The sequence below is a fragment of the Hippoglossus stenolepis genome, chromosome 16 (genome assembly GCF_022539355.2).
Source record: "Hippoglossus stenolepis isolate QCI-W04-F060 chromosome 16, HSTE1.2, whole genome shotgun sequence".
Classification (NCBI taxonomy): Eukaryota; Metazoa; Chordata; class Actinopteri; order Pleuronectiformes; family Pleuronectidae; genus Hippoglossus; species Hippoglossus stenolepis.
The window spans coordinates 12678897-12823075 of NC_061498.1; the positions used below are offsets into that span (position 1 = coordinate 12678897).

Consider the following 144179-nt stretch of genomic DNA (forward strand, 5'->3'; position numbering starts at 1 on the left):
CATTCTCTCCTGCACTCACCTTTTGATTCCAGTTCCATTGCCATCGCTCATAAGAAAAAACATCACCTCATGTGCCAGCAGGCTGAATATTTGTAACATTTCAGATGGACCTTGATGCAGACATGCTGGTGAGTAAAAATGGTTCTAATTTGTCTCTCCTTTTACATTAAAGTGTGAGTCAAACAAAACCCGGTCATAAATACTCTTCTCTAAATTTTTGTGCCGCCCATTAGGAGGTTGATTCATCTCAGCATTCCTTTCATTTGACACATCCTCCTGCGGTTTGATGTGGCACTGAGGATTAAATAACACACCTAGTGACTGGATAACACTGTCTATGACACAGACCAGTATAATTTCTATTCTTGAAAGCCATCTTTAATTTAAATCTTTGTTTGTCATGGTGGGTGCCATGGGTGGCAACCCACAAAACAGGCACTGACGCAAGCAGAGCTTTGAAATTATTATATAATGAGGTACTAAATAGGTGATATATCCTGTTCCTGGTTCTTTGAGCAGTTAAATTCACACATTTCTGTCCCATTTTTCTATTAAATGACACATTTTTGTTCTTGCAAAGCGCAGATAAGACTAATTGGACAGTTGAGTGGCGCGTGAATTGATGGAATGTCTTGAGTTGCTTTTCATTCAGAACGTGGCGTGAATGGATAAAGGTTTCCTCTGCAGCTCCTCAAGAGTTCCCTGTGACCTTCACCAGGCTTCAGAATAATGTTTATGTTTTTCTTCTTCTTCTTCTCCCTTTTAATTCGTGGGCGCATTCAGTAAGTGTTCCATTCACTTCACCCACACGTGCAAAGTACAGATATTAAGCTCAGGTATTTAATTTCCTATGATGTTACTATGACATCGAAATTCTGCAGTGGTTGGTTGGATTTTATTGATAAAAGGTCTTTAGAAGTTTCTGATGTTGCAAGAAATCTTGAAATTATGCCCCAATAACTAATTTGATATGTGGGGATCATACATTTATTAATAATGATCATATACAGCTGCATAAGAGGGGGTTAAAATAATTGTTGGTTCTGTTTCTGCTTGGAACTAATTAATTCCTGTTAAAATAAGCTGATTTGCAAATTTTGATATTTACCCAAAATGTTTTTCTTTCGCGTCTGACAGTTTGTATCTCGCAGGGAAGCTTTCAACGTCCAAGGCACTGTTGGGAAAAAAAAGCATGAGGGGATTTCTTGGAAAATGTAATGCAAATATATGTAAATGTATGTATATTTCATGTTTCTTTACATTTAGATTCAAGTAATTTGTGCACATCACCCTCAGTGATTGCTGACACTTGGGAAGATTGCAGAGCTCTGTCAAATAAATCAGTACATGTACATGTGTTTTCTCCATATGTTGTATCTGCCAACATTGTAGTAACCCTGTATATTCTAGTAGGAAGAGGATGCATAGTGATAATGCAATAAAATGTGAAAAATCTGATAAAATGCCTTGTTGACTAAAATGGCCATGGAATGGAGCACTTATCAGATTTTAAACAAAACTGTACATATCATACATTTGCAATTTTGTTTACGCGTTCAAATTGAATCTAAATGTGAGTGTGGTCTTATAATAACCGAGAGAAAAACAACAACACAGCTTCTGGGAGAACACTGCTGACAAGTTTAGGGCTCTCTGTTTTTTTCCACCATGTCCCACTTTGGCGATAAGAACTCTGTATATCCTGGAAGAAATGGAAAAACCCAACCAGCATCTTTATCTCTCGACATAGTGGATAAACTTAACCTCTGTCTGAGTGTTATCAAACTCCAGTGAGCAGGAACATATTTCTTGTCCATGTGAACATTTACCCTCTGGTCCTCTCTGAATGGAGAGGTAGGGCCTACTGTATATCCCCAATCTCACATCTGGACAAATGTTCCCTTAGTGCCCAACATGTCTTGCCTATGATAAATCCTTTAAATTACTCCACGCTTGTTCACAGGAGAGAAAGAAAAAAAAAAGACATTCTCGTCGCAGTTCTCCATGTACACGGAAAAGAAATATCCCTGAAATGTGGTGCAAGCATTCGTCCGGAACAGCAACATAGATACAAATAGCTCCAGTCCGTTTGTAAAAAAATAACAACACAGACATATAGACTTTCTACTCATCAACACTGAATAATTAGAAACGTCTGCTTTAGAGGCAAAGAGACGGAGGATTTCAAACTCCAGCAGAGTAATTAAGACATGATGGTTAAAACTCATTTGGGTAAAAGCTTAAAAAGGTACATCAGGGAAAAATAAGAACATACTAGACCCAGTGAAACGCTAATGACTTGTAATAGGGTTTAGGAACAATTTAACCATCGGTGGATCTGCGTCTCCGGGGACCGATTTTCTATTAAGCAGTCTCAGGGCTGCCACAGTTAAAGCTTCATCACCCATCAGTGTTAACCGGAATGTGAGGAGCACAGAGGTTCGCGCTTTAAACCCTGATTAAGAAGTAACGTGAGGAGGGTCAGAGCACATTGATTTGACGTCGTCCCAGAGAAAGCGCGTCTTCACTTTGTATTTTTCATGCTCAACCACTCCGTGTAACATGGAGGAACGGCAGTGAGGAGGAGGTGTTGAGAAGGCTGAGCTTCGGGTTGATGATGAAGGCACCCAGGGGTAGACGTCAGTCTGATGCCTGCAATAAACACTGACCCTCTTGTTTTTTTTTTGTTTTTTTTTTCGGACATCTAACGCAATCTGTAAAACTAAATCCAAGCCCAGAAGAGCAGAACAATTGTGCACACACCCGCTCCGCATGTCAGTTATTGGTAAATCAGGTGGAGAATCGGAGAGAGGGGCTGCCGCCGCTATTCTTTCCGTGCATTAAGATATGCAGCGCTCTTCACAGCTGATCTCCGGCCCTGTCGCTCAGAAAACACGGCCGTGTTCACATTCAAACAGATAAGAAGATGTGTCATTTCGGTGACAGCTGCACCATGAACTGTATAAACAGATATTAAACTGGATCATCATCATATTGTTATTATTATGACTTTTTTTAAATGTTAGCCAAGCCTTTATCTTCAAACCCTATGCAACAAGCGGAAACAAATAAGCAATGATTAAATGAGAGTTTATGCACAACGCTGCTTTGAACTAAATGCTAATGTCGGAATTCCAACATGTTCACAAAGATATACATTCTGGGACAGTCGTATTAAATTTAGCCAGTAAGAGACATTTAACAAAAAAATGTCAGTGTTAGAGTAAAAATGGATGAACAAAATCAGAAAAATGTGTTAAGTCAGAAAACACGTGTTTGAAATGTTTTCTGCAGCAGCAGAACATAGGGGGTTTGGCGTCTATGCTCCAAATTCATCACTGCTCCAGATATAATTACATTGATATAATAAGAAGTGATGAGCAAATATCTTTAACCCCCCTGTCGCAGCCTGCAGGTGGATGCTGGGGTGGTGCAGGGGCTGAATCGACGGGCAGCGACGCTGACGCAGGGCAGCGGAGGCATCGACAAGCAAAAGGGAGCGATGGGAAATCTTTGCAGCTTAAATACGGCCGCCAAATTAGGAGAGAGGGTTTGATAGGGGATTGATTGGAGCGTTAGGCATGTCACATGATTAGATAATTGCACCTTGAGTTGACAGCTTGAACAAGCTCACAAGCATCGCTACATTCATTCTATAAAATGATTGGAGCCATCGGTCCTTCAAATAAGTTTGTATTTCATTGGATAAGTGAAAACTTTGACCTGATGGTGGTGCTGGAGGAAAGGTCGGGGTGGTCATCGTGATTATCCGTACAAATTTAATTAACGTCTCATAATTTTCAAGGTGTTTCAGTCTGGACCAAATCAGTAGATTAACTGCCGAAAGAAAAACATTGTTATAGTCCCACTCCAGTAGCTTATTAGTCCCTGTGAAACTCTTCTTTGTTCCCCAAAATTACAAATCAAAAGAGTATTTTAATGAAATAAATTCCCCCTCATGGCCTTTTAATGTTTTGTACGCTCCCCGTCTCCCCACGCTCCCAGCTCACCAGTAGTCGAGAAGCCTTTTCCAGCTACAGAGCCCCACCCACAAGCTGACAGGATTCGTTTCTGACAGGATTCGTTTCTTAGGTTTGTTTGTGACTCAACGGGGCATGTTAACATGTTTAAAAACTCTAACTTTGCAGTAGAACTTTCAGCTCAACTTGTAAAGAAACTGAAAGAACCTTTAATATATCTAATATTCATTCTAACCTGCTGGGTGCTGAACCTGTGGAAACAGCATGGTGGCAGGTGGTCAAGAAAAAAATGCTTATCCAAGGTTAAGATTCCTTTTTACCAAACATAATTTAGGAAGTGGGTCATCAGAAGGTTACACAGTGTGCTATTACAGAAACATTTGATTTGAAGCAGCTGATTTGACCGGTGACACCACACCTCATCGCACCGGAAAGCATTATTATTACCACTGTGCTTTACAAGCTGGCTTTGTGCTGACTGCTGGGCGAGACACAGATTATAAGCAGAATGCACAGTGTCTGCCTCCGTTGCCCTTAAAACAGAAATATATGTTGAAATTGTTGAGAAGTATGAGAAAGTATATAATTAAGCAGAGGGTTTATGGCTCATTTAATTACTGTGTCCACAATAATTATAACGTAATCCAAACCAAGCTGAATGGATGTTTGTGAGAAATTCAATTATAAGCAATGGTTTAAGCTTGTATGAATACTACTCAGCCTCCGGTGATACCAACCATTGCGAGCAGCCGAACAGATCTCTTTAAATAAATTGAGATTTGTATAGACTCAATAGCATCTTTCAAAAAAAGCGTATTTGCACATTAATAATTGTAAGGGTTAATGGGCAAGTTGACTGGCCCCATAGCTACAAATCATTACTATGTGGAGGGGGTAGAAAGAGATTTACATATGCATGACCAGCAGAATGCAGATGCATTTCTCTGCCAGCGCTATTAGGTGAGTTCTCCATTCCCTGCACACGGCCTGTGAACAGTATGGCATTCTAATTTGGTCATTTCAGGGGTATGGTGTACACTCAATGCAGCTCAAGCCCCCAAGTCAAGAGTCTGCATGTCTCATCTGCTGCAGGAGTTGAGAGCACGGGAATGATTTGTTTGTGAAACACATCATAAAACCAATTGGAGGTGGTGGCAAGGCGGAATTGGTAACGTCTGACACCGACTGTCCTCCCGGTGAGTCCTTTTAGTGTTCGACTCAAAGGAATGAAAGCAACATATTGTGTCATTCCCACTTGCATGAGCTTAAACGTGAACCACGGGTTCAATTTATTAAAGAATCACGTGCAGTTCCTCCGCAGCCATAATGACCCTGTGGCCTGTTGACAGTCTGCAGATGGTGCACGGTAACAACACAATCAGGTCTAAGCGTGACACAGCCATACTGAGGCGATGAGGCATAAATGGACGACTCATATTTATTCGCTCAGTAGAAAGGGTGGCTTTTTATTCACATTAAAATCATGTATCAGGTATAATCCAATTACTTCTCAGTGCATTGTTTTGTTAGTCTTTAAATTTCATATCCCACTACATAACAATGTGGACAGATTCCACGTAGCACTCACTCATGCACCCACACAGGCTACAGAGAAATAAAATGCAAAAACGTGCACGCAAAACCACACACAGACGCACAACCACACAAAGACGACCTTTTTTCCAAACATAGCTGCCAAATCTGATTCACTGGCTTTGTATTATATAGAGAGCACATCCTTGTAATTACATATATCTTAGTCACAAAATATGCAAATGATTCTTACTGGAAGATTTTTCTTTCTTTTTTTTAAACACTGAGGGAAGACGGTTTGATACGAAGCCAATAGTGGAAGGCAGTCTCTTGTTCCCTTTTATAAAGTCTCCAGTCGTTTTTACGGATCATTCAGATATGTTAAAACTACACACTGAAAAATGTTACATTTTATAAGTATTCATGCTGTGCCAAGTTTCTGATGTGCTCTGCTGCGTATTTGTTTATGTCTTGGAGACAGAATATGTGATTTATAGTTAGACTGGTGGGGGTGGCAGCGAGGGAAGCTGTTATGTTCTTCCTTTGCTGCGTGTCGTGCGCCGCTGCTGTTCTCTCCAGCTTGCTGTACGTTCACCCCGATATGCACCCGCAGGCAGTATGCCTTTCATTATTTCTTTTCAAACTTTCATCTGAAGTCTCTGAGGGATAAGCCCTCTTGATTCCTGACACAGTCAATGAAAAACAAGCCTCATATACAGGGAGGCTTACAGCCAGAGAGGCAGTGCTCAGCCCTCCCCGCGCCTCTCTGTGTGAAACTGTACAGTGGTTTGCACAACAAGTGGATGCTTCCTTGTTTTGACCGTTTTGTGTTATTGCAGAAACCAATTATCCTTTTAAATATTTAATGAAAACATTTTGTTCATTTGAAGGTCCGATGTATTTACTGAGCGTCACCTCTTGGGAAAATGTCTCCAAAATTTGCCAAATGCAACATTATTGTGATGGAAAAGTGATATTTACATTTCAGCAATGTAGCTTCAGATTGATGATAGCATCCACCTCACCGGCACTATCCAGGTTTTGGCTGCTTTTATCTGTTTGGGTTTACCAGGCCACACATAGTCTCCCAGCTCTTATTGCCCTGCTGCTTCCAGGCTATTTTCAGCCAACAAAATAAGGCACACCTGTATTGCTCAGCAGTAGAACTCAGCAATGTAGGCTACAGTAAATAAATGGCTGGCGAAGAAATTGTGAAAATCTTGCATGCTGAGTAATGTAATGTAATAACTGTATTCATGTTGGACATCTATTAACTTCTGATTATAAAATTGATGCTAATGCAGTCTGGACGGTCTTTCAGTTAAATAAAGTGTTGCTAATGTTCATGCTCTACAAAGATTACCGCTGTGCCGGTAGAAGGTGGCTGTCATTTTAACTCAGTGTGTTGAGTGGCGACATGTGGTTATCAGCAGGATCAGTGATGTGCTGAGCTCGCTTGGGGAAAAAAAGTTGCTATCTCGACTCGATACCTTATAAAAACTATATATCTTTAAAGGATCAGTGTGTAGGAATTGGTGGTGAAGTTTCATCTTGCAGCTGAAACCCTTCACCTCACCCTCCCCTTCCAAACATGAAAGAGAACCTGTGGAATGTGCTGTAAAAAACATGGCCGCCTCCGTGGAGAGGACCTGCTCCTGATGTAAATATTAAGCATTTAAATATAAAGGGCTCATTTTAGGGTAAAGAAAACCACAATTTCTACTCTTTAGATGAAACACATTAGTGAAAACATCACTAGGATTGTTTTCTATTCAATTTCTACCAATAGATCCCTTTCAGCCAAATCTTACACACTGAACTTTTAAACAGTGAACGTGAGTCCGCCCCCCGGGGATTTCTATGCTTTTGTAATGACGCACACCCTCCCCATTCTCCTCCCGAGCTTACTTTTGTCAGCAGTTTCATTACTTTGCACTTTGCTACTAAGCAGGTGGAGCTAATCTATCTAGCTTGCCCTTCAGTTATGGTTTACTGTCCGGGGACTGGACGCAAGTGTCTCAAATAATCCCTTAATTAGGCAATGATGGACTATTCATTTAGTATGCAAAGCTGCAGATCTGCCCGTCCACTGAGTGGAGCCCTCTGCAGTCATACGGAGGCCAACGCTAATGATCTCAGCAAGTGGCAGCAATCCATTGGAGCGCCGCAGCAAGTGCACATTAATCTTGCAGGTGATCCAGTTGATGAATGACCCTGGCCCAGAAGCCCTGGCAGATCCCACCTTAATTATGCTGAGGGAGCCACACCTGGCAGGCACCGGGGGGGGGGGGACGTCTTGCTAACTCAGGAACAACGACTCAGGGGAAGGTCTGCGGTCCACGGGGCCGCTCGCTCCGTGCTGCTCCGGCCAGAGCCTCGCTTTAATGCCTTGGGAGAAGTGAGCCTCGGCAGCTCCGTGGAGGACATTTTTTAGCCGGGACTGACTACTGAAGCACAAGTTGTGGAAAGGGCAAATGGATGTCATCAGCAGAGACACTTCTCCGCTGATAGATCATTAGCGGAAGATGATTTTTTTGGGGGCAGCTCTAAGAGAAACCCATCCCAGACATTGCCCCTTTTGCCTGCGACGCTGCCTCTGATAGAACATTTTCACCACTGATCTAATTGTACCCCGTTATTTGGCTGTGGGCTGACATGTTTAGAGAAAAAGGCACAGCAGGCCAAGTGTTGCATCAGTCTAACATCAACACCCTAAAGATAGAACACTGGCACAAAGGGAGGATGAGTAGAAAGAGAGAGAATTTGATCAAAACGCACGAGTAAACAATACGAGGAAAAAAGGAGAAAAACATCAAATCCTCAGCAAAGTATTTGATTAGACATTAAAAATAAAAAGTCATGAACGCAGTCCTCATCGACAGTATTACTAATATTTACAGTGATATTCAGGGTCACATCTAAATAGATGCAAGAGGCAAAACAAATCAGGTAGAGAGCTTGTGTTCTTTTAGATATTCATGATGTAAAGTACTGCCATAGCATAAGGTGTTATAGTTTGACACTAAGCCAAAATTGGAAAAGAGATTCAGCTCCAAAAGAGATTTTGCTCATTTTGCTTTTGTTGGAAAAAAACTAATTTAGCTTTCTGCCCTCGTGACGACAAAGAATTTTTCTATAAACCTGATTCAGACATAAAAAAAACCCAGGCATCTTTGTCATTATTCCGACAGTGAGAAAGTCTGCGTCTAATGTATTCTGCAGTTACCGTGTTATAGGGCGTTCGAGTGGCCTCTCACTGATCCTATGGGGAAAACCTGATCCATGTGCACTCCGAGGCCGCCTTGATTTACACCGTCTTCATTTTCCCTCCAGTAATGGTCGACTGGTCCTCGTGTCCTCATATGATGCTATTGAGCATGTGACCCATTCATGGGGGTTATTGGATTCTCTGGCACTTCAAACTCCAGTCGGTATAATTTGTCCCTTTTCTCGCAGCAAAGCCATTGTGAATTATCCAGGAGCAAATTTGTGAAATCTCATTATGTCAAGTTTTGAAACGAGGATCAATAGGGATTCATGCTTTGTTTTATTCATATAGGTGGAACATGGAAATCCTATCCATCTATCTATCTATCTATCTATCTATCTATCTATCTATCTATCTATCTATCTATCTCTCTCTTTTTAGAGAATCAATGCAACACAGTCCAATCGCTGTATCACAAACATCCCACAAATTGATATAACTGCATCCACGTACAATAAAGTTAGGATCCAAAAGGTCAGCTGGAAATAGGACAAAGCCCAAAGGAGTTCTCTTAAGGGCCGACCGAATTTAATACACATCCATCACTTTTTATCATCTAATTAGTCCGCAGTCTGGCAGCCTGGTCAACATTGTAGGGAAGCAGATTTATTGATCAGGTAAGGGATAGTATCTATCATTTCACCTCAGCATCGACGGCACCGCTTGAAACCAGGCTGGGACGATGCAGTCACAGCCAAGAGCGATGAGAACCATGAATGCCACTCGAAATATAGAGGGCCGCTTGTTTGTTCCCCTCGGTTAGGCCATCGGCTAATAGACTCGTTCTGCTGGGATAATTAACACGACAAGGAGATGGAAAATTGTCTCCTAAAGTGTCGTCTTAGTTTGAAACAACAATCTGCGTTAAAATCTGAACGTGGCCGTAACGGTTGAATTGTCCTGTCGGTACCTGAAGAGAAACACTTCAAGAAATGTGCAAAGAAATGTGGGATCGTGGTCGAATCAGATCACAGTCCTAAACATCAAAAGTCTTTTATAACTACCATCTATAGAGAACTTATAAACATTGTCCTTTGTAGAGCACAAAATAAAGGACATTTCTTTATTTGATCTCATGCAGGTTATTATTTTGGGAAAGATTGAGGAGCATAACTTCAGGACAAAACACCTACATCCAGCATTTTATTATGTACTAGTGCAGTGTCTGTTCTAAACATGCCTGTTTGGATGATGATGGTGGTTACAACCTTCTTTCTGACACTGTAAAAGTGACCTGCAGTAATTTCAGTGACAGCGAGTAAAGACCGGCTGCAGGACTCAGTCCAACAGAAACCTGAAGCTGCACCCCCGCTGCTGCACCTGGTTATTCAAAGTTCAGTGAAGCTCCGCTCACTGCACATAACCTCAAACTAGAGAAAACTGTTGTTGCTGTTATCAATACGTATATTTTTATTTGTATTGTTTTTCCTTATTCATGTTTGTAGCGCGCTTTGGCTTAACCGGTGCAGCTTCCATCGACGAGTCCCACCCAGGTAGGTCGGCTTTATGACAAGTGTAAATCCTGCTTCAACCCAGAGGGACTGCTCAGAAAACTAAAGCCAAAATGCAACAAGGAAACAAATGCGCGAACATGATACCATAAATTTTGTCTTTAAGATAAGGCCAACGATTCAACCAGGAGGATCAAGAGCAAATTCCATACTGCCAAAGAGGATGTGACATGATAAAGGGTTTCCAAAGGTAAGCTTGAAAGACGTTTCCTTCAGAGAGATGAAGGTTGTGGGTTAAATCTGTGTTTCTAGTGTTGGGGACACATCCATGTGCTGTTTCCAGACTTTCCAAGGATTGCATCAACGCAACTGTAAAAAGATTGGCCAGGGTACAATTGATTGATTGATCCTCAAGATGTGTCCTCCACATGCAGCTGGACAAGGCTGCCCCTCTTGGCCACATCTGGAGCAGTGTTTGAAATAAGACGGGGCTTGTCGACCTGTTCTGATGTAGTTGGTTTTGGGAACGCAAATTGTCAAGGTAGCTCCTGAATTGGGACACGGCCCCTATCATCTCTACTGAGATCAGAAAAAAAGATAGAAAATTATACTGTCAATCCCAGCATCAATAAGTCATCCTGACAGTTGACCCTGGCGAGCTGTGCTGGCAACTTCAGAGATTCAAAAACAGCTTTGGAGCAATAATAGGCGAACATGACAGATAACTTATTGGGCTTTAAACAGCCCACTCAGGAAGTTTTTGCATCGACGCAGCAATCACATCAAGAAGAGAGCGGACAGTGTAACTATCCAGTGTGGAACATGTGCATGTTCTGCTTGATAAGCTCCTACACAGTTTTTTTTAATTAAATGCAGGGTTAGTGGAATTTTCATTGCATGAATATTTACATAGAATGTGACCACGGATCAAACCCTAATTTACAAAATGATCTCATCAGTGCAAACGATTGTTGTTACGACTTACAATCACATATAACTGTACATTACATTAGAGCAAGCTTAACACCTAATGAAATAAATATCCCCAACAATTAGCATGACATTGGTATTACTTTTAATGCCCCAGTTTTTCCCAGGTTGGGTTTTAATGTCTCCGAGGGAATACACGCACAACAGCAACCCCACACCATTCAAATCTCTGTTTACTGTGAAGCAAGTTATTTGTGAAGCAAATTTGGGCCTTTGCACAAAAAACTTGTTCAGTCTTAAAAGTATGTTTGTCAAAGACTGATAATACATTTGAAGAGCAACCACGACCAAAAACCAGTCTAAATTCCACTTTCTTGTCAAACTCTGCAATTTCCCCACAGCTGTCACTGCACCTAGTTGCACATAAATATAAAATTATGACAGTTACTCAGTGAGGGAACAGATATTACATCTTCATTATTGTGGTAAAGCCGTCATTTTGGATAACACGTGTCCAGGGCGTGACTGAATTTTCTTTTCCAGTTTCATTCCACTGCCTTTTTTTCATTTCTGTTGGGATAAAACTCATATCAAGCGACCGCATCCAAATTATTCAGCGCAATATGAGCTCAAGTCAAATGGATGGTGTCACGGTGTCAAAATCCTTTAGATCAGGGGATAATTAAATGTGAAACAGGGTGAGGACCTGAGCATATATGTTTAAATCCAGGGTTGTAGCTCAGTGTTATGGGCTCAAAGCGCAGTGTATCCCCAACTCCCTCACTGCCATTACTCATGACTCGCTAAATTATTTACAACAAACATGTTGTATCCCACAATTCAAACACTCCTCCACGTTTGGCAACCAAATTAATAACTGCACAACAAATCACTCCGCAACCTGAGCAGTCCGTTGGAAATCTATTTAGATATGACAAATATTTAGGAATGTGAATAGGAAAAAGTGAAACGTGAAATAGATTTTCTCTATTTGTCTCAGAACAATGTTTGTATGCATGTGTGTTGGTTAGGGCATTAACTACTCAGGACATTTCACCTTACTACTTTATGTCTGAAAATGAAGTGGTTACATAGAGTTTTATTGCACAGTAAATATAAAACTTGAAATTCCCTTCATTAGCTGAGGTCTTTTTTGTCATCAGAGGTGTCCGAGCACTCATTAAAATGTAGAGTACACACCCGTGATGTACAGCTGCGGAGCGGCAGACATATTTGCACACTGTGTTTGTGTTTATACATCTCAGGTTTTGTTTATATCCAGGGCCTCGGGCTACAAGTCTCTGGATGCATGGAATTCATGTCTCTGCTGGGCCCATTTTGTTGTTCAGTTTGCCTTCACATATGCATTAACCAGATTTCTGTTTATATTTGGTTTGCTAACAAAAGCCAAATGCCTTCCAAAGACGTCCGTGTGATTCTGATCCAAACGCACTTGCCAGGTCCAGAAATAAAGCATGGGAGTAATTGGGCTGGTGGATGTAAAGGTAGTTTTGCTGCCATGAATATGCAGCTCCTGTTTGTTTTTTTTTATAGAAATAAATTTGTTTTCTCTCTCACGAGATCCCTGTGCTCTGCGATTTTGGTTTGCCTTACATATTTAAAAAATAAATCTGTTAGCACTCCTTCTACTTGTGGCCGAATGTAAGAAATATTCTTCCCTTGTCTTCCTGCTGAAATTCTTCAAAGAAATTCATGAGTAAAATGCCTTCAAGTATCACTCGGAGGGATTTTTCTCATGAATTCTGTTATCTTCATTGAATGCAGACAACAAAACTGTAGACTCAACTGAACCCGGTCCAGCCCTATATGATGTTGCCCAGATTCATGTGTCCAAACAGTTGTATTATTATCATTTATCTATTACTGTAAATATGACTTGTCTCAGCTGCTTTTTTATGACTAGAGGTTGCAGTATTTAAATTGATGCAATAAAACCACTGAAGTACTGATCATTCTTACTTTGTGTGCTGATTGCTGTTTTTGCTCCTAAAGGAATCTCCTTCATATATTGCATTTTGTCCCATTTCTAATTGTCCGTGGCCCCTCGACTGATGCAGCGACGGTCGCTTGCATCCATTCTGCCACCTTCTGTTAAATTACAGCCTGATATACAATCTCTGTCGTCTGCCCCAGTGGAGCAGCAGTACTGGCCGCCGCACTGTGACTCAAATTACACTGTTACAGTCCAGACGGCTGTACCTGCCAAAACCTCCCCACAATGTCCGTTCGTCTTAGCTCCGGCAGACAGTTTCAGACTGTGGCAGGGTTCAGAATCAGGTCAGTTCATATTAGAAGACCCAAATCTCAAGGTGATGAAGCGGCTCCAGAGCTGGAACTATTATGAGACACTTCCTGGGGCTTGATGTACAGAATGGAGTATTTTTTTTTTTTGCACTGATACCACAGTAGCTTTATGTGCTGTGCATTTTAGAAAATGGAATAAGTATGCAGATATATTTTACATTTCTCAGTGTTTTAGTGTAAAACAGACTTCTGCATCCTTTGTGTTGCATCTTATAATGCCGTTGAAAGAGCTCTGTAATTCTATAGTCACCTCCACTGAGGAGATTATGTTTCTGTCTGTGTTTTTCCAGCAGGATTATGCAAAAACCACTGGTGCAGATCTGGATCAGGGGCCAGATCCAGGAACATTTTCATTGATTTTCCAGAGAATAGCTAATCGATCTCGAAGAAAACAAAAATCAGACATGTTTAGGGCACTGATATTCAGAGTGTGTGACTGTTGTAATTTCGTCTGTTTTAAAGTGTAGAAATTCCTGAAAAACTCACGTTATCTAAGATCCACATAATGGTATACGCATGTTTCTGATGTGATATTGTTTTTGCAAATGTATTAGAATCTGTTGATCGAATTTGACTTATCTTTGTAATAGTCTATTTGTGATATATAGAAACAGGGGAGAAAGTAAATGGCATTTGTGTGCATTGAAACATTGTAGTCCACATATGCTGTGAGAGTATAAAAGACAAACACAATGTCCGGCATCACAATACAGTGGGCTCGGCCTGGGAGATGATATTTAATACCAGTTAGATGAATAATTTTGCATCAACAGAGAGTGGATTTTGTCAGGATTGAAAATCATAATTGCAGTGGAAGTGCAGACGCATTGGATAGCTGAGACACATTTTTAATTCCAGGTGTAATATGGATAATTCATATCAGAATAGGATCTCGACGCGCGGTGAATGTTAATGTGAGCTGCAAAGAGGGCCGGCTCTGCCGCGTGTGGCTCCGAGTCTCATCCTGATGAACACTGAATATGTGTTGGCAGACTGTGACTGGAGTGGTTAGCTTGCACCATGGTTACGTGAAACAAGTAGATGGGAGACTAATCTTTAACCTCCTGCAGTGAGTGTATTAGTGTTGGCTTACTTGGCCTGAGAGACCTTGTCATTTTGGATTCTTCATCTTGACTTTAATCCTATGAAAACCTGTTGCCCGCAGGTAGGACGGAAAATACCTTTTGATTTTGGCCTCTTTGACACACGCAGCGGATTGTCTGTTTAACGCCACAGCTGTCTGGACTCAGCAAAGTCAATTTCCCTGAGTGACTTCTCATTTGTAAATGTAAATAGACACATTCTGAGCACTCGGCTTCCAGAGGGACGGACAATATCTGGGCAATTTATGAACGACTCAGATAACACACACAACAAAGGGGAGATAAAAACGGGTCAATACATTTGCTCTGTTGCTGTTATATTAGTTTATCATCAGCTTTGTGCCGCAGCAGCCGTCTGAATACCACTTCACTCGCGTTGTTAGCAGAGAAACATTCTGCTGCGACCGCTCCGTGGCTGCAGCATCTGAGCCTGCACAGGCATCTCTTGCAGGGTGACTCTTAGACAGGCAGGCAGGAAGTCCAGCAACACTGGGAAATTTACAAACGGGGCAGTTTGCGTTGGAGAGCTCTCCGCTTCTCCGAGTGGCAATTTACGAACACAATTTCAACAAAGCCATCGAGCTCTCCTACGCTCTCTTGACTGCCAAACACCCGGCAACCATTGTGCTCCAAGCACTTGTCCACACTCTCCTCCCCCTCACCCAGTCACCTGCGACGCATACGTGGAGGTCTGGATTTCCAATGACTCGATATTTCAGATTGATTGAGAAATAAAGTCGGAACAAAAATCAGGACTAAATACTAAATAAACAAATGCAGGTATGTAAACTGGGTTGTGGATGGAGTTTTTACCGAAGAAGATTTACATGGACATAGTGCATACTGTCGATTAGACATATCACTTTTAAAAACACATCTCATATTAGGCTGTAAGATTGACAGGAAGGTTTGATTTGTTTGTCTTGTGAATAAGGCAGCACACCCCTGCATAAAATCCTGATAAATGCAGGAGTGATTGATACAAAATAATTTTATATCCACTACGTTGTAAAAATCTTGATGTAATAAAAATCTGCAGTTGGAAGATGTATATGTTCTCATTGTATTTGTATCTCTCATTGAAAGACAGATTTTCTAAAGTGTTGGCAATGCACTGGTTGAATGCAGAAGAGCCACCTCGCTGTGTTGTTTTCATTTAGTCGCATTCAAACACTCTAAAGATGAGATGTGTTTTAGTAAAGACAGATTTGGTCGAATAGCATCTATTTGGGGTCCAAAAATATAAGACCACTTCTGAGTAGGAAGTAGCCATACATGGGCAGTGAATGGAAGAGTGGTCTCGGGCATTCACACACAAATGTTTGCTATATTTCAAAGACACAACTTGAAATACACAACAGTGGCTCGCTGTTCTGAGAGCGAGCAACGGCAAATTATTTGTGACCCAGTACTTAGTGGGACGCCGGCTCTCTGGCGTGTTGGAGGTGTGTGATGAATGAGATTCTATAATACGGGGAGACATTTCGATGGCGTGCAATTTCAAATTCCTCATATTGCGGCAACAAAGTGTACAAGTTAAGGTCTAGTGAATATTCTCATCAGTAATTACAGTCTGCACCCATGTATAATAAATTCAGTGTATAATACGCCCCATCCTCAGGATATTGCCGGAACACAGGATTGTTTTCTGGATGTGCTCTCTTGCGTTCCGACCCTTAACCAACATGACCCTTTATTTTAGTTTTCCTTTAAAACCCCCGCTGCTCATTATCCGGTTCAATTATTTTTTAATTTAATCTCGATAAAACTTATTTTTGTGTGTTTTTCATAAAAATGAACTTATGTAATGCTCCACAGAAAACCAGCAGGGTGCAGACATGAGCTTTCTGCAAAAAATATCATCTCCATCAAAATAATCTTGGAGATGGAGTTTTTGTAGTGAACTTTACGCAGTAAGAAACATTCCACAATGAGATCAGCTCTTATACATTCAAGCTGTGTGATCCCCAGTCTGCGTAATAGTCACAGGGATGAGAGGGAGAAGCAGCTTTCTCACTCTCTCATACACACACACACAAACACACACACACACACACACACACACGAGCATCTGAGATTTGGAAATCTGACGTTCATAGCCCTTACTCGTGCACACATAGAGGGGGGAAGTGGGTGTACACACTAGTTGTACTGTGTGGCTCTACAGTGCTTCAGTTGAGATGAGCTCACCCAGCCGATGCGCACGTCGTAGCACCCTGCCAATGTGAGAAAGGCGCAAGGACGGCGAGCAGCAGCCCCGGGAGGCATCGGGAAGAGTGGATGCTTTTGTGCGAAGGCTGCTGTGGGTTTTTTTTTACGCACAAACTCAACAGAGAGACGCGTAAAGGATCGTGCGTATCGTTGGGGAGATTCGGTGGATTTGTAGCCTGTGTGAATGGATGAGAATCACCGACTGGACTGGACTGGACTTCGGAGCTGAGCGGCTGATGAGAGGAAGCCCACTTTGAATAAAACGCTCTTCTTTTCTTCTTTGTTCCTCTTCTTCGTAAAATGTCAGGATTTCGTCCATCACCCTCTGTCCACTTCAAGCCATGGGCTGCTCATTTGGAAGGACGCCAGACCTCCAGCCTCTCAAATCTGCAAGTTCAGTCCAATAAATTGTGACATTGTCTGTCAGCTTTTGGAATAAGAAATCGATACTGGAGAAAAGGAACGCGGCATTCTTCCCGGAATCTTAACGATCTATTTATCCCCCGTCGCCATATCCTTATAAATATGCGATTCGCTTGGATTTGCTTTGGTCCAGCTTCACGCGTTCGTAGCTGGACCGGCGCTGATAGTGACTGATTATTGCCGTTGAATTTTTTGTCAATGCAAGACTCGGGGTGGAAACATGTCTGGCCACTTCTTTGAGAGGATCACTGCTATCAGAGATGGCATTTTGGTCCAGCACTTCGGTTTTCACCTCTAAAGTGCCCCGGAAAATCTTATTCATGTTCACCCTCTCCCTCTCTGTCACCTACTTGTTCTACAGCTTGATGAGCTGCTACAACTCGCTGCAGTTCCCCCTGCAAGAGAACTACGCGTACCAGGGGCGGCTGGTGACGGAGGAGACAACTTTTGTGACATTGAGGGAGAAACTTTACTCCGCTTCCCAGGGCTTGGCCGAGTTCACCGGGGCCGAGGGGACCACCGCGGTCTCCGCCGTGCGGGACCATGCCGAGGCCGAGCAGAGGACGGTGGAGTGGATTAGGACGCAGGCGGCTCCGACTAAATCTGCGGCGGCGGCGGCGGCGGCTGCTGCTGCTGCGTATCACACCACCGCGCTGGAGAGGGAGCACCAGGAATTCAGCACCACGGACAGCGAACTCAGGGTGAACTGCACCTCGGATTACGGGGAGAAGAAACTTCCCCAGGCCATCATCATCGGGGTGAAGAAGGGGGGGACCCGAGCCCTGCTGGAGGCGCTCCGGGTGCACCCGGACGTCAGAGCCGTGGGGAACGAGCCACACTTCTTTGACAGGAACTACGAGAGGGGGCTGGACTGGTACAAGTGAGTTCACCGTTCCTCTCTGATCTCGTTGTTCAAGGACGACTGCTGCTTTTTACGCGCAAGTGTCATGCGCATGTTTTTGTTGTTTGCAAGATTTACCACCAATCACGTGCACTTTACTCTCCTGGTTAAATATTTTACAAAGTATGCCCTTGTGTTTTTGGATTTTTTCTAGACATAATGAATCTAAAACTAAGGGTAGGAAATCAGCTTCCAAGATGGATTTGAGTCCCCTGTGAGATGAGATAATCAATCAGAGTCAGCATCAGTCCTTCTCTCAAGGTTGTCAAAGTTAATGCGTAATGTTGCCATGCAAACTCTCCAAGTCAGTCTGCAGCTGCATAAGTAAAAACGAAACCAAGCTGCAACAACAACAACAACATCAAATCTGAATCTCCCTGATGCAAGACATTTTCAGTCTCTGCAAGTTGATTTTCAAACACAAATATGAGGTAATGACAGAATCAAACGGGGGCAACAATAATAATAATAAAAAAGTGTATAATGACAGTGTTAGAAAGTGGTTACAGTTGCAAAAATGCAAACAGAATTGACAGTGACTCTCCAAATCATTATATAACTCTGATCTGACCCTGTGATCATTGTAATTCTCTTGCAAAACAGTTGAGTAAAATGAGTAGAATTAAAATGTTGTGTCCAACATTTTTTTGTGATTTATTATATAGTTGAGCAGCTTAATTCGAAATCCAACTTTCCAATATTATAAGGTGTATATTTATTATACATTGTACCCCATGTGAAGATGCACTTTTGTGTTAAACAGTATTTCTTCTTTGAGGGAAAATCACACTTTCCTTCAGGTGTTTTTCTCAGGTCGCGTGTACCGGAGAAACACACACAGACGAGAGTAACGATACTAGTTTTAAGCATTTTGACTCACAATTTGACACTTCAGGCTTGTTCTTGCTTTTAATGGTAAAAATGAAAATAGACGACACATTGTGAGACAATACTTATTGGTCATTGTTGGTCATTTTTAGATGTTTCTTTGGCTTATTATTCAGTTTATTATTCCTCTGTATCTTTTACACATTCATACACACATGCATATCCATATATCACAGGAAAAGCATTCTTACATAAGAATACTGTTTGTGTCCATGTGAAACAGATTGGACTTCATACATTATGTTACAAATGTAAGTGCTTAAAGAAGAACTAGTAAAGTCTTTTTTTCCTGGTGTTAGCTCTTTCTCCTAACAGTGACGTTTTGTACTCTGTTTTCTGAGAAGTTTTATCTAAGCTTTGCAACTGGCTCTCAGGGGAGGTTGAATTGTTGACACTGATTCTCATGTGTGTGACTTGACTTTCACTTTGAGTCCAGGTTTATTAGCCAGAGAAGAACCTGTTTATCATTGCCCTGTTTACAGGAGGAAAAAAAAAATCAATTTGAGGGTTCATTCATGGTCAGTTGGTCATGGCTCAGTTGGGCGTTGTTCTCACATAATGATGTTTGACCAGGGGAATTCAGGATTTTCTAATGGAGTCAATGAGCTGATGAGAATGACTGACTGGCTGATTCAAAGTCCCCTTCTGTTTCTCCGCAGAACCGGGTCTGCTACGCCCCGTGTTTGGGTTGCGGAGCATCTGCTTTCATCTTGCTGCATAGACATGGGAGCTCTCGGCTGTTAATTTAGCCTGTGTTAATGCAAGCTGTTTCATTACGCTCACGGTGAAAGGCTCATTAGACAGGAGTATGACATGCTTACATAAATAATAGTAAGTGTGCTTGTGTGTTTTAGGGCCCCCGAGCCAAACAAATCCCTAAAAGAGCCTTAATTTTACATCTGTCTTTGTCCTGTGTGCAGTGTTCACCTCAGAATGGTGCGTTCAGGGAGGAAACAGAGATACAGGCAACATTTGTCACCAGTGGGGAGGATACACCAGGCTGAGATCTGTGCTTGTTTTCATGGTCGAAAGTGAAAAGTGAAATGGTTAAAAACAAGTTGAATCACCGTTTCTGATGAACTGATATAAAGATTCGCTTATTTGTTTGTGTCTAAATGACGCATTTTACAGTATCACTCCCCTCGGCCTGCGATGCTCTGTCTAATGTGCACTTAATGGATGTGAAAGCGTTCAACCGTTTGACATTGTAGTTGAATGGGACCAGTAATCTAATACAACGTGATTCATGGATTCTTAGTAACACCATGCGAGTGCTGGTGTTATTGCACCGTACAAATCATTTACTATCTATTCCTCACATATTCAGGCCTACTGATCTTTAGGAAGACAGTTTTGAGTTTTGGGAATTGCTATATCATTTTTTTATGATAACTCTGGAAGAAAGGAAACATCGTAAAGGAAGCTCCATTTGAGTCTGATGTGATGAAGTGAGAATTTCCAAATACATGTACAGTCTACATGTTTTCCAGCTTCCGGAGCCTTCGCTGCTGCAGTGCACTGTGAGGTTCAGTGAAGGTCAGAGGTAGTGGCCTCACTAGCTTTCCCTGGGGAGTTGTACAGTAGATGGCCCTTGCTGACACATATCATAAAGGATCAGGTCCTCCAAGGATGCTGCCATTATCCTGGCAAATGTTTGAAATGGTCAAATGCCGGTGACAGTAAAGAAAATATGTGCTGTTCTAGGTAGGCAACACGCACCCCCACATGTTCCACAGCAACGACGCCGGGAGGTAAAGCAGCCACCAGACTGCTGCTGAAGTCTATACAGGTGGGAACTTGTAGGTTTTTCTATATGCAATCCTGAAAGATTAATCCTAATAGCACTTCATCAAGTAAAACATTTAAAAAAAAAAGATAATAACAACTTGAAATGTAATATACATATTACTCGGAGGTTTACATCTCTAATGTGTGATTTTGCTGTTCTACCTACTCTGTTGGTTGGACATAAGTGATACCTTCATAAAAATGATATACTGCAAATTAAATGCGTTCTTATTAGTAGACTGAAACTAATTACTTTTATTAGCAATTAATCTGCCAATGATTTTTCATTAAGTAAAAGTCAAACAAAAAAGATGTAAAGCAAAAAAAAAACGAAGCCTCATTTTTTCCAAAGATTATTTTCTCCTTGATTATTGTGTAATTATAGTTGTATCTTTTTCCTTTCAAATGGCCGATCAATTAAATAATAATTTCATATGTGGTTATTAGAGAAATTCTTCTGATCCACTCTTTTGCAGCTGTCATTCAATACATCACTTTACAACAAAATTTACATATCCTTTCTTGTGACTATTTGCATGTAATTGTGTAAAGAATAGCACGATGCTGTATTTACAGTTACAGTAGGTTGATCTTCATGCTAAAAAATAAGTAAATGCTCATTTTAGCATAGTCCGAGCAAACATAGATCGACCTACTAACATTAAATTAGGAAATCCGTGATTTATGCACAGTGAAGTCCAAGATCTACGACCACTGGGAAAATGGTGCCAGACGTTTGGATCCTACAATTTTCCCATTCCCAAAGAGAAAGGACCCTTACAGAGTGTTTGCTTTTTTCTGTAGAGTATGAGCTACGTGTTTCCTTTTTTTAAGGATGTGGCTTGAAGAGTTTAGCTTCCTGTATAGACGCAGAAATCTACATCCACAAACATATTTTCCTAAATCCGCCACACATCTAATATTCACATCAGCGCTGCAGGTTGAATCTGGGTCTGGTGTGAGCCCCCAAAGACGGGCCCCAAATGGGTGATTGGTGCTCTCTTCCTGTTTTTAGCACTCTTGGACAGTTTCTCCAGTGTGTTTTGGGCTTACTTGAACAAGCAATTAGCAATGTAGTGCCATCATTACCATGCACAGAGGACTTTCATCAGCCAATTGGCGCTTCTAATGTTGCCTCCATTTCTGAGCAAAGAGGATGAGCCACCACCGCAAGGATTTAACTCATCTGTTCTCTTGAGCCCGTCTCAACCCGGTGCAAATGCCCGTCCTGGAATAGGAAACATTTGATGCATGATGACCAATACAGCAACTCCAGCTCCCTGCCAGTGTTCAGATACTTTCGAGGGAAGATAGCTGGCCCCATTAACTGAGCTAAAGAATGTCATTGATTGTCAGTCATATATGAAGATTTACGCTTTCAGTGGGTGAGCGTTGTCAGCAGGAATTCACGCTAGTTAGGGACTGGCCCTAATGAGGGCTTATTAGTGAGGATGACTACTACTATTTTCAGCATCTCTGCAGAATGCCACACAAATGATGTTTACGTTAGCGCTAACAAATAGGGTTTTAACAGAGTGACCTCCAGAGCAAGAATCTAGAAAAAAAGAGACGTCTGAAAACCCTTGTCGGGGTCATGTAGAAAACATGGCGTGATTGATTACAGTTGAATCTTCTTGGCAGAGCTGTTATTTTCGGATTTAGAAACGGTTAAACTATTAATTACAAAATAGGAAAATAAAAAAGGTATTTTCCGAGCACTTTGAAGTTTGAGTTGACTGGAAGATTAACAGTGGCAGTATCTGCCTTCTACCTTGTTAAAAATAACACCATTTTGAAAAGTGTCAGACTGTCCGTTTTAGATTAATTCGAGTTGAAAAGCGTGTGTGACGAGTTCAAATAATACAGCAGGAGGCTTGAGGGTTCTCATCTATTGAGGCTCAATGGAATTCTGCTCTGCATTGATGTGTGAACTGGCCAGTCAGTAAAGTGGGAACAGTTATATCTGTCTTTTCACAAGGAATGAGAATGGGTTCTTTCACACCGAGAGAACCTGGATTTGTAATGAGGAATGTTCTATGTTATAAAGGAATTAGTTAAATACGTCATTGAGTTATTTTAAATATAGTGGATATGTCCTAAAACATCTTAAGATTATATCAGTAAAAGCTACAATTCAAGGTAAAGAACAATGCATTTGGGGTTAGATGTATAAATATTCTAACATTAGGATTTCAGTATCCATATCTGCGAGGGTGCAAAGTTGAGATGATTCAAGAGTTAGAGATACAGTTGCATCAACACAGAACAGAATTTCATCAAGAGCCTATGTGGCAGTGAATCACAGATCTTAAAATTTCTAGCAACTCTTCCTCTGGGTTGTTGTCACTGGGGTGTGTGTAGGGGGGTACACTCAGCTCACTGCCTTGATTTTACAAGCCCTTGTGACACCCTGTGACTACAATATTGCTTAATAATAAAATTATTGGACACACTAACCTATCTGATGCAATGGCTGGAACAGGTTGTCTTTGGCTTGTCTACTGATGTCAGATAATGATGATGATGATGCTACTCACAGCGGATTTTGGCGAAAAAAACACCTCGTGCAATGTCGTGCTTGGCAATAAAACCGAACACAGCAGTGACCCCATGATCAGCTCGTTGTACAGAATTTTTTTTATCTCTCAGTTGCTTTTTTGTATTCATGAATGTTCTCGTAGGCCATGTTGGGCCCAGAAGTGGGATTTCCCCCACCCCTGTTGTAGATGCATATTAAAAACACTGGTAGCTGTCCTGAACAATGTATGGCTCCGTCAGCCTATTGCTTACACCCAGCAGCTGCCACCTTTCGTAAAACCAAGGTTCATCACAGACTGTATGGATCCGACCCGGTGTAAAAGGATTTGTTGCCAAGCTCACCTGTTTATGAGGTGATACATCATTTACCAAAATCATAGCCCCACAGTCGGTGCTTGGCCAAATTACATTAAAAGCACATTTTGTGAAGAAAAATACAACACAAAAGCAAATCCTGATCCAAACACATTTAGTTTTAGTTGTTTAACTTTCATCAGACAAAATCCTGAACTTGACTTGCCTGATTTACAAATTGCAATAAAAACTAATCCAGCGAGGCTTCCATGTGCATACCGTTTCTTTCTCTATCCCCCCGAAAGGCCATTTGAACATAAATCAGCTAACGGTGAACCAGAACCAAAGTATTCCTGAGGTTTGCAAGCTCTAATATCTCTGTGTTATTAAAATGACACTTTAACCCCCTACGCAATAAAAGCTGAGGAGATGTGCCTATAAATCTTTGGGAACAGGGTTCTTACTCTTTTCAAGGCTGCAGAGAAACGAATCGGCGATAGCTTCCAGCTCCATGGTGATTAGTCCCAGCAGACTTTGTTTTTATCCTAGCATACACGGAAATTCGTTTTGTTTTGTTACTAGCTGCTTTTCTATCATCTGTTCCTGATGCTTCATAAGACGTGGCATTTTCAAAGGATGTCCCGTAATGAGCTTTGCCATTTTCAAGGACTTTTCTCTTTGTGTTAGTCTGATCTCATCAATAGATCCTAAATGGCTTCAGAACTTTTCCCTCCGCCGAGGCCACGCAAGAATGTCAGTTCACAACTCACGTCACCTCATCAAAAAGCTCCTTTTTGTAGTGGCAAAAAAAAAATCTCAGCTCCTTTTTTTCCAACATATTAAAGTCTACTCATGGAGGCAGTGCCAGTGTATCATGTCTGATTTAGCTGCTGTCGGACACTGAAGGAACAGTGTGTGCTGCTGCACAGTCTCAACTAACTGCAACCTCCAGTCGTACGACAGGACCTGGTGACAGGAGGTGGGTGATGTAGACATGGATCCACTGCCGGGCCCAGCAGCAGAAAGTCTAAATCCAGCGCTTATCCCTTGTTTAGCCCTGCTTTCCCACTCTCAGCTGCTCCATGGGCAGCTTAGCCCCTGACTCTTGCCACCTGACTGGGAGCCTGTGACTCCACTCAGTGGGGAGATGGAAAAGACCAAGGTGGGCCAGATCCCTATGTAGGCAGGATGCCATCCCTTCCAGCTGGGCCTGTGTGCTGCTGCAGTGCCTCCCTGTCCTGCACCTTCCCAACATGGCAGAATCTGCCTACGCCTGATAAGAATGTGCCAAGACTCACAAGGACGCACCTCTGAGTGCTCTGATGCCAGTGCCGCAGTTGAGGAATTAAACTTTTTAATTAGCAGCATACCCCTGCGCTGTCAAGAGAGTGGACCGCTTCACTTAGGTCTTTCTCATTGCCCACCCCTCTTTCCACTTGATTAAACTCCCAAGCATCGTGGAGCTCTGAGGTTCCAGTAACCACAGGAGCAATCATGTTTATTTCTTGTTTGAGAATCTCTTGTATGCAGCGTCTTCTCTGCAGCATGGCACAGAAAATGTACTTATTATATCCGACAGCTAGATAGGGTTTAGCCTTTTACTCCAGCTCTACCTCTCTCTCTCTCTCTCTCTCTCACACACACACAACAATACACCCTATAAATCAATGTATTGATCAGTAGCGCACTTCCACGTTATTCCTGTCCCCCTTCTTGAATCAACGGAACAATGGAGTCATCTACCCGATGTGTAAGAAGACTTCTTGTAAACATGCCATCGTCTGTACAGCTGATATATACACAGCAGCTCCCCATATTTTCCACTTGATGTAATTTCAGTTACATTGTTTAATAGTAATTATAATATGGAGCCCGGATTATATGGATTCTATGATAAATGTGATAAATATATATTATTATATGGTATTTAATATATTCAGTGGTGAATGGTTCAATAATTGCAGGGCATATCTGGACGTGTTGGTGCCATGGGCCACACATTAATTAGAAACCCAGTGGGGATTGACCTTTTCATTAAAAGTTTTTTAAAAACAGTTTCTTTATAATATAATATAATATTTCTTTCTTTTTTATTCATTTATTTCAGTTTAATTTGAACTTTAATCAGTTTCTGGTCTTTTTGAGATTTGGGGAATGTCAGTTCGGTTTCAGTTTCAAGTTTTACTTTTTATGTGCAAGTTAACACAGGGTCAACAACTGAGCAGTGCAATAATTAAAATTAAATTAAATCAAGGTACAAAGAGTTTACCATAAAAAACTCAAATACAATTCAACTATATACATTCAAAAGTTGCAGTGTGACATTCGTTGCAAATGTAGTTAGAACTTATGGAGTGTGTGTGAATAAGTTATCATCCTGTTTCCTTTAGAGAATAAGTTGTCGATAGAAAATATGTATGTATATGGTCTAGCGCTCATGTCTATAGTGTCAATATGAAGCTACAGCCCGGAGCGACTTATCTTAGCTTAGCATAAAATCTGAGCACTGAGAAAAGCTAGCCCATCTTTGTATTTACTTATGTATTCAAGTGTTGACAACAATTTTTCATAGCGACTCATTGGATATGCTGGGAGGTGGATACTGTTGACCTGCCTTTGGAGAGCGGTTAGCAGTTTACCCCTAATTCCAGCCTTTATGCTAAGCTATCTAGCATCTTGCTCCATGTAAATAAGTTACATATAGACATGAGAATGGTATCAATCTTCACATTTGATTCCTTGTCAGAAAATGAGGAAGCATATCTTCCCAAGGGAAAGGTCATAGTTTGGCCATTTCATGCAGATCACAGTCTTAAAGGGATAGTTTACCCCAAAATTCAAGTGTTGGCTTTTGGGTGAACTATCCCTTTAACTTTTAACCCAGTTATGTGAACCTGTAAATGATGCCGTGTCAGAGTGGATATCAAATGTTTCTATGAACATCTTATTTGTCAGCATGAACATTTTGACATTTATGTTCATTAAAAAAAAACACATTTCCTTATTGTGGCATTAAATATGAACAGCAAAACGCCGGCAGGGCTGCACTGGCAGTACCGTCCCAATTAAAACCACTCCGTTCTACAGATAGCCTGCAGACAGGTTTTTATAGAATATTAACATCGTCCCATTTTGAATTCTTCAAATCTCAGGTGAAAACTCTCTTTGTAGTTCTCTGTAGACTCGGATTTTAACAAGTGCAGCCACGAAGCTGCAACTATCCCAGCACAGCTAATTAGTGTTACTACTACCGTCCTCCCCAGGTTTGATATTTTATGCAGCAAATATCCCAATACGCTGGATCAACACCTACTGTAGAGCTCGGTGTTGAATTACCTTTCAGGAGGTTTTTCCTTTCACTCGTGTTTTGTTTTGCCTGAATAGAGACTCGATTTTTTTTTCTCTCTCCATTTCATTTTCAGGATTACAGATTGGTTTGATCTTATTCTTGCGATCTGTATTGTATCGTGAGAGAATTATGGAAGGAGAAATGTGGCTCTATCCTTTTTGCATACGGACAAAAAAAAAAAAACCCTCTTGAGCAGTTAATGGGTGTAGCCAATTTCATCCTGCCTTCGGTCCTGCTCAGAATTCATGTGCATTCCTCCTCTCTCACACACATTCATCTCTTTCTCTTGCCCTGCTGTAGCCAGACTCTGATGCTCTCAAGTGGAAGTCTATTTTACTTATGGTAAGAATTTAATTCACTGTTTTTTTACCCCACTTTCATTGCTGTGAAGTGGCCGTGGGTTATGGACCGCCATCAAGGCTCACATCCACTTTATTTTTGTGTCCATCAAAAGAGCCACATAAAATTCAGAGGAGCCCTCTCCTCCACTGTGGCTGGGATAGAAGGGAGGACTTGTGCTTGTGTTTTTGTTCCGCGACATGGACAGATTGTCTGAAAATGAAAGACACTGCTTCATCTGTTAAATAATTTATTTTGGACCCAAAATAAAGTATAAGCTAAAGTCATTTTATGCTCAAAGGGATTCATCTCTCCCAGAAGATCATTTGCATGCAACAGAATTGCCGGGATGTGCTTCTAGTCTGGAGGAACAATGATTCTGTTCGGCAGAATGCTGGTTTACACACGTCTTTAAATCTCTGCAAATAAGACTACCTTGGGACAAATACGCATGTCAATCATACTTGTCAAGATTCCAATTCTCCTTCCTCATCTCCTGAAGCAGTTACGCTGCTCATGCTCCTTATTGGCTGCGAGGGATGGGGTCTCATGACACAAGCTGATGCATTTGTTCAGTCAAAGGGAAAACCCTGACAGGAATGGTCACGGAGCCAAGATACAGGGACTGCTGGGAGTTCGTTTCAAATGTGTGTCCATGAGCTGATCGGTGCTTCTATAGTGTGCTATGCCGAGGGATGGGGAGAATAGAAATGTTGGGTTTTCCCACCAGTATAGGCGGCGTTATCACATAAGCATTACAGAGCAGATATATGCAGCAGTATGCAGGATATTGCATATTTTTTTTCCTCTAATGAAGAAAATGCTATTTTGTCAAGGCACAACAAATTCGCAAATTAGGCCAATTCTTCAGGATTCTCCTTTTTCACCAATTACTTTCTTTTTCAAGAACTTGACACAAACAATAAGTTGGAACCATCCATAGAGTTGATCCTTGGATCCAAACCCGTCTCCAGTTCGGCGACACCCTGACAGCCTGACTTAAGTCAATTATGGCTGCGCGATGCGTTGAGACTCCGGAGGTGCGAGCTAATTCCTCTGTTTACACCCATGAGTCACTGTCACAAACAAAGACAAACACACTTATTGGCTTCCAGGATCTTGTCTGCTGTAATTGTCCCATTGCCTTTGAAGTTTCTCATCGCTTTATGTTGTTTACTTATTCATGCTCTTTCTCTCCCTCAAAGCACCATGGGGTATTCCATTGGAATAATTTTAGCACAGTGTGAAACAATGCGTGAGCTCACTATTAGACGTGTAAACTGCACTCAGAAACACTTCGTTCATACGGCGGAGACGCTGCTGTGCTGGACCCGACTGGCGCTCGGGAAGAGCAACTCCTCAATCAGCAAAAGCCGGATTTCAGAACCGTGTTTCAAAAACATGCTGCTGCTGTCTCTGCCACCAGCACTCGGGTTCGTTAAGTTGTAAGTCCTTAACACAAGCTGTGGCATTTGCCAAACTCCCGTGAGATTCGGATTAAGCCAGTGAAATGCAAAAAGGACGTTTTTTAGGGATTATGCTAATTGCTAATTGCTGTATCAGGAAGTGATTGTTTTTCCTGGATAATTTGGATTACACGTTAGAGATTTAAGAGAGAGTCGACGTGTTCTGCTTTTATAATCAGGATGTTACTTCCTCTCAATTATAAAGCCAACTCTTCCCATGTGGGGCCTTTGAAATGTGTGATACTTCTCTATATTGTATATTGTCTGTATTGTCTGTATTGCACCCAAACACAATTAAATCACTTTCTGTTGAAGTAGTTCTCAAAATACAGCGTTAGTGCTGCCCCAGGGATGATGGGAAAATGTTGTTAAGACCTTCACAGCCTCTTTTTATCATGGTTTTATAAAGCCAACATTCACAGCTCATGTTTACTACAGTCATCCAAAAATATAAAACCCACACTAATGCAATATTCTTTGAAAGGACTTAAATTGTGAACAGATATTTTTAGAAATTAAAAAACAGAGTTGGAATCATATATTAAACACTAATATTATTTTTTTTGTACATCATGGTAAGAGCTCTGCTTGCTGCCAAAGCCCTCCATTGGCAGCCAAAGGATACTGATGGAATCAGACACTTTCTCTCTTTCCAATTTTATCCGTTTCTTAAATGTTTATTTTGGACATGAACGTCAGAAAGTGCATTTTTCGTGGGTATTAGAATTTGATCGGTACAGTCATAGTCCCGGTGGAATCCCGGCGAGCTGCTTGCTCAGCTTGAGCATGGAGAAGGTGATGGAGAGGTTTAGAATATAAAAAAAATTAGATTCTTCTGAAGTTAACATATGACAAACCTTGCAGAGCCAACCTTGACACAACCCTGTAAACAAATTAACTGAAAGCTTGAGATAAGAGACTCATTATTGGAATATCGCTGTGGGTTGTTCGTTCAAATTCTTTAAAGAAAGTTTGTATTTTGTGTACCAGGGGTCAAGGTCTGTATCGTAGCTGTAACCTTTGACGATAGCTGAAAAAGCAATACTGCACCATTTTAGCATTGCACTCTCTAACACTCACAAAATTCTCAAGATCAATGCAAAGGAACCAGAGATCTTGTTTTTTTATTCAACACTTTCTTCCTCCTCGCCAAAACCTTGCACTTGCATTGCTTCATTGATTTGTAAAAAAAGTATAAAACCACCTTAAAGCACCAATGTCTACAGTTTTCACAGCATAGTTCTGGTTATGATGATGGTAAAAGTCTGTTTTCTTCAGTCCATTTATTCTCTGCGCCTGTATTTGAACGACCACTAGAAGTTACCAAACTGAGATATTTTTTAGTTAAACACATGTGGAAAGATCAGAAAAAACTCCTTTGAGTCATGGAATAATTTTCCAAAATAACCACCAAAAACATCTTGATTTCTTCTGTCATTTTATAAGAAACTGAATAAGTTAAAAAGCTTATGTCAGCCCGATGAACTACACTGTGGAAACATTACTATTGATTTATGCCTTTAGACCCTTCTGACCCCTTCTGTTGACCTTTACCATTTCTCCACTGTGACTAAGGAACTATGACTTTCAGACAAAAAGGGTTTGCTGAAAATCTAAAAGCAAAATACTTTATTTCTGAATGTCTTCCTCGTGAATACAGGAAGATTAAAAAGATAGGAGACAACTCAGTGTGTATACAACTATCTGTGAGGGGAAAAAACTGTAAAAACATGCCAGGATTCTTTCAGACAATTACGATCCTTGACTTATTTTGGGCTCTTTCTTCATACGGTATGTGGACTGCATCTGGTTTTTCATTCACATGCATTTTAAGTATTCACAGGGTGAATCCCCCAATAGCCGCCTTCTTCTCTAATCGACCTCTAGTTTGTTTCATGTCTACACGACGGGAAGAGGGAGAATCTTAAGTATGAATTGATTTTTGAATGAGCATACATTTACTTTTTAACACCTGCAGAACACTGGGGCTGTGCTGTACAGCAAACAGGCCGTCCTAATTGGTTTGAGTAATGGACAAGGACATGCTCTCTGTCTTTGGACTCAAGGTCACTTCGCCATCACAGCCTTAAGCTGTGTCCTCTGGTCTTTATAAAAGGACCAACTTACCATGAAAGTGTATCTGGGCCGAGGTGAGAAGGTAGCTGCTGTGACTAATGGGTTTATTTAATTCAATTTATTGCTCCAGCCGCTGCATCATATGAGACATGCTGGTCACTGTAAGATTGAGGTTTCTTCATGAAAGAAAGAGAGATTAACCCCCGCCACAAAAGGGCAGAATACACTCTCATGTCATGCTGGATTTTCGTGCCGAGATAGCTGGATGTATAAATCTGCAGAACTAAATGAATATAGGTTTGTGGTGAAATGGGGCTCTCAAGCTTATTTCGTACAAGCCTTCTAATCAGCGTCACGCTGGGACTATGCTCGCTGGGCTGGGAATCTGTAATAAATGAGGGCTTTGTCAACATGTCCACTGTGGGATGCAGGGAAAGCAGTGTCAATGTGTCAGCCCAAAAGCACTCCAGCATATTTGTCCAAGTGAAATGTTTAGTATTCAGCGCTATCTTTTTCATCTATTATGCATGTGTATGGATTGAGGATGGCATTCTGTTTTCACCCTCAGCATATTGTATTAATTCCTCCTTAATATCATTATGTCGGCTGCGTGTCAGACCATATCTGCCTCTTAGCACATTGTCCCCCGTTGACGTTTTTCCAAATTTTCCGATAGAATCTGTCCAACACTAAAGAAGGTGCTCGTGTGTCGCAGTTCGGAGCAGATAGCTCTCCTTTTAAATTTGTAAGACGCCTCGTTTTTACCGGAATAAACACGTACACTCTGCACATTGGGTAAACTCAACCGAGGCTTCAGGGTTTCGAAGATTAATGTGCCGTGATAATTAGTTAAGCAACAGAGGAATGCCAGAGGACGGAATTTCACACCTTGAGCTTTGGTAATATACGGCATAATTTACTTTGGTTGTAATGTGCATATGTTGCTTCGTGTTATTTCATGGTCCTGGAGTTGTACTGTCACGTCTGAACAGATGGATCATCACACAGAGGCACAATGGCTGCCACTTATTACAAAATGACTGTTTGTGGAGTTATTTTCGTCATTGTGTTCGTGGGCACGCGTCGTGTGTAGCACTGACATGATAATTGGAGGCTCTCGTGTCAAAGTAAGTGTTTAACAGGATGTTTCCGACAGATTATTTTCAAATCTATTTTGATTTCAGATTCCTTTCATTATCCTTTACTGATGGAGAAATACACGCAGTATCTTCTTCCCGGTCAGAGTCCTGGCATCACATATTTTCAGCATCGGCATCCCAGAGAACGTTCGTGCTCTCCGACAAGCGGATATGACGCTGTAATCCCAAGAACAACAGCAAACCCCAGCCAACAGGACGTTCATCACTCCATTTTCCTTGCTGCATGTTGGACGCCGCTGAATGCGCCGCCGGTCTTCCGGGCCGCCGAGCGGCGCGGCGTCTTTTTATCCCGCCAGCTAGCTGATTGCTGGTAATTGCTTTCACCTGGCTTCCCTGGTGTAAACCACTTCCTGATTACATGTTCAGAGCGAAAAACCAGCGGGCCTTCGGGTCCGGAGGCCTGGAACGAGAACTAACCACTCATCTTAAACACTCATCTACTTCCAATCCCATCTACTCTAATTGCTCTCCAACAATTCAGCAAATGTTCTCTTTTTAAAGCACGGTTTAGGATTACATTACTCCATAATTGCAGCTTAAACACTGAATATCACATATATATTATATATATATATATATATATATATATATATATATATATATATATATTTATGTGAGGGAAAGAAGAAAAAAGAAATGTTTATATATATATACACATGTGTAAGTCTATTCTTTAGTTCCCATGCTTCTGATTTATAATGAGACAGGGGGGTGTGCAGACACATCACTGAGGCTAACCCCCTGCCCTGGATAAGTGCTAACCCACAGAGTCAGACATGGCCCTTTTTCCTCCATGACTTCAATGCTATTGTTCCCCGAGTCATTCTTTTCAACTTCATAAAAACCCCCACAACAATGTCCGTTGCTTTTTCTGTCAGTTCTTCTAAAGCACCAGAGATGTTGTGCAGTGAAAATTAATGTCATCATCCAGCCTCCTGTTGCTCACTTAAAGAGAGAGGGGAGGCTTGAGTCCTTCTGCAGCGGCTGCGTGTTCAGTTTCGGCGCGGCCGTTTGCTGCATCTTCCCACATTCTCTCTGCACAATTCTCTCTCTTGTTCATGGTGAACCCCATTTTAATTTTGAGAAAATTGAAGGGAAAGTTGGTTACTTTTTCCTCATGGAATTTATAACTTTCTCTTTTTAATATTATTAAATAATGTCAAACGATTTTCACCTCACTCTTATTCAGGATGAGCCCCACTGTCTGCATGTCAAGTTTCAGAAGATTTTACTGGAGAACATTTTAGAAAATTAAAGGGAAATTCGTCAGGAATTGCTCTTGAAAAATGTCTCTGTTTATCGCAGAGATAAAAAAGATCCACCCTGCTTACAGTCCTATCAATAAAGCAAAAATGCACATAAAAATATCTTTAAAAAGAGAGGGGGGGCGGCTCTCGGAGCAATGAGCATGTCAAACTCTCCCTCTCTTGACTGGAGGAAGTGTAGGGGGACAGTAAAGAGTTTGCAGTGTGGTTGATAGGGAAGATATACAATATAAAAATTAATTATATGTAGCCTATATGCTCGTGAAAATAATTTACAAAAGGCAACTTCACAATCTCCTGCAATATGCAGATAAATGTGATATCACCACAGAGGAAGAGGCACACATTTGACATGTGGTCATGTACGGCAAAGTGGATAGAAGGATGGTTAGTTGGGTTTCCATCTAAATAAATCTCAAATTTTAACCTCATTTCCAGAAATAAAAACGTCAATTCACCATAACACTGTTCACTGTTATATCAAATAACTGGAGTTATATTATTTATAATATAACCCTAGTTCATGTATTCATTTGAGGAAGGTGACCGTGTCTTTGTCGCTCCACACAGATCTGATGTGCCACTATTGTCTCTTCAGTTGAGCAGAAGCTTCAGTTAACATTCAGCTCCCAATGCTCCGTGTTACATCATGATTTGTTTGCCAGGTCGGTTTCCACTGCAGTTTGTCTCATTTTGCTTCTGTTGATGCATCAACTTTTCCACCTCAGCCAACATTTCCACTCACTCACTTTTTATTCACAAAATTGTGCATAAAAAACAAATATGTGGGAAATCACAAAGAGAAACAGATTTTTATTTCCTCCTTTGTATTTTATTTTACTACAGTGTAAATGATGCCTGTCTATGGTTGACTAAGTGTTCCCACTTCCTGTGGAGTTTGTTTTTCTTTTCTCCGCAACCAACCGACCAATCAAAACTGGGTCCATTAAGAGTCTTCTCATCCAGTAACATCTGGTCGACAATCTTCAGAGGAAAACACACTGTTACAGGAAATTAGACACTAACTTCAGAAGAATATGAACTCAACTGTAAAGGCAATATTCACTGAAATTAAATAGTTACATATCAAACAGGAGGAAAGCCAAATAATGGCCCGGGCTTGGTCTGCATGTGGGCAGCTTGCAAATACATGTTGTGCTTTAATTTAATACATTTGACAGTATAATCTTGAAATGTTCAACACGTCATCGTTCTAACTAAATTATCTTTTGTTTTATTGTCTTTTTTCAGTCACTTTGGTTGCATGTGTACATCCACTTTGCTTTCGTCATCCTTTCAATCATTAAGAGACTGATTCCCCTAAAAAAACAGCAAAAGACATCTGTCAACGGTGCGACTGCATGATACACATCTTAATCAAAGTATTTTCCAACAGTAGGTTGCTAGCTAGTTTCTGTTCTTTCCTGCAGCAAAGTAAATTGAAACACGCACCCAATGGCAGGTGCAGTCTGTCTCTGGTGCGTCAGGCTAATAAGACAATAAATGGTTCATGCAAACATTGTGAGTTGACAGACGGGTCAAGCAGATGTGAGTAGGAGTCAATGGACTGTTTGGCTAGTTGGGGCGCCGCACCGGCAGCCTTTGTTTGCCTATAGTGACACAGCTCAGGGGAAGTACAGTTGCTGGCTTCACGCACGCCCACGGTGACGACGGAGTCAGTGAGAAGAGAGGTTGTGGAGCAGATGGCGAGTGTGTGACGACTGTAGGCCTTTTTTTTTTCCACAGCAGACATTTTGTCACAGTAGGAGAGGTCCAGGTGTTCCTGATAGCATTACCCCTGCTCGGTTCAATTCAAGAGTCCCTGTAATCAATCGCATTATTTACACCGACAGCAAAATGTCTTCCAGGAAACCAAATCAACACAATGGCGCTGTCGAGTCGACACAACGGGAAATCTGAGCTTTGAGCCATATTTCTTGATCCAGGGAGAATGTTGTTGAGAATTGATAAATATATAAACTGTTGCCAGGTTTTTATCATTCTATGTTAATTGTGGTGTTTTAAACTATTTTAGGGGAGGATAAAAATTCACCCCCCTGTGTTAAAGTTACATCTGAGAAACTGCTGCTTCAACAACCAGTAGACGACACAACTTAATCAATAGTTTAACCTGCACAATGCTTCACACAGATTAAATTCTTTTCACATTGGCACTGCTCCATACTCAGTGTCTAATCAGGCAAAGGCTTTCTGCAGTCAGTGTTGGCTCCTTTCTGATTTTGTAGTTTAAATTGCCCCTTTTTTTGGCTTTGGGGTTTTTCCTCTTTCCTTCAGTGTGTCATATATTGTAAGCAGTTGAAACTTCTGCTAAGTTATAAAGGCCAAAATTTACTTTACAAGCATCTACACCTTCAAGAAACTTATAATCTGCCTGCTTACCAGCTAGTGGGGCTCAAAGGATACCATTGTTACACTGGCTACATTGCTGTTAGAGCACAGTCACACATACATGAATGCAGGTGAATGTCGCAGGGGGCAAAGTTCACCAGAGTTGAGATTGCCACAGGTTGACCACCTCTACATTTGTGTATGTGTGACCGTCCCCTTAAGATTACATTACATTACAAGATGATCACAAAGCCTCCAACCCAGGTCCCGACAGCTTGCATCAGGTATCCACACTCTAATGAGTATGGGCCTTCACTTTGCATTTTAATTGGTGCTAAATAGCAAATAACAACATGCTAACAAGCAGAACTTAGATAGTAAACTATTCTTTAGTTCCAATGCTTCTGATTTATAATGAGACAGGGGGGTGTGCAGACACATCACTGAGGCTAACCCCCTGCCCTGGATAAGTGCTAACCCACAGAGTCAGACATGGCCCTTTTTCCTCCATGACTTCATTGCTATTGTTCCCTTAGTCATTCTTTTCAACTTCATAAAAACCCCCACAACAATGTCCGTTGCTTTTTCTGTCAGTTTTTCTAAAGCACCAGAGATGTTCTGCAGGGAAAATTAATGTCATCATCCAGCCTCCTGTTGCTCACTTAAAGAGAGAGGGGGGGCTTGAGTCCTTCTGCAGCGGCTGCGTGTTCGGTTTTGACGCAGCTGTTTGCTGAATCTTCCCACATTCTCTCTGCACAATTCTCACACTCTTGTTCATGGTGAACCCCAATTTAAATTTTGAGAAAATTTAAGGGAAAGTTGGCTACTTTTTCATCATGGAATTCATAACTTTCTCTTTTTAATATTATTTTTAAAAAATCATTAAATAGCTGACAAACGATTTTCACCTCACTCTTATTCAGGATGACCCCCACTGTCTGCATGTTAAGTTTCAGGAGATTTGACTGGAGAACATTTTAGAAAATTAGAGGGAAAGTCGTCAGGAATTGCTCTTGAAAAATGTCTCAAATAACAACATGCTAACAAGCAGAGCTTAGATAGTAAACACTGAATGTGCTGAGCAGCAGCATGTTAGCACTTGTGAACAGTTTGACGACAGAAGAGATAATACAATTCAGCTGCTCGAATAAAAACCTCGAGTTGTTGTCGAGGAAGGGAATAAAAGATGTTTTGTGTTACATGATATCAAACCTCACAGCATTTTCAAAGGATTAGCAAACAGCTGCTTCTGTTGTACTGACAAATGATGGCGGACTTCAGTGTTGGCTTCCTCTGCATCTGGGTGTGATTTCAGCCGCCCCCTGTGCTGGTGTTGTGGTTTGTTTGTTTTGGAGCAGGTTCAGTGCCATAGCTGGCCTCTTTATTACCGCATTCCCTAATGCCTTGATTTAATGCACTCTCAGAGGTCAGAAATTGCGCTGGCAGCCACAGACCACTTCCTTCAACGCCGCCTCATTAATAACGGCAAATAAATCAAGGCACACTGTGACTTTCCTCACTTGCATATCGGCGCGTTTGGGAGCGCTATGGGGACATCTTTATTACATCGACGAAGTATATCACCAAACACTCATCTGTTTACACCTCGATCCCGAGTCCAGAAACATGTGGTCCATGTCCAAATTAATTAAAGTCCCTATTCCCCGTGGGACACTTACATTTGCATACCATTAGAAATCCTCAGAGGGCCTCAAAGTGATTGGTGGGAGATTCATAAGGCCATGTAATGTTGACTCACTGAGCAAACTCCTCAAAAAACTATTATTTGTCAATTTCTAATGAACTCGGGCAAACGTACACATATCAGGAATTTAATGTATGGTTTGAACACACACACACCAACATTATAGTAAATCACTACTGTTTGTAGCTGAGTGAGTGATTCAGGTTTGTTACATGTTTGGAATGAAATGTGAAATGAGTCGCTGAGCGAGCGGCACGGTGCCTCTGCGGCAGCCTGAGTTCTGCACATACATATCAGATTTTGTTTCATCGTCCAATAATACAGATGTGGTCAAACAGAAAATGTTTTTTTCTTCTTAACAACTCGTGTGTTTATCTTAATTTGACCCTCCATTTTCAATTTAACCCAGCAAGCACTTTCCGTTTTACTCAAGTGCAAAATGAGCCGTTCAAAACCTTCATGTGTCTTTTTGAGATAAAACGTTGAATGATTCCAAACATCTTCTCCTGCTGGCTGTAACAGTCGGTTTATTTGTGGCACAGGCGCAAACTATTTTTAAATGATTATATAGAGAAGCTGTGTCCTGCTGTTTCTTTTAAATGAGTGAAATGACTAAAAATGGGCCACCAGACGACTTCAGGAGAAGAGTCTCGAGAATGACACAAGATGCTCACTGTTTCCCTAACTGACCCGAATTGGACCAGAAAGCCCGTGTTTGCACTTGTTCTAGCTGTGGCTGCAAAAACCAACATGTCTTCCTGGAAGGGATTTTTTTTTTTAAACTCGAAATTTATAGCAAACGTTGAATCACCGAGGCGAGTGCGAGATAGGTTGCGTATTTTAGTTCTAGATACTTCGGGGACGTAAACCTCTTGGCAAGGTTTCTCTCAGGGCGTTTGCTTTTACAGAAGCGCCTGAGATTGGATAAATAAATAAATAAGAGCATGAAGATGAAAAAAAAAAAAAACATGCACAGGACACCGGCTCTATGCTTACACAGTCATCTATATTGTTTATGTGCCATTAATCTCATGCAGCAGTCTCCCTTCACTTTTCACACGAAAGCATAAATTGCTTCAGGCTACTCTCATGCAACAATGATTCATACTGTCTGTACTGTAACAGGGGGGGGAAGGAGGCTCTGTATTCATGGAAGACTCCCTGAGACTTTAAGAATCAGTCTGGAAGAGGCAAAAAAGATAAAATAATGCATAGGACACCACTGTTCACGCTTGGAGACATTTTATTATACATAATCATGATGTTGTGGGAATAAATTCAGCCTCGAGTAGAATATTAACCCTTGCTTCTTCTAGAAATTAAGCAGAAGTAATCAAAGACTCTGCATTAATTACATACATGAACAAAGGAATCTAGTTAATGGTGATAAACACCATCAAAGTTCCTGGAGGAACTTATTGCAAATAAGGTCCTTGGAGAATAACAGTGCACACGTGTTTGTGTATCCATGTGTGTGCTGGCATGAGGTCAATGTCCCCCACGTGGGAAGTCCATGATCGTGTGGTGATTCATGTTAGTCTCAAGGAAAAGCAAACATGTTCCTCTGCCCAGCTGAATAATCAACATCATTAGCCATTCTATATGTTCTTCTCCCCCTCCTCGCTATTAAAAATGAACACACGCGCTATAGCTGCAAAACTTGGCAACAGTGTCTTTATCTTGATTTGCCAAGCAGCCAATGGGATGTCTCAGCGGGGGCGGGCATTCTCTCAGATGTTAAGAGGTATGAATTATGCAGAAAGCAGCCATTTCAATATTTATCACTATGTGTAATATTCTTTATTGCATAGGGTGGAACGAGCGCGATGTCATATTTAAAGAAGCTATTGTTGAGACAAAGATACCAGTTTGTTTTTTAACCTCCAGAAGAGTGTCCAGGTAGCAGCTTTCTCTTGTTCTCATTACAGCCCTGCAGTCAACTTAAGTGGATGCTAAGAATACAGCCGGGAGGGTGGAGAGTGAACTGATCTCATGTTTTCACGTTCCGCGCTCAACTAAATTATGCACCGGAGCATTGTTTATCCATCAAACCAGGCCCCGTTCCAGTGATCCACTCACAAAGAATCCTGAATTAATTGGCAACACCAAAGTGGTTGCACCACGGCAAACGGACAACTTTTTCTTCCTCTGTCCGCGATGCAAATAACATCCTGTGAATGGGGGGGGAAAAAAGCAGGTTTCAGTCTTCTTTTTAATGTCTCATCCCCCTTGGTTCTTCTGCCAAAACTCAGTTGCTCTGCAGAGTGTTTAACCTCTCCACCCCCAGTTCCCCAAAGGCTCTGGCAGGAATATACTGACTGAAATTAATGCAATGGTGGGCAACAACTGAGGAGGTAAATGAAGGATTGTGAGTGACGGTCAGATAATTGGGGTCCGCTGCAACTCTCTGTCCTCCCTCTGATCCTTGGACAGGGAGGATGGGAGTCGGGAAGGGGGGGGCTGGCAGGGCTTACTCAGCAGAGGAAGCCATTTGATGTAGGGACACTCTCTCTTCTACCTTCTGCTGTTATAATAGCCTTTTAGTACACTCTTAAGTGACTCGCTCAGATATGTTTCATGTGGCGAACCTGTTTCAAAAGTTGGTGTGCTATCAGCGGCCCTCGTGAAGAGCGCTCCTACTCGTCGAGGGCAGGCAGGGGGGGCTGGGGGCTGGGGGGGGGCTGCTAAGTGGTGCACCTTGGCGAGAGCCGTGTTTACCCATGAGCACTCAACACAGTGACACATGCTTTCACTTTGACTAATAAATCATTGAAGGTCTGATGTGCATCGATGGGAATGCAGTGTCAGTTTTGATACTTGATTAGCATTTCTGTCACTTCGCCTTACGTTTAACATAACTCCAGCTGTGCAACTCAATCCGCACTGCCCATGGGCATGACTACGACGAGCCATTCGTCAAACTGACAGCCTGTCGTGGCGACACGTCGGCAAATGTGCAATTTCACCGGATATTTGAAAGAAATAAGATGCGTTGTAAGAGATATTTGCACACTGCGTGCAACGATTGGAGTCTAAACCGATTCTTCTCATCATTCTTAGTTGCATATACATCTTGGCAATTTTAGCATTTAAGTTTCATTCCTTGTTTTATTGTTTTCGCATGTGGGTGTGTATGTTTCCGAACCGCACGTGCGAAGTTGCAAATCAATTTGCCGATATGTACATATATATGTGTCGATATATGACACCAATGGGAGGGAAACAGAAAAAATCTATCCCATCACCGGAAGGGTAGGACATGGTTTAAACCAATAATTCCAGCGGTGCCTGATGCACCTCCATACCCACGGCTGTGCCCAGATGGTTCCGTGCCATCGGAAATAATCTAATCAAATACCGAGAAGATTGATGCATGTTGATGTAGCTTACATCCCTCCTTTATCGTTCGCTGACACACATATAAATCACAGTAATGTGTTGTTTGTATAAATTGCGCTTTTTGATGGTAGCAGTAATTTTTTGGAAAAGGGACCTGCTGGTGCAAACCTATCGAGTTCTTGGCTGAGGGATTGTGGATTTCATGATAGATTATATATGGAGCGGAACTTTGTTAATCTCACACTTCTGCTTTATTGTCGGACACATGATGCTTAGTTGGTTTATGTAAGTGTCATAGTGCAAATAGCTTATAGGCTTAACTTATAGGAATGTAGCTGCACGTTGAGTGAGAGAGACCATGGGCAGGTTTGACACTGCTTTTATGCAACACTTGTGCCTTAATGTTATTGTGGAAATCAATGCAGCATTAAATTAAGGAATAATGTTGCAGGTCACCTCCACCACCTTATTTCTAGAAACTATCACACATACTGCTAAGCACAATAAACAACACAAGGTAGCCTTCTATCTGTTTAAATAATAAAGACAACTGATAGTAGGCAAGCAAACATAATACTGTTCTAATGGTTGCTTTAAAAAGGAATAACAACATTAAAATGGTTTATCTGATCAGTTTACTACAGGCACATCTAAATTAGCATTTCTGGCTATGCTACCGTCCTGATGTATGAAGTGCTCGTACAGCAGTTGTGATCCCCTGCTAACATCAGGCAGATGTATTCAGAAATGCATCTTACAAGGTCTTTTTTAATGTACCGACGGGGGACTTGACAGCATTGTGCCGTTCCTGCAGATTTCTAGCAGAGCGTGTTTGCTGCAAGCATGTTCCACCACATCTCAAGGTGTTGTGTTGAGTTTATCTGTGGGCTGCACAGGCAGGCGGTCCGGGGCTGAAGTGAAGTCAAGTTCATGTCCCTGTTAGCATTTTAAGACAGTGTGTCATCCCGCTTTATGTAACCATTAGAAAGTTGTACACTTTGGCCTTGAAGGGATGAATATAGTCCACGCCATTGTTTAGGTGAGCTGTGGTGTTTGGATGGTTAATCGATACTACGGAGCCTGACATGTGTTTATCCTGCACCATTAAATTCATCACACAGCCCTGCGTACATGTTTATTTTGGTTTATCACGCCATTTTTTAGTAAAGGACACGGCGCCACAGTCCCTGAAGATCAGCTGTTTCTACTAACGCTCATGACACGTTAAAAGTTGCGATCGCACGCCCTGCGCGCTATAGCGATTCAGTAGTGGCTGAACCTTTTAACCCTGCACTGCATGTTTTACCCTCATGCTTTATTTATACACACCGTATGACTCACTGATTATAGTGAGCTGTTTGCATACCCAGTAATCGGGAAAATTGTGGAGTGTATGATATTTAGTCGCATGCAGTATGTGGTTCACAACTCCCCTTAGAATATTATGTAAACAGTGTGCCTCCGTACAGATATGGGAATTACCATCCTGCGTTAGGGTGTGTGAACCTACGCTCAGCTCAGGCCTCCCCATCTGTCAGACTCGGCTGTTCCAAAACAGTCGAAAAGGTGACAAATCCGTCTGTGAAGCTTAAACTTTAACGTAGTTGTTGTAACCGTGACATCCCTAATAACCACGGGACATCTCTCTCCGAAGCAGCGTTTAATCACACCGTCATCATTTTAGAATGATTCTGTGTTCAGCTTCTGTGAAGAGTCAGGAACAGTTTGAGTCTACAGTGATGATACGACACCCTCTCACTTCTGACCCTGTTTATATTAAAAAAATCACGTGTCGTACTTTTCTTCAGACTTTTTGAGGGATCAGAGTTACTGTAGCTTTGACCTTGGGATTCAGCTGGAGTTTAATTGAGGTAAGTGCTGGGGCCACATTTTCATGCACAATGTTAATATGCTAATGAGACAATATGTTAATATCCACCTTCATTCTTGTCCTCATTCATCCTGGCTGCAGTGATACCTGTCTGCCGTAATGCCCGCTGCATGCCTGATAGAAGCCTGCACACCCGCTCACTGTTAACAGCGACTCCGTCCGTGCAGAGTCAGAGGTGGGACGCACTAAAAACCTGTCTGAGACATCACCGGCTTCTGCTTCCTGTTAAACACAGAGCGGTGCAGAATCTTATTACCTCCCCCAAGGAGGTTGTGTTTTCATCTGCAATTGTTTCTCAGCAGGATTACGCAAAAAACACTCAACTGCTGTGCATGGAATTTTGTGGAGGGGTGTGTCATGACCCAAGGAAAGAACCCTTTAAATTCTGTTGTGAATCCAGATCAGTGGGCGGGAACCATGATTATTTTTTGACATTGCTATAGAAGGAATTTTTTAAAAACACTTTCACTAACTCAAAATATTCATGGATCTTGATTGAAAACATCAGGTCTGGTTAGAGGAGTGATATTTATGAGGGTGTGCAATTTGGTGCGGATCCAAATAAAAATCTGGACCCGGTGAATTTAAATGTGGTTTCTATAAAGAGAATGTTGGGCTTTGGCAGAGATACACTCTACATTACATTACATTACACTGAGTACATACCACTTTATTCTTTTTAGTGGAGTCTTGGCGAGATAAAACAAACTAGAAACTGTCCTTAGTTGAAGAAAATACAAAGACAATTGCAATACACACAGTAAATCAGCAGGATTGAAGTTTATTATTATCATTATTAATGTAAGATAAGGACCAATTGCCACACATGAAAAAAGTGTATATTCTAATATTGTACTCTTCGTAAACAGTCGGATGTAAAGTTGAATTATGAGAAGTCTGATTCGTCAAAATTCTACTCTACGTTGTTTAGATCACAGAAAAAGTATTAACTTATACTGAAACCTTATTATTGTTAAGTCTTCATTAACACAGTACAACTATTACCCATTCTTTTATTTTCAGGGCATCTGGTTGATGCTGTAAATGTGTCGTTTGAACTTTCCCGGAGCTAAAAAAAAAAAAAAGAATTCCTCTTTGAAATGCTGAGAGGGAAGCGCAGTTTTCCATGGCAACAGTAAACCGACTTTTTCACTCTCGCGGCCATCCAATCAAAATCCGCTCTCGACGCTGCACAACAGATTAGCCAAAGAACTACCCTTGAATCAAGGAAAGTAATGACTTTCGCTGCTTGCGACATCACGGTGCTGAAGAATGTTCATGTCATTTGCCACTGTGTGATGGTGGGTAAATGTGTATGAATGCAAATGTGCCGTATTTCCAAGGAATCGCTTCCAATGTACACTCAACCGAGTCGATACAGACACCTGTAAGTTGTTGAGCAGTCGAATTTAATTTTCACGTAATGGTGTGAAGATTGAGGGGATGACATTCATCAGTATTTTGGAATCCTTGGGGAGAGCATTACATTGTATACGTACTTATTACTACTGCCTAAGCCAAATGAATAGTTGGGACTAGACTTGAAACTCTCTAGTAAAAATCTTTAAGCTTCCGTGGGCAAACCAAGGTCTTGTGTTGTTTATATAAACCAGATTTTTCCTTTCAAATGATTATGAATCACCAACAAAATCAAAAAAATTAAAATCTTAAGGCCATCTTTAGTACAAATAATCAACAATCATGCAGAAAACAAAAATGTGGCTCTCAAATAAGACTAAATATTGTCTCTTATCTCACCACAGCAACATTAAATCTGTTTACTGCAGCAATCAATGTTTTCACATAATTCAATTTAATGACGTTGGAACTAAAGGATCGTTGTTTCACAGTCATTTCTAAACAATGAGTCTACAACTGAAGTCTGGTTTCATCCATCTGTTACACGTTTCCACATTGATTTTGTTTCACGCTGCAAGCTCTGGTGAATGTGTGGACACGAGTCTATGTCATAGACGTATTGCAGGCTTCTCAAAAGTGATGATTTACTGAGTTTGCAGTACAAGCGATCTCAAGAAAACGGTCGTATTTGAGTTGGTCACAACGTTCGCGTGTCAGTTTTAACAGGGCCGAGGGGAGATGTTGTTGTCGCTGACTGCTTACGTCAATATGAAGGTCATGCCCGAATTATTTAAGGAGGCTTTCAAGTGTAATTAAGAGCCAGTTTGAAACTGTATTTGTATGTTAGCAATGACTGATAAATTATTCATTAAACATTAATCCTCCTGGGATTAACATGCTATCTTAGACTATACTACAATAAAGTATTGATTAAAACAATATCGCCGCTATGCATGTTTGAATGCATTTGCACACACCGACTGGTTAATGTGACTGAATTAAGATTGCAACATGAGGTTCACTTTTAATTAGTGCAGTTTGTTAATTAGCTTCCCCGTAATCACCAAAGCACCAATTTCAGCACCATTCTTTTAAAAAATATACAAAATGCTCTGTAGAAACCCTGCGTTCCTTCAGCATTATTATCACCATCTAATAACATGATGTATAAGAACATTTCATCTTGGCTTTGATGGTTCAGTCGAGCTTTCACTTACATCTAAGTTCCTCATTCCACACCAGTCTACAGCTACTGGCAAACAAAATACCACAAAAATAAACATAAATATTTCATTTTATTCAGGAAGAATAAAAAAAAAAAAAAAGACTATTAACTCCAGAACAAAGAGGGACTAAAAAGGGGGGTATGTGTCTTACATAACAGCATAAGGCAATTATTTGTGTAAGCTTGTGGTGTTGTTTATTTAACTACTGTTTGTAACAACTTAGTAGAGTGTGGACAAGTCTGGGTTTTTCCTCTGTTTCCCTCCCGGAGACAGTCTTATTTCTTATTTGAGTATTATTTCACCAATGCCGGTCCTGATCCTTGCTTTCAGGCTCATGGCCTACATTGTATTGTACAAAGTAAATCTTCTGTCTTCCTCTCTCAGGGGCTCGGAATCAAGAACATAATAGCTACACAAAGAAATGGTTTTGAAGGCGGGGGAAAAAAAAGATGCTCTTGGGTACGGTGTCCTCTTGTGGTAGCCTCTGTCTGCATTGTAATGATATCTACGTGTGTCCTCGTTTTGGACACTGGGATGGATCTGAACACCAAAACACTCCTTTTATATTGCGGCTGCGTTTGTGGAGACGGAGCCTGTGAAGTGGGTCCGTCTCAGATGAAATCGTGACGCAGAGTGGGGGTCCGTTGGTGGAAAGTGGTGCGAGGCTTCAGGACCCAATTGAAGCTTTCAAATCTTCTGCTTGGAACAAAGATTCACCAGAAGACATCACAGACGTGGATGAATCTTTACATGTAACAGCAGCTTTGTGGGGTCTGAGCTCTGTGCACACGATTGTTGCATCATTATTCTGAAACTCAAATTTACACAACTAGTTGAAATTTATGTCAAATTTAAGTAAACATTGGCAGAATTCCTCCTTTACTTAGTCAGTTAACAGTCCATGAAATAAAACACAGCAGCTGGTAAACGTTGCTAAAGAGTTTAATGCTAACTGGTTTCTTTTAAACCATTAGGATAATGACGCAGCCTGTATCCGTTGCTTCTCCATATGGCTCTCGACTGTGGCGCCAATAATAGCATTTTAGAGCTAGCAGCTGTACATCTGCCCTGCTGTATCGGGATCTGACAGGTTTAGTGGCACAGCTGTATTAACCCGGGCGCTGAGGGAAAGAGCTGAGTCTGCCAGGCCCCCAGTCCCATTTTTCCAGGCGGAGCTCACACCGGACAAAGCCTCGCGCTTTGATCTGTTGAGTGAGTTGTGCTCCCACGTCTTAACTGCCGCTGACTTCCCTCCTCTGTCTGCTCTGTAGTTCAGATGCAGTGTGCTTACATTGATGGGAACCAGAGGAAAAGCAGAAAAACCTTGGTTGAGGGAATGTTTGACTTGTATTCCCATATCGTGGATTTAAACACAGGTATTTAATGCTTTGGTTATTAACATCTGCTTTAACAGTGAAGGTGAAAAACTAATATTTAGCCTAGTACTAGCTCAGCCAGACGCAAACACATCATGAAGTCATTCGTATTGCTCACTTCATCCGGGGCCAAACGTCACTTTCAAATGTTCATAAAACGGCAGTTTTAATGCTTGAACTTTGAAAAAATTGTGCAGCTCGGTTTACATCTCTGCCTTAAGTGGCACATAATGATGTTAATGCCTTTTCAGTGAGAGGACATGCCAAGCATCACGGTGACTCATCTCCATTTCAGTGAGGCCACTTTGCACCAAGAATTCAATAATACTGCATATTTTTTATTCCTGTTTTTGAATTGGTGAAAATTAAAATTTCAAGCTACAAAAACACTCAGTGCCTTCCTCGAGGTCACCGGCTGTTCAAAGTTTTGTTCAATGTCGGTTTCTGCAAATGGAAGCAAAGTCAAAGAGGAGCAAATGAAGGAAATGTCCATTCCCCCCCCGTCTTCTCACTCTTGTCCTTTATCATTTTTAATGGAGTATAATTTCATTATTGAATAATTCCTTTCCGAGGACACCACAGCTATAGAGTTGCAATGCTAATTTGGTTACTGTTAACGGCATTGAAGGTCATATATATTTGGAGTAATTGTTACTCAAAGTCTGTGTAATTATATCTTTGAATAGCCAATTAAAATCCTTGTTAGAGGTTGAGATATTCCTTTATTTACCTTCTCTCTGTGGACTTCCTGGCTCTTGTCATTCCTTACAGCTTTGCAAGAGCGAACCCTGCTGCACGCACCCGCACACGCGCACACACACACACACACACACCAGCTCCACCGCCTCCACCGTTCCCATGTCTACTCATGCTGTTTTAATAAGAGATAGCACAGATATTAGAGAAAAGACAATACTGTGTGTTTGCACTCCCCCATACCGAGGTAATGGCCTGGGGAAGCTGATTAAATATCACAGGAGCTTCTGTCCATCCAGCTTAATCTGGACGATACAGTAAGTGGGTGATTCTATTCCGTTCCGTTCACACCAGCCTCTACCAGAGAATGGAATTAGCCACACTTCCCACATACTCAACTGTTTTCTTTCTCTGCGATTTCTTTACATTGTCTCTTTTGCACACGGTAATTACACTATTTCAATTGTTGAAGTGTTAACATCGCACTTTGTGTTATTTATAGATGTGCAGCCAATAAACACCCAGGGCTTCGGGAAGAAGCCTCCAAATGCGTCAGTGCCTGCACCTACAGTAGTATCAGCAGTGAGAATCCAGTCCCCAGGTGGAACTGTGAGGAGGTGGGAGGGGGAAGTGTGGATTCCTTTTTTTCTTTTAATCTTGCCGTGTTTCAGAACTGAATTTAGTGATAGGTTGACATTAAAGGCCAGTGAATAGACAGCAATATAACAAGATAGCACATCTATGCTCGATAATACATAATCCTCTGCAGTCAAACAAAGGCCCTGCAGGTAATACTCCTTTGTTTATAATTTTTCTTTTCAAACTGGTTGAAAATGTTGTTTAGAGGGTGATTACCTGTATCAGGAGCCATAACTAGAGGCTGTGAGTGGAAATTAACAGTAATTCTTTGCAATATTATGCAACTTCATACAAAAACACCATGAATCATATATTTTTATGGATTGAATTTGACGTCAACACGTGAAATATGTTTCATAGATGATCCACTGTATTGGATTGCTTTATATTTAAAGCTACTTACTGTGTCCACCTCTGTGTACTTTAATTAAAAGGTGCAGTGTTCTATTTGCCTGGCTTTAGTAAAAAAATAACTGCACTGCATATGCACTGACCCGTACCACACTGACTATACAGTGACCCAGGGGGTTCTCCAGAGATGCCACACTCTGCACGGCCCCTTGATGCTATAGAAAGAGCGAGAACGCTGCGGATGATCCTCTCTCATTTCAGTGCACTCAGCACGCTGGGCCATAATGCCTTGAGTGGTAGCCTGAGCTACATGACATCACTCAGTGCAGCCACTCTCCACTTCTCGTTTCTCCTCTGTTTTCCAGGGTAAAAAGAAAAAAATAATACTGAAAGAGAAAAAGGTGGAAGAAAGGTTTTGGCATGAGGGGGGGTGGGGGGAGAAAACAGGCAAAAGCTCGCCCTCGGGACAGAGCGCACCAGAGACGTCTCTCTGGTACACACTAATCTGGCCACCCACTAGTCGTGACCCGTGTATTCCCAGCGTGTGCTGTGTGCTGGCGGACATGCCCACCCGTCCATCACTGTCGCACGCCGCACTAATGAGTGCCAGAGGGCACGAGGTCAATGACTAAGCTGATTTGCCTGCTGATAAGTGATTGCCAGGAGGTGCAGCGGCGGAGAAACTGAAAAGAAGTCTTCCCCCTGCACTCGACAGGACAGCGCTCTGTTCCCCTTCCCCTAAATAAAAAGGAAAAGATGGTAGAAATGATTGCCAATCCTGGCCTCGTTCCATATTCTAACCAGAAAGACGCCCGGGGAACTAAGTTCGGCATTACACCAAACGACTGCTAATATTAAATTGTCATCGTTTAGATATCAGGGTGTTACAATTGGTGTAATCACACCCCAGACATTTTTTTTCAACCTTAAGTGTTTTGTGCATTCAAGACCCAACTTGGTAATATCAGCAAGCCATCCACACAGGTAAGAAATAACAGGCACCACAACTGATTTGCATGTGATTATGCAGCTGTTACTGTAGAAAAGAGAACGCAGCTATAATGGTCTAACTTTTAGCATGTAATTACATAGCAATTTACTTTCTGTAATCCGAGATGCTATAGTGAGCGCTGTGTGGCAGAATTAAAGAAAGAAAGAGGGCTGTTGACTCGATGCACGCGCCTTGTTCTTTGTTCACATCTCTCCACTGCTCATATTTGTCTTTTTAATGAAGTGTGTTTTTCAGCCTTATATAACACTCAGCGAGTTCTGAAGGTGCTCAGGTATGACTTCTCCCTCTCCTTTCATGATGTATTGGACTCCATACTCTGTCGGAGGCAACATCTAAAACTCCAGTGGATAAAACGGATGAGGAAGAAAAAAAATTAATAAATAAATAAAAAACATGGGGTAATTATCCTATACCTGGTGACGCTGAAAAGCTTTTTTTTTTTCCCATTGCGTTCTATGGATAGCTTCTTATCATCGTGTTTCCAGCTTATCTTGCTCTCTTTTAACTTCACCAGAAGCAGCATCGGGCTTTTGATGGCTTTAATCCTCCTGAAATGAACCCCAAAGTCAAGAGAGAGACGGAGCCTGGAGTATATGAAATTTCACACTTCAGGTGGGATTCAGCCTTCAGTCCACTTATGCAAACAATGTTTGCTTTGTACTTGCAGATACACACTTGAGGCCTTTATTTTGGCAGGAGCCCGGGTATTGGCAGTTCTCAGGGAGACTGGCAGTGGCCCTAATCAATCAGGTCGTTCTGTGTCAGGGTGGAGACGGCCGAGCCCGGAGGCAAGCGCGTCCGTCAGGGAGCAAGGCAGCCGTCCCAAGCCAAAGCACCGTACCTGCGCCACCCCCATAGATGTGCATAAATGAAAAGGTTGTTTTAATTAGTCGGCTCCTCCGTGAAGTTTATTCAATTTTTCAGGGCCGTTTAGCACCATTAGGAGGGGGTTAAATAATGCATCAGGTGCACACATACAGAAGAGGAGGTTTTTTTGTGCTCCCACTCTGAGGATTCGCAAATATCTCTGAAAGATTTAGCAGCTCGCTCTGAAGCTCTCACATCAGAACGGGCTCAACCCGGTTCAGAGGCCACATCAGTTTTATAAGTTTACATAGTTTATCAAATGTTGGTGGAGTGTAAGTGAATGACACTTGTTCAAATTCAATTTAAATGTAAAATGAAAAGGCAAACTGACAAAAAGTGGTTCGTAGTGGAGAGCCGCTAAGCAGCCCTACTTTTAAAATGGACACTTGAACTATGCAGAATATGCAGTAAAGGTTGAGGATTCATTTTGGACTTGTTTTAAGATCATTGAACCGAATGTTATAAAAGTAAGTAACAAAATTATACAATTGTAAGAGTATCAATTAAACACATCTCAGCTGTAGCTGTGAAATGAAACACACAAACTACACTTTCACACACACACACACTCATAAATATCAGTTTCTCAAATACGCCAGATTTCTTTTCATCACGATCCATGAATTATTATCTTGGAGAACAGCAAAAATGTTGGCTCCACCCCTGATCCGGAGCGACACCATGATTTAATGGGTTCCTCCCTGACCCATAACACGTCCTTCCACCAGGTTTCGCTTTGGCGAGATAAAAATACTTTTTTGCTCCAACATATTAAATGTCCTAATCTGACACACTAGATTTCACATGTTTTTTGTAGCTAGATAAATCATTAAAGTAGAAGAAGACATTTAAACACACTTGTCACGCACATTAACCAGACTATTACCCACTGACATTATTCAGTTACAGATTCTTCTGCCTTCAATGTAAAATATTATACTGGATTAATGATTTAAGTATGAAACTACCATAGTGTCTATACGATTCTCAATTTTAAACATACAGCCATCGCTTCATAAACTGCTGTAATGCCCCTTTTTTTTTCTGGAGATACGTTGTAGTGTGTATGCTGTTGCCAGCCCATGAATGATGCACGTACACATGTAGAGCTGCAGGGGCTCTGGAAGGGTGACCCCGCATCGCCTCGCTCTCAGGACTGGGAAAAGACAAACGGTGGCAGCCTGCGACCGTGTTGACATTTTAGAGTAAGTGATCCACAACAAACGTCTGGCAACGGGGCGTCACGTTACACGGAAGTCTGTTGCATCAGTGCCGTCCAACAGGAGTCATTTGGACCATGCCAGCGGAGGTGACGCTTCACCAAGACGCAAGAGGCGGCTTTCCATTTCTCTCTGCATGAACGAGCCGGTTTAAAAATGGCTTCGGGTTGATAAGTGGCAGCTTCCCAAGATGGAAACACACTCCCATGTCCTGTGCACAACAAACACACACGGCCCATAGTCTCACACTGCCATGATGGTGAATTAATGCTCGACTGGTGCTCAGACTACACTGTGCAGCCCCACCTGCTGAGTGTTTGGTAATCAGTGTTTAGGACTGGAGGATGAGAGCCATTAAATGGAGTATAATAGCTTTGAAACAAGACATCACTGCGCTCCTTCTGCTGCTGAAGAAAAAAGCCGGTTAATGTGGATATGACCTCGAGAATTTGTTCCGGCTGTATAGACTCCTGCAGGATAAACAGCTCCACCGCCTTAAAGGGCAAAGGACGCTCCACAGACTGAAGAGTTAAGGGCGAAACCTTTGGTCTTTACAACACGGTGGTGCTACATCACCACCCTCTCCCATGGCCTATTTATCACTTGGTGAATTTGCATTGGGCACAGTCCTGCTGCATCAGCTATTAGCAGTTGAAATGTAACTAGGGGTGTGTATGTGTTTATTACCTCAGCTGAGGAAGTTCTGTTTTCACCCCTGCCCATTTGTTGTTGGTTTACTTGTTTGTGAACAAGATTATGCAAAAGTTACTTTACAGATTGGAACCAAACCTGATGGAAGGATGTGGTATGGGTCACAGAAAGGACCATTTACATTTTGGTGCAGATCCAAATCAGAGGATGAGTCCATTTTCACTTTCTTTAAAGGTTCAGTGTTTAAGATTTAGGTGAAACAATCTATTGGAAGAAATTGAATATAAAACAATCTAATAAACTATTGTGTTTCATATAAATTGTATGAATTGTTGTTTTCTTTAACCTATAACCTTATATTTAATACTTTATATGTACATTGGGAGCAGGTCCTCTCTACGGAGGCCACCATGTTTTTTACATCCAGACTGGACAAACTAAACACCTTTTTAGTTTTTACGACAACTGAAGGCTACCACAGGTTTTCTGTCATGCTTGGAAGCGGAGGGTGAAGTGAAGTGTATTCAGCTGCAATGTGCAACTTCACCAGTAGATGTCACTAAATTCTATACACTGAGCCTTTAACTTTGCGAGACCGGGTATTTATCAACCTTTGCCTTGGGATTTCAGAGAATAATTAATGAATCCTGATGAAATATCAGCCATGTTTAGAGGAGTGATATATTATAAGTGTGTTATGAGTGGCTCCATGAAGGAACAGTTGGGCCTTGGCAGAGGTATGCCCTCTACTAAGTGCCATTCTAGTTGATTATTTTAGTAAAAAATACCATTGAAGACTCTCAAGAAAGGAGCTTTTCTCCGTGACACACAGAGCTAAACTGAATGTCTCTGGGTTTTGGTTCGGTTGGTTGGGCAACAAAGACATTTGATGGTGTCACATTTGGCTCTGGGAAATCTCAATGGGTATTTTCCACTATTTTTCTGACATTTTTACAGAACAGAAGCTTAAAAAAGAAATCATCATAATAAAAATCATCTTTTGTTGCAGTGCTACAAGCGGGAGGTAATTCCTAATCATGATGATAATGGGGCAAGATCTAGAGTTATGAGAGGCGTCTTTTTTTCAAAGCAAGCATATTTATCTTATTTATCTGCAATGATAATGCAATATATGCCTGTAAAAAGCGAGCTGTACCTATTCCAAGACTTTATATGTGTGTCGTGTCTGTGTGTTCAGCTTTGACTGAGTTATGAAAAGAAACAGTGCGAGGGGAGTGGCGAACATTTTTTTTCACCTTCTCCGTGCACCACCCCAGGCAACGGTGCCGTAGGCAGTTGCCTATGTTGATTATAACACAAAGCACCACTGGGTCCTCAAGCTGAGACGCCTCATGAATATGAAAGCCTGACTTCCTAAATTATACTTAGTATGTAGCATTTATCCTCTGGGAGAGGAAGCATTCACATATTGTATTTTCTTGAAAAGCTTCAGGTAGGATCATGATGATAAGACTAATGTGGGCATTTTGGAACAACATGACTTATCCTTCTCAGGCATTCAAGCCCGATGAAATAGAAGATGTCTTCCACGGAGCACCACTCCCATTACAGTGGAAAACTCTGATTCTTTGCAGATTATTAGACTAACTGGCTTTAATTGAAAACTTGAGTATCTTCTAATTGTAATTTCAAGCTGTTAACACATTTCAATGGGAAGATAAAATGAGGCTTCAGGTAGCAGCTTGTGAGTCGGGTCCCAGCTATCTTGGTGTGTGAAAAGAATTGTTATATTGTCTGCTTCCATGCATACAAATGCAAGCAACACAGGACATTATCCTGCCAGAGGTCCAGAAATACTAATTACCTGCTGTTTACCGGGCTTTGTACACCCCACCTTTCTTGGGACAATCAATAATTACACACAAAGGCGGTGGGAATGAAATCACCCTGATAACCATTAGCATGAAACTGGAGGAAGTTCATTAGCGATTCTGCGGGCATAGTGTGTAATATCCAATATCGGAGACAACTAGCTCTGTTATCCCTTTGTCTTTTGTTCTCATCCTGTGTGGAAGGCTCACGACTTGGTATTCTGTGACAACTCATTACAGCCTCACGCAACATGCAGCCTAATATATTGCCTCATAATAGCACGATAAGCTGTTTTTTATGCATTTGTTTTTATGCTGTTTGCACATGCTCCCTCACAAATTTCCTGTTTTGAATACGCAAACTGATGCAGCAACTCTCTGTGGCCTAAAATGACATGATTTATTTCAGGAGTCACATCCGAACAATTTGCCGAACGTGGGGGTGATTTAATGCCAGGGCAGAGAAATCATGACAAAGTAATCACAGTGTTAAGGTGAGACCGGTTATTTCTATAGCTCACAATTATCCCTGTGCCTCACATGTGTCTATATTATGTTCCCACATCAGAATTATCACCCTTTTACGAGTGCATTCAAATGCATTTGCGGTCGTTTCAATGGATTACTAACTAGACACATTGTGCATTGTGTAAATTATGGAGGGAACTGGGCTTTTAGCCTATTCAAATCAATTCAGTCTTATTTGAATATCAACAACTCACAAACGTACAATTTCTCAAGGCACTTAACATTGTGAGGTGGAGAACTTACAATGATAAAGAGACCAGTTTCCACAGTGAACAAACAGCTGGTATCAGTGGAGAGAAAAATAGCTCAACTCTGAACAGATAGAAACGTCCAACAGGACCAGACTCAGGGTGAGGGACCAGGATGAGGGACCAGGGTGAGGGACCAGGGTGAGGGACCAGAGTGAGGGACCAGGATGAGGGACCAGGGTGAGGGACCAGGGTGAGGGACCAGAGTGAGGGACCAGGATGAGGGACCAGGGTGAGGGACCAGGGTGAGGGACCAGAGTGAGGGACCAGGATGAGGGACCAGGGTGAGGGACCAGGGTGAGGGACCAGAATGAGGGACCAGGATGAGGGACCAGAGTGAGGGACCAAGGTGTGTTGACCGGTGCTGGTGAGAGGAGAAAAAATGGGGGAGAGAGGTGGGTGGAAAGGAGGGGAGAGAGAAGAGAGAACATGAACGGTTGTGTAACTGTTGTATTTATCTTTAAGTCAAATTGTAGCCACATTTGACCCATTATTGAATCATTGTGGGCATCTGTTGCGAAATGATTTAATTTCTTTAAACCAAGAGTCATTTGTCTCGGCCTGTGCACTGTGCAGACTTCAGTTTCTTATGTCGAAACATCGTGTGCGTCACAAGGGCCGGCTCTTATCTGCTGCATGCTCTGACATTAACACACTGCGTGACTGGCTCTCTGTGCTGGTGCACTGGAGAGCTCCGTTCAAGCAGCAATAGATGACACAAAGGGACCTCGCATGCAGAATATAAATAAATGAAGAGATATGTTAAAAATTAACTATCTCTGCCCCCTCGACTGACCAAGTGCCTCAAACTGCAGCTACGGCTTTCGGTATAGGTGAAGTCGACCGGGACCAAGGACTCATTCCTTCTTACCCGACTATAACGACAGCAAACAGATTTGAATTCTGCACATCGGCTGAGGCACACTTTCTTATTCAATTTTTTATTTATTGTTTGGTCAGAAGCAAACCTTTTTATTCTCCACAAAGTGGACCCTCAGATATTCTCTGTAGAACACACTTGTTTATCGGCTGTTTGTGCTGCATTTACAGTCTGGACGGTGAACAACTATTTATATCTCGTATAACCCACTGCCGTCTTTTAATTAGTTTGCGGAGGCACATTTACATTTGCTGAATATTTATTCTGAATTGCATCCTATTAAAGCTTGTCAAAATATCTTATCAGTTAGAGTAATTGTATGCACACGCTGCTTATTAAATCAATAATAGGGCACAAGTGAAACACAGCACACTGCATTTTAAAACGCTGTGAAAAAAGACGTCATGAAATTATTTACCAATATTCATGGTCCTCAGATGATGAATCCAACCGACATTCTTTTGTGAAATATATGTCAACAGTTATTTCATGAAATAATGTAAACCTGAATAACATTTGTTGCAGAAGTGGCCTTATGAATTGCAAACGGTTGAGTTATTTAACATAGCGCCCCCATCAGGTCAATTTCTGGTGCCTTCAATATTTCGCATCTGACCAAACATTTGATACTTTCATTACATTCTTTTTTGTCTCAGCTGTATTTTCTTGTGCTGATTAACAATCATAGCTTAATATTGATCATCGTATCTCTTTAACATCGGCATGTTAAGGTTATTAATCTGAGCATGTTCGCATCCATTAGTGCAAACATGCGAACATGCAAACATTAGTATTTCGCTTAAAGCTCCGCTGAGCCGAAGTTCACGACATGATTGCCCAGCTGAGAAGCTACACACACACACACACACACACTATGAATTTCTTCCAGAAGAAACCTACACATTTTCAAATACAACATTATCCCCATATTTATATGATAACTTGGCTGTACAAAACAATTACACTTAATTTTCGAAAAACATAATCAACTTTTGTCTTTTTGTTCATCCTGTTGATGAGTTGAAGTGCGGAGAGCCAAACTAAAGCATTAAACTGTTAGAAAGTAAAAAGTTCCTGCTTTATAGTTGCAGCAAGATTCAGTACCAAACATTAAGTCGGTGAACAAACAGTATCTAGTGTTATATTCATCAGGCTGTGCTGATTCAATTTGAATTCAAACAGGAGCATGTACAAACCTGTACTTTTATGCTAATCTCCGTATCTACTTTCTAAATGCAGTTCACGTAAAGTGTTAAATGTGTAGAACAGTTGCTACACCACCACAGAGGAATCCTAATTCATCAAAGGAAATGTCTTTTCTTTATCATCCTCCGAAGGGATATTTAAAATAATGTACTTCGTTAAAGAAAAGTTTAGGATAATATAATTATTTAAATTCTCGGTAAATGTAACCACTACGTTCAAACATTTATTGAGCAAGATAAGTCTTCAATAATACTCACTGTGCTTTAGATTTGCAGTGAAACGTTCTTGATAGTCACCAGGGAGTTTTAAGTACCAACATTTGTACACAGGTGGCATCGCTCAGTGCACAATTTAGCGGCAGACCTTTTACACAAGAGTTTATTGCATCTGATCACAAACCTGCGCGTTGTAAAAAAGAGCTTTTAAACAGTTGCCAAATGTCCCAACAAAAAAGCAACAACCCTTGTTAAATGTTGTAATAAATACTGGAGTTAAACATTTGACTTACAGCTCAAGGTACAGTGTCACAGTGGTAAAAAGTAGATATACAAAACATAAGTTCAACAGTAGGAGCTTCTGTTGTATAATCAGTGATGATGGTGGCGACGATGCTCTAGTAGCAGTAATTTCATGTGTTTCTGTGAGGATTAAAATAATTCTTGCAGGAAACATGAAACGTAAAACATACAATTCTTTTCGCTTCTAAGTTTCAAAGTGAAAAAAATAGATAATAATTCACAGTGTGTGCCGGGGGAAGCCTCGCTTCACTCACAGCAAACCTGTGTCTTTCAACTTTCCTTCTTTGCCGTCTCTGCAGTAAATCAAATGAGCCCACTTCTCTTTTTCGCCTCTCCCGAGACATATTTTTCGTTTCAGTTTTCTGAAAATCACACAGTTTAGTCGGCGGTTTGAGGGTGTTGTTTACTGAGGTAGAAACACTGCTTTGGGAGGAAACCTGCGATGGAACAAATAGAACAGAATTTAAGCCTAAATGCCTTTTTTTCCCCCACGCTTCTATGTCTTTAAATTTTGCTTTCACGTCGCCCAGATAACTTTGTTTGAATTGTGCTGTTATCTTTAATGGCTGTACGCGATGACCACGGATAACCTTTAAACGTGCTTGTCCCCGTCTGGTTGGACACTTGATGGGAGACGAAGAGTGTCTCCAGAACAGAGGCGATGTTAAAGTGCTCGCCGTACCCTTGCGGTGACACTATCTCAAGTGAGACTCGGTGCAAGTGGACATGAGCAGAGAGCAGAAAACAGCGCGGAATATAAAAAAAAAAGAAAGATAACATTGATCAAGGAGAAAAATAGCGTCCTCCTCCAGCGTCATTCATCATCACCTCGCTGTGCTACTTAAACTCCAGACGGTCCTGGAATATGTAACAGCGGTTATTGTTTAGAATACGACTTTTTTCAAACATTCCGGCTCCATGAAACCAGGGGTAATTAAGTGATTATATCTGTTTATTACAAAATCTCCTTTATTTCACCGTCACTGCAGGCCCACTGCAGACATTAGAATAATGGAAACACACACGTGGTGCACATCATGATGAAGTCTGGCCCTGAAACGCAGTGTAATTTTTTTTTGTAGGGCAATGTAGGGCATCCGAGTGAAGGGTCTGGTGATGCCAGAATAAAATCCAATAATTACCCAGTTCTTCTTCAGAATAGAAAGAGCGAATAATCCTCTGATTGAACTTTTGTATCGCCCTTCTTTCGTGATGAAGTTTGAAGCAAAGCTGTCAAAGTGAATGGAAATGCGAACATTGTGTGGACATTTATTAAGATAATTATAATAATAGAGATCATGTTTGTGTTACATTCTTATTATGGGAAATACACTTTATGCATTAGTGCTGCGAGAATAAGAGTTGTTGGCCATTGGCTTTGTTTAATCTATAAACCATCTGTAAACATCTTTTTTTTTAAAGATGTTAAAAGTTGTAAAAGACGCATTTTGATGTTAAGCACATATCGATGGGGGATGCTCCACCATTACCAACACAAACGTAAAGAAATACCAGTCCTGACCCGGAGTGTTTCCATCCCATTAAGCATACTGTACATCAGACTGGAGCTCTGAACAAACCTGGGCTTTTAGCGCCTTTTCACCCCCGAGCGTATTGCTTTCAATGGCAAAACACACATTCTCTCTTTAAAAAAAAAAAAACATGTTCTTATTCAGTGGATATTTTGAGCCCTTCTCCGAAGCATCGTCGTCTGTAAAAAGGTTCCCTGTCCTGTTACAACTAAAACAGCGCAATAAATAAGTAAAAGCAAATACTGGTTTGCCCGGTTTTTCCACCTCGTCTTGAGTGAAACTACTCTGCTACGTCCTGCGTTTCGAGGTGCGACAATTCAGGAAGATCTTTCCTGCTTTGACAGGGCTGTTTACTTCAAGACTAGCTTTAGGCAGAAGCTAAAATTGTTTGCTTGCTCAGTTCTACTCCGTGTTTGTCCATCGAGTCTCCTTCTCCCACCCGGATTAGCTGGAAATCTATGTGCCAGTTTAGAGAGGGGTTAGCCCTACTTGACAGTTTTTCCTATCTCTCTAAAATGACAAACGCCGTCAACGAATCTAGAGGCTATAGTAATAGTGTTTGGCTTGCAGTTTCCCAGGTAATTAAAATGGGAGGGCAGCTCCCTCCCTAATGTCAGAGGGATTTCATTATCAGCTTCGCAAGGTGCTAGGAAAAGAGTCTCGGCGCGCCTCAGTCTTAACCGTTCATATCTGCCTCCTCAGACTCCGACTTGAGTTGCAGTTTGAGACAAGGTTGCCATCCCGGGGCCCACGGCTGGATCATTAGAAGGTCAGAGGCACACAAAAAAAAAAAGAGACAGATTGTGCAGCCACCTCTCAACAGGGCTCATCTCGTCTCGTTTTCAGCACAGTGGGACGCTTTCACAGTGCTGCGCTCGGGAAAGTGACATGGCTAACACTGACAACTTGGAATGTACATAAAACGCAGCGCGAGCCGGTGTTCCATCCCGCCCCGGCAGAAAAAGATTACTTTTGAGATGCAAATTTTTTCATTAAGCGCAATCGGAACCTCATATTCCTGACAGTCTTGTCACATGGCTGAGGCCTGCTCCCAAAGCTGCCTGCAGCCTAATGATGCTGCTGTTAATGAGGCACAGTTTGATGACGCGCTACTTAACGTCCACTCAATACGTGCAGGCTACCGTATGTTCAATATGCAGAAAGCTGGCATTGGATAGGGTGATGACAAGCATGGATCAATACACTTTTTCAGAGCTTCTCATCTTTCACATTTCCATAACTACACCCACAGCTTCAGGTTTACCTTAAGGAGGAAGTCATGAATGCAACATGTTCTGTCATATAATGCTCAAGTGAGCTTCATGTAAAGGGGCTGTCCTTCCTAATTATTTAAAAAAAGAAATATGCAAAATATCTTTCCTTGTTTTCTGTGTTCTTGTCATATGTTAAGTTTGATAGCTGTCAAGTGACATTGGAAGTAAATGGAATTTTACTTTATGGTGCTCAGAGCAAAACAATAACATGTATTTTATTACAAATTATAGCAGCAATTACTTTTTGTAGAGACAATTCATGGACCTGCTACTTTCTACCAAAGACAGACAGAAATAAAGACTGTACACACCTCACTATGTGTTTTGTTGCAAAAATATCTAAGTCTTGCAAAAATCTAACTAAACCTTCCTCCATGGTTAAAAAACACAATATCTAAAGCTCTTCACACACCAAATCTGTATTTACGTTGAAAACATTTTTAACCTCATGTTTTGTCAATTGTGTTTAGACGCTGACGATGAAACTTTCGTCCGTCATTAAAGTTTTTGGAACAGGTTCGATTTACTGTGTGTTTTTGGCATCTGACAAAGGCAGAGAAATGGAACACAGACACTTGTTTTCTTCTTTTTATATGTGGTCAAAAAAAAAATCAAACGATAAAATGCATCAGACCTTTCATGAGGTAATGTTTTGAAATGAGATTTTTGAGTAAAAGGGAATGGAGACCTGACAGAGTGTTCAGTTACTTTGGATAACATGTGTCAGCAGGAAAATGTCCTGTAATGTCACAAAATTGATCGGCTCAAAATCGGAGTGACTGCTTTGTATTCCAATGGATGAAAAAAAAATTGTCAAGTATTTCCTTCTACACTTTCCTCTGAAGGATTGACAGAAGCTGTGATTCAGCCTCAGTCAAATGAAACATACGATGAAATTTATCCCTCTCCTTTTTCTGTCCCAAATCCGGCACACTTATTCACACACATGCTGCTTGCTACCAAGAATACACCTCGCACTTAGTAATGACTTGTAACATACCCGAGTAATGCTTTTTCCCACCCGGCCAACTTCTGGCGACGGCTGTGGTCGTTGTAACTTACACCGCGGGTGCCTGGATCGCAGTTAAGCTAAATAGTGACTCTCTGTGTGAGGCGTGCACATCACAATGCACCGTATTACATGGTGACTGGGCCCAACACCAAAGCTGAGAGTCATCCTTAAATCTGCTACATCACAGAAGAAGAAAAAAAAAAGAAGAAGAATCGGAGCTCCCTTCATCTACAGCTTTGGGGAATAATTAAACCTGCTGCATATGTAGGAACTGAGTATTTAATTATATCAATTGTACACTGCAAGGCATTCCTGCTTCTGGGTAACTTGAGGTTTAGACAAAATTAGCCCTTATGGTCCAGTGTTCAGCAGACGCCGCCGTGTGTGTTATTTCCATGTGTGTATCCTGAGTTCAAGGAGCCGGAGATTTAATTGGTATTCAGGAAGTGCTGTCTTTTGTTTCCCATCAATTTTTCATACTCGCTGTCCTCGTCTGCTTTTAACTCAGGACGGGAATTAGCCCCTTTGTTAGATCTGCCTCCCACATACTGTCCAAAATGAGTGACCCACTTTGGGTCTTAGAAAATAAGGGGTTCTGGAGATATATGTGGGAAAGTGGACAAAACACGATCACCTCTGCCTCCTCTCGATCCAGTTTCTATTCCTCTAACCCTGATTTTCTTCCCCCGATCGTCTAATAGTTTTTCTTTCTCCCTCCGTCTTGCGTTTAGTTTTATATGACAAACCCCCCTCTCCACCTCTAACTCTCTCCGCGCTTACAAAGCTTTTAAACATTGATAGCGCCTGCAGAGGGCATTGATGCCCACATGGGAGGAGAGCTGGTGACCTCAGGTGATTTTGAGCACCTGGCTCTCACAGGAGACATGCAAGGAGGCGCTCTGCAGTTTCTCCTTTGCTTTTAGACAGACGTGCGCCGCAGACCCACTTTCCCTGTGACTGCTGTTGAATTCTTTTTGTTCTCACCAGTCCCAGATGTGCCTTTGATCACTGCGTCTATTTTTACAGTCACCAAGAAATAAAACTAATAGAACACATAAGAGACTGGTATTTTTTTTGCAGTATGGAAATCTGGAGGAAAAGTGTTTCTTACTCTGTGTACGTCAGGCTCATCTCAGATGTTTGACATCGGCCCTGTAAATTAGTGATGGTATTTTCATCTGTACTTCCTGTGTCTGGTTGCTGTCAGAGGCTGTTTGAAGCTTAACAGACAGCACATCACTGTGTAATGGAAACGACAGGCAAACAGCACACAGCTTATTTAGGATTTCCATCGTAGTCACAGTGCATTTAGAAATCATGGAGTCGTTCCTTGGCACACAGTTTTTTTTCTTCTGCCCGTAGCAGATTTGATGTATCAGGCACAAAAATCACAGGCCTCTGCGCGCTGCGGCTGTTCGGTGAAGAATGCGATGACTCTTTGTTTTCCAAAACCTAATGCGGCTTCATATTTCCAAGGATGCATTTAGTCATACCTCATTTGGTTTGAGGACACTTAACATGCTCAATTAGTTTGTCTGTTTTTGCCGTCATTCATTTTAATAATGATTACTGTCGGTTCATTCTCAAATCAAATAATTACGGCATACAAGGCACAACCTTTTTTTTTTGCGAATTGATGATCGTCTTTTATCTTTTTCCTATTCTATTTTCCAATGCACTGTTGTAGCTGCACATTACGGCCGACTGTCTCCGCGCATGTGCTGATAAACAGTGATTTTAGATGTCAAAACTGCCTGCGCTCGTTGTGCTAAAGCAGCGGAGGCGTATCCGAGTGGTCAAGCTTGGCATTAGTTTCCCAAATTCCCCGATTTTGTTGGGTTTTAAAGGATTACACGGCTCAGCGCTGCACTAAAATGTCCAGATTTTGCATTTATAATGATTGATATTTACAGCCTCTTTTATTAATCTGCTTTTTAATGTCTGTTAATCTATTGAGGTTATGTATCACTGGCAAAAACATCACCCCCCCCCCCAAAAAAAATGCTTAGCAGTGCCCTGAAAAATAAAACCTGCATGCGAATGTCAAACAAATCTTGTTTTAAATGGGAAAGGGAAGCCATTCTTCGTACTACGTCTCCTGCTATCTGTCCAGACAGGAATAATATCTAAGATTAATGAAACCCCGATAGTAACCATAGGTGATTTTGGCTGAAAAGGGTAAGCTATCATTTCATGACTCAGCCGCATCGGCACACCCATTCCTTTTACAAAGAGACAAGATTATTCCCATCATAATTCAGCTTTGAGAGAAATGATAGTGTTTTCCTTTTGGCCACTGGAATAAAATCCTACCCGGAGAAAATGTAAATATATATTTCATACGTATCCTTCATCGTCACACTCATAAATAAACTCATGGAGGTTTATAATTCAACTGCGATCCATTAAATGCCTTTTCTGAGCTATTGCTCATTAACGGTTTGTGAAAAATTCATAGTGTTAGCATTTAAGCAGCAGTTAGCAATTAAGGGCAATGTTGAGACAGACGCTGCAAATTAGCTCCAGGCTATCAATGCTATGATATGTGGCTTCTGCTGAATCAATGCATAGTCTTTGCTTATGTCCCTGTTAAAATGTTTTAAAAAAAGGATATTGATCAAAGCTTCTCATTAACATAACTCATTAAATAAATATGTAATTTATTGTTTTTAAAAAGATGATTTATGTATCAAGCTGATACTAAAGCTCTGTTGACTTTAAACAACTTTAAATGCTTTAATAAAATAATTCCTTGCCAGAAGAGGTGTTGTTTAATATTGGATTTTATAGTGCGTAAATTATTAGTGCCTGTTCTTTCTCAGGTCCCGTGGGTCATTACTGCCTTCTTTACCTTTACTGCTGAAAAAGCAGGACTTTTCCCACAACAGCTGTAATATTCTCTCATTCCCGCCGAGCTAATTTGTTGCGGAGTCGTATAAGTAATTAAACCATTGTGTTGTTACCCATTTGCATTTGTTAGCCTGCATTTTGAGTGTATAAGCACTAAACCGTGAATGTAAAAAGTTCATAGTAACAGATGCTTAATTAAAATTTATGGTCGTTGGAAAATCACACCGGGAAGTTTCAGTGGTATATGTGTGGTCAAATGAAACCCACAGCAATGCTGTATTCACAGTTGCAGGTCATGTTGTTTTTCACCATTTTATGATCCCAAAGGAAGTTTTTTTTTTTTTTTATAGTGTACCTCCATATGAGGGTCGGCCTCACTCGGTGACACGAGTTCCATAAAAGTTTATAAAAGTGGACAACTCTTGACTTTTTTTGTTACCTTTATAAAAATGGGGACTCAATGTGTAATGACTGCATTTTTAATATTGATTCATTATATATATATACTTACACTGAAGTATCCATCCCTGATTATCATTAATACACATTTGTAAATTGCATTTCCTATTTTCTTTCAGACACGTTATATTTTCCGCTTTCAGCCACGTCCGCTGCATCTTTCATGCCGATCATAATACATCTATCTTTCAATCTGTTTTTGTTTTCTTTCTTTCTCATGTCTTTTTTTCCCCCCTCCAATACACAGATGGCCCCGGTATGATCCTTTCCTATTGTTACCATGGTAACCACACTGTGAAGGTGCAAACTTATCCCTCGCCGTGGTCTTGGTGGATACGAGGCTTAAAATGGTTTATATACTGTTTATACAGGATATGTGCTTACCTTGTTTTAAAAAACAAACAAACATTAGTCACGCTTTTTACAAGCACGGCCGCATGTGTCAGCAGACATGTCAGCGCTGTGTATTCGAACGCCTGTTATCGTATCCTCAGCTGTCGTTATCATTCCATCACGTTGCTTCATTTCTGTCCAGATGAAGTGATACAAGTTTTAAAGTGTTTCTGGCATGGAGCTCGATGTTGGACGAGTCCAGATGCAGCAGAAAAAAAAGAGAAAATAAAAGCCCTGCAGCTTTACGCACTTTAGACAAGGTCTTACAGTGGAGCTGAAACACGCTCACGGAATTAGGGGATGCATACAGAAGAAGCAGTATTGTTTTTCTCGATGAAAGTAAAAGGAGGAATATTTAAACATAATCCAGATGGATGGGTTGTTATTGTGCATTAAATTGCTACGAGGGAGACAAATATCACGCCTCGTAAACAAGAAATATGGTGGCAGTAACCGATAGCGGATGAATCCATATTAATGTCACTGACTTTTGACCTTTGGGCTTGGACTGCTTCACCTTAACTGAACTGCAGTACGTCTCAGTTGTGACTCTGATACAGAAAATCTGCTTTTAGTTATTGGAGGCACAAATTCATTAGGTTTTGTGTTATTCTTCAGCAGCCTGACATGCAGAAGTCGGCAGATCTAACATATGTATTCACACCTTTTCCTGTCATCACCTTGTGGTCTATATATATATTCTCATCCATTAGTGTCAGATTATTCACTTATTGCAATTAGTGGGTTGATGGAAATGGAAGGGAAGTGCATGTCCTCAGTTCAAAGGTTGCAAAAAAGGATTTTAAGATGTTTCAATGTTAGAATAAAACATCAAAGAAGCTACAGTTCGCCGCAACTTGAAATTCAACAGCCGTAAACAAACCTCGTCAGTGCTTACAAGCCTTGAGAGTGTGTGTGTGTGTGTGTGCAGTAGGAGCACTTCCGCTCTCCTCCCGCCGCTGTAGTAATAGTAATGCGTAGGAAATACAGTATTTTTCCCTGCAATCGTATCCTCTCAAAGGGACGCATTGTTTTGCTTGAATAGCCTTTGTCTTTGTGTCTCAATTGCTATGTGAACAATCCATTACTTGGTCAAATACACTGTTTTAGAGGAGAGGAGAAAACCATCCATATTTAATGATATTGTTTGTTTCCAACTTTTCTTCCCTCCAGAGTCCCATCCCGGCGAGTGTATTGTATGTATGGCATCAGATCATCCAAATTTAAGTGTGTGTTTTTATGCGTCAACCTCCAAAGTCCTTTGCTTTTATGCGGCTGAGTGATTAACCTGTTAAACTCCGGGCGGAGCGGGACGACTGCCTCACAAAGCCGACAAAAGTCATCGGTAATTCAGTTTCTGGTGCGGCTGAATGCTGCAGGCTGCAGATTAATGTTGCATTCTTTGTTTAGCTGTAGAGACTACACTTCATAAACTCTGATATTGCACAGGGAACATCAGGTTTTATAACATACAGTAACAGCCTCCGGAGCATCGGGGACCCTTAAGAATAAAAGACAAATTCCTGCGGGAGCCGACGCAAAGACAATCATGAATAAAATATGCAGACCGACGCAGTCATATATAAAATATTCAAGCCTACATCAAATTATAAATCAGTGACAATGATTTGCGTTTTTCAACTCAAGAGAGAAGAAGCTGAGAAAATAAGGCAATCAAGTACATTAACAGAGAGAATTGAAAAATAGTGTTGGTTAAAAAACTGGAAAGTGAAGCTTGGTTTAATCAATAAGAACACTTCAGTTAAATATCCACCACTTCCTACCCAATCACTCGAAACATGCCCCGTTTATTTACGACTTTCCTCTAATCTTCAATTGTGACTTATTATCCAATCAGTTCAAATTTCAGAAAGGCGGCGTCCCCTCGGTGTGAACCACCGAGGCGCTTTAGCTTCAGCAGCTTTTTCCCAGCCTTTGGGGAGCTAATACCAAAACTGAAACAAACTGTTTGTCACTGTCACTCCAGCTTTTTTTCACTTTTCCTGTCTTCCACCCCAAAGCAGTCCCTTCAACTGCAACCGATGCCAAAGTTCTGAATAGTTTGATTGAATTAAGCTTTTTCAATTAGTCTCTCCTGATTAAATTACCACAGCAGCGGCGGCATAATGTCACAGAAGCATAAATATGTGATCACCGCTATGGGATTCATTATCTGAGAACTGCGCAGAACAGGAACAGAGGGTCCATGTTACACTGGCCCCGCTGCTCTTTACAAATTGTATAAATTCCATTCGCTGTTGCTGTGTCTACGTTAGCGATGTTAGCATTACATTTTAAACTTGAGCAAAGGTTAATGGAGTGCACGCAGGAGAACAGGCACAAAGTGAAAGTGAACGTGCTGCCTGGCTTGGATTTTGAGTCCCGATAACAAGGTTCATAGCGTATCATCTTTCTGCTAAAGTCAATGAAATAGAAGCTTTATTGAAAGCGATGTGAGATTATTTATTTATGATTGAATCAACCAGCGTGATGTTGATATATTAGTCCTTCACTCTCGTGTTTTATGTCCTTAAGCTGTTATTTTTGTAGTTGGAGACAAGGAAATAACTGGAGCTATGGGTACATTTTAAATGGCAAAGATAGAATATTCAAAGGGCCATGCAAGGTATTTCTTTTTTCTTTCTATAAAGGCCACGTGTTGAGCAGCATGAAGGACATCAACAAGTTAGGGGGTAAAACGTGGCCTGGACATCGGCCCAGAAGTCATGAGATCAACCCTCGCTCTGATATGTACATGCTGCAATCGCAGGAAGCGCTATACAGAGCAGTCGACAATCTTGGAGGCAGCAAAGGTCAGACACTTTGATTCGAGCTAAGTGATGTCATGTGCCAGGTCTGCAGAACTCCACACACTGAAGCTCAGCCTTCACAGCCACTTTAACTCCGCAGCAGACTAATTGCTATGAAATGGAAGTGACCCGCTAACCTAACGTGTCTCGTATCCGTCTGCGGGATATTTGTCTTTAATTGGCTGCGATGAAGTTTTTAGGCCTCAATTTACTCTGTATTTTAGATGACATTTAACCGCGTTGACAGACACTTATTCGCAAAGCTTTCACAAGGCCACCCTATCACGACGGCGATCACAACACTTCTGCCTTTGCGGGTAATAGCCCCACAATCTTTTTCGTGCAACCTTTGAAACCTCGCCGCTCAAGGTGAATGGCAGCAGTTTTTTTTTTTTTACATGGTTTATGCTAATGTTAAAGTACAACAAGTAGTAGATCCAAGTGCAGGGGAGAACAGAAACACAGGGTAACCTACGAGGAAAAAAAGGCAGGAATGTCAGACTGTGGCCCCTCGGATATACAAGACAGGCCGGGTGACAATATACGGAAACACATGGTTGTAAGTCAGAAGCAGATATCTCGCCTTTTTTCACCAGCTCATGACGGATTTAAAAAAAATACGCTGGGCTCTTAATTGTTATGCGGAGTGAATAGGCTATTTCGGTCCATCTCTTTGTGTGAAGATCGAGTGCTATTCGCTATAGAAATCCTCAGCTTGTTGATTAGTCTCAGTTGGCTCTGGTTCTAATGACTGTGGGACTCTGACAGGTGCAGTCGATGCGGTGAAATAACTAGGTGTAGGGGGGAAACGTAACGTGCACAGCTTGTGCAAAAGCAAACCTCTCTTGCGCTGTGTACGAGAGAAGATGCAGCTCTTAGGCTCTGTGAGAGGCAGTCGGCTGATTAGTAGAGCAGCGGTGGCCTTGGTCTTGTTTTTTTATTTTTTGGGTTATTTTTGTGGGCTGATTTGTTTTTTAATAATTCAAATCCAGACATAAGTCAAATTTAATTAGATCGATTTGTTGTATAACTCAATATTTACTGCATCTCAGCACCTGTCTGTGTCACTGCCTGTGACGTGTCTATTTTATATTTGATGTCTCATTATGTCATTCAGCGTCTTTGTTATAGAATCTGTTTTGATGTGATGCTATATAAAGTATAAAGTGTGTAGTGCATAACACACTTCACTAAGATGTTATTGTGTGTGTGTGAGGTGTGGTTATTGCTCATGGGAGTCAGTCGTTTCGGTCTTTGGCAGTGTGGGGTAAACAGAGCTCAGTGGTCAATTTGTCTTTATCATATGAGGTCTTCTGTCATCTCCTTAGTTTTGAGGTCCAGGTTGTTATGGCGACACCCATAGACTGTGTATAAAGACAGACGACACGACAGCTCAACAAAAGTGAGGCCAAATCATCTCAATTGCCCCTTAGTGTCTGGTTGCAGTTATCGTTTATCGATGTAGTCATTTGATATGTGAACTGATATTAATCCTGATCAAGCAGGGTCGGCAGCCTTGATGTGAGACAGAACGTCTCTGTAAAGGTTGAAGATGTTGGTGAATACCTCTGTACTCGTCTGGAGACTGAATCTGGTCCCGCTGCTCTGCTGATGTCTATTCTGAGCAGGGTGGATCTGACCTGGTATTGATGTGGGTTTACGGACTGGCTCTTCCCTGGTAGTGAATGATGGTTGCTGACCTCTCCGTTTTAAAAACGGAAGAGAGCAAAGGCCCTTGGTTTAGTGTGTCTGGAAGAGTGTTGCTACCTGGAGGTTGTCCTTGTGGCCAGCCATTGTTCCCTTTCACATGCGGCAGGAGTTGTTGTCATTGAAGTGCTCGTCTTTGTGATGTTCAGACCTGTGCTGAGCCCCTCCTCGGTCGCCCTTGTGCTTCTTCGTGAACCAGAGTGTCTCCAGAGTCTGTACCTTCCTGTTCAGCCATAGTTTCAACTTGGGAAACCCACATTTGGAACAAGCTAATGAAGGCACTCCCTCGGTAGGTAAAAAAAGGTCCATGGTTCAACATCAAATACTCTACAGCGGGTGAGTTGTTTGTCAGTGACACTGGTGTCAGTACACCAGCTGTTCTCCTCTGCCACTGCTCTTACAGACTTCGGTCCAACCTGTCGAAAGGGGCTTGCCAGCTCTCATGCAATGTCTCAAATCCATGTCTCTATTGTAATGATCTGAGTGCAGTCCAGGCTGGGAAAAGTTACCACTTGATAAGTTACTAAGTGTAACAAGACAGGCCTGTAGGAGCTAGCCTTAAGCTTAGCTTGTACTCCTGCACTCTTGTCCCCCCCCTGTCCCCTGAACCTAAATGGACTGCATCGTCTGCCCTGGGTGGTTTGTTGGATGAGTTTGGGAAAGTGTTGGATCTCTGGTGGGAGGCAGATCTTGTAGACTTAAGATGTATGGTGACAAATGTCGCAAAACCATGTCAGTCAGTCTGAGGATATAAAACTCTACGTCCAATCCTACATTCATGTTGTGATACTGTTATTGAATTCTGATCAAATGTATGAGATCAAAATCCATATCTTCAAACTACATATGTCTTTTCAAAATGGTTAAATGTTTACATTGTTGTCTTTCAGTAGAGAAGACACCGCTAAATTACTTTGATGCAGATATGAAAAGAGTGAAACACCACAGATTTAAGTGTCAGCACAGCTGTTAATTATTTTGCCCTCAAAGGCATTGCCCACGTGGTGGTGTTGAAGCCGCGTGTTCAGCAAATTCGGGAAAAGCTCATGGCAATTAAGACAAAACAGTCACAAGTAGCTTAGTAGTAGTTACAAGCTCGCCAACAACTGTGTGTGTCCTGGCAAATGATGAATTGAATTCAAATCAAATTTAGAGGTCACTGGAACAATATTTCATTATTTATTTTGACAAAGTCTGGTTTTAAAACACTAAAGGATGTGCCATGTACATGATGAAGTGTTATGAAAGACTACTGCATTGGAGGTTGTTTGTTATTATGCTCTTATTGCTATTATGCTCCTGAAGCTGAATGCTCAGGGACATGGATATATTAGCGTGAGGGGAACTGATGTTTCTTTATGAAAAATACACCAAAACAGCAGCTGATGAGTCTGTCAGCTGTGGGGCGAGGGGGTCTTCCTGGGCTGAAAGAGCTCCTATTGTTTTTCTTGTCTTGCTGCTTTCGATAAAATTGCCAAAAAAGAACAACAATGATGTGTCCTGACAGGTATTCAGAAGCACCTCAAAACTACTTCTATTACAGAAAGCATTGTTGGCTTTCAGGGTCTGAACACCGCTCATTTCGGCTGAGATGGAGTGTCAGTGTCGCAAGGAGATCTCGGCGCAGGGTAATGTGTATGCAGCCCACAGCCACGGGCTTCTCTGTCGTGGTCAGGCCAAGTGACAGCCAGACGGGATTCTTTGACAGTCAGCCCACAGCAGAGGTGGAAGAATGTCTGGGGCCAAGAAACATGCAACGGCAAACACTGCAATAGAGCGTCGTGTCACCAAAACAACACAAAACGCAAAGTGAAAGTGACGGCTGTGCAAAGTGCCTTGACGAGAACTTAAAACAGCAACTGTTTTTGTAATATTTATTGTATTTTTTTCTTTTACAAATGAGTTGAAGTTATTAGGGTTTAGACAGAAAGTAATCCATCTGAACACTGGCTAAACCTTGTCCCCAAATGTGATTGTCCAGTAATAGCTTGAAAATACAACGAAGCACAGTAAGCCTGTCACGCTAAGGATTTTCAGCATGGGGAGAGAGGGGGGGGATTTTTGTGTCAGTTGTATCCATAGATAAAAGGTAATAGATTTGTTGCATAGGGCAGTATGCAAAGAAACCCTCATCCAAAATTCTACACACCGAACCTTCGTTTCACGGATCAAAAATGACAGCTCCAGCCGGGGACAGCTAAGCCACCCAAACTGGGGATGTCTGCTCAGCCTTTGTGAACATCCCCAAACATGACAAAAAGTCACCCAGCGATAGAATTATGATTGCCTGCTTATGACGGCTAAAACTGATCTGCGAGCATCGATCATCGTTTCAGTCATCTAAGGCCTTGGTTGTTAGAGCCTGCTTAGTTTTACTAATATGAATTGTTGGACGGCTGGTTGGCACCGTTGCCCTGCGGTAAGGAAGCTGCCGGTCTGGTCGGGGTCTTCTCTGTGTGGAGTTTGCATGGTTGCCTGACAAGGGTGTAGCTCACCTCTTGCCCACTCTCAGCTGGGATTGGCTCTAGCTGCCTCTGCGACCTTCAAAAAAGATAAGTGTTATTGATAATGGATGAGTGGATTAAAAAGGCCAATTATTTTCATTTTATGCAGTAAATCAAATTATGTTTGTAGAATCCAGCTGTGGTGTGGAAACGAAAAAGCCTGACAGGTGTTTCAAATGTAACAGCTACTTATCTTTTAAATGAATGTGGACTTGTTTGTATTTAATTTTCCCCAACATATCTCAATATTAAATCAAATATGCAGACCGTAGCTGCTTAATAGTTCTATCAGCTTCTTTTAGATGCCTGTGGTGCTCCATCAGATTGCACTGAACATCTGTTGTGAGAATTACAAGGAAATATCATGGGTACACTCTAAAGCTAAATACTTATCAAATCAACATAATAACTGTCTGTTTGATTACTAGCATGTCAGGGACATCAACAAAAAGCACAGTCTATGCTGACACAATTAACCTTGGAGGTATAGAAACACACACGTTACAAATTCGAATGACCTGGGAGCAGTTAGAATGTGTCATGAACTGAGAAGTATTTAACTCACGTCAACACTTCAACAATTTAAAGACTACCTGGTTTTGCTAGTGCCCTTTGGTTTTGGTCCCAGGAAACCGTTTGGAAATTTATATGGATTTCAACTGTGCTGGGAAGAAAAACAAGCTCAGTTTCTGTCTAGCAAGCTATGTCCCTCAGTAGAGTAAATCAAACCCAATACTTTTTTCTCTGCTTTGGTGCAACATTAATAATTACAGGCTTTATTGGGAATGCCTGACAACTTGGTCATGAGAGGGGCTGTGCTTGTCACACGCCGGGCATTAAGTCATCGTGATTACAGAGCTGTCCAACAGGGAGTTGCACCACATCTTTATCAATAATATAAGTCTTTCTCTCAGGCTTCATCATCCTGTCCCAGAAATGTCTGAAGCAGCTGCGTCTGCTTCCTCTTCTGTGCTTCCAGGTTAGACAAAAATAAATAAATACGCCTCTTGGCAAAAATGACATTATCATGAAGGTACCCCATCATTCTTGGTCATTTGAGCCAAATACAAACAGGGTGAATGCATATGCAGGCTTATCTCCACTCCCACTGACAGGCATGAGGCTGGTCACTTCAGGGTTTTTTTGTTCGAGACGTCAACACCCTTAACTGTGAGAAATAATGGAACATCCAGCAAGAGAATAAAGCATCTTTTAATAGCCCACTGTCTCGCTGAGGTAAAAGCCAATGTGGAGACCATTTATAATGAGGCAATCATCAGGTGGACCCCGTGATATTATTGTCTCTCATAATATGCCCTGAAAATCTCCAGGCTCAGAACCCCCCCCACCCCACCCCAGCAGCAAAACACTGCTTGTGCTTGTTACAACCGGGGAAAAAAAATATATACGACAACGCATTACATGCTTCTGCAGTGTCTGAATATTAACGTGAGTCATGCAAATTGCCAAAGGTTTTGCACACAACGTTCAGCCGGGTTTGTAAAGATTAGTGGTGCCTGTTGACTTAAAAACGCACATTTGAAACTTGATCATGTGAACAACTGAGCGGAGGATTAATTGAGGGGAAAATTCTCTCCGACAGGCTTTTAACTGCCATGCTCTGATATAAAAACTGTCCATTAAGAACATTAATAACTCCACGCCCGTTTCAGTTCATCTGAGATTATCCCTGTGGAAGTCACTCTCAGTTTCATCATTTCTCAAAGAAACAAGTAGTGTGAGAGGCCAAGAGTTTGTCATTTCCACTTTAAAGCATGTTGTGTGAAAGATGAGTGTGGTGTGTAATATTAATTGTCAACATCTGCTCAGAGATACTGCAGGAAGTGACAAGAATGAATGCACTGGGAATGCAATTATACAAAAAAGGGTAAAAAAAACAAGACAAACCCAAAGCATATAATGTGCATTGTGTCAAGATGAGGAACATTGTGGAATGTAATTTAAAGTATTGCCTGTATTTCAATTTTTCAAGTTCAGGATACATTTTATTCTCAAACTATTGCCGTTCATCTACCGCTGAAACAGCCTCCGCTCTCCTGTGAAGGGGTTTCCATGAGATTTAAGAACCTGGCTGAAAGGATTTGCTCCGATTCCAACATGAGAGTGTTGGTGAGGTCTGACAGTGTTGAGTGATAAGACAGTCGGCAAATCCAGTTCATCCCAAAGGTGTTTGAAGAGGTTGAAGCTTGAGATCTTTGCATCGGCCGGTCAAGTTCCTCCGCACCAAACCTGCGAACCCGTTTCTTCAAGGATCAGTCTTTTGCAACCTCATCTTCAAGGAAATGACTTCGGTACATTTGTGCTTCCTGTTCCACTGAGTAGAGTACTTGCTTTGTGAATGTTTTTTTTGATAATTGAGGAGCAGGAGCTGTACTGTCCTCTGGTCATATGGGAGGTGATCGGGGGGGTGGAAGGATGGTGGATACCTGATTCTGCATTGTGAGAGGAGGAGGTTGCCTAAACCACAAACCATTAAAAATCCTACCCAGATCATAATTAACCACACTGATGTTTGCTGAATGAATGTTATAAATCAATTAGGATAAAGTCCAACATTTGCAGGGAGAAATTCACACCCAGAATATAAAACATGTTTAATCTATTGGAAGGTATCATTGTCATATTCTGCAAATTAGGGAATAAAAACATACACTATAGCTATATGAATAACACAATGAACCCAATCAACCGTCCTCCCAGTAATGGTTTATTCAAAATCAAAAAGAAAGGTGCAACACCCGATTCATGTGAAGTGAAATAGCAGCCCGATGTCCCTGCCCTCATTTTCACACTTCACACCAAAGCCACGTTTACACTAAATTTTACTGGAGCATATAATCATGTGTCACTTCCAGAAACAAACTGTTTCCCTCACTGACACTTGAATGAGCTGATGGAGTCACTGGAGACGGCCTCTGGCTTAGTTATTTCGAGCTTTCTTCACATGTTTATTGCTTTAACATCTTGAAGAAAAGAAAAAAAAGTCACACGTGTAATAACTGATATCTGAATTTTCCGTGTAAGATCACAGCTTGTGTTCGTCATCGATGTTTGCAGCTTTTGTGAGACCTCAACCTTTCAGATTCCCACCATCCCATCACTGCCATCATGAGTATATATCGCTTGTATGTACAAGAGTCATTGGGTGATTAATTTATTGTATACCTTTACACACCCTGGTGTCCGATTCGATTAATGAGAGGTGATTAATAGTGGAATTATATTCTTCAAATGAGCGGAGCTTTCTTTCATATAAGGGGAGGGTCCACGTCAACTGGAGCGTTACAAGTTCGAGGATTGGCTGGTGTGCACAATTTGACAGCTTTTTTTTCTTTAGAATATTTTATACCGAGTGAAATCCAAACAAATGACCTTTATTTATGGTTTGAAGAAGCTTGGATGTGAATGTACAGTAGTGTCGGTACATGGGTTGTATCAGTGGAAGGTTTGTCTCAATGCAATTAAAAAAAAAGCCTATTCATCCTCATCCAGTATATTTGACAGTTTGGTGCGTCGGGGAGGATAAATCAGTGACAAGCTCATCGATGCTGACTTCCTTTTTTCAGTGTTAAAAACAAAAAATGGATTTAAATGACGATATTGAATATGACATGTGTTAACCGAAATGTTTTTCATAAAAAAAAAAAATGTTTTACATATTGGGTACAAGCTAAATTTAATAAATGCAGTAATATTACCTTCGGTGTTTGGTTTTTTGCTTGCATTACCCTGGGAGAAGCAATAAAAAGCTGCAATGCAGTTTGCTCGGCCAAATCATCTGATCACAGCGCTTAATTGAATACTGATGTGAAATGCACACAGCTAGAGATATAGCAGAGCAGCATTTACACATAATTAAAACATGCTACTCAGCCCATATGGACAGTTTGCTTTAACTCATTTATCCCCTGTGGGGGGAGCGTGCCTCCTTTAAGTCCTGGTTGTAGATCAGGGATTTTCATCTTCAGCACTAGGTTAGAATCAGCATCTGAAAATAAGCAGAACTATGTGTTCGAGCAGTTTTTATAATTAGGCAGGTTTTAACGAAGTGGACTTCTAAGATATATTCCATCAGAAAATGAAATCAGGGCCATTCCCCTCTGGCTATGAGGAATATTCAGATACGATCAATGTACAGACATTTGCTCAGTAGCAGAGGTTCAGAAACACACGGTTAATTTACATTTTAACACACTAAATATTGACAAACATGGTACAAGGACAACAGGAACTTTGATTCAACAGACCATGGAGTCTGCACGGTGCTTTGCATGCATTTATCAGTTAATAAGCATGCGCATTGGGGACAGTGGTGTGCGCAGTATGTCTCCCAGTGCATTATCCAGTCAGCAGATTTACTTTGGCAGACATGTGGGCCAAGTGAACAGCCAAGCTTTAGCACGGAGGCCAAATTGGAACCATAACACTGACCCAACATTACCAAAACTAAACCTGTTGGGAATATCTGCTGTAGCTAAAACATGGACTTCCTGCAGAAATTTAAATTCCATCCCTCATCCAGTGGAAACTAGTAAAATATACAGTGTGGCTGTGTGAGCACAGACGCTATAAAGGCACTGTTGAGCCTGTTGAGGTACAGTATGGATTACCACAGTCTTACCCCCCCTCAGGTGCAGGAGGTGCAGCTGCGGCAGGCTTGCTAGGTGGCTTCCTGAGCATCAACCATATGTTGCCTGAAAGCATAATGGTTTCCGCGGTGCCACAGTGACACCACATACTACATGGCCCCCTCAGCTGTTTGCTCTTATCTGGGCTGTATTGCGAAACATATGTGCCGATTGCCCAAATGTATCAGCGAAGCCGTTCCTCAGCCAACTCTGCCAGTAAATTGTCTCATGTGGCCAACCATACTATCATTTAGACCCGAGATGGTGCGCCTGCTCTCAGCTGTGGCTGCGGCCTTTGGACGCAACATTACAGAAAAACACACCACTTGTTTCAGTTTCCTCTCCTCAGACTCGCTGTCAGCGGAAATGCGACCTCACGATGCTCACAGCACTTTGTGCGAGCGATCGAGTGTGACTGCTTCAGCTAAGAAGTTAATCATCGCCTATATTTTGAAATTCATTCCATTTCCCCCCCATGGCCTCTCCTAAGCCATCTACACTGAATACCAAAGCAGTTTGATTCATATTCACAAAACCATGTTAATATGTCAGTAATGCACATAAACATTCGAAACAATGGACATAGTTTTTTTTTCTTTCTATTTAAAAATGGCTCAGAAATGAAACCTACATCAAATGACAGCAGTGAAGTGACTGCACATTTTATACTCCCACAAGAATACGGTCTGTTTTCTGTTTAGGGCAGCGGACATCTCTGTGTCTCTAACACCCTTGTCTTCTAAATGAATTGCAAATAGCTGTGAGACACTGAAGCACTCTGTCATTTCATTAAATTACTTGAAAAACCATGTGCATGAAGACAACTTCACTTCCAGCACTGGATTTTGTCTTTAGTACCTGGTTGTTTTATACAGGGCAGCTATCCAAAGTATTTTGTCTTTTGAGTTAATTCAAATTCAAATCTATTTGCGTGACAATTTGGATTTAGGAACATTAACTTCTTCTGCAGCAGTAAGATGGATGAAAGTAGTTTAAGTTAAATGTGTCATTTCATTCTTTTTTTTCAGGAGTTCATAAAAACGTTTTTTATTGACGTTACTTACACCATTACTTTTTTAATTGAAATTTAATTCATCTCTCTAACATTCCCGGAATAGAACAGAACATATGATGATGACAAAAGAAAAAGAGCCTTTGGAGATTAAGGTTTATTATTTGGTTTTATTCTATCTATAAACATTTGACACATTTCTCTTTAAGCTCTCCCTTTGGCAGCCAGGATTACACAAGTTAATCTGTATATCTCTAAAACATTATCCTGCATTTGTCATGTGTGTTTATGGCGTGTTCACTTGCTGCGTGAAACCACCTCTGTCGGGGAGATTAAGCGTGTGAGCAGGGGTTTACTGGAAGTGCTCAAACAGGCTGCTCGTGGCTGAGGGCTATACCATGATCCATTCAAGGATTACAGCCTCGTATCTTCTCCCATCTTGAGTATTGAAAAGCGGCGAGTTGTTCAATGACTTGCAACAGCCATTTCACAGCTGAGGTGTTGTCTGTCCATTTCCTCGACGATAAAGAATATCTTCCTGTAGGTTTTGGGGCTGTAACCGGCGTAAGTACTGCGGAATACTGCCGCGGTAAAGAGGTCGGAGGTTCCCCGCCGAGGCTCTCTGTGCATTACGTTGAGATCTTTGCCCGGGTGTCTTTGAGTTAGAGAGAGCAGGACGGCACTTGCCACACTCTGATCCTGAAAACATTAAATATACATGACAGAAAACAACAAAACTCAGATGCCATCGTTCCTCTATAAAGAGTGATTTAATGGAGTGGCTGTGTTTTCCCTGACAGCAGGTTCAACCCACTCGCTGAGTCGGGTCCTTTTCATGTTGGACTCTGTCTCTAATGCCTTCAGTCTATTCCGGTTATGAATCCGAACGAGAAGAAACCCTCTGGGATTAGGGTGTTAGATTAAATCTAACAGTGATTAAATAACTAACCATTATATGGTTGTAGCAAATTAATTTCCCCTGTGTCGTGTCATGCCTGGCTAACACAGTGGCACCTGCGGAGCCAACTGTGAGCGGCTGATATTAGCTGCAGCGTTAGAACGAAACAGCTAACCTGACCTAGTCTGGCCTCTGCAAAAATGTCACAGTAAAAATGGAAGACCCCCTGAGACCAAAGAAAGACAGGATGGTGAGTTATGTACCTTTTTGCATTCCCAACAGTGACACCATCAAAACAGAAGCAACCTAGAAAGGCTTTTTGTCCGATATAAGGGAAAACACACAGAAATTCTTCCATGAAAAAACATTTCCTTTGCTTTGCGCTGTCTGCAGTAGTAAATATAACTGTCACTCAGCTCATTTAAGCATGATGTAAGTATGGCAGCTGTGGCTATTAAGCTCGTGTCGAATGAAAACATGCTTAAGGCACTCTGAACTGGTCAGAGCTGACGTTTATATGGTGAGCAAATGGAATATCTGCCATGAAAATGAGCTTTTCTAGCTGAAAAAAAAAAAAGAGGAGGAAAAAAAGCTCAGCTTTTGTGCACACACGATGCTCGGAGATAAATATATTATAAATGATAGCTCATATGGCAGGTGAACTATTTTAGCTTTTAGCTGTTTTCCCCTCCCAGCAGACTGTCTGAATTGAGCAATCTCTGCCGGCTAAAGCACAATTTGGATTAGCAAAAGCCCCGCTGATAGGTCAGCTTAGCCCGTAATGGAGCAGCTTAGACCTTGTCTGCATGATTATAACATTCTCAGCAGCCTATTTCCTTGCATCCAGATGTTACAGTGCAAACATCGATGCCTCGCTGTAAGCTCCAAACAAATTTGGAACACAGGGACACAAAGTGATGCACGGTTTTTAAAACGTATCTGTGTATAGGACATATTTTGACAAGGAATTTAATTGCAATTGTAACTTTGTCTAAATGTCCAAATTTGTTTGTTAATGTAAAACATTTCAAGCAGTGACAATCTCTCAGTCGATTGATTGTAAAGGTTGTTATCGTCGCTGTTTCATCTCTTTGCTGATTCAAAGCAGCATAATGTCAACTTTAACAAAACGTCTTTAACAAGACATTTCCGCTGCGACACTTCATTTAGAAAATGCTATCAAATTTAGAATGCCTTTTCAGTTTATTGATATTTAGCAGCTCAGTCTTGTTGCACACTCTGCATTTAAATATCCGTGGTCTCTTGTTCCCAGAACTTCTCAAACCTGTCAGCTGTCATTTATTTTACAGTTCGGTTTGTTGCTGCACATTAAATAAGAGCTCCATCTTTACAGTTGAATCACAGTACCCCCTTCCCCCTTGTAGAAACAACCGGCGTATGTGTGTAGACTTGACTGCACTCACCTGCGTCAATTGAATCCAAGGGTGTATTGTTAATAATTGTACAATGTGATTCCCAGCAGCTTTTGCAGCAAAATCAATAAACTGGTTCAAGACGTGGTTGAAGGTTTTTAAAGGTCCATAAGTGGCGTTCTCATTGATGGAAATCAGTTGAAAAGAAGATTACTCGAAAAATCAATAGTTTTCTTCTTTTTTTTTCTTCTTGCAAATGACAGTCCAAGTGTTTGTGTGAACTGTTGTGTTCAGCCATTTTAAAACAAGAGGTCTAGCTGAAGAAGAAACCATTCTTATTGCAGGTTTAACTCTCACTCTTTAAAGGAAGAGCCCTCACTTCACTTCATCACCAACTCATAATACGTTCCCAGCACATCGCTACAGGACATCCTGCAGCTCTATGAATTACAGAACATCCAGGAACAATGGATGGATGCTTAGTATAATTGGTTGACGCTGCAGAAGCTCATCGGAGTAATCTGCCGCAACCAATTAAGTTCCTGATTAAGATGGCAGGTCCTTTTTTCATAGGCCAAGTTACTTTTTCTTCTTAAACCATGTAAATTAATTTGGGATCAGACTGAACTTGTATGTCACTATGAGCGTACCACCAGCAGGGCCCAACAGTCCACTTATGAAACCACATTTTACTTTTTTTATCTGCACCAAATTGCTCACACTCCTAAACATCAGTCCCATAAATATGGCTTCTGTGTAATCCTGTGAACAAATATACAAACAAACATATTTTCATCAAGATTGTCCACAACAAACTGGGTAAACGACTTCTGTCTTCTGTGCTTTTCTTTGTTAACAATGACACTGACACAATGAAGGAAGAAAGAAAACTGTCTAAAATATTCTTGTGTGCTTTAGCTTTGGATTTCCCCTTTTGTGGAACTGCTGGGTCTCTCCCCAACCAGGAAAACAGCCCAAAACTACAAGTAATCAAGGGTGTCCACTTACTTTTGGCCACATAGTGTCTTTACATGCATCACAACAAAACTTATAACTTCACCTTTAAATACAAAGAAATGTAAACATTAACCTCCATGGCGGAGGTAATAACAACATATAAAAGAATGAGGGGACACAAACTGTATAATTTTGATAAAAGTGGTACAAATGTATGGTAGTCACTTCTTACTTAATATTAGAGCTAATATGTTCCACCAGTGAGAGATAACCTGACTTAAATGCTTGAATCATTAATCCTGTCACGGATGCCTTATGTTTTTTAGATAATCTGCATGATATAATATATTAGTTAACCTTGATCCATTCAGAAATAAGCGGAATTTAAAAAGCTGCCGTTGGTTCTAAAATCAGCACCGATAGGTTTCATCCCAGTGTCAGTTTTTACCACACGTTAGCCGTTTCCTAATTTCCACCGATGACACATTCCCAGCCCCTTTCTCTTCTAACGCCTTAGCCGACATTAATATTTCACAGTGAGTGTAGTGGGACGGGCCGACCTGCCCAGACGACCTGCCACGGCTGCTGGAAAGAATTTCACTTGTGCCACAGTGTTTGACTGGTTGGCTTTCTATGGTGCCTTTACTCCAGAATGCCCATTTTTATCCACTTTAAATCATATGTGAGGGATTTTTGTGCAAAGAAACAGAGACAGGGAAATGGGTAAAATTCACATACAGAGGTAATAGATACACTCTTTCATGCCTCCTCTTTTCCCTCTCTATTCTTTCTCTCTTATCGCCTGTCATGGGGGATGCGGGAAATATTCCAGAAAATACCCAGAGCCTAGATGACATTTAAAAGTATTAACCTGCAGTGCTCCGCGAGGATGACAGTAGCGAGAATAACAGCCTGACAATTTACTGACAGCATCATAATATTATATAGTAACTTATCGCACAGGCTGTACACCATTGTAAAAATGTATTACACAGTTTACAAAGGGCTTTCGGTGCCGTATCGTAAAGATGATTGTGGATCGCCTGAAATCATCTAAAAGAAATCAGGCGGCTGGTCACCCCAACAGAATACACTCTCACCCCTCCCCATGGGGAAAGTAAAATAATTTCCGTTTGTCGAGGCAAACTGCTGACCAAACACTGCTTTTTTTCCCCAACTCATTTTAAAGTCCTTGAAGTTGCACCGCCATTCTAATAACGGGATCAATACACTTTCCGCTGGTATTCCGTGTCGGTGTGCTGCTGTTGCACATCTGCCCCATTATAACGAGGGGGTCAAACGTGAGTGCACGTACGCACGAGAATTATGATTCAATAATCTTTTTTATTCAGTTATTAGTTCACTGCTGTCCTTCATTAAATCACCCTAATAATTAGATTTAGAAAGAAATTAAGCAGGGAAGAGCAGGGACAGTGTAGTTAAAGGCCTATAGTGGTAATGATCCTAATGGATGCATAACAACGAGGTGACGTACAGACCATTAGTAAATCTTCCTTTTTTTCTTTTTTTTTTGCCAGACATGCAAGCAGCTAGAAGTGATCAAGATCTTACCTCGTGTTCACTGGCTCAGGAATAAAGAGAGTTACATGCTGGAGGCAGCTCATTGTTGGATGTAAAACATTTAACTGCAGCCTGCAGACCGTATAGATAAATGACTCTTAAATCATAACATATCCCGCAGCCTATTTATATGAATTCAAAGTTATGGCTTGACAAGTTCACTCAGCAAGGCAACACTTGTAGTTTGATCATTTTATGAATATTTATGGCTGCGGTTTATCTTTGTCAACTAATTCCTGACAATAAAATACCTGCCGAGCTTCGAGCCGGAGCCACCGTGAGCTCTCATCTGTGAAAAATGCTCTTAAACTATGCATTTTTATTTTTTTATTTTACTTTCTTGCATTGAGCTTTTGATATTGTAATCCGTCTGAGTCGAGCAACAAAATGGCTTTTGTAACTCAAACATGTTCCTCTTGAGGTTGGTATTATAACAAATTAATTTAAATGTAAGTTTACATAAACCCCATAATAACTACATAGTCAGAATAAGTCAAAACTCCTAAAATCTGTAAAGAGCAGTGATAGTTTTACTGTTCCACGGACAGTAAAAGACATTTCCCAACAGTTTTAAGACATTACCTTTTTCTGCAATATGAGAAATGCCAGAAATAACAAGTTTGCCTGCCATAACTTCTCCCCGATATTCATCCTGACATTTTGTGAATCACCTTAAATTTCTCTAAAAGGAGAAAGCTGCCAAGCTTCAGCTGATTCACTGTAGTGTAGTTCCGTCTCTATTACTGTGTGTATGCACTAATGTGTCGCACAGGAAAAGGGAGAGAGTTTGTGCAGCCTCCTCCTTTGTGGTGTCACACTGACCTACAGCTCCGTAATGAAGTGTACTAAAAAATGGAGGAAAGAAGTGGCTGTGATAGGTAATTTCTAGGAAGGTTCACATTTAGGTGTTTAACAGATTGGGCTGCCAAAATATAACCGCATGCATTCATATATATATATATATATATATATATATATATGTTAAAAAGAGTCAGACAGCCTCACCTTGCTGAACACTACATAGTACACCAACACAGGACTGTATAAGATAACACGCCACCTTCTCACTCAGAATGCGGTGCAGGTTCTGGTCCAGGCCCTGGTCATCTCACGCCTAGACTATTGTAACTCCCTCCTGGCAGGTCTACCTGCTAGTGCCATCCGACCTCTGCAGCTCATCCAGAATGCAGCAGCACTAAATTCACTCACACTACTCCCCTCCTCCGCTCCCTTCACTGGTTACCGGTGGCTGCCCGCATCCGTTTCAAAACATTAGTACTTGTGTACCGTGCTGCGAACGGATCGGGTCCAGTCTACATCCAGGACGTGGTCAAACGTTATACCCCAGCCCGTTCACTCCGCTCTGCTTCGGCCAATCGGCTTGTTGCTCCCTCACTGCGAGCTAAACACTCATCAAAATCACGCCTGTTTGCCGTCCTGGCTCTAAATGGTGGAATGAGCTCCCCATTGACATCCGGACATCAGAAAGTTTACACATCTTCCGCGCAAACTAAAAACACACCTCTTCCGACTATACCTTGAATAACATTTTTAAAAATAACAATTTAGTAGCACTTAAAATGGCACTTACTTATAGCACTTTGTAGTTTTGGTTTTTTGAAGAAATTGTACTTTCTCTATTCTTGTTGTTCTGGGTTTGTACCCTCATGGTTGAATGCACTTATTGTAAGTCGCTTTGGATAAAAGCGTCAGCTAAATGAAGTGTAATGTAATGTAATAATAACATTATACTACATTTTCATTTTATTTATTTCTTTTTGTTGCAGAGAATGAAACATTCTCTCTACTTTGCTGTGACCTGTTTTATCCCAGCAGCTTCTGATTTCATCTTCTGCACCCACACGATTATTGATTCATTGTCAGATACTCTATGACTGCAGGCTTGGTGCATGGAGCGTAATTGGAAATTAAAAACACCAGGAATGCTCTTATTAAAAAATGACAATTTTGAATTTTACACACACTTTGTTCTGGGCTTGTTACCTCAGATGAACCTCAGTACAAGTGTGCTTCGCAAAATCACACAAATATGTCACGTGATCATCAGTGAGCCGGGCATTTGCGTAAAATGCTGCTTCGCACAATGCAGTCAGAGACATGCTTTTTTATACATAGGTTTTATATGAGGTCAGCTTCGGTGAGGTGATTGGATTCTGCAAGAAACCGAACATTTTTCTGAGGCTAGGAAATCTATCATGTTCAAACTGTCATATTAATTGGTTCTGCTTAACTGAGCCGGATCTGCAACATTTTCCGGATGTAAATTTTAGCCTTTGACTCTGACGTATTCAGGTGTGACTTCCAATTATGGAAGATGCAGAGATGGATGGAAAAACTCTGAACAAAGCTTTGTATGTTTAAACTAATATCATATTTCATTAGTCGACACAGCACAGTAAACAATACGCAGTTTCCATGTTGTATTTTCACGTGAAAGTTGTTTTCGGTGAAAGTGGCGAGGTCTCGTTTTTTTTTCTGAGAGAGCTGCTTGCGGCGGACCAGCACATCACCACCGCTTGTTTTTGTAGTGGCAACATCAATAACAGAATATCGAGGGCAATTGTGATCAAATTGAATGAGTGTCGCCTGAAGTGCACTCATCAGCACATCCAAAGGCAACTAAACACACAAGCAAATAACAATAAAAGAAGCAAATCATCTTCCGGAGCGCTGGCAGACTGCTGCTGTTTTGTCCCAGCACAGACGAGCCACTATGAAAGATTATTATTTTTGTATGTCGGGTCTGTACTGTATATTTAGGTCTGTGAGGAGGAACCAGTGCCTCTTGATAGTCACACTAACGCTAGAACTAGATACACTAGAGTGGAACACAGCGATGTCCTTTGAGTCTTTGATTTGAGATAAGATTGCATCGATTCCTCCATGGACTTGAAAACAGTTAAAAATAGACTAACTTTCAGGCCTCGTATATATACAGTGTTGCAGACTAATGATGGGAGGGTGATGCAGCATTCCAAAACATCCTCGCGGTTTCCCCCCCTCGTCGCCACGTTTTATGTCCAAAGGGGCATCCGAACACAGGCTCAGATCTCGGCACTGCAGTCTGGTGATGCGGGGAGAGCGGTACCTGGCTATGCCCACGGTTGGAAGCGGGACAGTCTTCAGGGGATCCCAAGAAGAGAGCTGGGAACGAGGTTTTGATCAGGACCAGCTGTCATTTCTGTCCTCAGCTACTCTGCGAGAAGCCTACAGTCCTGCAGCAGTGCACGTATAATGGGCTTATTTAGAGTGGGGAGGCTGTGTTGTGATTTTAATTAATCCCACCATTTTATTCTTCTTGTCATGCAGACATGGTTTGCTTGTCAGTAGAACTAACTGAATTTAGGAGACACCGATGGTAATAAAGTTGATTAATTACTTTTTTTTAGAGGATAATTTGGCATATACCCAACCACCAGGCCCAACGTGTTATATTTAATTAGTGAGGAGTTTCAAGGTGAGCCTGTGTAGATGAGACGACGGTGGAGCTCGGTGGCCGTTTGATAAGATGCTACCAAGTTCTTTTTGTGCCAATCAAAGCTAAATCCACAACCCTAACTGCGTGATATCATTGTATCCAACCGGTTTACACCGAAAGCCGAGCGAGGAACAGGAATATACTGTGGAGATATCTCTCATGAGAAGAAATCTAAACTTGGGCATAAAATGTTGTGTTCACGTCGGATCAGACGGCTCAAAGAGTCGAGAACTAGAAAATGGGTTATTTTAAAAAGGTCCTGAAGACTTCATGTTCATTTTTACCTGAAAGGTTGTTCTCGGGAAAAAATGCAAATGTTATGTGGTGGTCTCACTGGAGCAAAGGCAGAAGTAGCTCGAGGTTTTCGTATTCGTCAGTGTGAAGCAGTTTAACAGCAAGACAACCCTGTCTCATGTAAATCGCATCAATATTCATCTGAAAGGCAACAGCAAATACGTGGTGAAGGAAACTAAATTGTAACTGGACCATGTTTTATATGAATGTAATGGGGATGTGTTGTTAAGTCACATATTTTATATCAGAACAGGACAGCATCCGGACCAATTTCTATTTATCACCTGAAAAAGGTCGGGCCAATCACAGCCATGTATTTAAAGAAAGGGGGTGGGCTGGATACGATGATTGACGCCAAATTATTTTCGACAACAACCAACAAAAGGGTCTGTTCTGTGACCCTTGAGAACTGCTCTTGGAAATCTAAAACAAACTGACGCCAGACTAAAGCATTGCAGGACTGTTGAATTGCACCGATCATATTATTACTATATTATATAGCATTATATTACACACATTATTTTTAGCTACACCTGTAATCAAGCTTGTGTCATAAATTAGTTTAACGGAGAGTATATGTTTGAGTGAGCAGTGTCACAGCGAGTTGGTTTTAATATTTGAATTTCCAACAGAGCTTTGCGATCTTTTATTCAGTTACTGGATGTTTAATAAAGGCAGAATTGAATCAGTGAGTTATAATGAAACATAATATAACGCTCCTGTTTCCCGTTCGAGATTAAATTAGAAATGACGGAAATCATTATAATGAGCACCTACGTGGAGCCTCTCTGACTGACAACGGAAATAAAGGGTTCATCTGAAGAAAAAAATATACAACACAGGATTTAACCTACAGCAGGTGTATGTATATTACAGAACTCGGGCCACTGGTTTGCTCCGGGGCGAGACCAATTATAGGATCCTTTCACTCCACTCGGGTGAAAAGGTCAGATTGAGATCGGGGAAAAACAAAAACAAACGTAACCCTCCACCATTACTGGAGCCTGATCTGATCACTGAGAAGGGCAAGCTACTCTGTATTTGTTTTTCCTCCTAAGAGTTGCACCTTAACTGTGACAAAAACAATGCCTCCCACTCCACAACAGACCCGCGAGGACCCTTTGCTCTGCCCTGTAGGCTTGTTTTCGTGTGTGCCAAACAAGAACGCATCCACTTGTTGTGAGCAGACTGAGGAATGACTCATTTGACCTCCCATTTTTTTCTTTCCCTTTTACTGCATTTATTTATTTCTCCGCTGCTCAGTAAACCCATGTTTTTTGTTCTTTGTGCTGCTGCTGCAATCACAGACTTGTCACTCAGGGTGGAATAATGGGATTATTCATTGCGAAACTGACCACAGATCTCTCACTTCAAATGTCCTGACTGACTATTGTTGACGAATAGCCGCTCACACCATCAACTGATGTTTGCATTTGCATTCGGACTCAGAGTACCACTGAAATACAATTACCATTTGTTTTCCTCTTTGTCGGCCGCCCGCACTGAGATTTACGGCCTTGTTCTGTTGAGGAAATCTTTTCTAAGACGTTTTCACACCTGAAAGTCTGGACCAAGGTTCATGTCTTTGTTCAGTTGTGAACATTTGATCTTGTCAGTTTTGGATTCAAGTTGCAATTTAGGGAGCAGATCCGAGACTTTTTAATGACATGGATACGTCCTGTTGCATCACCTGAATGGGCTGCATCCACCTTTACTTGACATTGATTGGTTGGTAGACAGGCGTTTTGTCAATTCCGCTATTAAATTCAATACGTTGTTTTGAATAAAAGCAGTTGAAAGATTAATGAGCCGGTTCACTTTGTTAATTCCGTTGCCACTGCAATATCATTTTTTTTAATACTACCAGTAAAATGAAAATCCCCACAGTTCAAACTTCATATCGTCCGAGGTAAAGACTTTGAACAGTCCTGTGTGCAGCTTCCGCCTCTTTTTCTTCTGTTCTTTAAAGCTGTCTCAGTCTCAATTGGTCCAAACTATCCCAAAAAAAACCCCGATTCGAACCATAGGTCAGTTTGGTCCGGACTGAGATCACATTCTTTGTTGGACCCAATGTTTGATCTCACGCCCGTTATATGGTTTGGACTGAACTCAAAGTCCAAGGTCGGTGAGAAAGTGCACTAAAGTTCTGAAACTGTTTTTTTGGGGGGGGGGTTAGGGTTACACCATTATTTTTTTGTAAAGAATAGTCTTCATAAAATTGATGTTGGTTTCATCTTTAAACATCTCCTTCATTTAATTAAAATAAGAGATTTTTTCCACAAAAGCAGAGAGATTCTTGCACCTTCGTGACAGAAGCATTACTCTGTGTTACTGACTCATTGATGACAGGACACAAAAGATGAGACATTTCATTTTTTTCACACTTCCGAATCATCGTATAATTTTTTAAGGGAACTACTTAGAGGATGAGAGCTGTTTTAGTCACGCCCACATCTCTGGCACTGTCTTCAGAACGTGCTCTCCGAGGACTCGGAAGCTTATTATGAGTGGACTCCTTTAGAATAATTGATTGTATTTGACATGACATGGAGGGAGCCCGGCGGATTGATACTCTGCAGTCGGGCCGTGATCAATCCAAATGAGAGACCGGGGGAGCTTTTATTTCTCTGCCAGAGTTTATTAGAAACAACTAAGCTCCTCTGGAGAAACTCGATTCCTCCAGAAACAGCTTGGACCTATTAGTATCCGAGAATGTAAATTAGTGTGATCCCTCACCTCATCATGCCTCAAAATATTCCCCCTGCACTAGTTTGACAGAGCATAATGAAACATTGAGTTAAATGCCTGGGCATGTTCCAGCACACTTGGCATGAAGAGTTATGATTATCTGCGAAGATTGGTTTCCGTCTTAACAAACACAAAAAATTTGCTGCGATTTGGTTCACCGCGTGTTCGGAATGACAAATCAACCCTTAGAGACGACTGGGCATCTCTGGATCGGAAGTTTTGCGTGGCCGGGTGTGAAATGGACGTCGATACAACCGGTTTTAAAGATCGATTTTCTCTATTATTTCATATTTGACGGATTTGGGTAAATGTTGTGGCTATATTTAATGGAGCTGACTTTTATCGGTATTTTTGCGAATTATAGACGCTAATGAAAATGCATTCTGATATTTAAAAGGAAGGATTTTTTCTGAGCAGTGAAGAATCCCAGTCATATTCCGCATGAGATGATATGAATAGTTGTGTATAATTCCCTATATCCCTCAATGCTGCAATCCTCTTGTAGGCATACTGCCGCAGGTTTCCCATGGTGGAGATCATTAAAAGTTACTCCAGGCTCGAAGCGCCTGTGGCTTCACACTTCCGTTTGCTATGTAAATAAAGCTTTGGACATGTGTGGAAATGCCAGAGTGTAGGGTAGTAAACAGCAGATGGTTTGCCAGGGCTCTTTAGCGCTTCCGATTTTATTTACCTACCCACCTGAATGACCTGTGTTCAGCTGAGCAGCTGATGCGAAGAAAAACAAAAGCGAGAGTTAACTTGTTTTCCCGGCTCCGCAAGACTACAAGGCCAGAGGAGTCATTTGCCACGCACGGAGAAATCTGCTTGTTTATCAGCATTTTGATTTTTTTTTTTTTTATCCCGCCTCGCCCTCCCACAGAGATTTTAGATGCAGATGATCCATGACTGATTCCCAATCAAAACCACCAGAAGTATTTGGCTTGTGCGGTTCCCATTGTTTTATAATTAAACGTGTGATGATTAGCATCGAGCTCAACGAGGGCATTAGCTTGTTATGTGCGCATCTTCAAAAAGGTAACCTTGAACATTGTACATCTGTCCTGTCAATTGGATATGCTCCAAAGATGCACAACACATTACCAGTGAGATGCCGCCGCTCATGTCCATAAAGTAGGATAGTGGTTGTTTCAAGGTGATTCGCGGTGGTATATTTGAGCGTCTTTTTTATTACCGTACATGGTGATGCTGCGCCCTCGGACCACCAACCGCACTCCGTTGTTAAGTGGCAGACGGAGGTGAAGTCCTTGAAAGGTTACAAAAATCTTTATCCATTCATTATTGTAAGGGAGGAAGTGTAGAATAAGATGGAATATAATGAAAACTAATACTCTTTCAAGTCGCCATCCTATCTGTAGATATGTTTAATATCCCATTACAGGCCCACAAGTAACCACAGTTCTAAACTGTCGAGGGACAAACATAATCCAGAGGGAAATTACCCATCAGGAAGGCAATACTGTTACTGAGATGCAATTACCAGGCCACTTGTGAGACTTTCAGCCCAGAATCCATGGGTGCATGCGTGTGAGGGTGGTCGATATGTGCAGAACAGCTCTTATGTTTTGCAGGGTAAATTGGATTCTTTGCTGGAGAACAGTTAATTTAGAATATGTCCAAGATGCAAATGATTGATGTGACTATATCGTTACAACCACAGGTCTGCGTTGCAGGGCAGCCAAATGGGAAAAAATATATATATTGCAGGGAGAGGGAAATAGGTTTTATTCAAAAATTATGGAGAATTTTCTGCAACTAACTCTGCGAGTCTCCGGGCTGGAATAGGGGAGATTTTCAGTTGGCTGTTTCCCTTTTTAATACGTTCATTTCAAAGCAAACATTCCTTAATTTGGGAGGAAATAAACCGGCTGAGTGCTTTGATTCTACCTCCCTTTACATTATATTGTGGAGCTCCTGCGCTCGTATTTGTTAGTGGTTAAATAAATGACGTGTCTCGCAGAGGATTTAATGTACCAATTTGGCACGGAATCGCATAGCCTACAAACAAAGAACACAGCACGGATTGCAATGAACATCAGTGTAAACATTTGATAAGGATTTGCTTGAGGCAAATGCTATGCTTTATTACTGATACAAAAATAGAGGCTGTAGAAACACGACGTGCCTCTGTGCATATAATGTACTTGAATCCGCACCGTCGTTCCCCTACAACTCATTCTCAGAGGCCGAGCTGAACATAATATTTGTGGCGATGGCAAATGACTTCCCCGTTATCCCCAAGATAAATTTCTCAAAGCGGGGACATTTCTATTGTACCGCAAATTATCACCTTGAATCTGATAATTAATCACTCCTGCCTTAAATGAACTGCCCCGAACCATAAATGTAGTGCAGAAAAGGAGAAGAAAAGGAGCTGCGTGCACCCATTGCAGGGGAAGCTGCCTGCACAGAGTGTGAGCCTAGCATGCATAATAAATGTATGACAAAACAATACCCCAGGCACCCCGGTATTAATGATATGCAGTGAACTCATTATTAAAGTTCCAAAACAGCTCCTGGAGTAACACAGATGGAGTCAATTAAGCAATGAGCACACTTGCTTGCCTGCCGTTTCATCTTCTTTCTTTTATCTCTCGCATATTACTCCACGGATGTAATTAGCTGTATGTTTCTCCTCGCAACATAATGTCCGGTGATAATAACCGTTATTTTCACTTGTAATTTCAAATAATGCACTGCTTAATAAATGTACCAGATTTGCTTGCACCGTGTCTTTGGGTATTCCGCTTGCACTGCGAGAGGTGCTCCGGATAACACTGTGCTAAGCTGCTCTTTTTTTCTTCTGCTGTCTGTGTTCCCAGAGACCTGATGCCTTCGACGCTGGAGGGGCAGATCACCATGGAGAAGACACCCAGCTACTTTGTGACTAACCATGCCCCGAAGCGCATCCACACTATGGCCAGGGACATCAAGCTTATTATAGTGGTGCGTAATCCGGTCACCAGAGCCATTTCAGACTACACGCAGACGTTGTCCAAGAAACCTGAGATTCCGACCTTCGAGGTTCTGGCTTTTAAGAACCGGACGCTGGGTCTCATAGACGCCTCGTGGAGCGCGTTGCGTATAGGAATATATGCGCTCCACCTGGAGAGCTGGATGCAGTATTTCCCGCTCTCCCAGATGCACTTTGTCAGCGGGGAGCGGCTGATCGTGGATCCCGCGGGTGAGATGGCCAAAGTCCAGGACTTCTTGGGACTGAAGCGGATTGTCACGGACAAACACTTTTACTTCAATAAAACGAAAGGATTTCCCTGTCTGAAGAAGCCCGAGGACAGCAGCACTCCCAGGTGCCTTGGCAAGTCCAAAGGGAGAACTCACCCTAAAATTGACGCCGACGTGATTCGCCGGCTGCACAAGTTCTACAAACCCTTTAACATGATGTTCTACCAAATGACCGGACAGAACTTTGAATGGGAGCTGGGGGACGACAGTGAATCCCGCAGCTCTCAGGACTAGCAGACTGCAGGATGGCCCGGCGCAGCCACACCACCAGCCTTCTCACTGAAACTTCTGTTGTCCCGCTTCGTCTACAGAGAGAGTGCTTGAGCACGCCAATCAGTCATGGCTGTCTTTGCAGTGTCTGTACCCATTAGCAAGAGTTTACTGACATGCTTTTTTTCTCTCCCTCCAATACTAATGGTCATGATGGAAAAAAAATCATTATTGTACATACTAAACATAAAATATATTTATATTTGTGAAAAGGAGATGATTTATTCCTTTTGTTTTCAAAGCATAGAGCTGATATAAAAATCATGTTGACTATGGCAATGCATGCGATGAGTTAAGTGTCCTTACCTCATGAGACCTAAGGGTAAACTCTGCCCGTTTCTTTTCCCTTTACTTTTCCTGCGGTTTCTTGCCCTCACACCCACTCACCAGCATTCAGTACAGAAAATGTTCTATTTCAGTGTCTAAGGCCAATAAGAGCTTTGTACTATTTCTTTCAACACTGTCCAGCTGCTTTAGAAGAGAGAAAAACAAGACACATAGTAGAATAATCCTTTGACATGTGCTCATCTTTTCAGCCATCCATATTCTGAGTGACAATCCTTATTTCCTTTTGTCAGTCTAAGTTTACCAAAGTGTTAATTTACTCAGTTTCAGCGTTCCAGTTCCTCTGCACTCATTAATTGCACACATATTCAATAAGAGAGCTGATGTACAGTGGCCGTCATCCAATAATTGGATTGTTTCACTGCATAGTCGAACATTAGCATACTGATGACCACGCGCTCAGTTGTGGTGCAGTATCAGTGGTTTTGGCATAATTTGACAAGTGAATCCATGTACGACAAATACCAAAGGGTTCACTGTGCATCCTGACAAAAAACCCAAACTATTTCCTGTTCCCAAAATGCACCTAAAACATCAGCTAACTCTCGCTCGAGTTTTTGCCTCGTGACCCCCGCTTGTCGAAGTAATACATGTCAATGAGGGTGAAGAGCATCGGCAGAGGACCGAGCAGAGGTTTGTTCACAAACATCTGCTGCGACGTGGTCTTCTGTCATTAGAGATTAATGGCGTGTTAAATAAAAAGCGCCGCTGCTGGAACAATGTCAATGTCAGAGAGAATTTGCTGTTGCGGAAAAAAACCTACATACATACATACATGCCCAGGTAAATTACCAAGTAATTACTGTATGTGCTTAACTTGAGTGAGCTGATGTCTGCCAGGGAAACGTGCTGTAACTAGAGGTTTACTACCAAACACTTGTGATCGGCAGGACTATCTGGGCAGATGCTTGTGCTGAAGATAACAGGGTTTTGCTGTGAAATGCTCTTTTACTTTTACATGCAATGAAATATCAACATGACCCCATTATCTCTGCTTTACTTTTTTTGTTTCAATTTTTTTTTGCATAACTCACTGTGCGTCTGAGTGTTGTCTCTGGACTTTTCATCAATTGAGACAATCAATACAGTCAATGAGTCAATAAATACAGTCTGCTACACATCACTGGTTGCTACAGCTATGATGCATTGCTCTGTTAATCCTCCCTGTTCTCTGGTCATGGGCGGCTGGATTGGTTCACTCTCTGCAGACCTCTCTTTCACCCTGGGGAGGCCGGCACCAGCAGCTACTTACACAGAGCAATTGATTCAATCAAAGTAAGCACTATACTGCCCTTTGTAGCGCCAAGCCCGAACACTTACCTTGGAGTCTTACTATCCCAGAGTCACAACTTCCACTTTAAGACCCTTTTTTTTTTCGGAGAAGCCATCCCTTGGTGTTTTCTTGACAATCTCAGTGTCTCTGCGCTTTTTCCTCCTCTCGCTCTCTCTCTCGTTCCCTCTCTCCACACACGTCATCCTCCGAGTCGATATGGGATATGTGGGAAGCTGCAGCTCTCTGTATGAAGACAACCAAACTGCAAGCAACACTCGCTAATGCTCAAATGAAAATATTCCTTTATATGTACTCAGTGTCAGTTAGGTCACTGTCTACTGCCAAATGAGGAAACACAATGGGGATTGAGCCTATGGTTCACTGATGAAAGCTTTGTAATATTTATAAATATGCAATATTTTCATCTGGTTGACTGATCATAAGCTAATATTTCCTACAGCTGCAGTGATGCATTGAAAGCATTTATCTGGTGAAAAACCTGACTTTTCCTATGCAGAGTCACAGCAAATGCAATGTGTTTATCAGTGGAGCTTGGCACTTACCGCTATCGTTCAACAGTCATTTTTTGGGCATTTTCCGTCAGTAGGTCAGTTTGAAATATTGCAGGCAGTAATGGAACAAGAAGGAGCAGCCACAGTGAGCTGTTAGATGAAGAGCTGCAGGCGACAGGCTGCACACCTCCAGCTTCTCAGCGAGAAGCAGACCAACTCCTTTCACTTCGCCCTGCGTGCTCACAGCCTCGTGCTGTGTGCAGCACAGAATCAGATCATGGTTGCTCACAGAAACAGTGAAAAAAAAGGCCTTTCTACTTTATTAAAATGACAGGGGTTTGTTTTGCTTCCCACAGAATTCTGGGACCTGTAGTATTAAACCACCGGCAACTACAGGTGTCGCCAAATCAACCATGTCTGAAATCTTCGAGATTGCCACAAAAAGCCTTTATCGTCACTTATTTATTCACAATTTTCCCCAAGCTTTAGTACATGAATAATCAACCCCTCCAAACCAGAGATTCACTCTTCAGTGTCGAGATGCTCAAAGAAACCGCACAAGGCCCCCCTGCAGTGTTATTTGGACAGCTGAGGAATATGTTCATCTATGAATATGCACTTGTACCGTCATTTGCAATTCCAGGACCACATGCATGAGGGAATTCCTCTCTAAAGTTAAAACTTGGCTCCCACCACTCATTAAAAGAGACACACACACAAACACACACCTTCTTGTGTACCTCTTGCTTGTTTTAGGTTAAGGCAAAGCACTGTGATATTATCCTGCGAGAGCTACGACACATGAAAGACATGCTAAGCCGTCCTTCATGTGTTCCTCCCCGTGGGGGTCACACTGTGTTTTGTGGTTCACCGGTGCTCGCAGCATCAAGCGAAGGAGACTGTGATGATAAACGAGCATCGCCCGCTCATCAAACTCTCACGTAAGTGCCGTTGTTTTAAGAAAAAAACTGTTACAAATTCACATTTATAATTCATTAGAGACAATGTGGCAAAGAGCTGAAACAGTTTTCACGGTATGAAAAGGTCACCCGTGTGTGCGTGGGACCAATTTGCAATAGTAGAGCGTATGTGTTTTTTAGTTGATGGGTATAATCTGTGTGTGAGAGTTGCTTTAAAGTGTTTTATTTCACTTTGCACTTATATGATCTATAATTATATACTGCTGAAAGGAATAATGAAAGGGTTCAGCGAAAAAAAGGTCAGTTTGAAGCAAAACAAGTTTGGCTATGGAGGCATATTTGCAAAAAAAAAACGTTGGAAGTAATGAACTCTCCATTATGACCAACTAATTGTTTTTTCACTTCATTTGAGTGAATAATTACTGGCAGTGCAAAGAGGCACGATGGTGTCAACTCCCGCAACTAACTTTTCTCTACTCCACTGTGAATTAGTCTCTAAATGTTCTCTTTTTGAATGACCGCTGAAAAAAAAACAGGTGCCCACTGCGGAGGCTTTAAATCCTGCAAAAGAACAATGCGTGTTTGTTCACCGTTAACATACAGTAAGAGTTTATCAGCGGCTGTGAATCGCTGCAAAACAAATATCCACAAAATGGAATAAGCGCAAAATGAGATGCGACTGTGCGCCCTCCCTGCACGCTCGTCTTTTTCATCTCGTAATAAATTCATCCGTTTATCCAAACAGCAATTGCATCTGCATGGAAATGTATCCGATGGCGGCTTTACCTGTGACCGATCGCCAAATTAAGGATGAAGCACAATCCCCTCCTCGCTTAGCGCAGTCACCTTTTTCCTCTAATTCTGCTATTGTCTTCATGTGTGAGAGACGGGTCGGAGAACGAGGACAATGCATGCACCGGTTGCCAAGGACAACTCGCACGCCGATCACCGAACATATTGAGATTCACAACCCAGACATAAACGTTTATCTCTGCTTCTTCGGCTCGACTCCTCATTTCCACATCCGTATGTAATTCCCATGAATCTTAAACTTGGGTCAAGTGTTGACCTGCTTTGTGGAGCGGAGACGAGGCTCTATCCAAATTCAGAGCAAAGTAAATGTCTTCACTTACACATCAAATTTCCAGATGAACCTAGCTCCTTGCATTGCTTGCAGACCAGAGTCACGTACAGGAGTCATCATTTCACCCGATGCTCTTTCCCCCGAATCAGGAACTTCCCCTCCAACCACCTCAGGAGAGGAAAAGCAGCCTCTCATAAATTGTGACTCAGAAGCCAATCTTCTGCTCTGTGCTGTTAGGTCGATTTCACATCCGTCGCCACTCTCCGAGACCATCCTCGTCTCGCACGAAATCCCGTGTGAGGTTTTTACTACGCCGGAAGATTTGATTCATGCAGTGTGTGTCTTCGCAATTCCTCGAGTGCTCCCTCTGATCAGCATAATTGCTGCTTCTGATATTCATGATGAAAAGAAAGCCGTCCAAGATGACCAACACAGTTCGATACCCAGCGGTTTAGCAGAAATACAGGTTCTGCTCATTGAAACATTGTTAGTACGCCATTCACGCCCTCCTCGTGTTGTCTTCTGTGAATTCAGTTTTCTGTGTTCTGTTAATTAATGAGATGCCGTGTGATCAAAAGAGCAAAAATGGAGGGGGGAAAAAATGACACTGAGCATCACTGCACACAGTTATCATCTAATCACCAATTAAACAGTAATCACTGAAAGATAAACAAGTTGATAATGTAGACCAATAAATTAAGCATACGTAATTAATGTATGTTTAATGAAATCGGCAGAAAATCACATTGGTTCCTCAAACTGTGCTGCTATGATAATGTGCAGTAATCCAGTGGTAACAGAATTATATTAACCCAGTAGCTGTCCACGTAACATCCTCCTCCTGAAGCGATACAATACAAAACAACTCTCTCTCTCTCTCCGTGACACACACACACGCACACACACACAATAGTGCTTGAAATCCACTTTTTTTGTTAGAAGCTAAAAGACAGTTATCATGCATGGCTGGTGTGTTTATTTCTAAGAGCACAACTGGTCTTCGGGTTAATCAGAGAGCAAATGACTGCAATTAACTAGCTGATAGGGTGAGACACCATCAGTGTATCACACTGGTCAGAGGCAAGGGATTCAAACACAGACACTGAGGCAGGATCAGGCTCAGAATCAGTCTTTAATGTAAAAGCTTGGTGCGCACAAGTCCATAAGGTTGCAGAGGTATCAAAAAACATCAGACTGGAGGTTAGAATGCTACATGATGACAAGTCATTGACAGAGCAACGGTAGAAATGAAAGGCCAGAACACTGAACTCTAAACAAAAACTGGTGAGTACAAAACCAAACTAATACTAAAAAGTAATAAAAACGTAATTATTATGATGCAAATGAAGGCTCATTGACACTGAAGGTGGCCTCCTCAATAAAATACGAGGTTGAAATAGAAAAAAAATGTTAAACTAAATATAGATCTCACTCTATTGAGAAAAAAAAAACTACCTCTCTATCCTCCTGGTACTTTATTCAGGTCCTCCAGGGCCGGTGCGTCCTGCAGGTGTGTGATCCTCCCTGACAGTTAACAAGCCACACCTCGCTCTGTATCTGCCCGGCACCGAGCGCTGCACGCCAACTATCAAGGAGGAGGATCAAAAGGATGATCAAAAACCTAGAGGACACCGGCACTCGGGGAGCAGGATCGAGTTTCTAGGCTTCAGGCCAAAACAGGGGCTCGTCGTGACGCCCCGGCGCTCGACTGGCAGAAGAGCTCCTCCAAGGTGGTCCTCTGTCACCTTGAATCCGGGACCTTTGTACAGCCGAGTGGAAGCACCAGGCAAAGCAGCCTCGCTTTTCAAGGTCTCCGGGAAACACAAGAGCACGGCTGAAATGGAAACTAGAGCGAACTCAAAGGCTTGGTGTGAGGACATTTTGTTGTGTACAGGTTTTTCTTTTCATGTTCGCTGTAAACATCTGCTCGAAAAGGATTCGGATCCCTTAATGTAGGACATTCAACATTCTGCTAAAGATTAAGAATCATGCAAAATGCATATATATATATATATTTTTTTGTATTCTTTTTTTAATCATCTAGCATTTTTTTGAAAAGTCTGATAATGATGAGCCCTCAGCAGGCAGGATGAGTAGGCCCGAGGCAAATATGGAATAGCTGCAGCCAGTCTGATCCTTTTAATTAACGTGAGACTTCGGAGTTGGCTGACGGAGAGTGATACATTCATGAGCCGTGGTGTTAACAGCTAGAAGAGAAACAACCAGACATCAATGCCATAGAAAAGTACATTTTAAGGCTGCTTGTGTTAAAAAAACGAGCCCAGATACAGAATTAATGTTGTCATGCGAGTCATTTTAATCAGGCTGAGGAATATCAGGGGTTATTTCTGATGAACCCATTCTCAAAGGATGAGGAAGTGTTGTTTGAGTGATTGTTAAAATCACTGGACACGTTTACATGAAAACCAATACTCCGATATTAACCTAATAAAGACAACACTCATTAGCATTTTCTGATGACCTTACCCCGAATGAGGTCACACTTGGAATGAGCGATAATTAAAACAGTTGGATAACCAACTTAGTCATATAATGAAGACATGTCTAACTATAATGTCCTATTGGAGTTTTCACAGCATTTTCACATCATTTCCTTTCATAACATACAACAATTACCGACTGCTTTATGACTCATGGGTTTGAATGTAAACAGTAAAATAAAAGAATGTCGACATGAGTCATAATCAGACAATGTTCTCCTTTTAGCAACTGTACAATGTAAACATCATGATCAAAATAATGTCTTATTGTTGTTGTCCACGTAAACATAGTCACTGATGTTACAAATATCAGAAGTTCCAGTCACTGATGAGGCAATTGACATGTTTCTAGTGTCAAATAAAGTTTTATAAAGAAATGTAATCATTTTTAAATGGATTTTGAAGTAGAAAATATTCTTTGAATAGAAGCATAATGGGAACAGAAATCACATTTTTATTATTAATGTTTGCCACGGAAATAATATAAAATAAAACACTTTAAAGGTGTCAAAGTACAGGCTTAATAGCTTCTACAAAAGCAGTAAAACAAGAGTTATTTTTTTCATTTTTTAGAGATAGAGATGTTATGATTACAGTCAAGGTTTCAGATAATTTTGACATAACAAAAACGGGGAGTATCTTCGGGAGACCTGTGATCTTCAATTAACAAAGAAAAACTAAACTGAAAGAATAACTCAGTGGCACTTCACCCTTTAAAATTGTCCAAACAAAGTCGCTTTTTTCTTGAAAGAATTAATTTGTCTTTCTTTAAAATCTTTTTTATTATGATCACTCACAAAGTTTTCCTCCTCTTCTGTCTGTTCCCGTCTCACGGAATCGCCACCGCTCAGCTGCTGCTCGGCCTTAGTGTCTGAATCATTTGCATAAACATGCACACGCACACACGCACACACACACACACGCACACACAAGCTGAGATGCAACAGATGTGGACGACACCACATCATAAAACTGAAAAAAAAAGGATGCAAAACAGGATGAAATTATGAAAAACAGGAGCCATACACCTACTAGAGGCTCACCAAGATGTCAACTTGGAAAGACAATGACATTTGAAAGCTTTTTGAAGAGAAGAGGCATTTTCAGTGTGCTGGAAACAAACATATGTGATGTTAGCAGCAGTATTTATACGTCTTATCCTGCCTCCTCTGTCCGGATGTCACCTGAATGTTCCCAATCCGTCTGACTCGGACATTCTCCCGCTGCGTTCTTCATATGTGAAAATCTGGAAAATGTCCAGATCAAATTTTTTTGGGACATTTTCTGGAGATGTCTGAAAACTGCTTTAGGTACCTGGTATTAACATATGTCCTGTGTGGGGTTACCACTACTGGACTGCTCTAAGTGCAGGTGTGAACGCATTCAACCCAAAGGACACATTTAAGATCTGATCACTAAGACGACATTTTTACCATAATTATTGTGCTTATTTGCTCGTGGAGCAGGGAAGTGGGATCTGATCACGTGGATGATACTGATACTGGAGACACGTGGATGGATTCTATTACCTTTTGATCGAACCACCCGAGATAGATTCATTAATACCAGATATGGACAGGGCCTTAGTTTGGCAACACTATGATCATCTATCCCCAGTGAATTCTTGTCTGTGTCTCAGCTTCAGCTACCTGCCTCCATCCTCTTCCTGGTTCAGCCTCCTCCTTTGCTCTGATCTGATCTGGGACCAAGAAAATCCAAATCCTGTCTGACCCGCTCTCTCACAGAGGCTTTCTAAAATCTCTGGTACCCTGTTCCGCTCACCTGACTTCCTCGTCAGAAACTTCATATCAGATCTGCAGCCCGCACGATCCAAACATTCAACTTTGTTGCAATAAATCTTTAAAACCTCCGGCTGACTGTTTTGTGTGAGGTCTGTGTTCGGCACTTTAACAATTATTCAGAGAAATTTCCATTTTTATGTGTTGCATTAATATTTAAAACAATTACATTCACTTAAAGAGGTCACACCACACTGCAGGGATCTTTTTTTTTATTTTCTCATGCAGCATGAAGGTCTTCTGGGTCTTCTCAGCAATACCAGACATTAAATTTAGAGGGAGATATTTTAAATAGATTTTATCTTTTTGACCTAATAAATAATCAATTGCATGCAGTCATAAATAAAGTTGTAAAAAACCCCAAGACCCTAACAAGACGTTGGAGATTTGAGAGGTCCTCAAGATTTGGAGGAGCAATCGATTGGTCTCATTAAAGGGAAAACAAGAAAAGGTAACAATCTGCATCTTTGGTAACGTTCAGGTTTCTTGTGAAAACTGTAAAGCACACGCCGGCTACCGCCTGACACTAATATGAATTTTCGTTTCAGTTTGACTTTGAAGTGCTGTTCAAATGAAGAATTGATACATAAATCAACCCATAGAGTCTTCTCTAAGTACTGCCTGACTCCCTGCCAATTAATAACCCAGTACAATTTTCTGCAGAGACATATTTCATGGGCATGAATCACGCCTGAAAATACTGCAGGGACCCCGCTGATAGTTTAGCTCTTCAAGACGGCGAGAAAACAGGCCGCCGCCGCAGAAGCGGGAGGAACCTCGAGTCAGCTATCAAAGATGCAAGAAAAACCTCGAAATATGGAACGAGAAACTGCGATTTCCGTCAGATTTCTGACATTTAAACTCAAAATACACACTTTTTCTTTCTCTACTGGGGTCGGCGATAAAGGTTATTCAATTCAAATCCTAACGGCTCCTTTCATTGGCTGTGACCTCCAGCAGTGGAGGATCGGCCCGGCGCAGGCCATCTGGTCAAGGGCTTCACCAACAGATGCATTCTTTTTCAAATCAATACCTCCGCATCCCAGAAAGTCCTGCCATGAAGGAAGACTAATTCCGTTATCAATCCATGCAGGTAATGATCTCATTAATTCACTGTTGATTCATTTTCAGCTGAGTGGATATTAACCTTTTGCCAGTAGTCATTAATTTTCCGTGGGAGAGGTGTGGTGTGTTGTGATTGGGGCGACGTAAACAAAACAATTAACATCAGAGGTCTTTCATGATGTCCAGCTGACTTCTTACACCCGGATGATCGATTTATTGATCACGCTCCGCCACCAGAACGGCCCTAATCTCCCGCCCCGCACAGGGTGTGTTTGGGGCCCCGGACGTGACGAGGGGGATTATTTGTGTTGTTCTGTGAAGCCATGCGTGTGTTTCGAGGACAATTTTCATGCTCTGAATAACTTTGCTAGCAGCCAATTAGGGATCACTGTGCAGCACCTGGCCACCGCTCACACTTTGCCTCGGACGACATGCAAAGGGACTCGAACAGCCGGAATTATTGATCATTTTAAAGTTTGAATCCGCCTATTGACGATCTATTCTTATATCAGTCATGGGCTACTGGCCAAATCATTTTTGATGGGAGTTTTCCATTATTTTTCCTACATTGTGCGTTATTCAAAATCATATTTATCATACCATTTAAATGTACCATGCCGATTCATATTATTTATGATACTTTGATACTTATATTTATCAGTCTTGTTATCTCAATTTATGTTTTATGTATATTTTATTGAAGAACCTCATTTTACTTGAATTTATATTTTATCATATGGTTGCTTAATTAATTCTATGTCTTCCGCTTATCCAGGCTCTGGTTCTCTAGGGTATCCCAGACCTCCCTCTCCCGAGCCGCGTCTTCCAGCTCTTCCTGGGGGATCCGCAGGCGCTTCCAGGCCAGATGGGATATGTAGTCCGTCCGGCGAGTTCTGGGTCTACCCCGGGGTCTCCTACCGGTTGGTTGTGCGTAAACCCCTAAAGAAAGGCGCCCAGGAGGCACCGAACCGAACCACCTCTACATTCCCCTTCGGTCAAGAAGGAGCAGCGGTTCTACCCTGAACTCTTCACCCCATCAAGACTGAGCCCTGCCGCCCGACGGAGGAAACTAATTTTTGCCGCTTGTAGTGACCACCTCGTCCTTTCAGTCACTACCCAGAGCTTCTGACTGCAGGTGAGAGGTTGGAACGTAGATTGACGGGTAAATCGAAAGCTTTCCCTCGCGGCTCAGCTCCTTCTTTACCACTACTGTCTAGTACAAGACCCAGAGATACTTGAGGACAGCAGCCCCCCCCCCCCCTCAAACCCGGAGAGAGGATGGTTCTTGAATCTTGAAATTATCCTTTTTTTTCTTTACACCTCCTGAGAATAACATCCTTCTGTAAAATGAAACTATCAGAGGGTAACATATCAATCACTAAGCTTCCTCTTTAAGTTCCACAACAACAGTTTGTGTTTATCTGAGACGTTGACACCAGCTCTCCTCTTTTTTTTGTATGTTAAGCTTTTGCAACTCAGTCCAGTAATCCAGTAAAGGCTCCTTTAATCCCCAAAAAAAAATTGCGTTCAAGTTCTGCCAAACTGATGTTCACCGTCGCTGCATCTGTTCCAGCGACGTGTGGCTTGTACATGCAAGTGATTTTTTTTTTTTTAAAAACAGATCACAGTGGACAAAGTTATTAAAAGTTCCTTTTGTGCCCGTCGAGTCGATTCAACTCCAATGTTTACGATCCAATGACTACACGCTCGCGCTGTGCATCTCTGCTCGTAACTCAACCTGAATTTGATTATTGGATAATATGCCGCGGAACGAGGTGAATTACATTTACTGTGTTTTGCGTTGATGGGCCTCCACAGCAGAGTATCACACTCGTTAATTTTTACTGACTGCTGTGAAAGGCGGCTACGACAGGAGTCCAGTAAATCCTCCACCAAACAAGGAGTTTTACAGAAACAAGACAAGTGGAGAGGAGAGGTGTATAAAAAAGGGAATGTGCTCAGAATGGTAAGACCTGATGTGGCGCAGTGACGGTTGGGAGAGGGAAACACACCGGTCGTGTGTGGAAGATGAGATTTTTCCATTGAAACGGTTTATTGAACAAAAAAAAGGGATGAAGCAAAAAAAAAGTATCATTCGTGTCACTCTGGAGCGTAGATTGTCAAAAATTCCGCAAAAACACCGGGGAGATGAAGAGCACTGTGTCTCAGTTTACATCGAAATGGAAAAGAATGAGATGACAGTGTTTGGTTGAAAGGAGAAATACTTCTTTGCGTAGGCAGAAGAAAGGAGTGAGTGTGTTTCTTTACAGCGAGACTAAAAGGGAGCCAGAAACGTTCACACTTCAGGGACTCAGCACGCACTGGTCCATTGTCTGGCACTAATAAGGGGATTTTGTGTGTAGGGGGGAGAAAGTGTCAAAAGTGCATGCATTCATTTTAGTAGTTTTTTGTTCCTGCTGTCTTAAAAAGAGGAAGGAAATATTTCAGAAAATCAATGGACAATGCAAAACATACATATAGTGTGGGTTCATGAAAATACACCATAATTGTGTCAAACATATGTGTTATATCAGTGTATAATAAACCCTGGAATCAGATATAGGATGTGCACAGAAAGATAACAATCGTGAAGTGTAAAATATTGATTAAAAATAAGAGACTGGTGATAGTTAATTGAGGTATACAGATCCATTTATAGGGGATCAGGAAATATATAATATACGTTGTTCTCGTGTTCAATCTAAACTTATTCATGCAGCACAAGGGAGCTGACAGCTGCATCCTTTCATCGTGTTTGATTGCTCGTCCTTCCATCTGGTCATGACAACAGTTTACATTTCCCATCAACATAAATTCCCCCCCCCCCTAAATGTTACTAAATGATATACTATCCACTCCCGCACCCCGCGCTACCTCTGTCAGCCCGAAGATAAAGTTTGAAGGAGTACATTTGACCCGACATGTGGCGAGCGTAAATCTTCCGCCGGCGAGGAAAAGCATCACGGGCCTGAATGCAAATAAGAGCAGAAACATGATTTTAGGCCCCGAGAGGCGCAGAGACGTCAGGTCTGACGGGCAGTATTTCTCGCACCAGGCGGCTGCAGCGATGATCTTAAAGTGAATTTATTCTCCCACTTTAAACTAGGACTTGTTACGTCTTTCATTATTTAGGATGTTCGAGCCTTTGTTCAGTCAAGACTTATTATCCTGCTCTCTGGTCTCAAAAATTAAGTTTTAACGTTCACTCATCCTGACGAGCTTGTTCGACTGCATTGACTCTCTGCTGAGACCATAATTACAAATGCATGTTGCATGGCCGAAGATGATGAAAACCATCGGAGCATTATTTTATTTAAGATATCGCATATAATAAATATTTAAAGCTGATCTGCTGAAGTGAAATTTTGTACAACACTTAATCCGTTTTGTATTTGGTGTAATGGCGTAGCCAAAAATATACTGCTTCTAATAAATCACCCAGGTTACTGCCGTTTCATTATGTGCTTTGGTGTAATTTAAGAGGACATTACATTTCAGTCACAATGAGCATCCTTATTCCAAGCCCTTTGAAGTGGAAACAGAAAGAGAGAAAGAAACAACTTGAAGAAAGCTGAACAGAAAAGTCTTTAACACCAAAGAGCTCAGTTGTAAGTCACATATCCGGCTCCTTCCCACAATGAGCCAATCATGTGATGCACACTGATCAAGTTCATGACAGTGATCAGACTCTGCTCAGTCAACACAGAATCACCTGCAGGTATGAGTAGATACCATTTGTGTTGGGTTAGTGTATCTAGAATGTGAAGCCGGATGGATTTGTTCCAAGAGCTCTGGCAGGATCAGCTGACTCTTATGCGATGTATAACTTAACACATTTGTGTAATAGGAGTAGTATAGAATAACAATATATGCACACACGTATATAAGCATATCTTAATAGAAGCAGTAGAATAAACACAATTTAGAAAAAAGTCACCAATCCTTTTTAAAGTTGGAATTATGGCTCTTTCTCATTTTATTTGAGGGTTGGTTCTATATGGATATTTAAATAACTGAGTTAACAAGATGGTCGGAAAGTGGAGAGACCTGCACTATTAACCTTTACTGTACTTTTACAGTTAAATACCACAAGTGGGTGAAGTGCAGGGGGCAGCCTGTCATTTACAGTAAGTGGGGGTGTTTTTGAAAATTACAGTAACACACTAGTTGAGGCATTTGCGGTAGTGCTGTAAGAACTGTGGTAATACGAGCCCAACAAGATTCCATCTTGCAAAGGGAAAAAAATTTCTGAAAATCTGCTCTCGCCAGTTTTTTTCTTGCTCTTTCCCCATCAGCTCTGTTAACAACAGCATCATTTGCTTAATTTCTTTGTTTTTGGCCTCTGCTCGTGTTGTTGTTGTTGTTGATGTGTGTGTGTGAAATGCACTTGAAATGAAAATTTAATTTGTTTTCATTTGGAACGATACGGCGCAAACAATGCCTCCGATTTAATCTTTTAGTGGGTGGCAACATGTCAATATGTTTGTTCACTGGACTGAGTCTGCTGCAACCGCCGCATCCTGATGCTGACAATGCATAAATGATGGAGGACTCAAAGTCATGTCAGGTTCTCGCCTCGAGCAAATCCAGCTCGGAAGCAAAACAGTGCAGACCAATGTTGGAGTGAAAAAAAATATGGTCAGTGCATGAAAACATCATTAGTCTCTGAGAGATAACGGGACTGTGACGTCTCGGAAACACATACTGAGTTATATTGAGACGATTGTCACTGTGTTAAGTGAATGATGATGTGAGATAACAAAGGAAGGAGAAATGGGGAAGAAAGGAAAAACTATAAATGCAGGATATACAGTATAAAGACAACTTCAAATATCGAGCGGTTGTATGTGTGTGTGTGTGTGTGTGTCTTGGATACGTCCTGTCGGGAATAAGGTTTAGTGTAATGAGCCTTCTTGGGATTACACAGCAGCATGGAGGTATTCCCAGCCTGCTGTCCGTGCTGCAAAACAACAAGCGATATGTAAAAGTCTTCCAACAAATAAGACCTTCTGCTGTCTGCCGGAAACGCCAATTTGTGTATCACGGAGCGGAAACCAGCTCTCAAAGACCGTGTTTACAATCAAGAAAGAGGATTTAAGTCACGGGAGGTGCACACAGATTCTGCAAACACACTGATTAGACTTTTTTTCTTAAGAGAACCGAAATGGTACGAAGCATTAAGAGCAACTGAGACAGTTTCGGGGGCTTAAAGATAAATCGTTTTTTTGAATAAAGAACCTTAAATTCTATTAGAATAACCTTTGTTCCTGAAAATTGTTTGGACCCTCTACCTTCATTTGACTAGCGGAAAAAATAAGGGCTTATCATTTAATTGAATAGGGAATTGACGGCAGCAGAAATCACTGCTTAGAATAAGATGAGGGACGCAAAAATAACTGCATCCCATACAGATCGAACAGGAACAGGGAGCAGGTGGGGATTCACTGTGGAGGAATGAAGCCAAGTTCACGTGGTCCACAGCTGGTGGAGACTCCACCGAGGCAGATTCATTTGTTGCTGAAATATGTGGATGAGTGGCCAGAGGGTTTTCTCAGTATCACTACAGTGTGTGTACCTCCCTGATTCTAATTTAGATGCATGGCTTTCTGTTGTCACAGTCATTGATCTGAGGAGATCTGCAAAGCACAGGCCAGTGAGCTAAAAATCTTAATTCTGAGCATAAACGCTCTTTGGTGTTTCATCTATACAGTTTATCCTTTAAGGGCTGCGGGGGGGTGGGGGGGCTGGAGCCAATCCCAGGTGACATTGGGCCAGGGGCGGGTACACCCTTTCACAAAGCCGAACAACCATTTAAATATTCCCACCTTTACCAATAATTTAAAGTCGAGAAAAATTAAAAACACACAGGCTTTGGGAAAACACTCAAACCCATAACAAAGAAAGACCCTGGCCGAATTGGGATTTGAACCTTACCTCTGTGAGGCGACAGTGCCGTGCCGACATGCAAACAAGACACACATCTCTGCATCTAAATTGAGACCAAATTCATTTTGAGAGCATCTGTCTGTAGTGAACTGAATATAGCTCACCGCTAAGAGCGAATGTCCAAAGGCATTTACAGTGTTGTGACTTGATTCAAATGGAAGCCCGAGGCCATGCACGAACAAAACTAAAACATTTTGAAACCATTTCAGCTCCCTAAAAAAATAAAGACCCCTTCAACACCACACATTCAGATGTCCTTTATTTTTCTGACCTATTTAATTTTTTTCCAACGGCAAAACAAAACAACTTGACGGCTGATGCTATGTTGTATACAGGTAAAACAAATATATTGTGGGCAAATATATATAAATATATGTTATTACACATACACCTAAACACAACAGCAGAACAGCATGCAGCCTCTCACCTTTCTATTTAAACCCTAACTGGAGCGTCTAATTTTAAAAAGTGTTTAATTTGGCTCAGACTCAAACCCCGTGAATCCTCCGTCAGACACGTGCAACACATCCACATCCTGCAGTTTGCTGCCTATTTTTGTCAGTCGTCATTATATAGCAACAACTGAAATTAACTCATGTTACAGCAAGTGATAAAAGAAGTTATGTTTCCCCCCCCCCCATCACAGCATGAAACATTTCCCTTTGTTAAGAAGAAGAAGTCCACTAGATGGATAGCGTTTAAATATTAACATGCATAACATAAAGACAGAGCCCCATCTGGTTTCATTCATACTAAATGCTAAATTATTTGACCACACCAACTGGCTTAGATTGCAATTTATTCTACTGAATTATGGATGAGGAATAAAAAAAAAAAAAAACACTGAAGAAATAATGCAGACATTGGTGCATTAGGTTGAGGAATAAAACAGATTATGTATTTTTAGCATGAGTAACAGTGATGTTCGCGGTGGAAGTGTGAATCAGAGTACATGGATGTCTGAATGTTTAATTTGTCCCGGAGCATAAATCAAATGTTTGCGAAGGAAGCCCAAACAGTCCCTCTGTGGTTTATGAGGCTTAGAGATGCGAGTGCCGAGCTTCTCCAGACACGGAGAATAAAGTGTCCCGCGGATCCAAGAATTGGTTTGTACTGTTACAAAATATTACATTTGATTTCCAGGCGGGGGTTTATCTGCCTCACAAATCAAGGCTACGCTGAGCGACAGAGGATAACTCATCCAATTTCAGTGGGAGAAGAGTTCGCTCTTTGGATGACAAAAAATAAAAAAATAAAAAAGAATTAATAAATCAACTTTCATCGGCTGCAAGATGACGGGGTCAAAAGATTGCAGGGAAGTCTTAATTAAAAGTCACTGGTGATACGACCAAAAATTCAGTCTGTCCGGTCATTTCTTTAGTGACAAAGAATCATTACATTGGATGTCAGAGTGGATCAATACCCTGACAGGGTGTGGTGCTCTCGTTCCCATCCTCCTCGCCCCAACCTGTGCATCGACTGCAAACCTTAAGCAACAAGAAGGATGAGGTCAAAGATTTGTTCAAATCAGCACCTCCATCCCCGCAGCTAGGACAGGAGGAATCCCTCTTCGTTTGTCGAGGCAGACTGTACCAGCGAGGCATCATTAAATTCCTTCGCACTGCTTATTGTGCATAATTCATGTTCAGCCGTTGAAATATAAATGTTGCTGTGTTGCAGAAACTCTTGCAAGAGCGAGGGGCAAGACGAGGGGCCGGAATCAGGCCCCGAGTGGGACTGCAGGTTCAAGGAAGAGCGCACGGGTGAGGACCCCTTTGGATGGCTGCGGATCGCCTGCAGCCAAATCACTTTTGAGAGACACACAGGGAACAGATAAACATTTAATTGCTCATTATGAGAAACATTTTCTGATTTGGATTAAACTAGTAAAGTAAGATGTTAAATTCACAGCAGTGCTTCATGGAAATGCATTGAAAAGTGAAACGTGTTACAGTCCTTTTCCTCGTTTGCTGAGACCTGCCGATGATGAGCAGCCTGAAAACACACGTTGTCAATATACGTTCCGTGTTTGTTCGTCTCTTCATTTTAAGTAAAACAGATACCACTGGCAGAAATTCAAGTAAAAGGTAAAAAAATGATTTTGCCAAACCAAAGAGCAGCACACTAAATATTGCACAACCTGACCATGAACGATGTTCTGACCCGAGGAGAGACAATATCCAAATACTAAACTCTGGGAAAAACACTGGTTGCAAATTCACTTCAGAACAATGAGGGACTGCAGTGAAAGGACAAATACTAAACCTCTTGACACACGTAGCACACGTCACATAAATGTTCTGCAAAACCTTGGGTTGTGTTCAATTACAGTGCACTTTAATATTCAGCTCCAATTGATTTGTAGCTGCAGTACACGGTGGTGCCACTTTCTATGTTTGCAGTTAGTGCAGTGTTGAACTGGACTGCATTATACTAGAAGGACTTAAATATTCTGCCTGGTATTCAGTGGTCTGTAAAAAAGAAGTAAACTTGAGCCTCCTGCACATTACATATTAAAGTCTGGCACTCTACGTACCCACACATCACCCTGCTTCCTAATACTGGGCTGAGAAATAAAACATGAGTCGCACATTCGTGTTATTCTCTCTTTATTTTGACGTTTTCCAATTAGTTCTGTTCCAAGTGTTACTTCACCCCCAAGTTTAGCCTCTCCCAGCAAATTCAAAGAATGCCATTAGAACACAGTGCTGGGAGGCATGGCTCAGACTCGCCTACCTACCCCGACACTACACCACACACAGACACACATGTAGACATCATAAACACACACACGCGACATAAACAATTAGCTTGATAAAGTTAACTAGTTTATCTAAGCTAACTTCTTGCTCAGTTGTTGTATGAAATAGAGGCGCTTTGAATCCACAATTTCTGAGCATGGCTTTCCAGATGCATGCTGGGTGGTGTTTTCAAATATATCTAAACATCATGATGTAGAGACGTCCAAAATGGTTGCCTCTACATAAGCATTGGGAATTCCAAGTTGCAAAACGGCCATGTTCAATCCATATTTATTTTTTTTCTATATAAATTTGGTAATGATTTTAAAATTAAAACTAACAATGTAAATTAAATATAATTTTGTTTTCATCTAAAAAAAGACATTTAAGGAGGCAGTGTTCCTATGTGTCATATTTCCATGAGACTGTTTTGGGTGCATTGTGCGCCACAGAGATCACAAGTGGATCAATGTATTCCTGCCTTTGTCACACAGATCCGTCTCCTCCGGCTCTTCCTTATGTTTGGCTTCTCCTCTTGTGCACTGATCCCTGCAGAATGATTCACTGGCCCTTCTCTCTCCCACCTCCGCCCCAAATCCTTCTTCTAAGTTGGCCTGTTTTCAACCCTCCCAAACATTATAAGTCAGGGAGCGCTGGTGTTCGCCATCCAGCGCAGACGCATCATTTATAGAAGCGTTACATTTACCAGCTGTTGACGCTTTCCTGCACTAAATGAAAAAGTGCCCCCCCCCCCCACAGTACCCACAGTAATGGACTGGGGGTTTATCTTCACAGCGAGATGTGAACGAAAAGATTTTAGAGATGTGTTTTGATCACAGACCTTGGACAAGCTCTTGTGTGCTTTCAGTAGATATGTGTGTGTGTGTGTGTGTGCGTGTGCGTGTGCGCGTGCGCGGTCACTTGGCCGCGGCCTTGAGAGCAGGTTACTTCCTATGCAACAGTATTAATGAGGGGAGTGCAGGTTGGTGTAGTTGATCCTATCCACGGCTCTCGTTCATTTTACCTTTCCTGTCACAGCGCTGTGTGGAGAATGCATGTAATGAATAATATACCAGAAGACTAACAGCAGGGTAATTACAGGATAATGAATGCACCTGCATTTTGCCCACAACGTCAAGGGGGGGGGGGAGAACGAGTCACAATAAGCTCGAAATCACCGCTGCTCATCCCAGGAGTGCACTCACTCACGCTGTAGGAAGCAGACACAGGGAGGCTTTAGACAGCACTGGCCGGTTTGTGTTGTAACTGATTCAGCCGGGCAGTTGTCAGTCAAAACAGCATTTTTTCAGTGTGTTGCCTCAGCACCGTGATTTGCACCGACGTGTTGGTCCAGTGAACATTTTTCGGCTCCAAAAAAAATCCATTCGTCTATTGCAGCATTTAAGTATTGATGAATAGATTGCCAAAGGGTGACCAAACCCCCATTCGCTGCACAGCAGAAACACAGTGCAATATTAGCAGAGAACAATGCAATAAAACCATATCGACAAAGATATTTGGTTTAATTTAAAGCGCTGCGTCCTGTTGGTGTCCAGCTTGCTGACTTAAGAGGTGTGCTAAATCTTTACATCACCACTATAAATATACAGCTCTACCAGGCTTTCCGATATTAAACTCACCTCTTATGAAAACATTTATTTTGTAATCATCTGACATTAACACACTAGTAGAACTATAACTATAAAACATGTATCTTGGCTTGTACTATGATGCGATATTAAAACACATAAAAAATAACATGTCGTTTGGTAAATAATACCAGATCCAATTTATTTTTGTAAGTATATAGAGATTTTTCTTGTAACCACTTTTCTGTACAAGAAGGAAACAATATTTGTTTTTCAGTTATAAACCTTTGAAAAGTGAACAGTATATTATGTGAAGTCACTCTTGTAAAATGAACGAATGAAGCTTTTTTCTGGAGACTGAAAGGCAGAAGTATTTACTGTCAATACTGAATGCATCAGGGAGACTGAAGAATAAGGGTGTACCGATGTTAATACGTTACAGTTGTGTTGCCTTGACCAAAAATTCATTAGAAGCTAGAGTCTGTGGAGTAGCGTTCGGAGGATGGAGCAGCGGTAATGAGGTCCCATCAATACAAGCACACGGCCAATTAAATAACTACCTAGAAAAACTCAAATGAGCACTTGAACAAACATCGGAGTGTTAAGAAATACCTTTAATGACAGAAACCATCTTTGTAAAAAATTATTGTTTTGATTTATTTTTGCTCCATGTCCAATTCACTGACATGGATGAGGAAGAATTTAGGACCTATTCTGCATCCAGCCACCAGGTGGTGATCAAGGTGCTTTAGCATCACTTAAGGAGAGCAGTCGTGACGTCAATCGTTATATATTGTCGATGATTAAATACCTACAAAATTTTTGCATATCGTTAGATTATACGTGAATATTCCAATATGTGTTATCCTTGGCTCATCTCAGCAAACCATTGACTGTCATCAAACATCAGAGTGCACACTTGTAGAGATATTTCATACCTTCTTCCAGTAGCTACTTATTTATTTTACAGAAACTGTAAAAGAGAAAAGGGAATTCTGTACACTGTAAGATGAACGTACTGTGGATTTTGGATAATCTTCCCCTCACCTGACACTGGTGTCATTCTGGGTAAAAAATAAAAGACAATACATAGCTAAAAATGTCAAAGAACAGAGCAGGAGGACCCAAAGGTTCAGGTGAAAAGAAAGTGCCCTTAAATGCAGACTGATTTCAATACATATAAAAAATAAGTGCAGAAGAAAGAAAAGCAGGATCCATGAATCATAATCTAAACATAGAGAAACATGAGGAAAACCAAAAGAGCTGGAACACACAACCGATAAGGAACCAGACGAACAAGACAAAGTGACAAAGACCAAGGGAAGCACAGAGACTTATATACACAGGGAAGGCAGGGATAATTGAACACAGGTGAAACACATATGGAAGAGATGCAGACCATCACAAGGGCAGGAAAACAAGACAAAGGCAGGAAATAAAGTCAGAGATACACTAGGGGCGAAATTTCAAAATAAAACAGGAAACAGAGACCTCAGAGTAAACAACCAAACGGAACACAAATCCCAACACAAGGAAAACAAGGTAAACAACCACAACAGTAAAAAAGCCACAGAGCAGAAAATCTGGTCCAAAAAAACATTCCAGCGGCAGAATCATGACAAAAAGAATTACGTTATGAAATAGAACTAAGCCGTAAAAATCCCCATGGCAAATTACTCCTTAAGAACAAACATGGGTATAGTGTATTTAGGATGTGTGTGCGTTATTATCCCTTCATTATCTTTCACGTCGATTTGATTTTAGAAAAGAAACTTAAATGAATTTTAATGTTACACTACCACCCAAATCCCAAACATTAAACTTACCGTCGGCGGTACTGTCTGCACGCTAATCTTGTGGTTGCAGCATGAAAACTGTTAATAATTCGATAGTAATTATTCAACCACCAGCACATAGGCTGGAGAAAGAGCCAAATCACTGTGGCTTTTTAAATCGATGCATATTTCTCTGAGCGCAGGCGAAGCGGCGGCAGCGTCCTTCATAATGGGATGTGAGATATGGGCAGGTTTTTGTGGCCTACTGTGCACATTCGGCAGCTTAATTTGCAGCAAACATATAGATCATGCAGAAGCAAATTACAACCTATGCCCCTATGGATCTGTCTAATAGAGTGAGAGGCAGCATCATTACCCTTGAGAGCTGTCACAGCTACATACCAGCTGCACCAAGCCACTGCTGAGAAATTGAGTGTTTGGCTTTGTACAGGAGGCATAGTGCGCTATTCATGTTTAATGTCCCATTGATTTAATCTCTGTCACTGAAGTGTTTCTTTATTTTTTTTCTTTCGATCTAAGCAGTTCCCACTTAGTCCTGCTATATTTCCTGATATATAGTGTGGCTAATCCATTTTTTTTCTAACCAAAGTGGACTGACAGCCCTGTTTTGTGTTACGCTGCACGACTCTAAGAAAAAAAAAAAACTTTCCATAATGGAGTCATAATTGCTCAACACTTTGCTATTCTTTCAGGCTGTAGCCTAGTATTCTTCTTGCACCATGACACAATGATGGTTGAGAGAGTGAATGACTTTAATAAGGTTGGTCTTTTAAGAAATGGCAGGAGAGTGTTGCGAGTGAAACCAAACCTGAGTTGCCATGGGCACGTATTGCACATGAGGCGTTTGTGGCACAGCAGAGATTGTTTTTGTAGCAGTGTGATGGACATTTTCACAATCTGTCAAAATGAGGAAAAGAACAAAACATTTCAGTGGATCTTTTCCGAACATGGAAATACAAATATGACAAAAAATATCAAATGCAAAAAAATAAATAATTAGTGACTGTTTCTTCTCTGGTTCAGAAGTATATTTGGTCGTGAACACAGCATGGATTGCCTCAAGGTTTTGCAAAAAACATCACCAAATACCCCTTTGTCGTGCTATACCTCTTTGTCTTTGTCGTGATGATATTTTGTACGTATTTCATTCTATGCAGTGTTTTGTATTTTCTCTGCATTTTATCTGAGTCTGACTAAATGTCCTCATTTGTGGTTCTCAGTGAAACGCACCAGCAACAGCAACGTTGAACCTCTCAGGGTGAACTGTAACTATAGCAAGATGCTTCCAGACAGCATATCTCCCCCAAGGCTAACACCCTATCTTGCCATATGTTATCAAAGAAAGTGAAAGAAAAATCCTGAATCCACAGTTTTATTCAGATCTGCTCTGAAACTTTAACGGATCCTTCCTTGGGTCATGCCTCATCCACGACTCCCTGGGGAATTGGAAATAAACGTCAAAAATCACAATATCTCACAATGTTCAGGAAAGTGAAGAAAAGGTCCTGGATCCGCCGCCTGATCTGTAACAGCACCAACATTTCGTGGTTTCTTCCTTGACTCTAGCACATTCTTCTATTTCGTGGTGATCCGCTCAATAGTTTTTTGTGTAATGCTGCTAAATAACACAATAAGTGCTAAAATCAGTTTTGTTGATAGTACGTTTTGTTAATAAAATCTCTGCAAAAACAACTATATTCATATTAGCCCCTCATGCTGATGTTAGCATTTAGCTCAAATCCCTGCTGTGTCTATATACAGCCTCAGCGCCACTAGCCAGGCTTTAGACGGATGCAACCACTAGGAGTTGGCGAAGACCTACACTTTGGTGCTTGAAAGGGAAAACATACATGTTTAAATAAGGGAGGAGACTCATTTTAAATCATGATTCGGATTGAAATATATATAAATCACAGCAGCAAAGATTTGTAAGGTTGTCGATAGAGCATCTTAAGTTCCGTTGTACTCTCCTTTATGCTGCGCTGTTACACTCCACTGCTCTCCGTAGAGACGCCTGCTTTCAGGAGGCTTCAATGACAAACATCCCTGTCTCGACAGAAGCATCTGACGGAAGAAAGTTGGGTCTTGCTTTTCATTCCCAGAAAAAGGGAGAAAAAACCGAACTGAATGTTTATCAAACCAAATTGCAGCATGGGGAGTAAAGAAATACAGTACAGTCCCAAGTCTGAGCAGAACTGGTGTCTCCTGAATAAATTACTCTTTCCAGATGGAATTTATCAGGACACTTATTTAAGGCCACATCCCATTTCAGGAGCTCTGATGGCAGGTTCCTGTCAGGTCATACAAACAAAGCTTTCAAAAGATAAGAATGATTTTCTTTCAGGGAGAAGGGAAATTAAAATACAGTCTCCGAACCACAATAATGTTGTCATCATCTATGTCACATCAAAATACTATATATTTAGCTTATTATTTCCCCTTCGTCCCTTCACATGCTGCAGGAAACAGCTCTGTTTAACCGGCTCACGTTTTCCTGCTTTAACATTAAGAATGCATTAGATCATTTCATTTTCCCGGTTCCCTGCGATCGCAATGAGATCGCCTGGGAAAGTACTGGGACACGGTGAATTAGGACTGACCTTGTCCTGGACAATCTTTCAAAGTTATTGAGCCGGGGTGGCGATGACAGTTGAGAAATGCTGGCCTACTCCAGTGAGGATATATCATTGGCTAAAATTGTCTTCATATTGACCTCCTTGAAAGGAATGAGCTCATTCTCGCAGTGGCCGGGGCGGAGTTCCCAGAGAAGTGGGGAGGGATGCGAGAGCACCCAGAAACAGCTGGAGGGGCGTGTATGAGTGTGTGTGTGTGTGTGTGTGCAAAAGTATGTGGATGTTTAAGTCACAAAATCAAGAAAAAACAATGCACTACTGTAACCCCTCACACATTTATCCCATCCTTATATTTAGCCTTTTATCCACAGCAAAATAAATCTTCAGAAGAAGTCAATCAAAAACAAGAGACATGGAATATATAGTGTATGTTTTTTTTTTGCTTATGTTGTTGAAATGTGTGTTAGAGGGATCATTCACCAAAAAATGAAAATTCCCTCATTATCTACTCAAAGCTAAATGTGTGCTGTGATCTATTCGCCAACGCGGTTCCAAAGGAGGACAACAGTGGACGTTTAGGCTAAAAACATGGTGTAAATGATGTTGTTTTTAGTCAAACCTGAATGTCGGGGCTTACGGACACTTAGATGATACCACAAGAGCAGGATGGAGGCATTTTATGTTTTTTTCTGTTTGAAGATCAGTCACCATTTACTTCAATTGGATTGGATTTGGCTGCAACGCTGTTTACCCCTGAAACTCCAAAAGTGTTTTGTGGACTCAAAGACTTCCACCCACCCCTCTGTCGGCATAGGGGTGATATTTGGGTGAACTATCCCTTTTAGTAAAGACCTTAGATGTTTTGTCGGCACTTGTTGGTAATTGCAGTTTACAGCAGGACACACAAGGTTTGTCATCAGTCGACAGTTGGCCTTTGAAGCTCATTGTTTTTAGCGCTGAGACCATTTCCCCTTCTTTTGAGACCCCTTTCATCAACAGTGTGGCATTTGCAAGTGGGGGAACACAGGAGGAGGAATCCTGCGCTTTGCTGGGGATCACACGGTGCTTTCACCTGAGAAACAAAAATAATTGCGGCGCAGTAGCTAAAGAAGCCTTACAGTTCATCAACGGCCCCCCTGCTCTCTCCACGCCACGCTGTGAGAGGAGCTATATGACCCCGGCTTAAAGCAAACTCAGCACATTAAAAGTACCGCTACTCAACATTTGCACTTATATATTGTTTATTTCGTATTTCCAAATAAAAGAAATTACTTTTTATCTTTTGACAAGTTGCCCCATTTGCCCCAGAGAACATCTGTACTTCAACGCCTGGATTCTTTTTGTTACACGTGACGTAAAAAAAAAAATATCAACATTTCGAGAGGATCCTGTACAATGTGGAGCCAAAGTCATGCAAGCTAAGGGACCCTATAAGAGAATAACAAGCTCTCTCCCCTGTCAGCTCAGACAATATGATATTCTTCATGAACAAACCAACTATGGGAACCCCCAGCTCAGATCTGAATTCATCACACAAGCATGTTGTGCAGTCAGTGTGGAGCCATACTACATTGTTTTTTATCCTTGACAGAGAAGGTAATTGTCATAGTTCTCTCCCCTGTTCCCTGTGTTCTCCTCCGTTTTTTCCTCCCTCCCTTTTTCTTCCAGTCTTGTCTGTGGATTCCAGATCCTCCTCTACTGCTGCTGCTTCTCCTGTCTCTATCCACACTAATCACCTGCAATCAACTACACAGTGCAGTGTAAATACCTGGTCCTGACTTCCACTCTTTGCCAGTGTGTTCGGTGTATAAAACATCACAGGCGCTTGGCCGATTTTCTTGTCTTTACTATTTTTGAAAGCAACCATTGCCAGAGTTCTTTGATCCTCAAGCGATCCTACGTTTTCTTTGCCATAAGCCTCAGCCAAAAAGCCAAACCCTCCACCTTAGCTCTCCCCAGCGCCCAAAGATTCCCTACAGCTGGATTACTGCATCCAGTCTTTGTTGCAAGTTCAAATAAACACATCCTGTGCTTCATCTTGAGCTGTTGTTGTCCTGCACTCGGTTGTCCTGTTCATTTAAAGAGCATAACAGTAATATTTACACAATTGTATAATTAAATATTAGTTTGCAAATGCTTCCATGTCCTTTAAAAAAAAAGAATTTTGTAATGAATGGAGAGATGCATCATGTTGTCACTTCCCAACTTTTGAGCTTTTACTTGTATAATTAATTATATAATTAAGTTAGTAATTATATTTAGTGCAGTGCCCGTCTTGATTGCTGTGTGATAATTCTGGGTGCAGCTTTTCTTTCTAAAGCTGTGAAAGTGACTTGCTGTAATTGAGAATTTAAGACCGGCTGCAGGACTCAGTCCACAGAACCCTGGTGCTGCGTCACCTCTGCTGCACAAACAGCTGTTCACCTGTTTATTCAAAGTTCAGTGAAGCTCGACTCTGTACGCAGAACCTCAAACTGGAGAATAAGCTGCTGTTGCTGTTGTCATGACGGTCAACGTCATTTACGTCGATGGATCTCGATGTGTGTTTAATTCAAATTTAATTTATATTGAACAAATTGCTTGTCAAAATCACAGAGATTTCAACACTTAACCTCTTTGGGCCCCTTAACAATACTCACGCCAAGTGTGAAGCTGATAAGATGAATGTTCTCGAAACCGACTGTGCTGAGAAAGAAAAAGGAGAAAAAGGAGATTTCCTTGCTCATAGGATTTTATACTGGGTTGAATATTCTACTACTTTGATCGCTAATTTAGTATTACTGAAGCCAGCTCAGTTCTGCCTTTTCTCGTGGCCTGCGGCTCTGCTCCACTGCCCTGCTGATGCGAGGGGGTGAAGACTTTCTGTCCTGATTCTCTGCAGTACAGCAGGGATGTTGTTTCTCCTCATTGCTCCGCACTACTGATCTTTATTAAATACAACTTCAAGACATCAGGCAGAGGGACTGCAGCTCCAGATAAAAGCTCTTCCGTCATGGGGGGATAAGGGAGATTTAGATTTTACTTATTTAAACGTCAACACGCAAATAAACAAAAAACTAGAGGTTAAATAAAAACGAGGAAGGTTTGCAGAAGCACTAAAAGAGCAAAACAAAATGTTTGATGGGCACTTTTTTTCTGTCGAGGATTATTGTTTCCCTCGATTTTCGGTCTATAGCTTTAGGTAGTTAATAATAATGAGGATCAGTGGTTTAGTGCAGGATTAGGATTTGTACGCAAAAACACAGTATTGCTGTCTTTTTTTTCCAGTGGACACTGAGTGTTCACTTCTCAAGTGATACTGATGCAGATATAAATGTCCAATTACCCTGTAATTAAGAGGAATTACACACAAAGGAGATTTTCATTTGTTGAGATGAGTGCTGCACCAATGACAAGAGTGGAAACAAAAAGCAGTTAACCCATAATGTGTTAATGAGTGACATAATGGTAATGTGCACGTTTTTTTCCTCTGATGGATAATAATGCTTGAACATTATATTCACCCAGAACTCCAAGTCATTCCGTCACACTATTAGCAAGACAGGAAAAACACATCAAATATGATTTTCATATTCGTCAAAACATGCAATGAGCAATTGTTCCCTGAATCCTCTCCATCATTAGAGTTCTCCACTCATTTATATCAGTTTTTCTTTTGATGTGCATAGAATGATAGATCTCAACTCTGACTGACAATGGGGAGCACTCCATGGGGTGTATGAAATGACAATAGACACGTAGAATCATGTATATTATGACATGAGCTATGCTAGAAAATGTACAGATGTGACAGCATTCCTGTACTCTGACTTTGTATGTGTGTGTGTGTGTGTGTATGTGTGGATAAAATCTTGGAACCTTCCAAGTAATATTTCCACCAAGTTTGGTGAAAAGGTGTCCATGTGTTGTTGAGTTATTTTGCGCATACACACAGACACCTTTTCACCAAACTTGGTGGAAATATTACTTGGAAAGTTCCAAGATTTTATCTCATATAATAAGGCTTGAGATGCATAATTCATATTAAGATATAAGCTTATACAAATTGTAATGGCGTCATTATGAAACGATGTGCATGCACGGTATGCATCTCCCTTCTATGATTTTCATACGGCTTTGTATATTTGAAAATAGATTGGTTGTGCGTATGTCTAAAGCTCTGCATGCTATACAACGATGTTGCTAAACCAAGTTCCTATAGCACTTAAAAATAACACCTGTTTCTCTACATGTTGCTTATCTCTTAAAAGATAAATATTTCACTGAGTCCAGTAGAGGCTGCATTACTTTCAGCAGAATTATCCGACAGCGTGTAACTTTTAGAAGGTCAACCATATGTTGTATTTTGTGAAATGTGTCAGTCATGTGCTGTACACCCACACAGCGCCTACTGCAGTTGATAGCCTTGTCTATTCCTGCAAACATCCTGATGATTTTTGCTTTAAATTCAAAACTGAGTTTGTTCAGCTTCTTGTGTCAATACTGAGCCTAAAGTCTGTGATGTACAGGGGCTGTCATGCAAAATCCACAGTAAATCCATGAGTCCAATTAAGATGCACCAAAGACACCGCTTGTCCAGGATTTGTTCTTGATGAGAGAGAATTTGGAAGGAAAGTGCCGAACCAAACCCTGAATCCTAATCTAAAGATAAAGCCGGAGTTGTTACTGTTTAACAACATTTTGTGGCATCTGCACAAAATTTAAATAAACACACACAACCTCAGACATAAAGACACACAATTTACTGTTCTCCCATAACACAGGATGTAACATGCACAAAATTAAAATGACTCTGCACGACTTCAGACATGAAGGCAGGCAATTTACTGTTCCATCGTTTTTCACACTCTTGATCTTGAAAGCATGTTTGTGCTGGCTGGGAGGTAGTTCACCTTACAGCTGTCGACGTACTTTCAGTAGGCAGCCTCCAGCTTGATTGCAAACGACATCTCCATTTCTGTCAAAACTTTTTTTTGTTTGCAGCTATTGGATCCTTGACTGGGTGCTTCTGCTGGGTGCCTGTTCCACATCCTCTTACGGCTGCTCCTTCAGTTCTTCCTCCTCCGGCTGTCTGTTAGGATTCGGGATTGCTGCTGCCCTTCTCGGTGCAACCGTCAGCCAGTTCAGGGAATCCTTCGGCCTCCATACATGATCAGAATGAATTTGGATTGGATTTGTTGAAGCAAACCCAAGCCCTATCCAATTCTAAAGAGGGTCAATGGTACGTTTTGGAAGACACCACATTATCTAGCTTGCATACTAATGTCCCTTCCTTCTCAAATTGTGTCTTGTAGGATATAAATGACGAGGACTTCTACAGTCAAACTCCAGTTTGTGTTCCTCGGCATGAATCAGGACAATCCTCGGCTCAACCCATCCTCAGTTTGGATTGTTGTGGAAGGGAGTGTGGGCATGGATCAACTGGCAGACCTACCTCAGGCCTTCGGTCTCCTTTTCAGACTCATTTCTGCTCGGCACCTGAACTACCCACAGTACATGAAAAAGACACTCTGAAAAGTTATGCTACTGCCCCACCTATAAAGTGCTTTGTTTTAAATGCTGCACTGTGTATGCTGTTTTGATACTGTTTACAGTGTATGCTTTATGCCATTGGGACTTTGTCCATCCGTCCCATTCTCGTGGACGCTATGACCCTGTTCAGTACTGCCCAAAATAAACAGCAGGCTTATGCATGTATTCTGCTTACCTGAGGAACAAACAAGTAAAACGTTTTTTTTTTCTTTTTTCCCTGAAGTGGTTTTCAATTCAAGGCCAGACTCTCTCAGGAGATAAATGAGTGGGAAACTCTGCAAAACCTTAAATATGAGGATGATAGAAACTTTAGGAACAGTAACTCAAAGGGTGAAGGATGCTACAGCAGTAGCCTTAAGTAATGGCCTGACTCAAGGCGATGGCTTTGTATTTTACTGGTATCACTGCAAAGACTCATTGTAACTTGTTATTATACTGTTAATAATAGGGTGGGTCTGTCTTGATTAGCTCAATGTCCAAGATCCACAAAGTAAAGGAAAAACCCACTAGAAGAATTTACTTTTTGGGGAATTACTGGGTGTAGCCTTTATATTTGGAAACTAGCAAACTGTACCTAACTTTATTTAACTTTAACACATGCATTGGGGCATGTCAGTCAATTTAGCTAATTTAAAAAAAACAAAAATGATCCCAAGCTCTATGACAAGGTAGCTTGAATGATATATCAAACATATTTAACGTTGCAAATGTCTAACTTGTATTTTAAAATTGTTATAACCATATTGTTATTATTTTCCATTAATACCTATGGAGGTAAGATATCTGCTCATCACTCCCTTTTATATCTATGTAATCTGATCCGAGGAACCAGACCTAAGACGCCAAACTGTCAACATGCTCTGCTGCTGCAATAAACATTTGAAATGGGAGTTGTCGACTGAAAGAGTAAGTCCATTGCAATAAGTGAGTTTACTTGATTTGAAGAGCAGTATTTCAGCACATAGGGTGACATATTAACATTTACCACCAGTCAAATAAAATAATACGGAATTATTGGCAGTGACAGAGAAGCCTGTCAACGCTGCCCGACAGACTGACAGCGTGCCAGCCATTATTTCTTTATTATAGTTATTTCTGCCTTTTGGAAAAAAGAGATTGAAAGATGGAATATCATATGATTATAAAATAAAGCATAAAATACAGTATGTGTTATGTGACTAACAGTGTTGAGCCAGCGCAGTCACAGTAAGCTCGTGAGCAATGTGGCTTTGAAGGACCTTGGAAATAATGAATGTCCCAATGTCATCAACATAGAGCGGAGATATAAAACCTCTGTTTGGAGCCTGCCCGTGTAGCTCATTCAAACGTGTGCTGATATTGAATTTGATCGAACTGACGAACGCAATTCAACTATTTACCTTCTGTCAATGGCTTCAATCTTATTTCTGCTAACAGAAAACTCAGGCCCCTCCTGATTACTGATGCAGAGCCGCGTGGCCATGAAACCTCGTAGTTTTCCACCGACGCATCTGATTTGCAGTTACAACACATAACGGCACATTATCCTGCTGTGTCTGTGGTAAGAATGTTGCTTTATTTTTATTATGTTCAATTCCAACAAAATTGCAGTGTGTTGGCACATTTCAGGAAATCATAACCTTTATGGGTCCTCCTGTTTTCTCCGTTAAGGTTGCAAAGTGCTTTGTGTTAATCACCTGAGATTAAGGATGGAGCATATATATGTTATCAGATAAATTTAGAAATGGGAGGGAAAAAATGGTTGTGTTTTTCAATCTGTCTATCAAGGGAGAGGCTGTTCCAAAGTTTGTGAGCACAGATGGCAAACACAGTCCCGTTTGAATTATAACGTTGTCCTCGGAACAACCCGACCCTGTTGAAAGGACCGCAGAGACATTTTTCTTTAAAAAGGATAGAAATTCAGGAGCTCACGCAGGACCTCCCGTTGCTGTCAGGTATCCAAAGGTTTGACAAATAACTTCATACATTATTGGCAGTAAACTGCTAATCAGAAGGTGCAATGGAAAGTTTGACAAGTTCTGTAAAGCCTCTCTGTTCCAGTTCTTTCTCAGATTTTTTCTTTGGCTCAGTAAAAATGAATGATATCACCTGTTCAGTTTGTTGCCTTTGAAGCTCTAAATGCCTGGAGACAGGGGATTTGCAGGTAGAGGGGATGCTCAAATATGAGGGTGTACGTAGTATGAGTAGTATAGAATTTATTATACTCTCAATATGTACTGTATATATATATATTTTTTTGTATCCAGGACATCATGGTCACGTACATCACAAATATGTAAGTCTTGATAAATCCAAAATTTGACTTAATTGGTTATTTCCGTATACGTTCGAAAAATATTGACTTTTTTATTGTTAGTCAAGGTTTAGATATTTTCCATACTTATGTAAAAAAATCTAGTTGTGCAGATTTGTTGACTATTGTGTTATGCAAAGCCTAATGTTCTTTACATGTCTGGCTTATCTGAGTTCAACCCAACACACTGATAAACATCATGATATTTTGCCATTATCCTGAATTATGAAAATGAATTTGCAAAAGTCAAGAGTTTCTGCAATAGTTCAAATATCTATTGGTACTGAGACAACTCTTGCCGATCCCTGTGTTACCGCTCGACAAAAGTTTGAAGGAGTTTAAGCTTTTAAATCCCAGGTCTCACGAGATGTCAGATTGTTCTGTGTGGCAAGAGAGAGCCCCCAATCAGGATAAGTTAAATTTGATTTGTTGCAGTGATCGGTGAAGCAAGAGGGTGTGTTCAATTAAATATTTGACTTGTATCTTTGAAACGGAGTCCCAGGGCTGCAGGCCGTCATCCACCCCCCTCTGCAGGACAAAAAAATCTTATAATGAGAAGAAAGAAAAGACGTTTTTCTTATTGTTTCTATGCTTCACATGGCAGCAGAATGTACCGTCTCACTTCCACTTTTATCAGAGAAGTGAGTTATTTAGGCTGCAGACCAGAGGATTTTGGGGGGGATGACTGAAGACCTTGAACATGAAGTGAATTTCATAGCACGGCTAGAAAAAAGATCACATCCTGTGTGTGCATCATGGTTAAATGGCTTTGGCTGGTACAGCAACAAAAAAAAGAAGTGAAACATTTTGAGTATTCAGATGAACTCTTATCAGACATGTTAGATGTTTGCTGCGAGTTCAATGTTTTTTTTGGGGGATGCAATTGCAGATGCAAAACCACCCGCGCTGTAAATAATACAACTACGCCACTTGAATACCATATAGAATAACACTGCGCAAACACAATGCCAGATGGCTTAAGATCTTTTAATGTGCATGACAGCAATATTAAAACCCTAAAGAACAGTGTCTGAATGGATGATGACCCAAAAGGCATTTTTATGCATCCCAAAGATAATTCTAAAAACACTTTGGAATCTTGCGGTTAAATGAGCTGTGATTTTTCATATTAAAATACTTTGCTGAGGAAAGTAAACTCGTGAAAACGGAGCAGCAGCTGTGCCAGGTCAGAATAGAGGCGAGGAAGCAAAAGTCACTGAGAGTCAGTGAATTTCTACACCTGCTGTAGAAAAAACTTCAGCCTGCAGTCGCTTGTTGAAATGGTTATTATCATTTTTTTGCATTGCTGCTAACAGGTGGGATAAATGGACAGCACTTACTGTGGGTGGCGCTTCTACTCTTGACGGACGATCTACTCTACGGGTCACAATCCTGCACCCGTGGACAAAAGTGTTCATACCGGGCATATACATTTACATAGAGCGCTCCTTTGACCCGCGCTTGCAGACGGTACCTCGGTCATGTGAACGACACACTGAGATTGCAGTGCAAATAGAAAAAAAGAGGATGATTTTAGACACAGCTTTACTTGTGCATTCAAGGGATTTTATAACCTCCTTGAATTTGCTCTTATTCCAAAGCCTTCAATAGCATGTCTTCAGTATTTTGACGTTCAACAGGCTTATGTCAGTAACACAACTTTCCAATGGTCTCAGCTCACACATCCCACTACATCTTGAATTGCATGTGTAGTTCTGCAGGGTTATATGTAGACTTCAAGATATTTTTTATGTATGCAGACATTTACAATCGATCACTATTTCCGTCCAATTTGAGATACAGTACGAAACACCTTTCGTCTCTCGTTTGAACAGGGCAGAAATTATTTGTCACCTTAAAAAAGGGGAAAATAAATAAATTGTGTCAAGTAAAATAAGCTCTCGTTCCTCATATGAGATGTCCCAGTGTCAACTGAAAGAGTAATGACTACAGTATAATGAGGACAAATTGATGGATTGTGGCGGAATGCAGCTTTTTGAATAGTTCAACTTTAATGCCCTATTGAGGGGAGAGAACGGAAACAGATTTGGGGGGAATTGACATATTATTTATATTATCTGCGTGTGGTGTCAGTATAAATGAGAATTATGCTATGAAACAAATGACACTTTAAAGCTCTGAGATCTTGGCATTAGCATCGAATACTGCTCCATAATTGCTGCACTTAATAGAGGTATTGATTTCACTTCCACTTGCTTTTATTTCACAGACCTGTCGTCAAATCACAAAATTATATCCCCGCTATGAGTTTGTCTAAGAAAATGTTTAACTCTTGATGGTGCAGAACCAAGTTACAGGTTTTCTCTAGCAAAATGCATTTTATCTTTTTTCATGTACGCATGGACAGTGCACAGTTTTATTCTAACCATTGGTCTTTGAGTCAAAAATATTTGACCATAACAGTGACACGAATGCTTCTTTGTCTTAAGTGCGCGAGTCTGTTCATCAACATGTCATACTGCAACCAGTGCTGCCCCTTGAGGCTCTTCAGGTGGTGCAGTACACACACTCATATTATTTGCTCTTTATCATTTGAGGCTTCATTAAAAAAAAAACTAATTACAAATTTTAATTAGGATCCTTGGGTTATAGTTTTGTATTATCAATATATTAATCATGTCCACTTATAAACAATTATAACTCTGTATCAAACAATTGTCGTTTTGTGTCTTTACTGGAATGTCTGTGATTTCATTTTTTTTTATGTACTAGCCAACCAATTCCTAATGCAGATATTTAAAATTAAATCTAAGTAAATCTAAGTTTTTGGATTCCAGCAAAAATGGAAACAGTGGCATTATTTGTAATGTAAGATTAAAAGGCTGAGGGGAAAAACCTGTGCACATTCCAGCTGTTTGTTTAACTGAGCTGAACCCTATCCTGCAGCTGTAAGGAACAGCACGCTGACTGGTTCGCTGCATTGCTTTATTGAAGGGAATAAACTAATCTACAAAGTCCACGGGTACAATTTGTTGTGGGAGTGGTTGAAGTTTACAGAGAGTCACATTGAGCGGCATTGTGTCCACTGCTAAAATGAATGCAATCTCCTGTGAGACAGTCAGTGCCTGGCTGGAACCACTAATTTCCCCCTATCGTGCCACGAGTGTGTCGGCCTCTAATGTGATGAAACCAGCCGAGTGCAGAGCACTGTATCACTCTGGCAGCGTGCCAGAGATAACACGGTGAGGCCGGCTGAGACACTTACCCCTGCTGCAGAATCTCTCGAGAAAAGTCAAACACACCCTGCATTTCTGCACGGAGACAGTGGGCTACCCCTGAGAGTTCAGCACGGCTGCATATTTTGAAGACAAATTTGAAAACAAAGCAGCTGAAGCAGTAGATGTGTTGGAAGTTCCCTGCCAGTGATCCTTCCAGGCCCAGGGAGCTTCACCCCGAGGGCCACAGTTCATCCAGCCCAGACGTATGACTTGCTGATTTGTGCAAACATGGACTACACTGATGAGGTGCCTCTGACCTACAGCGGTTTTCAAAAACTGAAGATCATAAACATAACAGGAGCTGGGGAATAGACATTTTCCGTTGTTTAATGAGTATGAACTGATCTCCTGCACAGAGGAGCCAAACCATTTTCTCTAATAGGGCAATTTGGAACCTTTAAAAGGCTCTAACTTACCTGGAGTGGAAATTTAACTATGACAGTTGCTTTGGAATAGTGTAGGGTACTTTCACACATATCTTGTTTAATCCAGGCCTTCGCACTTTTCAGTTTCGTCCAAACCGAAATAACGGATCTGAAAGGTGTCTCAGACCAGGGTTGTTAGGGGGTCGAGGTCCAGATCAAACTGAACCATAGTTTGGTTTGTTACAGTGTGAAAACACTTTTTCACAGGAAGACGAGACCGCAGATCCAGCACAGCTTTCATGTCACACCCTATTTGTGGTTGGCTCTATTACATAGTTAATTTCTGTACATTGTATACCCTGCAGGATTATGTAATGCTTAACAGTACAACATAATCACAACACTCTTAATGCTGAATATTTAATTAAATTTAGTTTTCTACCGAAAGCAGTGCGACACTAAAAAGGAAAGATTTATTTGCTCATTAAATTTAGAAACCACACATTCAAAATGACTCTATTTACAGATAATTAATTCCAACACAAGCTACAGACCTATTAGCATTATTATCAAATGTCTCCAGAATACACAACCAGGCATTACATTGTCTTATGAATGTAAATAGAGCGTTATTTGTTGTTGCGTATAACTTGCAGCTCAATAATTCCGATTACACCAATTAGATGTGGGAGGAGATGTCAGTTGACAGACCCGGACCACATAGAGAGAAGTAGGACAAAAGTGTGCCTCAACAAAATGATGTGCGTCATTTGTGTCAACCCCCAATTATACGTGTCAAGATGCCTTTTGATGTGCGAGAAACAATGGGAAATAACACCTGTGAGTCACAGTATGTGATGTAATGATGTATTGCTTCATATTACATAGAAAAATGATAATAAACTTGTAAGATATAATCCCCTAGATTTTCATGAAATCAAAGCCCATTTTTTTCAAGAAGCCATTCTATTTCAATTATGCAAACACCGTTGTTTAAAATATTTTTTCATAGAACTATTTGTTCTATTTGTACTATTTGTTGTACTATTTCTACAACTATAGATGCAGATTTCCTTCTTACTCCCACAGCGTTATTATGTTTGGCTGCAGAATTTAAACACTTACACCAGTTTATCTTTAGTTTTACTTCTGACAAAGTAACTGTTCAACCACTGCAGGTAATAAAAACACACTTTCACATATTATCACAGTTGTTGCCAAGTCAACTAGAACGGAAATCTTAAAATATTACAACTCTGAGTGCTTTCACACCTTTCTATTTAACAATTTTGTCATTTTTTTAACAACTGTCTTCTTTTTATGATTTATTTAACCTACGAATAAATACAATGTTGTCAACCCACACAAGAATGTTTAATAGTTCAGCTCATATAAACAATAAAATAGTCATAATTTGAGATTTTTCTCACTGATCTAACCGTTACTGCATAATATGCAAACACTCATCTACAATATACCTGCGCAGCTCTTGATTAAGACCTTCAGCTCTCTCTCTCTCTGCAGCTCCTCTGGAATGGATGCTTCGCTATTTTCTAATCCAAAAGAATATGATTATGCAAGTGTGGTTTGTTCCCTTTGCTTGGCTGCTAGTTAATTTGTATGCAGCCACTTTCATTGCTTGCCCCTAGGAGAGCAGAGGTCCACATAATGGTTATTCCAAGAGCTCGGCTTTGAATATTTCAAAGAGACGCAACACAACTCAAAGAAAATTCAGATCAGTACAGATGGATTAATCAATGCTTTGGTATTTCACAAGTTCAAAGAGGGAAACTTGTTCGCCAAACACACATGGGGGAGCTGTATTATCTCCGGCTTCTCCGCAGCTACAGTCTATGCATCAGGTATTGACATTTTTATAGACTCCTCTGTATTGATCTGCTCAAAATGTGGGGAGTTTAATTGAAGAAAGGAATCATAATAAAAAAGGAAAGGCAGTTTGCCCTAAAGCTTCTCTCTCCATCCACAACTCAAACATGGACATGTGTCTCCTCTTGTACGTGTCATCCTCAGAGACTCACCTCTTCTGATTAACTGGGATCATGTGCTTAATTATGCATGTAATATGTCGTCAGTGGAATTGTGGTCTAAAGTGTGTGATCCAGCTTTTCCCCCTGTCATCAGTACATGATAAGATTTATTAATGGCTTTAATAGGAACTCTTTCTCATGTTTTCCTGGGAATTCTTTGGGAACCTTTTATAGGATTCAACCGGGACGCACAGACCCAGACCATCACGAGAACAGATGCATTCAGGAAAACGGCAACAGCAGCTGATTCTCCTGTTCGTGGTTCTGCGTAGGGTCGAGCTTCACTGAACTTGGAATAACCAGGCGAACAGCTCTATGTGCAGCAGCGGTGGTGCAGCTTCCCGGTTCTGTGGACTGAGTCCTGCAGCCAAAGAAAAGCTGCAACCAGCATCACCACGGGCCAAGCAAACAGACCATTGTAAACAAGCATAGAAAAAGGCACTGAGCTTGTTTTTGGAAATTACGGTGATTTAGAATTATAAATATCCATCACATTTGGTTATTTGTGTTTTAAATCTCCTGATAGGAGATTTGATTGGACTAAACCTTTCCTGTTGCTCTCTGATTAACTTGACCTTTAAACTAGTCATATTCCGGAAGCATGACAATTTTTTTCCCCCTCAACATCTACTGAATCATTATGTGACAAACCTGGGCCTCTAATTGGATATGGCTCCCACACAATAACCCAACAACAGTGTTTCTGTAGAAAAAAGGGTGCATTTATTTCTTAATAAAGTTCTCATGTGCGGTATCATGTGCATTGAAGCCATTTCAAAGTATATGACATCCTCAGAACTTACGAATCTCCAAAACAAGACTGTGGTGCACTGAGGGGAGGAGACAGATTTGGTACTCTGAACACGTCATACTGGAGCACAACAAGGCTGCCGAGCCTGAATGCTTAATTTGCGGCCAGTGGGATGCTTTATCCAGAGATATAAACAAGTGCAGGCCCTATTGCATGCACCGTCACGTGGGCCGAGCATGAGCTGAATTATTAAACGGTATATGGAGCCTCCTAGTTAACCCCCAGAGCCAGATTCCAAGCATTCATTCAAGAAAGACTCCAGACCTTGAAAATCAAGTTGTGCATAACAATTGAAATCATAACTCCAAGGATCTGGGGCCGAGCAACGCATCAACTTTTTCATTATCTTTTGAGTCTTAGCATCACAGCAACAATGCCCCGTGAATTCCAATGACCTGCACTAAAAAACTGAAAAGCCACTGTTAATAAGACAAGATGTTCATATCAGCACCCGTTTAAATGATCTCATGCAACTAGAAATATAACAAGTTCATTAGATGCTCCAACCAAAGCTTTTCTTATCAGTGCATTGTGTGCTTATTGTAGGAGGGGGAGGGCTGACAGGGTCTTTGCATAATGATACACAAGCCTTTTGGCTTCTTAACAAGCTGTCTCTCACTAAAACAAGGTTTGAAACCATACGTGTATTTTTGAGACCATAATTAATACAGTTCATTAAACCAGGTGAATAAGTATTTAGAGTTTATAAAATATAAATACACAAGGGTAGAAACTTGGGGGCATTTATTCTAATTGATTTAAATTCATACGCCTCAATAACATGTTGCAAATGTTTCTGTGGAAAGGTATTCTTAGTTTGACTGTGAGCATTATCTAGTGCCAATATGAAGCGTGCCTTAACCTTTCATCACTTTGTTTTACACTGGCATGGTCTGCAGCATAACGCTGAACACCAGTGGTTAAAGATAACAGGAGGATAGGGGTGCATAACAATGCAGCTGTGGGAGACTAAGATGTTGAGCGTCCACTGCAAGACTGTAACCAAGCAGAAACACAAAGATGTTGTGTAGCTGGAGTCTGAAGTCTCTGCCGTGGCGCCAATGAGCAGACCGGTAGAACAAACGCTGATCAGGTAGGCGACAGGCTGACTGGATACAAGCAGGACGGACAGGCAGGGAAACTAACCAGCAGACAGCTAGTTCCCTAAGGAAGGCAAAAACACAGGAAACAGCAAGAACAGGATTCAAAATACAGGAGCCTATACTGAATGATACTACTGTGTAGTAGAACTGTATAACCTGGCGACGGGTGGAGGGAAGACCAGGGTTCTTACACTGCTACAGATGAATAGTGAAATTTAGCTGCAGGCGTGCCAAGGACCTGCAGAGGGACGACATGAAACCCAGACCTGCCAAGCTAATCTCACACAGGCTGAGTCAGAAATCACCCACCCACTCACTCACTAACCCCTACTTTACCATATATAGAGCACTTTCTATTTCAACCTTTCACTCTTTAACTTGGCATCATTAAAAGTTTAAAAAAGACACAAAAAGAAATGTCCAAATGAGGATTTACAAAAAGGTGTCCTATAGGTCCCCCTATACACACACACACACACACACCAGTGACTGTCCCAACATTGTGCACAGCATTCATACAAGTTTTTAATTTTGGCAACTTAAATAAAATGACCCCAAAAAAACTCTAAACCTGAAAGTTAGAAGTTATCTCCTTGTGAAGCACTTTGTCACTAGTGTCTAGGTGCTCTTTAATTAACTGCCTGCTTATGCAGTCTCCAAACATTTTATCACTTGGCACAGGTGTCAGAGAGGGAACTTTCCTCCAAAAGTATTGGAGGAAAGAAACACAACCAAAGTCGTTTTTACAGAAATGTTTCTGGTAGATAGAGACGAAACCAGTTGTCATTTCTGGGTCATTTTGTTGAGCCAACGAGGAAACCGATAAAGTCTTGATTAGAGAGAGCATCCATCATACTCTGTCAGTCCTTAAACGTTATTACATCACAGGCTCAGCCTATCTCTGAAGAACAAGGTATTCAGTCCATAATACAATAAATTATACAGCCTGCGGATCACATGGAAGGAGTTTGTGTCGTGTCTGTCTCGCAAAACGAGTTGTGTTTCAAATGAAAGTGCAAATTGGTTCAATTTTCACCAGATTTTAACTGGATCAAAACAGTGACATCTACACAGGAAAATTAAACAACAGACTGGACTCTCCTTATTGTGTGCTCCATCAGCTCACTGTGCTTAAAGTGATGGACATGATAATAATGGGTACGACATTACTGGATAGGGGTTGACCGATAAGGTTGTTGTCAGGGCTGATACCGATTATTAGTAATCAGGCAGACTGATTACCGATATTTTAAAACTGATATACATTTGCAGTAAAAATGAAAATCTGGGTATTATTTTGTATTATTATTAACAATAACACACTGGCCCCTGGTAAGTGACGTGACGTGCAAGAAATAACGTCATAGCCCGTGATTTTGTTCTGCTAGTTAGCTAGCTAAATTATAGATCAACAAATGAACTTGTTGACGTTCACACTATCACATTCAATTCAGCTCTATTGTCTTGTTATAGTCAGGCTGTATTGCAGGCGCATATTTTGGGCATTTTCGGTTTAACTGGGAAACTCTGGCATGTTTGTCATCATAGAAATAGAGCATAAGATTGTGTCGGGTTTTGCGACTTCATGGTAGAGTATTGTGATGTTTTTTGCAACTTCTTCAGCAATATTTGCTGCCTACAGTTCTGCTCCTCTGTGACCAAAGTTGTTCCAGTCTGAAACGCATTCCTCTGTGTTGGTCTGTGGTTCTTCATTGGTGATAGGTGTGAGGTCTAATAACTCAGTGGGCGGGACATTGCTTGAGACCACAGCGTGGTGAATATAGACAGAGAAGAGGTGGCTGCATCGGAGCAAAAGCTGCACATTTTGAAATCAATTGGTATTTCCGTCAATCGGATAAAAAAAATGACAAATACAGATCATCTAACAAATGCCAAATATCGGCCCTGATAAGCAGTAGACCCTTATTCCTGGACGGGTTGGCTGATGGGAGGGTGGTCTGCTCTGCAATCTGGCTCCGCAGGACACCGTTCAGAACAATGTCCCCTGCCAGCGGTGGAGTGCGCTGGATTTCCATCCAATCAAACCTCACCCACCAATTTTAATAATTGGCATTTCTTCAACCAGACAAAGAGGAACAAATCAGCTCTGGTTGAATTTGGATTACATTTAAACCTGCATATCTTGCAGGGCACAGCGCTGGACACCACTGGCTCGGAGGAAACATGGCAGCACACCTCAGTGATCTTAGTCCTATCCATGTACTGCGGATGCACTGAATGTTACATTTGGAACGTTAAAATCTTTTTTTTGGTGCGCACCGTGAGCCTAGATAATGCTGTTTGTTTGTTTAGTGTGTTAGAATGTAACCAAGCTCTGTGTGTGACAGAGCTGTGTGGATTCACATGCGGGAAACTTTATTGTCCATCATCAAATGTGAAGTACAAGACAAGAGAAGAACACAAGAGAGACACTATTACAAATTCAAAACATGTCCCAAAAATCCAAAGCAAAAATTATTTCATTATGTTCTATGAGCTGTCCACAATTGGAAATAACAACAGGGGAAATCTGATATTACAGAGGCTTGGGTGCATTAAAAAGGGTAAAATGGTCCAAATTTAATTCTGGGTCCACAAAGTTGAATGTGGCTTTGATTTCCATATTTATGACCTACAGTGTGTATATTGGAGGAAACTGCACATTCCCCTGTGTGACTGCAAGGTTGAAACCAGCGCAGTGGGGGGGCAGACTCAAAGTGGCTCTCAAGTATAGAACCAGAGGAAGTGGAGACGGTGTTGTTGTAGTGACTGTTTAGTATAAAGGCTTTGTAGATTCAACTTGTACGGTACAGATGAAAAGATATGTTTGCAAAAAGCATTTTATTTGATGTTGGTCTACTTTGGAAATTATATAATCTCATAAAATGAAAGTACCTGATCCGTAAAGGAAGATAAACACGGGATGCATAAGCGATGACTTCAAATTAAGGATATATATGTTGGCTGGATGTGTAAATTGGCACTTATCTGGTAAAACTTCAGCTATTACAAGTTTATAAACTGTCAGTGTTTTTGATTCACTGCCCTCTATGTAGCCAAAGGTAAATTTATTTTATATCTATATCATAACATTTAATAAATTACATATTCTAATATATTATCATTGGTTTGGAGTTTGGAGCTGGAGTATTTTGCCGTATCAAACACTGAAACTGTTATTTATTCACGAATTATAATACCTGTATTAATATGGCACCTTTCAAAACCAAAGTCACAAAGTGCTTTACAATAACAAAAGATGGAAGAATCACAAATTATAAAAATATCAAACAATATCCCAACAAAAAAAGGCGATTTGATGAAGGTGAGTCTTGAGAAGAGATGTAAAAGAAGATAGTGAGTTAGCCCGCCTGAGCTCTGCAGGCACGGAGTTCCAGGGTTGAGGAGCTCAGACAGCGAAGGCCCGGTCACCTCTAGAGAACAGCTGAGATTATGGAAACCAAAAGTCGGGCCCTGCTGGAGAATCTCAGCATTCAGGCTCGGGGCCGGGGGGGTAAACAAATCACATATATAGGCTGGAGCCTGACGATTCAAAGCTTCAAAAATCAAGCAGTAAAGTCAATCATAAAACTCACAGGTAGTCAGTGGACAGCAGCAAGGATTGGTGTGATGTGGTCACAACTTAGTATGCGTTCAAATTATTGTAGTTGGGTTTGGTTCTATTTATCATGTGTTTTCGTTTTGCATGACAAATATGTTATATTGGTATATTTTAACCAAGTATACTTTGAACTGATAACAGTCAAGTGTAACATTTTAACTTCCTATTTGCCTCAGCAATAAAAAAGCCGTTCTTATTGCTATGTCGTTTCATGCTTTATTGTATTTTAAGGGGAAAACTATTGGTTTCGGCACCGTTAAGGCTCTGTGACCATATTAAAAGTATCGATTCAGCACCTGTATTGGAAAAAAACTTCATTGCCCTTACTCGTGATGTCACAGCGAAACATTCCACCGAGAAAACATCCATCTAGTAATTATCTTTGGTCACAATCACAGAGGTGTTAGTCGTAACCTATGGCTGTTGTTAATCAGCGGGAGACTGTTGGTGCCACGGTGATGTGAAAGTGCACATCTTAAAAGAGAATAACATGGAGAGAAAACCATCACTTATCTGGGTCCCCTGCTGTCCATAAAGAGCAAGTAATTCATTACTGTCATCCTGAAAGTACACAGCCCTGATTGCTAATGTGTGCGGACGCCATCACCGTGCGTGCACACAGAGCAAATATTGTCCAGCAGCTGCACGTACGCTTGACAATAGAGGGTTATTGTTCCTGTAATTTATGTGCCAGTATTTTTGTCCTGACTTAAACCCAGAAATTGCCTCTATCGACTGTTATGTATTGCTGTAATATTGTTTTCCAGGTTCTCGTTTGTGTGCGGCGCTCACGTATTTGTTGCAAATCTAATATTAGTGATGGGATCCTGAGGCATCTGCTGGCGGTCTCCTGACGTCAGGCACCGCTCTGACAGGCATGTAAAATATCTGTTTACATTATAGCTTTGACAACAGTGCGCTGACATCTCCATTCCCCCCTGTGACCACATGAAATAACCCTGTCAAAAATATATTACAATCCATGCTTATGACATTTTGCGCTCTTCAGTCACACAAGGTCATCGGGGTTGGCGCTGCAGGCGCGCTCGGCGGCGAGGAGCCCCCCGCCCCCCCCCTTCGTTGCAACTTTAATGACATGTGCGATCATGACGGTGAGTACAGTTTTTCAAGGTGGGGTGGATGGAATATAGAAATCTGTTTCTGCTGGAGACAGAGTGAGAATGCATGCACTTATTCAACCAACGCGAAAAGAAAAAAAAGGGAAAAAAAACAAAACCTTAACAGCATCTGACTCTGTGAGCTTTCAGTCGGCGTGTATTAGATTTATCACTCTCTTGTCCCTACACCTTGTTGATGCCTCCAGAGTATGACTACATTGGTATGGGAGCGGAGGCCTAAGCTGTGACTATGACATCTTTCTTGGTGCATTATCTTCACACTCAATCTCCTTGGGGTGGATGGAGTGCACGGAGGAAGTGCTTCCACCGCTTACGTCCTCACATGTAACCAGACATTGCTTTTAGGGGTCGGCTGTTAACAGGGTTGACAATGCTCTTTTATAGCCTTCAGATTGAATATTCCCAGAGTCTCCCGCTGCAGAGGCCATGTCATTACAGCTGATAGCTCCATTATTGTTTGAAAGAGTTGGCTGGACTTTTTTTATGTTTTGTCTTCCCCTGCACTTAATGGCCGTCAGTGTTCCTTACCTTTTGTCTACATACAAGGACATTTTGGGTTATGGCTCTTTGTCCTCAGATCTCCATGTTCAATTTCTTCATGCATTCCTTATTACTGCACACATAAAATGCATGACTTTAGGAACAAGCTTTAGCTTCTATTTTGAGTAGGCAATAACTTAAGGAGATTTAAAAAAGGAAGCTTGGTCTATTTCAGCTTTATTTTGAGCTTTTTGACAATTTTAAACAAAATTAAACCAACATCATGATGCCACAACTGTTTAGATGTTACAATACTGATACGATACAATTTGAAAACATTTAATATAGAGTTCCAAAGTGCACAATATTAAATGTACTAAATGAGTGGATAATCAGCTTTTTGTAATGTTATTTAACATTTTTTTTCTTGGAATTAATTTGAAATTTGTTCTTCATCTATTTATTTTTTCAAAATGCCCCTCTTTCATTGTATCATATAGGGATTTTTCACACTGACACTTTAATTTCATTCCAGATTTGATTTAATAATTGTCATGACAGCGCCATTGTTACTAGCACCTTTCAGCCAATCACATCCCCCTGTGGCTTCTTATAGCAAGGGCAACAACAGCATAATTCTCTACCAACCACCTGGAGGTTTCTGTGGTGAACATAGTTTATGAAAGCAGGTGTTCTAATAAGGATGTACATAACTGATGTACACGTTTAATGATGGAGGAGAAAATATGCCAAGGTGCCTTGACTTTCCCTATCTCGTCTGCAGCCTCATTCCTCTCTTTCCCTGCTCAAAATTACTTCCTGAAGGAGGAGAGGAAAAGCTGCAGAATCCATCCCTGGTTATCATGACTCTGCTGGTTTTGTCTCTAACCACCATCAGGGAATTCAGCCCAGTTGGTAGGACTGAAGGCAGAAAGCACCTGGGGCTCAGGGATAGTAGGAAAATAAACTAAATTTGACGAAGCACGTCATACAACACAGACTCATCAGCCAAGAGAAAATGACTTTTGTGAGGGAAAAAAAACTTGGATAGTATGTGTAGAGGAATTCAAAGAGATATAAAAATAAATAAATGTTTCTTATTTTTTGTCGATATTGTTTAAAGCTACGACATACAAACCAGTTTGGATCTCTGCATATTGCTTAAAAGAAATATGGGAAATAATATGGGTAAATTTGCATTCCCATTCATGCTGCACCAGACGACATGACCACTTCATCTGTCCAAGTGAGAAAAGAACATACTATTCCCAATTTGCATAATTCAGTTAGAATCCATATGCATGTTTTGAAGATCCAATTATCGATTAAGTATATTCTCTGAAAGGATGTTTCGAATGTGGCTTCATTTGTAAAAAACATAATTTAAAAACACAAACTCTTGCCCCACATTGTTTAATGTCATGCTAAGTCAATTAATGAAATCAGTTAATATTACTGAACTGGCCGACTGACTCACATTATTCTCACATTTTAACAATTAGCAAAGTTATATTTAACGAATGTTTGTACACTGTATGAACTTATAACCTATATATATCGTGTCACTCCGGTACAGTCAAATAGCACTGCACCTTTTACCTTATACAGTTTTGCTGAATTGATGAATTAAAATTACATTTCCCTGAGAATAAATGACAATGTATTTTTAGATAGAAGGAAAACTCTATTCCGAGTATAATTACAGTTAATATGAAGAACTCCCTTACACACTTCACAGAAGGATATTTTATGGGCAGCTACAAGTACAATTACATGTATTAATTGGTTCCTTGTAAGAACAAATGACAATGACAGGGTAATTAAAATGTGTGGTCTCAGTTTCTATAAAGATAATATATTATACGACACATTCGAAATAATTGAATAAATACCCTCATAGCCTGTAAATTAGAAACTATCATAGTATAATCACTAAAGGACATGAGGCCATTTGTATATACATTTGTGGATACAAATCATGCAATGAAATGTCTGTGTAAGAAACAGTGAAACTATTTGATACTGAGGAAATAGGAAGAATTCCTCCATATTTGGAAATCTGCCTGTTTGCCGGAGATGCACCTGGGTTTATATATGGAATAAAAATCTTATCTTTTATTGATTTATTGATGCCTCAATACTGAATGTTGCAGTAGCTCCTGAATTGTTAAGATGAACATTAAAAAAATATCACCAACCACAGACAGTTTCATTGACAGGTGCTCCAACAAGAGTTGAATCTGTGTACCAGGCTGTTGGAACATGCTGGGCTACTCCTCATAATAGTCATATGGATTTCATCAACTCACCTGTTTGTGTATCTGCTAACAAAAAGGGACGGCATACATTATTTTCCCAGCATTTCCCAGAATCTCCTTGAAAAGGTCCCATTTAGTAAAAAAGTGAGATTTCCATGTCTATTGTAATTACATGTACGTGGCAAGTCTAAGTACAAAATGAATTTTCCATTAAAGTGTCAAAATGTTCAATTCAGAGAAATGCACAAAAACTGTGCCTTACAATGAGCTGTACAGCTTGTGACGTCTCCACCATACAGTCACGTTTATATATCACTGCACCGGATACAACTATTACAGACCAGTGGCTGTGTTGTAATTACACCTGGGAAGCACTATTTATGTTGCTTCAAGGTTATTGACTTAATTTGGTGCAGTTGCAACCTATTTTCAAGCAGATGTAATTGTGTGAATGCTACTTGAATTGAGTTGTACACCTACACCATTTTGATTACAATTACAACAACATTCAATATTCAGTTGCATTACTCTCTTTTGACAACATATTAAAAATGTGAATAATATGAGAAATATATAAAACCGTATTGAGATTTTTTGGTCCCTAAAACCACTGATCAGAACATATAGTGACTTTAAAATGACATTATAGGCATGTGAAAATAGTGAGTATCATATCTTATATTCACTGTACATACACAGTACATAATGTTTGTGTGGATATATGGATGTAAGATTTCCACAGTCCTATTCTGCTAGAGTTGGGACTTTTGGTGTGTTAGTTGTGAGGAGAACTCAGTGGAGAACTAGATAATTAAGTTTGCTCATATGATCTGCTGCTGCACCAGTTGGAGGGAAGTTTCAAACCAATTTACATAATTATTAATGTTGTGCCCACACTGTCACTGTTTATTACACAATAATAAGTAATGAATATTAATTCATTCATTCATTGTTACACTATTTCTCCAAAATCACTGAAAGTAGTAATGACAGTGGTCTTTACATGTTCCCTTATAATCATTCTCATTATTATGTATTCTTTCATTTTTTCTGTAAATCCATTGCATTTTTCACGTATATAGTTTATATTTCTTTACAAACCACATTTCATTTCGCGACACGACAGATTGTAATTTTCTATTCCAGCATTTGTGACTCTGATTAACTCGGATCCAGGCATCGAAAAGAGTTCCGAGGTCCTACCCTGAATTAAATAGATATAAAATACCTAGCACAAACACTTTGCCATGAAATTACTGTAAAACAATTACCATTTCCTGTGAGAGTAACAACTGAAAGGCCACGTGTCATCTGAACGCAGTGGTCGCATTTTCCCCATTATATGACCTCGGCTTTGAAAGCGGCGAGCAGGCGGGCTCCTCTTTTCATACATGTACATGCACTTACCTTTTGAATTCACTGAAATGAAAAGCACCATTAAATTGACAGAGTGGGGTCACTGAATACTATGCACACAAAATAGATGTTTAATGTCTGTATGAAAAAAACACTTTAATTGCTGCAATAATCATTTGAAAAATTATTTTCTTTTATAAATAGGAAATATTCTACAAGACCTGCAACTATATATGTTGCTAAGCATCTTATGACGTCTATAATATGAAAAAGATCACTGATTTCAAAATGGATGTTGATAACCTGCTGCCCTTTGCTAGACCAGACTTTGTATTTATATCTTCATAGCTACGATTTGTGGATTTTTTTAGATTTTATTTTTTTATTTCTAACTGATGTATGCCAAGAGAGTTTTCAAATGGCATTAAAATAAAGCCTCAATGTCGTTTGGTTGTCGCTTGTCTTTCTACTATGTTTACAACAGTAATAACGTTTTGTTGAACCAAAACCTGGTTTCAAAAACTTTTGACTTATATCTTTATACAACTAATCATAGTAATATAAAGGTTAATAACAGTTCGTGGCTTTAAACATACATTCAAAGCAATCTCTTAGCAGCGTTGGACCAACTTTAAAGTTTACAACCACTGGCAGCACACAAATTAATTGAGTTTGTTCAACTTGCATTTGAATGTTTAATTGATTTGTGTGTTTCCAATTGAAGTTAATACATTTTCTTTATTTCAGTGTACATTTATTGGGAACCATTTTCACCTGCAGATTAATACACATTTTTCTTACATGTATTATTTTCAGTTATATTGAGAGAAAGCGTTTTTTGGAGAATTGAGATTTGTGGCACAGAAGAAGAAGTTTTGTGAGACTTTAACCACACATATGGTGCTTGTTAGTTGGTTTTGGTCAATAGCAACAACAGCAATTTCTCTCATTTGACAATAATAGAAATTAAGACTATGAATGGCCTCATCCTTAGAGTGTACAACCAGCCTGTTGCTAATAGAAACTGCCAGGTTCTCGAGTACGAGAACACAGCATGTATTCTAACACCAGGCAAACACGGCTACATGCTTGTGTGGGTAAGAGAAACAGACCTGGTGCAAGAGGGAGTCACTGAAAACCTCAGTTTGTTGTGGAGCCACTTCCAAATCATGTGGCACATCTACAGTAAGACCCCTGCCCCGCGCCTGGTCAGACCAATATGTTGATGTCAGATATGCCAGGGGTTTTTCTGTGTGTTGTTTAAAGTATGCCAAGGGGAACACAGAGGGGAGTGTGTGTGTGTGTGTGTGTGTGTCCCATCACTGCTGAATCCAAAACCACTTGTTTCACACCGTAGAACAAACCTGCCACCCCCTGCAGTGTCAGCTGATCCAGCTACAAAGCACCTTCTTCCCCGGCTGCTGCACGGAGCACTTCAGGCTGCTTCCTGTGCCGACAGCCATTAGACTTCAGACTCTACAGAGCTTCTTGCCCACTGGCCACCGCCTCAGCCTGCCAAGACATGCAGCGCTGAAGAAAGATGGCTGCACATGCTGACCATGGAGCCTTTACGCTTTAGGCGACTCCATAAAGCTCTGGCTACACGTCATCAATGTGTATATGTCTGTGAATACTAAATGTACCGGCACCTTTCTACATTAGTTTCTGCCCATTCTGTCTATGTAAGCAGAATTAAGCCACTCTATGAGTAAAGTGTATTTTATGATGACACCTCCTGACACATTAACACTTCAGTATTTGTGTAGCGTCTTGCAAAGTGATAATGAGAACACAAACACTATTTTAGCAGATTCTATACAGTTTTCTCACATTTGTTATATCACCTGTTGTTCAATTTGCCTGCATCAGTATATGTTTTTACCTGTTGTAATAATAATAATATTATATTGATACATGGGTTGCTGAACTCAATACAGCATATTTTTATTGGTGCATCTGAATTACCTGTCTGAAGGAGTTTCCATCTGCATTTGTTCGTTTAATTATTAGCAGGATTACACAAAAATGACACAACAGATTTGAATGTACTTTCGTGAAGGGGTGGGGGTTTACCTAAGGAAGGGCCCGTTACATTTTGGTGTGTCCACAGATCAGGGCAGATCCCGTTGTTGTTGTTTTTTTTATTTCATTGATTTCTCAAACAAAGGATGCTAATCAAAAATAAAGCATATTTAGGGAATTGATATTTATGAGTGTTTGTTATTGCTGCAGATCCAATTGAAAATCTGGAGCTAATGAATTTAAATGTGCTTTCAAAAGGGAACTATTCAGCCTTGGAGGTGTGTGCGCACTACAGTGTCGTTCCAGTTACTCCTGCAAAATATATAGAAATACAATATAAACATGCCTAACAATATAATGTCACCGTTCCATTATCCTATAATCTATAAGAACACATTTTTGACAAAGAGCCGCACCGACTGAAGCTTTATTTAAACTGCAGTGCTCTTGAAAACAGATGACAATGTAATGGCAAAGAAAATAGGTAATGACTCCGGGGCCCAAAAGCTGGCATCCGTCAGCCATAACAGAGAAACAACGTGAATCGATATGAAAAGTGTATTGGCATATCAGTCATATTTACTTTACTGCTCCCACATGGCTCTGAGGGACATTTTGCATATGCAACTGTGTGCTTGTGCAGATTACTTCAGCAAGTGGCACGCGGAACGTTTTCTCATCGCCGTCCCATTGGCTCCGAGAATTCCCCCTTGTTTACTTAAAGCACAATTCTTCGAGTAAATATTTACAGTCGGTTAATAACTGGAGGCTGTAATTGACGTGCATCATTTAACACTGCTCATTTGATGCTTCCATGGTTCATTGCAGGCATATCATGAGTAAAATGTCAATGGCACTCGGGACACCACTACACTCAGTGATCTTATCAGGTTTTTAACACTTCCCCTTGGTTTCAGACACAGCTAGAAGTCCAGCTGCACTGCTACTGAACTGGTGTTCTCTGGTCAAATATCGGAAAAATGCTTGTGCTAGTGTTTATTGAGTGTTTGGTGAGAGGGCAAAATAAATGTGTATTCAGAAGTAGGAGAGGTACAAATATGTCTCATGTGTGAGCATGTTAGTACATGGATGGTATATGCACTGACATAGTGGACATTGACCCAGGGAAAGTCAATTAGCCAAGTTAATTGGTACAGATCGTTATAGCCTCCAATGTGTCAAAGGGCTTAACAGATCCACGTTCAATGAATTAGCAATTTTGATTGATAAATAATTTAAACTAGAACGCTACTCAGTAGTTTTTGGAATTGGCACCAAATGGCACATGCTCATGAATATAAGTCGGCAGTTCATCAAATTTATGAATCATTGTCTGAGAAATCAATCAAATGTTCCACAATATCACACGATGTAAAAAAATAAATCATGAATCTGCACCAAATGATAATGGTACTTCTTTCGGGTTATACCACGCCCCTCCCACAATTTGAATAGTTTTTGCGTAATGGTACTAGCTTAAGGTTACAGTTCAACCATCAAAAT

General features: G+C 41.1%; 1 protein-coding gene across 1 annotated transcript; it reads left to right on the forward strand.

The window, feature by feature from the left end:
• Positions 1-16654: 16654 nt before the first annotated feature.
• On the forward strand, positions 16655-92479 carry hs3st4 (heparan sulfate (glucosamine) 3-O-sulfotransferase 4). The gene is made up of 2 exons (XM_035179768.2): positions 16655-18104; positions 91574-92479. The coding sequence occupies exons 1-2, from the start codon at positions 17485-17487 to the stop codon at positions 92226-92228; spliced, it is 1275 nt and encodes a 424-aa protein (XP_035035659.1). The 5' UTR covers positions 16655-17484; the 3' UTR covers positions 92229-92479.
• The last annotated feature ends 51700 nt before the right edge of the window (positions 92480-144179 follow it).

Coding starts and splice junctions, on each gene's coding strand:
- hs3st4 (XM_035179768.2), top strand. CDS start 17,485: ATGGCATTTTGGTCCAGCACTTCGGTTTTCACCTCTAAAGTGCCCCGG. Junction 18,105..91,573: donor AGGGGGCTGGACTGGTACAA/GTGAGTTCACCG, acceptor CTGTGTTCCCAG/AGACCTGATGCCTTCGACGC.